The sequence below is a fragment of the Chiloscyllium plagiosum genome, unplaced genomic scaffold (genome assembly GCF_037043375.1).
Source record: "Chiloscyllium plagiosum isolate Xiang-an unplaced genomic scaffold, Cpla_swu_hap1 HiC_scaffold_25, whole genome shotgun sequence".
NCBI classification, from domain to species: Eukaryota; Metazoa; Chordata; class Chondrichthyes; order Orectolobiformes; family Hemiscylliidae; genus Chiloscyllium; species Chiloscyllium plagiosum.
In genome coordinates, this window is record NW_028270163.1 from 22,703,949 (window position 1) to 22,841,218 (window position 137,270).

Genomic DNA, 137,270 nt, shown 5'->3' on the forward strand with positions numbered 1-137,270 from the left:
GCCTCCAGTCTGAAAAACAACCCTCTACCACCACCCTCTGTCTTCTACCTTTAAGCCAGTTCTGTATCCAAATGTCTAGTTTTCCTTGTATTCCATGAGATCTAACCTTGCTAATCAGTCTCCCATGGGGAACCTTGTCAAACGCCTTACTGAAGTCCATATAGATCACGTGCCCTCATCTTGCTTCTTCCAAAAACTCAATCAAGTTTGTGAGACATGATTTCTCACACGCAAAGCTATCCCTAATCAGTCCTTGCCTTTCCAAATATATATGCATCCTGTCCCTCAGTATTCCCTCCAACAACTTGCCCATCACTGACGTCAGGCTCACTAGTCTATAGTTCCCTGCCTTATTCTTACCTTCTTAAACAGTGGCACCACATTAGCCAACCTCCAGTCTCATGGCCCCTCCCTGTGACTATCGATGATACAAATATCTCAGCACAGGGCCCAGTAATCACTTCCCTAGCTTCCCACAGAGTTCTCGGTTACACCTGATCAGGTCCTAGGGATTTATCCACTTTTATGTGTTTCAAGTCATCCAGCACTTCCTCATTGGTAAAATGGACATTCTCCTTGAACACATAATCACATTCCCTCATGGACTAATGCGCAATAGGAATAGCCTGTGCCATCTGAAAAGAGCACTGCAGCAACTAACCAAGTCTCCTTCGATGGTACCTTCCAAATCTGTGAGCTCTACCACCTGGACAGATAAGGGTAGCAGACGCATGAGAACACAACTTCCTGCAAAGCCTCTTTCAAGTCACAAACTAGCCTAACTTGCAAGTGTAGCGCCATTTCAAATTGTTGCTGGGTCAAAATCCTGGAATTTGCTTTTCCAACACCATTGTGGGTGTATCTTCCCAAGATGGACTGCTGAGATTCAAGAAGATGGCTCACCATTACATTGTCCAGACCATGTAGGGAAGGGCCTTGCCTGTAACATTCATATCCCATGATTAGATAAAGAAAATGTAGGTTTGTAGTAATAGCAAATCAATTGCCTGCCAACATATAACTGTTACTTGTCACAATAAATGTTCTCAATATAAGGTTACACAATATCCTCACATTTTCCCAGAAAACTCCACAATTAAGCTCCATTGATATAAATATTTATTCTTTAATCTGTGCCTATTTTATTCTGCGATATAGCAGTGAATCTTTCAGGCATGATTGTAATTTAACTGTGAGAAATGTTTATCCTACAAACTGTTAATACTATGTTATTAAATGTTTGGTCTTTAATAATTTTGTTTGGTGTGTCTTTTACTCCAGCTTTCCCAATCAGAGAAGTTCAATGAATGCCTGGAATCTGGTTTCAATTGCAACCAGTTCAGGTTGGAATGGTCCTGTAGCTCTTTGAAAGTTTGCAACTGATGCTGGGGCACTTGGATACTAGGCTGATGGGGCTTTGTCCATGTCTAAGCCAGCATTTATTCAGCCTGTCCAGTGATTTGTGTGGAAGGATTTCTGGGGGCAGTTTTCAGGGCAGTGAAACCAACGTCTTTCACTTTCCAATTTCTCTCAACAGGTTGAAGTCCAATGCTCTGCAGCACTGAGAAAAATTGACAGGACATACGTTGCATTCAAAACCATGATCAGACTTTCTGTTCGTGTCCTAAATCATACCTTCTACCATTCACCCCATGAACCTCTATTCACTGACGTACACTAGCTCCTGCTCTGGAACTGCCTTAGTTTTAAAAATTCTCCTTTTTGATTTGGAATTTCACTCCTGCCCCATTGGTTCACCAGTTCTGAAGAAGGTTCACTAGACGTGAAATTTTAACTCCTTTTTTCTCTCTCCATAGATGGTGTCAGACCTGTTGAGTTTCTCCAGATATTTCTGCTTTTGTTTCAGATTTCCAGCAACTGCTGTCCTTTGCTTTTTTTAACCTGGTAGTGACAGTTTTTGACAACTTAGACTATATAGGAGAAAGTCAGGACTGCAGATGTTGGAGATCAGAGTCAAAAAGTGTGGTTTTGGAAAAGCACAGCGGGTCAGGTAGCATCCTAGGAGCAGGAGAATCAACATTTCAGGCATTTGCCTGACTTGTTGTGCTTTTTCAGCGCCACAGTTTTCAACACTATGTCGTCATGACAACAAATGGAGACAGATTCCAGACCAGATGCCACGCAATCCCTTTTTTACCACTCATTTAAAAACAAAAGCAATTCGATTACCGAATGCCTGCCCCAATCCAGCAACGAGGTATCAGCAGAAAGGACACGAGAATACAATAAGTCCTTTATATTTTCTATCCTGTGTCACTGGATCTGAACATTTGATTAAATGCAGCATATTATGTATCTTGTTTGTTTGGTAACTCCTGAGTAACTGTTCAATTATTATTTTATTAATGGATTGTCACCTACTCTTGTAACCAAGTTAAAAGTAGCAATGTATCTTAAGATTCTGTTTGGAAGTAAATTAAAGGGACTATCCAATTAAGAAGTGATGTTATTTTTAAAATGATGAAATGCAGATATCATGGATATTTGTGACATAGGATACAACTACATCAATTCCAAGAATAGCTTCTATCCTCCTTTTAATGACTGTTTGCTCAGACACTAATGTACTGCCATATTCTTGGAAAGTTTGGTCTAACCTACAGTCTCTGTGTATTGCTGCCAATGGATCTTTCTCACCTAACTGACATACTTGCCAGTGAACCTAGTCACTTAGTGCACTCTGGTGGAAAAAAGACATAACAGCAGGTTTACTCACTCATCAGCCATGTACAATTTTATCTGTAATTACTAATATGCTTTTCCTGGTGATACATTAGGTGTTGAAAGCCAATTCATATTAAAAGCTTATAACAGTGTGTTTGGGGTCATGTGCTCAATGCACAATCAGGAACCCTGTACACAATATACATTACCACACAAGAACAAGGATTATACCAGGCTCACAACAAGGACATTTGATTGCTCAATTTTTCAGATATGTATGAGAGTTAACAACATTTCAAAAATTCTCGAAGACATAGGTGTCTCAGATGATCAGATACTTTCAATCACCTTACAATATAAATAGGAGGAAAACCATACTGCACTGTAATTCTTTGATGTTAATATTAACGATGCATTCTAGTCTTGTTCAATACATTATTTAGTGTTTGTAGTGAAGCAGGGCTCATTAAAGTGGAATTTTCACTGTTGCAGTCTCTGCATGGAGCTTTTAATTAGAACAGTCTAGCGATTATTTAACAACAATGAATCTCATGAATAGTTATTAATATCAGTTAATCCACATTTTAGCTGAATATTTAACTAATTACTTCATTCAATTTATTCAGCTTTTCTCTTAATGGAAAAGAATATCAGACAAGGGTAAATGGGCATCTGGTCACTATTGCCCATTTTATGGCACCCCACTGGCAAATTCTTTTCCTTAATGCAGCTAACAATTGGCAGGTAATGCCAATCAGAATAACTCTGATGCTTGTGTCCAAAAATGAGCACAAAATAATCTTTCATGGCAAAATGTCATTTTGTCTCAGATGTATTCTGGCAGCATTGCTATCCTGCTTCAACAGGCATGAAGCCCATTGCAAAGGAAGATGGTTAAGCCTTTTTAAAAGTCCACACTTGGCAATTTGTCAGAGCTGAGTACAGCAATATTATCATGGTATCCTTCATAGCTAAGAAATATTTCTAAGAATTGGACTTGCTGACGGGCTATATGGATATAGCAAGATATAAGAAACAGCAAAGTGAATGACAAGGCCATCCATTTTGATAGTATTGGTTGAAAAAAAAAATCACATTTTGGTCAGGTGATGAAGAAGACTCTGCTATTCCTTTTCAAGTAATGGTATGGGATATTTTTCAACCAGGCAGTGCCTTGGTTAAATGTTAACCGTTCCCTGCACGCCAAAGGCAGCACCTCCCACAGAATAGCACTTCCACCATACAACACTGAAGTGTCATTTAATTAAAGATGTTTTTTAAACAAGCTGTTCAAACGTGTTATGACACACCTCTGCAGCAAATAGAACATGAAGCTGGACCTCCTAGCTCATAGGTAGGAACACTACCAATACATAAAAGAGTGTAAAGCTCCTTCTGCTCTGCAAGGCTGCTGTATAGTTCTATGCAGTGATCAGTGAGTCGACGCCAATTGCAGGATTGACTTCAGTTTCCTGAAATCACGTCCATGCATGGACCTCACAGGACAGCACAGAAGAATAAAAAGTCAGAGGGAACACTGAACAAGAGCCTGTCAGATTTAATTACATGGGTGATCTGACGGCTGCTTCTACTTGCTGAGCTGATTGCCAGATAATGTTGTCCAAACTCACATACAGAATAGCTTCATGGGGGCAGTTGGCATGTGTCGAACCACTAAATCAGGTGATACATTTTACCGTTTGAGTTGGTGTCAGGACAGCATAGCTCACTGAGATTCAATCACTTCTGGTGAAAAAGGACAAACTACAGATGCCCTTGTGAAATAGATTTCGTTGGAGAGGAGGAATCGCCCTTAAGCTAGAAGCATATATATGTACCTTGTGCTCCTAAGAGTGTGCAACTGACTTTTCTAACATTGGGTCCAAACTGCTCACATAAATGTCAGGAAGTGAAATGGACTTATTTTACTATCTCCCTTCATTCAGGTAGATTGAGGGAGTCTGTTTAAGCTGTAGGCTCAGTAAGGTTCAGGAACAGGCTATTAATGTACAAACTATTTGTACAGTTCGACCCACTTTCAGCCTCAGTACCTCATTCATAAGTTAGTGCTGTGAACCATCATTGATGCATAACAAACCCTCATCTTTCAATACATACTCAATTAAACAGTGTACAATTCATAAAGTTCATTTCAATAGTGGCAGTTTAGAAGCAACAGAACCAAACACAAACCTTTTATTCTTTCAAATTTGTTCCTTTTGCTCTGGAATCTTACTTGCAGGTTTTTTCTCAGAGCTGTCTACCATTCTGCCATTAACTGACACTGGTTGATTGCTTTGCTTCTTTACTGCAACCATTAACACTATCTTTACCATTTGTTCCATGACTTTGTTTCTAATCTCTCATGCCCTCTATCCTATTCCTTTTCAATAATATACAATCACATTTCTATTTCCTTCCAGCTGCAAAGTCATGTAGACTATCTCTCGGCTTTTTTTTTTACTTTTATGGCTTCTGGGACAGAGGGGAAAGGATGAGAAAGGAAGTGCACAGAATAGATTGAACATAGTCCTGTCAGTATTTGTGATAACCTCAGTTCCTTTGGGAGGGTGAGAAATCCTTATAGGAAGTGGAATGTGAGGAAACAAATCAAAAGTAGAAATGCAGTCAGGTCCATGGTCACTGTGAAGATAAGTTATCAACTAATCTCCAGAAATGGAGACAGAAGAAAGTTCAGGAAGGATAGAATTAGGAAAATCAGTAAAATTTCTCAGTCATCACAAAACAAATTCTGTCACAAATCTACTGGAGAAAGAAGTGAGGGAGGAAGCTTGAATAGGACTTATGGAATATCCCACACATTCTGTAAAAAGGCAGACCAAACCAAGACGCACGCGGGTTCCCACAGTAATGCCTTATTTGGAGGAAGTGCATGGAGTTGATGGAGAAATTGTTCACCATGATAGATTCAGGCAGGAAGATGGTGTTGAAGGACAGGGACTGCTTGGCCTCTGACTCTTCCAGGAGTCAACTTTCATCCTGAAATTCCCTTGCTATAAGCTTGGCTAAATGAATGGTCATGCCAAGCTAAAACCTTGACTCTATCTTGCTCCTCAGATGGTATCTGTCCTGCTGAGTACTTCCAGGCTTCCAACATCTGCAGTACTTTACTTTTGTGTCAGACTTACACTATCTGGTACTCACCTTTAGGCTGGACATCAGCTGAAACTCCATTGCATGCCCTTTGAGAGGGGCATTTCCCAGCTAAATCTAATAGCTTCAATTGCAGTCAAAAATATTTAAATTGTTTTAATTTTTTCATCATCACATCTGTATAAAAGCAAATATTTTCCATTTACTGTGCTGTATTATTACATGTCATGCATTTAAACATGAACTTATTGCCATGATTTATAAATTGGAAACTGCTTTCCTCTGTCTGTTTTATGCATGTATAAAGGATATTCTTTATTTAAGTATATACATTCTCCCTAAAGAGCTCAAATGCTCCACAGATCTCTTTAGACTAACATGTTATTAGAAAGCACATTTTCTAAATAAAATTTCCATCATCAAAATATCATTGTGATGTTTATTATAAAAGTTTAAAACTTAAGCTAGTTTTCCCCCACCCCAAGAAACATTAAGATGTCACCTCCTTTCATCCAATCTTCCCCTGGATATGCTTTATTAACCAAGAGAAACAAAATCAGAATTATTCTAAAATTAAATTTTGCTCATTTCAGACTCGAGCACAATTAAATCAGTTTGAGTTAGGACAGACAACAGTAGCTTCCGATTCATAATTAACAGAAAGGAAGAAAAGCTACAAATTGTAAGATGACTGCAGTTTTATCTGATCTTTGTATTTTCCCAAAATGAATATTAAAGAGGGAAAAACATGTGAAAAGGCAAATCTTCAAAAGGAGTTCCAATATTCACAATACAAAAGACACATCAAGCTGGTTTTCCAAAACTCCATGTTTCTTTTAAGATTCTGGGTTTTCTTTCTTCATTGCCTGTAATGACAAACAAGAAAAGAAAGTCATCAGCCAGGTTCCTCAAACACTCTGCTACAATTTGTCCAACCAGCAGTAATCAGAATACAAACTCTGTATTTTTAGCACAAGTCACTTTCACTATCACACTGTGAAGTGATAATTAGCTCAGTAATGCTCAGGTTGGGTTCAGCCAGTGCCACTAAGTTCCGATACAGCTTTGGTCCAAACATGAACTCAAGAACTAAGATGCAAGTTACTGTGTGAAATTGAGGCAGCATTTGACAGAATGCCTTAACAAAATTGCAGTCAATGGAAATCAGGGATGAAAGCTTCCCATTTAATGTCATACTTGACACAAAGGGCGATGGTTGTTGGGGAGTTGTTAATCAACTCAGTCATTGATTATTACAAAAGGTTGAGCACTATTCCTAACTCCTGAGGTACAGGTGCAAGTGCGTTTGTGTGCAGCAAGACCTAGACAATGTCCAGGCTTAGACTAAATGACAAGTAACATTCACAACTTCAAGTATAACGTTAAAAGATTAAATGGGAATATCTTTCTGGACATTAAAGAGTTAGACTGCAAAGCTGAACGTTCTGGAAGTGGGTGGAGGCGACATTCTGTCTCACAAAACGCATGCAGAATTCGGATGACCATCCATTGTAATTTACACTTCATTTAGACAGGCAGTCATTTGCTATTACTCCCCCGCTATTGTCAAGTTAACTATAATTCAATCTCTTCCATCCAGAAATGCTTTCTGTCCAGAGGTATGTCGCATCTGCATTGTCTTGGGAAATCAGAGTCAGGAAATCGTCGGCATAACGATTCCCCAGTATTAGGGCATGAGCACTTGCATCATCTCTGAGGATGCTCCCATCCTGCCATTGTAACAGGGGTAACATGTGACTGTGAGGGAGTGACTGGGGGCTGTCTTGAGTGGCATGTGACTATGGGGGAGTGACAGAGTGAATAGCTGTAGCATTGCCAACTGACTCGTATAAAGGTGATATATTTTCTTTGTTCGGCGTCTCTCTTCTGACTCGACTTCACGCCCACGAAGAGCATGAGAGGGGTCACTGAGTTTGTACAAGCTTTATTAAACTTTAAAAACGTTTGCTGAAGTTGGTGTGTGCGAATTGCAGCTTGTGTGAGAAACCTCTGAAGAACCTAACATAAGTGCTAGGCAATGATAATCTCCAAAAAGACAAAAGCTAACTATCGCCCTTTGAAGTTTAATGGTATTAACCTTGCAGAGTCTTAAATACTGAGGGTTACCATTGACCAGATATTGAACGGAACTGGATTATCAACATAAATTTAACAAGCGCAGGTGAGAGGCTAAGAGTCTTTCACATCCCAATTCCCCAAAGCCTGTTCACTATCCTCAAGGCACAAGTCAGGATTGTGATGGAATTCTCTCCAATTCCTGGATGGGTGCAGCTCCAACACAAGCAGCTCAACACCATCCAGGACAAGATAGCTGGCTTGACTGAACATCCCATTCATTACCGTTTGCATTCACTCCTTTCACCACTGATACACATTGGAGCAATCTATAATGGCCAGAAGATACACCGCAGTAATCCACCAAAGCTCATTTCACAGCAGCTCCCAAACCAGTAACCTACACCACCTGGAGAGAAATGGACAGCAGATGCATTGTAACAATCACCCTTTAAGTTCCCCTCACACCATCCTGACTTGAACTACATCGCTATTCCTTTGGTCATTGGGTAAAAAAACCTGTAGCTTTCTTATCTATAACAGAGGTTCAAGGTCACAACAATCCACCTTCTCAAGGGGATTTAAGGAAAGGCAGTGATACTGACCTAGCCTGTGATGCCCATGTCCTGTGAACAATTAATAAAAAGCATTCATCCTCCTTATTCGGTGGCATTATTAGGGCAGATTTTCATGAGAATACACAAATGTTGTCCTTTATTTCATTCAAACAACAAAATCTGGCACACACTGTCTCCAGCTATTTTCTAAATAACCTATTCAGGAATGTTACTACACACCTCTGGATCAGGAGAGACTCAAACCTAGGCCTCATAGCTCAGAGGTAGGGACACTACCACTGCACCACAAGCACCTCAACCAGACTGTCTCCATCTATTACAGCTCTATCATCAGGTGTTGTCAGGTACTCACTTTCAGATTTCCTCAATCAGGCAACAAGATGCAAAATAAAACAGTTCTATGAGCCATTTTATGCGAATACTGCAGATAAGTAGTGCTGACCTCCAGTAATGACCAGACCACTTATAACAGTATAAGTCAATTATTGTGTCGTTTTGAGAATTAGGATATCAATGCACATACTCCAGATTATTTGCATAGGACGCTGTACAGATCTTTTTGACCTGGTTAGCTCTCAAAAGTAAACTGCATATTACTCATCATGTTGCATCCAGTCAAGGTCAGTTATGCTTTGTCTATGTAGATTAAACAGGCCTTGTGCAATCCCTTGGGTAAGAGAATAACCATTTACTGTAACCGCTAGATTAATGGGCTGCCGTTGCTGTAATAGATCTAAATATACTCCTCATAAATTATCATTTGCAACCTTGATCTCCACATCTGTAATCATATCCCATCAACACTGAAATAGTTCTGAACGCAGTTGTAAGGCATATTTTAATTTGACCTGTCCCACTCAACATAATGTCAAGCTTATGATTCAGGAGTTGGAGAGGTGTAATTCAAAACTGTCCAACCATATCAAACCAGTTTAAAGCAGTCAGCTTGTAGTTATTAGTGAAAATGTCTTCAGCTTTAACAACTATCGCAATCCTCCCACATTTTAAAAATCTTTTCATAGTATGTGGCTGCCTCTGCAAGGGAAGCATTGGTTTCCCATCCCTAATTACTCCAGCAATTAGAGAGGTGCTTGGCCATTTCAGGTTCAAGAACCAGCCACATGCAGACCAGACCACGCAACTATGGCAGATTTCCTTTCCTACAGGGCATTAGGAAACCAGAAGGATTTTTACAATGCACGATGATAGTTACCACGGGCACCATTACTGAAATTAGCTTTCTATTCCAGACGGATTAACACCAGCTGCTATGATGTGATTTGAACCCAGGAATCCAGAGTGCCAGTCTGGGCCTTTGGATTGCTGGTCCAGTGATATTACCATTACATCACTGCCCTGCTGGAGATACTTTACCCATAATGTACAAAGTGGAATTTGGACTTCACCATATGGTTCAGTCTATCAAAAGCATTGTCCACTGTGATACTCAGCCACACAGACCAGGACTCCACATCCTTGCACTGCATTCAGTTAGGACTGGACAATCCCAGCACTGGAGATGCTTGGACAAACCTCAGCAAAACTGGATAGGCGAGAGGGGTTTTAGAAAAAGCAGGCAGTGTTTCCACTCCTGATCAAAACCTAACAGCCTTTTCTGAAAGCCTGGATGTCAGGCACAGCTAATGTGATGGGTAAGAGCTATCCCAAATCCAATTGCCCTGTTCAACTCTCAGGAAAATTCTAAGCCAAGGTTTCTAGCAGTTACAATAGGGTAGAAGTTCCAAGAATCATCAGATTCCTGACGATGGGCTTATTTTCGAAATGCTGACTCTCCTGCTCCTTGGATGCAGCCTGACCTGCTGTGCTTTTCCAGCAACGCTCTCGTCAACTCTGATTGCCAGCATCTGCAGTTGTCACTTTCTCCTAGAAGTTTCACCCAGCACTAATGACTCCAATCACCAGACCACCTCACATCCCATCCGATAAATAGGATTCTTACTACATTGGACATAGGCACCTGCATCATCCATTGCATTACAATGACATCCAATCAGTATAAATGGCACACTTTCAAAGCAACAGAACCAAACTAGTGGACAGTCAGGCCTGCAGACCCTGAAATCAAACTGTAATAAACTTCTCACTGAAGAATTGTGGTTTGAATTCCTCCTGCTGGGGGTCATTTGCAGCTCAGAAAAAAGACACCCACAAATATTTTTTTTCCAAAGTATGGCACTGAGACACTGCACATAATCACGCAATTGTCAATTAATGATGAAATCAAACATAATCTGTTCTAATGATTTGCATCCACATTACCAGTTTACTTTTAGCAAGCTAATTAATACCTCACAGCCGAAGTTCCATGGTTTTGCAATGTTTCTTCTTCCATAAATGAAAGACAACCATACAAGGAAGATAGCTCAATCACAGGAAGCCATTAGAATAACATAGGCTTTTTAAACCTTCGGGTAATGCTGGGCAGATAACACAACCAAATTAATGCTTTGGTTTGTTGGGAGCAAGTTTGATTGCACTGACCTCAAGACAAGATCTGGAAAGAAGTCTCAAAACAAACATCATGAACCAGCTCACCTGTGATGTCTCTCACAGAGAATTAGAAACTGAGGGGAGCTCACCACTAACTTCTCTAGCAAAACTAGGATGGGCAATAAATGCTGGCCCAGACAATGACATCCACATCCCATGAGTGAAATAAAAAAAACTAAAAGGAACACAAGAAGGGTCCACCTGTCACAGTCCAGCACATTTTGGCCTGGCGAAAAGAAGAAAGGGAAAAAAAAATCATAATTTCAACAAAAACAAAAATTCCTTGTGCTTTCTGTTTTGTAAGTGGCTCAAATTTCCCTTTTTATACCCTGTAATAGCACTTGCAAAATGTGAAAACAACTAAAAGCAGTTATAACCAAAAATGTTTCAAATATCTTCTGCTGAGTCTTGTTGGGGAATCTGCTACATTTTGGATAACAAATTGTCAATGTAAATTTTCCACTGCACTGCAAGCTCGAGCAACATCCGAAAACAATTTACACTGCTCCTTAAATCCATGAAGGTGGGCAAACTGCACAGACCGTAAAAAATTTGAGATATGGCAATCTTTCTTCTGATGTTTGCATCAGTGTTTTAAAAAAAAAATCAATGTAACAAAATGGTTCAAAGTGTTATTAAACCACCAGTTTTCATGAAAACAGACAAAAATCAAGAAATTGGATTACAACTTCAACATCATCTCCTTTTGTCTATTTCTGTATTTTTTGCCAGTTTCATATAACAAGATTCACCAAATCAGTACTGTTGACAGCAATTTCAATCAGGGTGTTAAGGTGAATGATTCTGTGTCTTTTTAAAAACTGAGAAATTTGTAAAACTGGTTCTTGGGTTATGGGTGTTGCTAAAACACCTGCATTTATTTCCAAAAAACTTAGGTGTCCCAGAAGTGATGTTGAGCTATAGTCCATGTGATAGAAGTACTCGCAACAATTTGGAAGGGATAAGACTGCAGGTAGGTTTAACAAAAGACCAGGTGGCTTCTAGGAGACAGAAAGGATTGCAGGGAGCAAGTGAGACCATTTTCAAAATTAATAGAGCAAATATTTTTGGTCAATGTGAGATCTTGAATTTTTCTACTTTTGTTCAACTTTAGCATTACTGTGACTCAGTATTACCCAGATTCACAAAGGGAATGTATCGTATGTGCAGTCTCCAATACATTTAGTGTATCAATTACAGTGCATTGCAAGGCAGCAAACATCAGAGTTTCCAACTTCATTAAACCACCTGATGATGGAAATTCTTATTTTGAATTTAAGTTTATTTTAATTTTCCTGAGCTGTAACTGTTGTCCTGCCAAATGAACAGGTACTAACAAAATAAAATGTTGTTACATCACCTAAGTTACAAATACTCCAGCAAACTTAGCTGCACAAAAATGTTATTAAACAAAAGTATACATTGGTGTCACAAATGCAAAGTTTATGAGATGGCTGTACTGGACTGTCTCTTTAAATTCAAAGTAAAATGGCAAAGTGAAAACAAACGTTTAACTCTGTCCAAACGTTTAACTCTGTCCATGATGAAGCTCAGGAGGCCAGGTTACAACAAGAGCAGGGACTCAGGTTAAATGTTATTGAAAACCATATGCCATAGTTAACAACTGAAAACTAAGTACAGAGCATTTAAATCTAATGTGGATAGGTTTACAAACTGAGGCAAATATTCTTGTTTTGTGCAGACTTACACAGTGAGCATGCGAGTTGGGGGCGGGGGGGGGAAGAGAGAGAAGCGCAGAAAGCGAGCGAAAGCAGGGAAAGCACAGAGAGCAAGCGAGAGCGTGCACGGCAGAGAAAATGTTCTTCGCTGTGAGCTACCAGGCAAAGGGCTCATGAAACTTTGTCCTCTGGGTGAAGGAGGCATGTGCAGAGATTCATCCTGGCATGGCAGAGATAAGAAATCACCTGAATGGGCTTTTCTGCTGAAGGCTGTTTTTGAATCCTCAGAAAACTAAGCCACACAACCTTTTTCAGCCAAATAGGAAGAAATGAATCCATTGGAAGTTGGGAATGATTTTGGACTTTTGTTTGTGAAAGTCTGTAATCCTGTGGAGCATATACTGGAACATGTATACAGCATACAGGGTTATTGGTCTGTCAGCATATTAACCCAGATTATTTCTTTTGCGGCTTTGAGTTTAGGCACTTAGTTCATTAGAGTCATAGAATCATAGAGATGTACAAAATGGAAACAGACCCATCGGTCCAACTCGTCCAAGTTGACCAGATATCCCAAACTAATCTTGTCCCATTTACCAGCACTTGTCCCATATCCCTCCAAACCATTACTATTCATATACCCATCCAAATGCCTCTTAAATGTTGCAATTGTACCATGCTCTACCACTTCCTCTGGCAGCTGATTCAATACAGGTACCACCCTCTGCGTGAAAAAGTTGTCCCTTAGGTCTCTTTTATATCTTTCCCCTCTTACCCTAAACCTATGCCCTCTAGTCCTGGACTCCCCTAACCCAGGGAAAAGACTATGTCTATTTATCCTATCCATGCCCCTCATGATTTTATATACCTCTATAAAGGTCACCACTCAGCCTTCGACGCTCCAAGGAAAACAGCCCCAGCCTATTCAGCCTCTCCCTATAGCTCAAATCCTCCAACCCTGACAACATCCTTGTAAATCTTTCTGAACTCTTTCAAGTTGCACAACATCCTTCTGATTGGAAGGAGACCAGAATTGCACGCAATACTCCAACATGGTCTAACCATTGTCCTGTACAGCTGCAACATGACCTCCCAGCTCCTATAATCAATACTCTGACCAATAAAGGAAAGCATACCAAACGACTTCTTCACTATCCTATCTACCGGTGACTCCATTTTCAGGGAGCAATGAACCTGCACTCCAAGGCCTCTTTGTTCAGCCACACTCTCCAGAACCTTACCATATAAGTCCTGCGAAGATTTACTTTCCCAAAATGCAGCACCTCGCATTTATCTAAATTAATGTCACTTCTCAGTCCATTGGCCCATCTGATCAAGATCCTGTTGTAATCTGAGGTAACCTTCTTTGCTGTCCACTACCTTTCCAATTTTGGTGTCATCTGCAAACTTACTAACTCTACCTCCTATGCTCCCATCAAAATCATTTATATAAATCATGAATAGAAGTGGACCCAGCACCGTTCCTGGTGGCACTCCACTGGTCACAGGCCTCCTGTCTGAAAAACAACCCTCCACCACCACCCTCTGTCTTCTATCTTCGAGCCAAGTCTGTACCCAAATGGCTCGTTCTACCTATATTCCATGAGATCTAACCTTGCTAACCAGTCTCTCATGGGGAACCTTGTCAAATGCCTTACTGAATTCCACATAGATCACGTCCACTGCTCTACCCTCATCAATCCTCTTTGTTACTTTTCTTAAAAAACTCAATCAAGTTTGTGAGACATGATTTCCCACGAACAAAGCCACGTTGACTATCCCTAATCAGTCCTTGTCTTTCTTACCTACTACGTAATGCTTAAACTATGGTAATTTTAGTTTGTTCTTACAGTAAAATTCTGCAAACTTAATAACCTTTCTTTAAGGTTATTAATGATTATAAGGTTATTATGATTCCTTTAAGGAAGTCACCAAGAATTAAAATACTTTTTAAAGTTCATGCTCTCCGTCAATAGTTGTACCAATAGTCATAATTAGTAGTCTAATTAAATATAATAAGTACAGTAAACTTCCCACTATAATGTCATGAAGAAACAAGTGTCAGAATAAACTCACCGTCTTGAAAAACTGGCGGCCCAAATAGGAGGTAGCCATGCTAGTTAGGTTTTTCCCACTTCCTATTTTACATTTGATGTAACCATAGAGATTTGATCCTTGAAGCGTAACACCCATGATAACCACAGCCTATTCCAAAAGGAAGAAAATCAGTAAGAACACTCCATAAATATGTCACAGAAAACAATTCACACCTTACACAATTTATTTCACAAAACTGCAAGCAGAATAACATCTACCCTTGCATTACTATTATTTTGTTCCTCTCTGCACAGATGCTGCCTGACCTGATAGGCATCTCCAGCAATTTCAGTGTTTGTTTCAGATTTCCAGCAGCTGTAGTGTTTTGCCATGAATCTATTATTGCCCTCACCCATCCCTACCATTCCAAATTTAGAATGGCATAAATATTTAAAGCAATACTTAGTGATATATGTAGAACAATCTGTCTCTGCATTATAAAGATCCAAAAAAAAAAGGAAAATTATCTGCAGTACTTGCATTCATGCAAATATATTAAAAATTATCAAAATAATTTTTATCAGAAAATTTTAAAACATAATTGTACTAAGCAGCACTCAAAAACTTACCAACCATTTCAACTTAAAGGAAAAGAAAGTGCTGAAGACAAAAATGACCCACAGAATGGGGCAGATGATTAATCCTAACCAGAAGATTTTGGATTCAGCTTCGGAAGAAACTCTCTTCCCTTTACTCGAAGGCTATGAAAATAATAAAGAAAAATTCTAATTTAGAACAGAGTAATTAACATTCTTGTCTTCTTTCAGAATTCAACACAACCAATTTATGCTTGGAATGTACACATCATGCTTGGTTTAACATATTTCAACTACAGTTAGGTATTTCTGTAAATAGTTTAAAATTTATGCCTAAGCATTTTAGCCTTTTAACGTAACATATTTGTTGAAAAGTACTATGCTATGCTCATTGTTTTTCAGGTGGACAGCTGTCTTTTTAAGATTGATTTATTCGAACGATTAGTATGGAAACATCTAATGAATTTTTTTTTGTCCTATACAAAGTCTCCATTTTAATGAACGAAGACAAGTTTGCATCATAGCAGTGCTCACAGCCTACTATTGAACCAGACTGTACCAGAGGAATCAATAATGAAACCTAAAGTATCATCTATGTGCCCAAGTCTCAACTTAAGTGCTCACCAAAGCACTTACTCTTAAGATATTTTCAAATCAGCCTGCACAGAAATGTTGCTAACACACCTCTGGAGCAGGTGGGATCTGAACCCATGCCTCCAGAATCAGAGATGAAGACACTACCATTGTGCCACAAAAGCCCTTACCCACAATTAATTATATTGTGTTGTACCAATTTACACTAGTTGTACTAATTCCATGCAGGCAGTGGGCATTCAATGGGATTTCACAAGTACATATAAATGGGTGTTTATTGGTATTGTGGAGGTGGTTGAATTAATATTTGCCTGCTTTTAATTTAACTCTAAATAAAAGCAAGGCAAGAAATTATTGATGTGCAACAAAAGCAATGGAATAATCGTGCAGGACTTTATGCTTGATAGAGTCTGCACCAATCAAATTGGCAATGGTGACTTGGAAGAGCTTGCAGAATGTTTTTGCGACGGTTTTGTGGAACAATATATTATGGAAACAACTAGGGCTAAAGCTATTTTACGTCTAGTATTGTGTACTGAGACAGGGTTAATTAGCAATCTCAAAAGTAACACATCTGCTGAAAACTAGCAATCATATTACAATTGAATTCCACACAGGTTTGTAAGCAATGTTTCAAGCACAAACAAGAAATTTAAACTTAAACAAAGCCAATTTCATAGGCAGGAGCGGACAACTGGCCAAATGGGAGATTGGGGAAATAGACCTAAAAAGGTTTGGCCACAAAGAGTAATCATATATAGACCATTAGGAGACAGTGAGGACTGCAGATGCTGGAGAGCAGAGTTGAGAATGTGTGCAAAAGCACAGCAGGTCAGGCACCAACTGAGGAGTAGGAAAATCGACGTTTCGGGCCGGAGCCCTTCATCAGGAATTTCCTGCCTGACCTGCTGTGTTTTTGCAGCAACACACTCAACAATACATAGAGCTTTCTTAAGTTGACAGCTGTGACTGGTAGAATGCTACTTGGATAAATGCTAGGGCCTTAGCTATTTACAATCTATATTAGATTTACACAAAGAGACAAAGTAATGTGTCCAAGTTTGTTGACCATACAGAGTGAGGTGGAAACACAAGTTGTGATAACCACACAGAAGTTGCAAAAAGATATAGACAGTGGATGGACAAGGTGGCAGAAGGAGTTATAATATAGAGAAATTAGAAACTATTCACTGATCATAAGAATTAAAATGCAGAGTTTTTTTTCCCCAAAAGGCATAAAACTTCTAAACGTTAATGTACAGAGTTTTACAGTTTTAATTTGTATCTTTTAGGAAAAGAATACTTCTATTCAAATCCAATAGCAAAGGACCATAGATGGCTGTCTGGGATGAGTGGGTCGTCAAGTATGTCGAGAATGGGTAAATTGGGTCTATTTTCTCTGGTGTTTGGAAGAATAAGATCTCAATTGAACATACATGATTTGGAAGGAGCTAGACAGGCCAGGCACAGAGATTGTTTCTAATGCTTGAGGAATCTAGAACACAGAGTCATAGACGCAGAATAAGGGGTTGATTATTTAGGACCAAGGTAAGTTTCTTCACTCAAAAGGGCTGCGAATCTTCGTAATTCTCTACCCTCGGGAGGTTAAGGATACTCTGTCAGTGAATATATGGAACAGGAAATTAGAAGTAAAGTCAAGACCAGCCATGGTTGTACCGAGTGGTACAGTAGGCTCATCAGGCCCGTTTGGTCTACCCATTCTCCTAATGATGCTTTGGGAAGATTGGATCCAGTTCTATTCTTCACCAAATAAGTTTCTCTATAAAAACAACAACTGTGGTTTATAGATACACACTATACACAGACACACACACTTTTTGGTCTCCTCTAAATAAAAGAATCAACTTTTGTTCATACCTTCTTCGCCTCAAAGACCCAGTGACTCTTTCCATCATCATCAACCTGGTTCCACCAGCGTAACCCCACTAGTAATCTACCAGTGATATTCTGGACCAGAAATACAAACAAACAGTGCAGGATCATTGGAAGTGTGTGTCTGTACATCAATATATAGTGCACAAGCGTAATAAATTTCTATATCACACATAAACATTGTATTTTTTAAGTTGAATGTACCTTTCAGATTTATCTCAAAGATTTAAAACACAGTTCATCAATTCAAATATGTAGTAGCAATGTTCAGAGTCATTTGTAAATTGGACAACGTACTTCAAATAGTAGGTAACAAACAAAACACATTAATTTAGTTAAAAACTGCATGGAATTTGAATTCATGTTACTACTTAATTTAGATAAATAAAACTCAACTTAATATACTGGACAGCAACAAACTTACAGCAAAATGGTTACATCTGAACTATGCTGCTGAACACAAAATTTGGGTGAAAGTAACAACATTTTCAGATAAGCTTTAAAAATGCTCCCGGCAAACATTTAGGGAACCCCATGAAGGAAACTTAACCTGTTCTCATGTTAATTTCATTCTGGCACCAGGACCAATGATACCAACTAGAATAAGCAGCCAATCACACTGCAGAACTCTCAGGTTCTTTCCCTCACTTTTCACAGTTTTATAGAAATGTAAATGAAGATTGAGACACACAGGGATAAGGTCAAAAAATGTTTTTAAGAGATCCACAAAATTTTCTCTATTCCATAGTAAATGCTAATATTTTTAAATATAAAAAGTAGGTTTTTTTAGGGTCACAGAGATTGGTCAGCAGCAATTCAAACTTGTCATTCTGTTTACATTTTGTCAAATCTAATGCAAGCAGTTAGATTATTTGGGCCGCTTCTACAGTGAGATTAAAGCCTACAAACTAGAAATTACATCAATTCAGTTGATTTCTAAGATTCACATCCAGAGGACAGCAGTAGTAATGTCCAGAGTTTTGCATAGTAATTGCAGCGAACAGTGTCAATGTTACTGTCATTATAACGGTGAAATCCTAGTCATTGTATCCTTATGACTGCAAAACTAAAACTCACTGCTCACATTATAAGGCAGCATAGTGGCAGTTGTCAGTACTGCTGCTTCATAGTGCAGGGACCCAGGTTCAATCCCAGCCTCGGATGACTGTCTATATGGAGTTTGTGTGTTCTCCCCATATCTGTATGCATTTCCTTCTACAATCCAAAGATGTGCTGGTTAGGTGGATTGGCCATGCTAAATTGCCCTGTAGTGCCCAGGGATATGCAGGATAGGTGGATTAGTCATGGTAAATGCAGGACGTGGGGATAGGGTTGGGAGGTTGGTTTGGGTGGAATGCGCTTCAGTGCAGACTCAATGGCCAAATGACTTCTTTCGGCATTATATCATTCCTATAATTAATTAATGAAAAAGACAAAGCTATTGGACCAAACATTCATGAGACCTCAGATGCCACTATGACCTCCAATTCAGGCCACATATTATCTATTCCATTAATTTCCAGACAAAAAAGTCACACTAGCCTGAAAGCAAGTATGAGAATGGCAAACTAAGATTTAAACACCATGAAAGATTAAAAACAAGGAAGCCCATAGGAAGAGGGGAAAAAAAATCACTTTACCCACTCTTTTATAAAAATGCATTTGACATAAAGAATAATGGAGTGAATGAAACAAATAAGTGAGTTTCAGTTGCAATTAGACATACATCTGAGTGAAAAGAAAATATTGAGGGATATGATGAGTTTTGCAGACTTAAAACCAATGAAAAAAAATAGCATTTTACTAAATGGCTTTTTCTAGCTCCCAAAAGAAATTGTTACTGAACAGTGTTTCGAATATATTTTTCTTATAATTATCAAGTTAGGACATTGTTTTGTTGAACACTTGCGTGTGAACACACCAGACAATTTCCTTCTGGGGAATGAAGAAATAAGATGTTCCAAAGGTTACTTACTTTTACAGTCCAGAAGTCACATGATAGAAGCAATATTATTGTCACAAAGCAGGCAATGAAGCTATTGCTCAGAAATTCACAGAGAAGGTAGACAACTATTGCACTAATCCGGAAAAACAGGTGGAAGAAGCAAGCCACTGGATGCCTTGAAAAAAAAAATTTTTAAATAAATCCACTGATCTCCAACAATTCATTACTGCAACACAATACTAATTCATGAGAGATAATTCATGACATGAAAAAACACCTTTATTCAACAGTTGTACTGTTACAAATACAAAATACTGTCAATTAGAAACTGATGTTACCCTGTGGAAGGGTTTGGCTGTGGGCGAGAGGATTAAAAAGAAGAAAATTTCACAACACACCTGCACGTTGACTCCAAACCATCACATTCCACAAGTAGCTGCAGTGTTTTACACTGCATGTAGGAAATGTAAGAAGCGAACTGTCAATTGCAATAAGTTAACTGGCAATGGTGTTAACATGGGTTTTTGAATTCAACTGATGTACAGATTACCTGGAACTTCAGTGAAAATAAAGTTAAGAACACAGCAGCTACCGAGAGAGATGAATCGGGGTGAAAATAATTTTTCTTAATGCCTACCCTTTTGGTTTTCAGGAGTTCCTTTTTTCTCACAGACTCCTTTATTAGATAACACAGCTACCTCGTAACATTACCCCTATGTTTGTATTAAAATCCTTTAATAGTTCCATTCTTTAGACAGGTAAGATAGCACAAATATCAAAGACAGAGTATCTGTACAACATTAAATCTTTTAACTTGGAATCCAAGTAGCAGTTTCCTACAAACTCATTTTATAATGAAAGTATTTTGTTAATTTATCATGAATAAATCTCTCATAGTCTATGTCATCACTCTCTGGGATAGTTTTCTGGAGGCTGAGCTCCACTATTCCGGAGGTTTATCTCAACTGTGAAGAGGTTTAAACAAACTATCCAAAGTGTCCAACTTACCTGACCGACAAACTCGTGTTCAAAAGAAAATACACACCAATTTTCTGAACTTAACAAGAAAATAGTTGTTTATTACATACAAATTGTCTTTAACCGATGACAATTAGGAAATAGGAATTGCTTAGTTGTAACTCAAACTTAAACTCTGTCCCATCTTTAAAATCTGCCTCACAAACAGAAGAGAACAAAAAACTGAATCAGAGAAAGATAGTTTGATAGCACCAGTCTGGATCAAAGGATTCAATGAACTGCTTTCTATTCTATTTTAGTTCTTTACTGATGAGATGAGGTTGAAGATGCTCTCTTTTGTTCACTGGTTGAGAATTCATCCTTTCACTGTCTTTAGAGAAGTTTTATTCCTCCTTCAGTCGAAGATGGACTGGAAAACAGCTAGCTGTTGTTAGAGACTTTCCAATATCTCCATAGGAGTGTGAAACAGAGGGAGATTTTCTCGTGCTTTCTCTTTGCAGATTATATGGCTGCACTGGCCTCAAACAAGCCATGGTCACCAGGAGTCAAACAGAACACTGTTGTCCAGTAGATTTCCTTTAGCTAAGAACCCGTTGGCTCCTTAGTATCTGCTTGTGTTTTCGCTGTTCCAGGAAAAATGGAACATTGGGGTGTATACAATGTGTCCCAGTAAACATAATGTTTAAAGTTGCAGCCATCTCTTTAGTTTAAAGCAGTATTTTCTTTTTTGTGTTTGGAGTCCAAAAATAGAGGAAATACTAATACATCGTCTTTACACAATTTCCTAAATGAAAAGTCTAATCATGGAACACAAAGTACCTTATAGGAAATCAGTCTCAAACCTGCAGCCCCCTCAAAGAGCACTCTCCAACAAACATCTTCTTTTCACCAGCTTAAAGTGAATGCTGAAGAACACAAGAGGATAGTGACTTCGAAAGGTCCAACTGAGGAACACGGAATGCACAGAGAGCACGAGAGAGCAAACCCAATTATGGCACATTTGGACTTTAAACAGCAACACTTAGTCTCTAGAAAACATCCATTGTTCCAAGCGAAAAGGCTTCTTTCACACTGTGCTGAAGCCTTACATATTGCAACACAAACAGTTTCATTTTTTGACACAGTAAGTTTGCAGAGAAGTTTCTACTGTAAGTAATACAGGATACTTACGATCAGGTTCAATATTAGGAAGTTCATTGCATTTAAAGTAAATATTTAAATAAAGTTCATTGCATTTTCACTACTTTGATTGTTTGAGTATAATAACCATTTTTTTTACACTTTCACATAAAGTTCAACATGAATACAAAGGCCAAACAATTTTGTACCAAAGTTTGCAAGGTGAAAATCTTGACCCAACTCCACAGCAAAGAAAAAGCAGATTCCTTCCTCCAAAGAAGGTCACTCCACTTTGTTCTGGCATCCGATTGTGTTCTCTCATGACATCTCTGCACCCTCTCCCACTCCAAAGTCAGACACTGGGGTGATTCCATAATCCAGTGCTACCAACAATAATTGAACTCATTTCATTCAGAATAGATTGAGAGAAGACATCACCAGCTACAAGCTCAGTTATCCGCAACAAGTGGTTTATAATAGGAAACTCCTAAGAATTCAAAAGCATGACAATGAACTTTATTTAAATATTTATTTAGCAATTACATTTTGCAGCTGAGTCAAAATTTCATGACTTTGCACATGCAAAATTGCCACTGTCTGATCACACAAGCCACACCAATGAGAGCCAAAGACAAATTTAAGTAGAAATAATCAAAGCTTTGTTGCTGAAATACATTAGGAAGGTAACCAAAGACAAAAGAAACAAAACGTTTTCAGATTTGGGGGGAGGCAATGGGATGGCAGTAGTATCATTGACTTGCAGTCCAGAGGCCAAGGCTCTGAGGACATGGTTGGAATTTGAATTTAATTAATAAATTTTAAACTAAAGGCTAGATCCAGTGATTATGACCATGAAACTATTAATGTTTGTTACTAAAACCCTTCTGGCTCACTAATGTCCATGTGAGAAGGTAATCTGTCCTTATCTGGTTTGACCTCCTTGTGACTCCATACTGCAGCCCTCTGAAATGGACACGCACTTTTATCAAACCACTACAGAAAACAGAAATTAAGAAATGGAACAGATGAAGCATCTGACATCAACACGGGCACTGGATATGACAAAGGCACACGCAGCCCTATCAACCCTGCAAAGTCCTCTTTACCAACATCTGGGGTCCAGGGCTAAAATCTGAAGAGCTGCCTCACAGACTAGTCAAGGAACAGCCTGACAGCAACTTTCATGGAGTCAGTGTGGTAGGCAGAGCTGCCCCTGGATATGCCCTGTCCGAATGGCAAGAAGAATCAGCAGAGGTGGCAACATGATGTAAAGAATCAGGATGAAAATGCCTGGGAATCCTTAACATTGACTCCAGATCCCAAGAAATCTCATAGCATCAAGTCAAACATTGGGCAAGACAACCTCTTCTACACAGTACCACTGACTGATGAATAAGTATTCTTCCATGTAGAACACCACTATGGACAAAGCCTGATTGTGGTGTGTCGGGAAATCGAACCTACCATGAGCAAGGGATTTCAATGTTTATAACCAAGAGTTGCTTAGTAGCTCCACTACTGACCAAACTGGCTGAGTTTTAGATTAAATTCCCTACAGTATGGAAACAGGCCATTTGGCCTAACAAGTCCACACCGACACTCTGAAGAGTAATCCCCCCACCCTTCATTTACCCCTGACTAATGCACCTAACACTTTGGGCAATTTAGCGTGGCCAATTCACCTGACCTGCACATCTTTGGATTCTGGGAGAAAACCGGAGCAGCCGGAGGAAACCCCCGCAGACATGGGGAGAATGTGCAAACTCCACACAGACTGTCACCAAAGGCGAGAATCGGATCCGGAGTCCCTGGTGCTGTGAGGCAGCAGTGCTAACCACTTAGCCACCGTGCTGCCCCAAAGGACACGGCTGCTAGACTGTGGCAGGTGGTGGGGGGGCTAACAATTTGACCTTGTGCTCATTGACCTACCTGCTACAGTTACATCTGTTTATGGTAGTATCTGTAAGAGTGACTACCTTACTAGCCTCGTGGAGACAAAGTCCCATGTTCATACTGAGGTCATGTGGCACTACCACTGTGCTAAGTGGAATAAATTTCTGAACAGCTACAGCCAACTCAAAACTAGGCATCCATTGGACACTAGGGGCTATTAGCAGCAGCATTTATATTTAATTACAATCCACAACATCACGGTCCACACTCTACCATTACCATCAAGCTAGGGTAATAAACCCTTGGTTCAATGAACAGTACAGGAAGACACATCAGGAGCATAACCAAGTATACCTAAAACTTGATGAATCTACAAGACATCTCAACATAGATGTCAAACAACAACATCAGCATCTAATGGACAGGGCTGAATATTGCACAATCAGCAAACAGCCCCACTTGTAACCTTATGTTAATATATATGGAAAGGTACTTTTAAAAGCTTGACATTTAGAAGTTGAAACTAGCATTCTCCAATGAAGAGGCTATAACTAGTTTGATAAATTAACTGTGCACTCTCAGTGCAGAACAGTGAGAAAATGTACAGCTTCTGTAAAAATATGCAAAGCTTTTACCACCCCCGCCCCAACAAAACTGTGCCCTGTGTAGGGCCAATTATCAAAAAACCAGTTCTGGTTTCCATTGTAAACTCTGGAAAATTGTGTTTCTAATATATCTGATGAACATAAAATATGAATCCTCTTTGCATTGACAATACCATAAAGGAGGAAATAGGTGCATTTTCTGCATTGAGCAGGGCAAATATTAAGGTTCCCTGCTAAGGTATCAAACACAAAGAATCTTATATTGTGAATTTATTCACTTAATCAGTCCACTTTCAGACCAATCTTGATCAGTGGGGGAATCCAGGATGATGGGGAAAGGGCTGGAAAGCAGACAAGAAGAATATTGGGTCAGCCAGGAATGGTGGAATAGACCCAAGGGATGAACAGCCATCCCTGTTCCTATCTCTCATGGTGATGACAGGTCAATAACAATGACATCCAAGAAGCAGTCACTGAGGTTGATGTGAATCCACTGACCCAAATATGAACTTTAGAATCCCACCCCCTCAGTATTACCGGATCCTCTTCTTTTTGGACTTTCTCTGTCCTTCATCATCAGCATCAAAAAGCGAAACGTCCTCCGCATCATCACTGGATTCCTGCAGTGGGGGGGGGGGGGAAGAGAGAGGGGGAGAGTGAAGTGAGTGAAGCAGGAGGGTGGGGGTTGAGTGAGGAGGGTGGGGTTTGTCAGAGATCAGGGCCCCTTGGAGGTAAGAGGGGAACACGGTCCTGGGGAGGAGAGATGGGTGGTCTCTGTGTCTCCAGGACCTTCACCTCCCTCTGTCCTCTCCACCATCACTCTATCTTCCTCCTCTTTCATCCTTCTCGCCATCTCTCTCCCCACTCTCGCTTTCTCTCTCCCTCTATCCGTACATCTTACCCCTTCTCCCGTCTATCCCTCCCCCTCTGTCTGTCTATCGATCCATCCTTGCTTTTCTCTCTCTCCCTTTTCTTCTTCCCCTCCCCTTTTCTCTCTCCCTCACCTGCCGCATCATCCTTCCCTCCGCTCCGCCATTGACAACGACTTCCGGACCACGTGACCCTTGTTTATGCCCTCAGGACCCCTCCCTCGGGATAGGTGTCCACTCAGCGCCTGAGCGGGCGGAGGGCAGTGCGCAGGCGCGGGAGGCGGGGTTCCGGTGAGTGTTGGTTTCTTCCAGCAGCGTCATCGCAGCTTGTTGCTAAGTTACAGTTCACTCAGGGGCGTCTGAAGTCAGTCATGGCCAGCTTCTAGTGTTCTCTTTTGCAGCTGAGAATCTCTGTCAATGGTGAGCTTTTAATCCAGAGCACATGGTTCAGAGATGGGAATGTCACTCCTTGTGTGCCACAAGACCTCCAATGAGCTTTATGCTGTGTTCTAGAGTCATGGAGACCAGGTTTCAGTGTGTTCAACAAGTTGAGAAACGGCCTCAAGATCATGAATATAATGAATTTCTTAAAAGGCAGCAGAGTACGGGATCAGCAGCTTCTGAAGCAGCATGAGAGACAGCAGGGTCAGCAGTGTCATAAATAATGGGAGACAAAAAGGGACAGCAGCCTCTGAAACAGCATGAGAGAGAGTGGGGGTGGGGGCGGAGAGGTCAGGAAGAAAAGTGCAGGTTAGGAAGGTGGTGCTGAGTTCGAGGGTTGGGACTGAGACAAGGTGGGGGGGGAAGGGAAATTAGGAAACTGGAGAAATCTGAGTTCATCCCTTGTGGTTGGAGGGTTCCCAGGCGGAAGATGAGGCGCTCTTTCCTCCAACCGTCGTGTTGCTATGGTCTGGAGATGGAGGAGTCCAAGGACCTGCATGTCCTTGGTGGAGTGGGAGGGGGAGTTGAAGTGTTGGGCCACGGGGTGGTTGGGTTAGTTAGTCCGGGTGTCCCAGAGGTGTTTTCTGAAACGTTCCGCAAGTAGGTGGCCTGTCCCCCCAATATAGAGGAGGCCACATCGGGTGCAGCGGATGCAGTAAATGATGTGTGTGGAGGTGCAGGTGAATTTGTGGCGAATATGGAAGGATCCCTTGGGGGCCTTGGAGGGAAGTAAGGGGGGAGGTGTGGGTGCAAGTTTTGCATTTCTTGCGGTTGCAGGGGAAGGTGCTGGCACACCCCCCCCACCAACCCAACCTCCAATCCATGATAGCAGCAATGCTAGACTGCTTAGATATAGGCTTCGAAAGTGAAACAGGAAAGGGGAATCATAAGTAAAGGAGTGAAGATAGAAATACCTCTGGTCATTGTAATAGACAATAAGAATTGGGAACTGTAACAAGGATAATGCCGAGGAATGCCTGGCGTCTTATCAACAAATGTTTTGCATGCAGGAGAAAAAGACATTCATTAAATCTTAGGGTATCAAAGAAAAATGCAGTAAGCCTTACTTCATCAGTAGTAAGGGCCCTGTGGGCAAATCAAACTTTCTGAAATTTTTATGAGAAAACATAAAAATAAGTGTTTGAAAACATTGGCAGTGAAACTTAGGAACAGCTATCACAGAAGCAGAACCCTGAGCTTAGAGTTCAGAGAAGAAGGACAGATCCAGCTGAATGGCCAAAACTTGGTTAGCTGTTGCTCACCAATGCATGTCTCAGTCATGAGTCTGAAGCAACTATGTTTGTAACCTGATGCAGTTTTATGCTATATTGGTAAACTGAGTTGAGTGATGAATAAATAAGTAGACTACTTTAACAGTACAAGCTGTAATCAGTGTGATCACTAGTGTTGATCAGCAAGGGCAACAGACAACAGGTGGTTCTATGGAATTTGAACATGTGTGTTGGATAAAATAAGAGAATTTAAAAGTGGAACACAGGCTTCATGAATTTTTAAATATATAGGTTAGACATTAAACAGAACACGTCTGGAGTGAAATTTGAAGCAACACTCAGCACAAAGTGTTAATGATATCCTAATAAATTGAGCAAAAAATTCTTTGTTCTTAAGAAACAGCTAGACTAGTTAAGAAGTTTAATTGGATTGTTAAACAGCATGTACACTCAAACTAGATCCAATACCAGTTGGAACTGAGTACTATCATGAAACATGCAACTTTGAAAGAAGTCTTGAGAATAAATAAACATTAAATTCAGAAGAGTGCATATACAAGTTCTGCAATTGGGTAAGCAAGAAAGTATGAAAATAATGCTTTTTAGCAATGCTTCACATGCCAGTCTTCCAGATGGCTATTCTAGTGCCAAAGGGTTTATATTCTTGGTGCGAAAGAATGGTTAAGAATAATGTTGAAGCCAAGAAAATAAGCAGGGTAGTTAAAACACCTTAGCAGCTGAAACAAGTGACTGTAGAAGCTGCTTATTTAATTTTATTTATTTTAGGACTGTATTAATTCAGCATTCGAAAGTTGTGGAGGTATCGGTATTGGACTGGAGTGGACAAGGTCAGAAGTCATATGACACCAGGTTATAATCCAACAGGCTTATTTGAAATCACAAGCTTTTGGAGCGCTTCAAAGACTTCATCTGACAAAGGAGAAGCCCTATGAAAGCTTGTGATTTTGAATAAATCTGTTGGACTGTAGCCTGGTGTTGTGTGACTTCTGACGCAGTATTCTAAAGGACATCGTATACAAGAAGCAATCTGAGAAAAGTATACCCAACAACCATGCCCTTTCAGTTGCATTTCATACTATTCCTTTCTACCTAACTGCCTTTGTCTAAACTTTCTGAGTTCATCTCCTTTTTGTGCTTAGCTTATCTTTGAGTTGAGTCCTGCTTGTCTTACACAATGAGATCTACAGGTGTCAGCCAGCATGAGTGCCTCACCAGGGTAGGCCTATTGACCCAGTCAGGCTCCACCACTTAGACTGTAAGCATTTAAGAACTATGAGCATAATTGAAAACAACTGAGACTTCTCAAGAGCTAGTTGACCAGGTCAAGCTTCACCCTTTACATGCATGTATTGGTCCAAACTACTATCTGGGTAATGAAGGAGCAGCCATGGTAGTGAAGAAGTTTAAACTTACTAGAGTTTGAAGGAAGAAGTCTATCCTACCAGATACACACCATATACATTAGTTGAGGAGAAAGTGAGGTCTGCAGATGCTGGAGATCAGAGCTGGAAATGTGTTGCTGGAAAAGCGCAGCAGGTCAGGCAGCATCCAGGGAACAGGAGAATCGACGTTTCGGGCATAAGCCCTTCTTCAGGAATGGGGAAAGTTTGTCCAGCAGGCTAAGATAAAAGGTAGGGAGGAGGGACTTGGGAGAGGGGCGTCGGAAATGTGATAGGTGGAAAGAGGTCAAGGTGAGGGTGATAGGTCAGACTGGGGTGGGGGCGGAGAGGTCGGGAAGAAGATCTCAGGTTAGGAAGGCGGTGCTGAATTTGATGGATTTGACTGAGACAGGGTGGGGGGAGGGGAAATGAGGAAACTGGTGAAATCAGAGTTCATCCCTTGTGGTTGGAGGGTTCCTAGCCGGAAGATGAGGCGTTCTTCCTCCAACCGTCGTTTTGTTGTGGTCTGACGATGGAGGAGTCCAAAGACCTGCATATCCTTGGTGGAGTGGGAGGGGGAATTGAAATGTTGAGCTACAGGGTGGTTGGGTTGGTTGGTCTGGGTGTCCCAGAGGTGTTCTCTGAAACGCTCCGCAAGTAGCCGGCCTGTCTCCCCAATATAGAGGAGGCCACATCGGGTGCAGAGGATGCAATAGATGATATGTGTGGAGGTACAGGTGAATCTGTGGCGGATATGGAAGTTTCCTTTGGGGCCTTGGAGGGAGGTGAGGGGGGAGGTGTGGGCGCAAGTCTTGCACCTCCTGCGGTTGCAGGGGAAGGTGCCGGGAGTGGAGGTTGGGTTGGTGGGGGGTGTGGATCTGACGAGAGAGTCACGGAGGGAGTGGTCTTTACGGAATGCTGATAGGGGAGGGGAGGGAAATATATCCTTGGTGGTGGGGTCCGTTTGGAGGTAGCGGAAATGACGGCGGATGATGCGCTGTACATGGAGATTGGTGGGGTGGTAGGTGAGGACCAGTGGGGTTCTGTCCTGGTGGCGATTGGAGGGGCGGGGTTCAAGGGCGGAGGAGCGGGAAGTGGAAGAGATGCAGTGGAGGGCATCGTCGACCACGTCGGGGGGGGAATTGCGGTCCTTGAAGAAGGAGGCCATCTGGGTTGTGCGTTTTTGGAACTGGTCCTCCTGGGAGCAGATGTGGCGGAGTCGAAGGAATTGGGAGAATGGGATGGCGTTTTTACAGGGGGCAGGATGGGAGGAGGTGTAGTCCAGGTAGCTGTGGGAGTCGGTCGGTTTGTAGTAGATGTCCGTGTTGATTCGGTCGCCTGAGATGGAAATAGAAAGGTCGAGGAAGGGGAGGGAGGAATCTGAGACTGTCCAGGTGAATTTGAGGTCGGGGTGGAAGGTGTTGGTGAAGTGGATGAACTGTTCAACTTCCTCGTGGGAGCACGAGGCGGCGCCGATACAGTCATCGATGTAGCGGAGGAAAAGGTGGGGGGTGGGGCCAGTGTAGTTGCGGAAGATGGATTGTTCCACATATCCTACAAAGAGGCAGGCATAGCTGGGGCCCATGCGGGTGCCCATGGCTACTCCTTTCGTTTGGAGTTGGGTTTGTGAATGTATCTTTTTCTTATTTTTGCCCAACAAGATTGCTCCCATAGATGTAGTCCCAATGGACTGATGTTAATGAGTGACAACTGCATGCTAATAAATGCAAAAGAAAATCAGCATCCCCGTCCCTGTAAGATTCTGAGAACTTAATACCAAACATTAACTTGCTGTTGAAAAATTTATTTAGCCTCTCAGTTAATTAAGTTTCTTCACCCACCTATCTAAAATTCCGACGCAGGCCAGCAAAATTGCATCCTATGTGTTCTTTTTAAATATATGATGTGTCTGAATATCTACAGATCTGGTGTGTTCCTAACTTGGCAAAAGCCAGTAATCCAACAGTAGTTCAAATCCCAGCATGCCCTCAATTGCTTTTCCTTAATAGAATTCCTTCATTGTGTTTATTTCATTAGCATTTTCAATATGCATAAACTCCTTTTTCTGTCCATTCATATCTGTATATTGGTCTCAGTAGCAAAGCTAAATGAATTGAATTCCCTCACCTGAGATACAATTGATAACATAGCTTGAGGGGCACTACTCCATTTCAAATGAGCTGGGTCAAATAAAGGAGGTAGGCCTCTCTAAATTACATAGCTGATACAGAGGTTGAACCTATACCACTGGTATCATACTATATCACAGCCTAATCAATTAAATTAAGCAAAACTATGTTATGAAGTTGAAGGCGTGTACTGTACCTTTAAGAGATAGTGAATCCTGTTCTGAACTGAGACTTTACAAGCACCTGTATATATGACTAGATGACAGTCCCAGAGTGTACTGGAAAATTGAAATGTAACATTTGGCTGTGAAATGGATACCTGATTGGTTAAATTCAAATTGTTGTCAAAACAGCAATCAGTTTCAGTTCTGCCCAGGATATTAAAACGCAATCAAGTTTGAATTTATTGTTTTTCCAAAATGGAACCAATGAGACAATCCAATGTTGGGATATAAAAATGCAGGCATTTGAAAATTGGAGAGAGAGCAACTGCCATCAGGAGATACCCAGTAAATTAGGAAACACTTTCTATCAAAGGTACCTTTTCATATGAAACATATTCACAGTAAAAAGAAAGAAGGTGGGAGATCCAAGATGGCGGCAACCCAGTAAGTCTGAATCTGCAGAGCTCTGCCCAAGACTGAGGCAAAGTGGGGTACCTCCACCTCACCTGCTAAACTGCTTAAAATAGTTTTTGCCCAGCACCTTGGCCATTCTACATCAAATTTTAGCAGTTTGATGCTTTTTTTAAAAATGACCAAAGGCAAAGGCTCTCGCAGTTTGCAGCAGGCAGGGACCCATCCCCCACTGTAGCAACAGAGACGTCCACAGACACCCCGGGGGACTCACCTGCAGAGCCGAGCCTAATCTTGGAGTTCGTTAAACTCCGAGAGAAGATTGATGCATCCATCAAAGAGACCTGGTCCACGTGGGAGTCGATCTCGGTCCGAGCATGACCGAGAGATCGAGGAACTCGGGCAATGTGGGGAGGGGGGCTGGCGGAGCCTCCAAGACCGCTGCTGGGTCATCTATGGGTCAGGTCCAGGTTCTGGAACGCCAAGTCTGGACCTTAGAGGAACATATCGACAATCTCGAAAAGCAAGGTTGTCGGAAAAATATTCAGTTGCTGGGCCTTCCCGAATGGGATGAGGAAGGTCAGCTTGTGGATTTCCTGGAGCAATGGCTCCCACAGCTGCTGAAATTGGAATCGGAGCTGGGCCAAGTGCAGGTTGAATGGGCCCACCGGGTTGCTGTGCGCAGGCCCGGGTCAGACCAATGCCCCCGCCCGGTCCTAGTTCGATTTCAACATTACAGGGAAAAGCAGATGTTGCTGGAGGCCTCCAGAGTCTTGGGGAAGGATCCCCAAGCCATGATATACAAGGGCTCCAGGATAATGTTGTTCCAGGACGTCTCTCCGGCTGTGGTCTGCAAGAGGAAGGCATTTGATGAGGTGAAGAAGGTCTGAGGTTTTAAATATTCAATATTCTATGCGCTATCTGGCAACGCTGCGCTTCAGTCGTAGAGGATCTGTATATAACTTCAGATCACTGGAAAAAGTAAAAGAATTCCTGGATGTGCTCAAATAGACTGCAGGATTTGAACTGTATGAATAATGACTTTGCCCCCATTTTTTTTTCCTCCTTTCTTCCTCTTTCTCCTTTCCATCTTTCTTTTGTGGAGGAGGGGGACTCCTCTCTTTGGACTCTTCTATAGCTCGCACAATTTATTTGATTGTTGGGGGACGGTTCTGAATTTGGTTGCTTAATACTTGCTGGGATTGTAATTTTGTAATTTTATATACACTCATCTTGTGTTGATTTGCTAAGTGTATCTAGGTGATTGTGTTGGGGGGGTGGTGGGTGGGTTGCCCACTTTTAACTTCTGTCTTTTAAGATGTTTACTCTACTTTGTAATGCCTGGGCCGAGGGCATGGCTGTAGCCGGGAGATGTTATGGTGGGATTATTGGAAGGTAGTAGTGCTCCCTGTGAACAAGGGGGAATGTCTCCTTTTAAATATGTTTTATGTTATTTGTTTTTAGGAGTAGGTTTTAGTTGTTTTGATTTAGCTGTTTTAAAGAGTGTTTCAATGTGTGAATCATTTTTGGTTTTTAATCAATGTTTTTTTGTGTGGGGTTCTTCTTCCTCGGGGGTTTCAGGCTTGCTTGGACGATCATGGCTAGCCATTCGTTTAGGTGGAATGTCAAGAGGAGCCACTCACCAATCAGAAGGAAAAAGATATTATCAAGTCTTAAAAAGGAAAGGGTGTAGCCCTTCTACCGGAAACACATCTACTTGATAAGGAGCATTCAAATCTGCAACAGAGTGGATTTGACCAGGTGTTCTTTTCATCTTTTAGCTCAAAAAGTAGGGGAGTAGCCATTCTTATTTGGAAGAATCTTCCCTTCCAAATGCTAAGCCAGATAAAAGATGAGTCTGGACGGTATATATTAATTAAAGCCCTAATATATGGAGAGGAATACGGGATTTTGAATCTCTATTGCCCCCCAGCACGCCCTTTTAAATTTGTAATGGAAGCGTTCTCCAAGTTGATGGCTCTCGGGGTGCGCCACACAATTATAGGGGGAGATTTTAATTGTATCATTGACCCAGAGACGGACAGGATACCTAAGAGCTCTGCAGGCATATCTTTGAGACCTAGGCAGTTGGCAGATCTGAGTAGGGAGTTGGGGCTGGTAGATATGTGGAGGTGTCTTCACCCTGAGGTTGGAGACTTTATTTTCTATTCTAACCCACACAAGTGCCATACCAGAATCAACATGTTTTTTGTCCTCTCGACCCTTTTGAACTCAATATTGCTTTGTAAAATAGATAATATAACTATTTCCGACCATGCCGCAGTATATGTGGAGGTTAAGACTAGTAATGATGAGATAGGTTCCCGGCATTGGTGTATGGACCCTTTCCTATTGAAGGATAGTAAGTTCATAAAATATTTCTCGCAGGAATTTAAAACCTTCTGGGATATCAACTCAGGCACAGCCAATAAGCCTTCAGTGATGTGGGAGACTGCTAGGGCATACGCACAAGGCTTGGTTATTTCATATTCTGCGACCTGGAAAAGACAAAAGGAAGAGCAACAGCATTTGCTCGAGGCTCGGCTGAAGGCGGCTGAGACAGTGATGTTGATTGGCCTTCCATTACTAAACTACAGCGGATCACAGCCCTTAGAGCAACTTTGAATACCGTATTTACTCAAACAGCAAAAAGGGAGATATTATTTGCGAAGCAGAGATTATTTGAATATGGCGACAAATCTGGCAGGTATCTAGCATACCTTGCCAGAAAGAGAAAGGCTTCCCAAGCCATTACGTCTGTTGAGAGAGTGCTAGTACTCTGACTTGTGATCGTAAAAAGATCAATGTAGCCTTTAGAAAGTTCTATTCCGAATTGTATAAATCGCAGGACTGTGAGGATAGAATGTGGAAGTTGGAGTCTTTTTTTAAAAACCTGGCCCTTCCGGGCCTAACCTTGGAGCAGGTGTCATTCCTGAATGCCCCCTGGCAACCCAGAATGTACAGGAGGCGGTGAGACAGCTCCAGAGTGGCAAAGCGACCGGACCAGATGGATTCCAGGCTGAGTTCTATAAAGAATTTATAGGGGAAATTGGTTGGGCCACTTATAAATATGTATAATTATTCACATAGTCAGGGATGCCTCCCGCCTTCTCTGAGAGAAGCAAATATTTCACTCATTCTTAAGAAGGGAAAGGTCCTAGATGATTGCTCTTCATATAGATCTGTATTCTTGTTGAATGTGGGTTTTAAAGTTCTCTCAAAAATGTTGGCATTAAGACTGGAGAGGGTTTTACCATTCATTATAAAAGAGGACCAGACGGGGTTTATAAAGGGTCGCAGATCAACTAATAACATTAGAAGAGTCTTAAATATGGTACAAGCCTGCCAGCAGGGAGCGATACCAGGATTAGTTATCTCCCTAGATGCAGAGAAGGCATTCAATCGGGTAGAATGGCCATATCTCTTTTATATACTGGAATGGTTTGGTGTTGGAGAGGTCTTTACTAAATGGGTTATAGTATTATATAATGATCCCAAAGCTGCGGTGATCACCAATGGTTTAAGTTCGGATAGTTTAAGCATTGGCAGAGGTTGTCATCAGGGATGCCCTCTCTCACCATTATTATTTACGCTAGTGATTGAGCCACTAATATAACAGTTCCGGAGTTGGATCGGGCAAGCACAAAATTATCCTCTATGCGGATGATGTCCTCCTTTTCTTAAATGATCCATTGACATCTGTTCCCCACTTAATTCAAGTGGTTAGCTTATTTGGTACGTTCTCAGGTTATAAAATCAATTTTATGAAATCGGAGGCCATGCCACTGGGAGGTCTTGCCAGTATATCCAATTTTCCGGATGGATCCTGTTTCCCCTTTCGGTGGTCACTGGGAGGTTTTCTTTACTTAGGTATTTTTATCACTCCAACATTTGGTTAGCTATATAAAGCCAATTACACACATTTATTAGAGAAAATAAGACAGGACCTTCAACGCTGGGAAGATCTTCCGATATCCTGGCTAGGTAGAATAGCCTTAGTTAATATGAATATCCTACCTTGTCTTCTATATCCTATGAGAATGCTCCCCTTGATGCTGCCGAGGCAGGCGCTGCACATGCTTTATGGTTGACTCGGCTTCTTTGTTTGGAGTCATATTAAATTAGAAAAGCTACAGCTTCCACAAGTAAGGGGTGGGCTGGATTTTCCGGATTTCAGGAGGTAAAAACAGGTAAATTGCTACCTTTCCCCCACCTCCTCCCTGACCTATCACCTTCATCCCCACCCCCACTCACCTACTGTACTCTATGCTACTTTCTCCCCACCCCAACTCTCCTCTCATTTATCTCTCCACCCTTCAGGCACTCTGCCTGTATTCCTGATGAAGGGCTTTTGCCCAAAACGCCGATTTTCCTGCTCCTCGGATGCTGCCTGAACTGCTGTGCTTTTCCACACCACTCTAATCCAGGGTTTCAGGAGGTACCAATTGAGCTTTCGATTATCTTATGTAGCTGATTGGGTCTCTTGTGATCCACAATCAATCTGGTTAGATATTGAGGCCTCCCAAGCAAAATTTCCCCTCATCAAACTACTATTTATAGACAAGGTGAGAGTTTTTACGGATCATTGTAAAAATCCTATTAAATACAATCAAAGCCTGGAGGATAAGGCAACAGGATGAGGGTAACCTACAAAAAATCTCCCCTTATACCCCTATAGTAGGAATGTTGGGATTCTAGCCAGGGCTGACTGATGCTGCATTCAAAATCTGGGAGTCCAGAGGTTTCTCTTGTTTGGGAGATCTGTTCAATGGGGAGGTCATGATGTCCTTTGAACAGCTGCATCAAAGGTTTAGGCTGCCTAGCAAGGATCTTTTTCGATATTTCCAAATACGAGACTTCATACAAAAGAAGACCACATTGATAATTAATCCTTAAAAATCGAATAGGGAAAGGAGAGTGCTTCGGCCAATGGGTCCGCCCTCGGTCAGTACCCTCGACCACTTACTATGTAATAAGGTATCGAAGGACATGGAACAGTTATATAAAACCTGGAGTCAAGGATTAGGGATGGAAATTAGATTAGATTGCTTACAGCGTGGAAACAGGCCCTTCGGCCCAACAAGTCCACACCAACCATCCGAAGAGCAACCCACCCAGACCCATTTCCCTCTTCACCTAACACTACAGGCAATTTAGCATGGCCAATTCACCTAACCTGCACATTTTTGAACTGTGGGAGGAAACCGGAGCACCTGGAGGACACCCACGCAGACACGGGGAGAACGTGCAAACTCCACACAGACAGTTGCCTGAGGCAGGAATTGAACCTGGGTCTCTGGCGTTGTGAGGCAGCAGTGCTAACCACTATGCCACAGTGCCGCCACCTTAGAGATGTGGGAGGATGTCTGGGAAAATGCTAGGAAGATCTCTATCTGTAACAGAATGTAAGCTATCCAATTGAAGATACTTCATAGGGCTCACATGGCACCTGAATGACTTGCAAAGTTCAAGGCAGGAGCCTCTCCAATGTGTCCGAAATACAAAATAGAAGTTGGTACCCTTATGCATTGTCTGTGGGCATGCCATAAGATCCGCAGATATTGGGACAGAGTAGCGAATGCCTTGGCAGAGATTTTGGGTACGGAGATTGGGTTGGACCCAGTGTCTCTACTTTTGGGCTCCCCAAATTTCCCCTCTTCAGATGTATACGGGAAGAAATTATTCACTATCCTTTCCTTTTGTGCAAGGAAAAACATTTTAGTCAAATGGGCATCTAAAGGTCCCCCAGGACTTTCAAATTGGCACAGGATAGTCATATCCCCCTTGACTTCCTTATCAATATGGTGCACCAAAAAACGGAATTATTTAATAGAACATGGCAGCCCTTTTTGAACTACATTGACTCAGATATATCAGCCATATTGTTCAGGGCCTTTGCTTAGCCATGGCAATGGTTCTTGTTGGTTTGAAGGCTCCCGGGAGGAAGAATCCCGTATAAATACGGGTTTTATTATGACTTGATATAAATTTATTTTGAATATGTACCTAGTTATTTACTTATTTTTTTTCTCCATTTTCTTTATTGTTAATAATGCAGGATGTCCTATTTTATGTTTTGGTAGTTTGTAGAATAGATTAGTAGTTTTATTTAATGCTATATTGGTGTTGTTATTATATTGTAAAGCGGAATACTAGTTTGTACTACTTTTGTAATTTTGTAAAAAATTTCAAAAATCTTTTCTCAATAAAAATATCTATAAAAAAGAAAGAAGACAACTCAGGGAGATCAGCAGTCAGAAGATGATGACAGTGGCTGTGTGGTTTTGAAGTTGATGTAATTTTAATAAGTGTCTTATTGGAACAGCACATTGTTATAGAGTTGGAGACAGGTAATAAGCAATTAAGAGAAAGGGGAGTTTAGAGTTGTGAATAGTTGTTGTTTAATGTTCACTTTTAGATTTAAAAAATAAATTGATATTATTTTCTTTAAATAGTGGAATTTGGGAGTTCTCTGTCAATCATATTTTAACAGAATACGAGGCAAGGTGAACTTTCTGGGTGTTTGGTTTAATTAACAGAGGGATTCACTTCCGTATTATAACAACTTAACCTGGTGTAATCAATCCTTCAATATTGCCAATGCAGCACAAATCGTTCTGCTGAACTAACCCCTTTGATATTATACCTTATGCATCTTATTCAGATTGTCACTTAAAACGTAGTGTTGACACATACAAACATACGTATAATATTTCCTGTACAGCGTGCAAACTATTTATCGTTACCATTATTCAATATATTACTATGTGTGAACCACTTTTAACATGAGATTTCATCAGTTCATTTATGCAAATTAAGTCCAACTTAAGACTTTTCATCTTTCTTTAACGAAGCCTTCTGCCTAACTGTGTATGTTGCTTGTTCTTTGCTGCTGACCATTATGGTCCTTCGCAATTTTCTCTGCATATTCCTTTTGTTGTGTCATTGTCGAAAGAGTGAAGCCACTGTTGTTTCGATATGGATTTATGTCAGCTATGTACTGCAACTTGTGTTTGGGTTCTATAGTGGCAGTTGCAGAATCTGTAAGTATGAAGGCTTTGGCTCGAGATCCATTGTTGGAGCTAGTTGTTCTAGAGCTCATGCTCTTATTGATTTCTTCAACTGCAGTTTGGGGTCGATCCTTTGCACGTCTAAATTTGACAGAGTCCACAAAGGCTACTGCTGATTTTGATCGTTTTATCATTGGTTTTGTGACAAAACATTTTGTGTCCAAACCACTAAATTTGTCTTTCTCTTTAAATTTTTTCATTTTCAACTCAAAAGGTGCCATAAGTGTTTTGACATCAATGCAGTCATCTCTTAGTCCAACAGCATCAACAGTGTCACTGATTTTGACAGTAGTCTTCTTCATTGCTGTATCACTTCCCTTTTTCACTGTGTCTTCAAAAGGACAAAGAAGTTGACCCCAATCTTCTGAAAGTGAATTGTTGTAGAGAGTGTTTATTGATGTTTCATCAAATCTGAGGTAATTGTGGATAGCATTGACAGTCAAGTAAATCTGGTCTACAGTTTTGGGCTTGTAGAATTTATGTCTTTTAATGCGTTTTAATGCGTCCTGCTCACTCACTGACAAAAATCTAGAAGCTGCAGACAATGATTTAGGCCTTTCACCTGTAAAAAGATCAAAAGCAAGTTACATGATTTTGTGTGGTACATTTGTGCCTTTTTCTCATTATAGAGAAATTATGGTAACTGAAAATAGCACAATCCTGTTACGCTTGGACGAAGTATAATCCATACCCAGCGATCTCCCTGGCTGGAATTTACCCCTTCCAACCTGCAGAAAGTTACAGCAGCCCCTTCTCCAGCAGACCTGGATTTTGATGATCCCTAGGTAATTAATTGCCTGTGGTTGGGGCTTTTGCCTTTCTAAGATGGGATGGCCCATCTCAATTAGATGCCAGCCAGTCAGAGTCCCAGGACTTCATCAGTCCCAGCAGCAGCATCAGGAGCAGTAGTCACTGCTCAGTCTGCAGCTGGCCTCAGAGCAGCCACAGGACTTAGAGATGGTCTGTGCTTGGCACTTCCATGCCAGGAATGTTACTTGCCACTTATCAGCCCAAATCTGGATGCTGTTGAGGTTTTGCGCCATTTGGACTTGGACTGCTTCATGCTGTTAAGCTGAAGTTGTCTCCGTTCTTTTAATATTACACAAACTCAAGCACAGTCGTTCCCTAGTGTATGTTGATTAAGTCTGAACACAAGCACAAATTCTACAATTGTCTTTAAATTCCCAATTCAAGAGTGAAGGAAAATCAATATTGTTTCAGTCCTTGGTCACTGAAGTTGGATTTTTAGTGCTAACAGGATCAGGTTCACTCATAATGATGATGTTCATTACCAAGGCTGACAGGGGATTTATTCTGAAGTGATACTAAAAGAATCAACCTGGACAACGAATTTTAATTGTCTACTTAAAACCCTTCTAGAGCAGGTGAAACAAAACATGTGAAAAGAATGGAATCACAGCTCTTGTGACACTGTGTTAGTGAGCCTATTTTTGAACCAGAAAGCCTGGGTTTGAGTCTCACTTACTCCAAAGATGTGTAATATTGTTTCTGAATAGGTTGGTTAGAAAATAACTGGAATCTACTTCTAAAAGGACAATATCAACACTACCAGTACTTGAATGACTAAGAATTGAAATGCATGTTGGGTTCAGACTGAAATACTGATAGAACAACCTCTCGATCCCACTTGTAACCTCCAAAATGAAATAAAATCAGCTAGCAGGGTCCATCTTCAATGGTACATCTGAGCTAACAGCTCACAGAAGCAAGTTACAGCATTGAAATCAAATAATTTTATTCATTCATACTTTTTTTTGGTTTGAACTTGGCCAAGGTGATATCTAGAAATTCTAAGGTCTGGATGTCCTGGGTATTTGCCTGAATAGGAACATCGGGTAAGTCATGGTCAGAGACACATCATTGTTCTTTTGCCTTCCTATTATTGGCAGTTTAAGAACAACTCTCGCAATTGTACTGACATCATGGTACATCGTTCTCAGCTGTCTGAGAACCTCACAGTGCATGTCTTTATGTAATAGAAACAACACCTATAATACAGCTTCAGTTGAACAGCATTAAATTGCCAAAAATCTGAATCAAAGTGTGCCAGCATTCACTCTGATCAGGACACATCCAACTCAAACACCCAAGGCATCCAGGACTTGGTTCAAAGATATCACCTTGGCAAAGCTCAAACCAAGAAAGAGTTGTTGTGTGCCAGTAAAACTATTTTATTCTGATACTGTAGCTTGCTTCCATAAAAAAAAAGTATACCAGGGATAGTGACTATAGCAATCTGTATCCTGCCTCCAATCTTACAAATCCAAAGCGGCACCCATGAAGGAAAAGCTAGGTAACAGAAATCCAAAAATAAAATTCGTTCTTACTCAGTTAGCTGGAAAACAGAAAGAGGTCAACCCTGCAGCAAGGCTATAGGGAGAATCACTCAGTTGTATGATAAATTGAATGGTTTAAAGCTCTGCTAAAGAGATGAACTGAAAGCCTAGTGGTCAGAACAAGCAAATCTGGCTGGGGCAGTTCAGAAATTATACTTGAGTTATTCTGATCAAGAGCACGTCTTATCAGGTATGGAAGTCCACACTAAGATTTTATACTGCAGATAGTAGATAACTTGATATGCCCATTCAGACCCTCAAAACACAATTTTAACTGAAATCAAAATATGCAATTGAATGTCAGCTAATCTCCAATATCCCTTGCAACCAGTGAACGCACCTCCTCCACCAACATTGCTTCAGTCTTATCGAAGGTTGTTAGCCTGTTGATAGAATGCCTGTTATTCACATTGTAGTTGTCAGGCCCTGAGGAGAATACACACTCCATCCTAATGACCGAAGTCAGCAGCAAGCTGGTCAAAATGTTAGATGTTTAGAAATGTTAAAAGGAGGCAATAGCCAAGTGGAATTATCACTAGACTTTTAATCCAGAAACTCAGCTAATGTTCTCGGTTTCAAATTCTGCCAGAGCAGATGGTGGAATTTGGAATCAAAAAGAATGTGGAATTCAGAATCTACTGATGACCATGAAGCCATTGTCGATTGTCAGAAAAGCCCAACTGGATCACTAATGTCCTTCAGGGAAGGAAATCTGCTGTATCTACCTGGTCTGGCCTACATGTGACTCCAGACCCACAGCAACGTGGTTGACTCTTACTAGCCCTCTGAAATGGCCTAGCAAGTAATTCACTTGTATCAATTGCAATGATGTCTCAACAAAGAAATGAAACCAGACAACCAACCTGGCATCATCTTAAGCAGTGGAAAAGACAACTGCAAAAACAGCCCTTTTGATTCTTCAAAGTCATCCTTACTTACATCTGGAGGTTAGTGCCAAAATTGGGGGAGCTGTCTCACAGACTAGTCAAGCAACAGTCAGACATAGCCATATTTAAAGAATCATACCTTACACATAATGAATCCAGACACCACCATCACTGTCCCTGGATATGTCCTGTCCCACCGGCAGAACAGACCCAGCAGTGGTGTGGCCTGTGGTATACAGTCAGGAGGGAGTTTCCCTGGGAGTCCTCAACATTGACTCTAGACCCCATTAAGTCTTATGGCTTCAGGTTAAACATGGGCAAGGAAACCTCCTGCTGGTTATCAAGTACCGTCCTCCCTCGGCTGATGAATCGGTGCTCCTCCATGTTGAACAACACTTGGAGGAAGCACAGAGAGTGGCAAGGGCACAAAATGTGGGTGGTGGATTTCCATATCCACCATGAAGAGTGACTCAGCAGTAGCACGACTGATTGAGTTGTTGAGTCTGCAAAGATATAGCTACTATATTGGTTTGCAGCAAATGATGAGGGAACCAACAGAGGGAGAACCATACTTGACTTCATCCTTACTAATCCTGAGGTGAGGTGAGAGTGACAGCCCTCAACATCAAGGCCACATTGTGCCATCTTGGAGCCCTAGCAAACTTGACTATAGGAGATAAACTGTCCAATGATTGCAGTCATACTTTGCACAAAGGAAAATGATTATGGTTGTTGGTGGTCAGTCATCTCAGCTTCAGAACATCTCTACAGAGGTTCCTCATGGTATTGTCTGAGGTTGAACCATCTTCAGCTGTTTCATTGATGACCTTCCCTTCATCATAAGATCAGAACTGGAGATGTTTACCAATAATTGCACAATGTTCTACACCATTTACAACTCCTCAGATACTGAAATAGTCCATTTTGAAATGCAATAAGATCTGGACAGGTTTGGGCTGACAAGCAACAAGTAACATTCCCACCACACAAATGCCAGGCAATGACAATCTTCAATAAAAGACAAACTAACCACCACCCCTTGACATTCAATGATGTTACCATCACTGAATCCCCCACTATCAACATCCTTGAGGTTACCATTGACCAGAAACTCAACACATAAACACAATGGCTACAAAAGCTGATCAGACACGAGGAATACTGTGGCAGGTGACTCACCTCCTGACTCCCCAAAGCCTGTCCACCATCTATAAGGAACAAGTCAGGAGTGTGATGGAATACTCCCCGTTTGCCTGGATGAGTGTAGATCCTACAACACTGAAGAAGCTTGACACCATCCAGAACAAAGCAGCCCACTTAATTGGCATTACATCCACAAACATCCATTCCCTCCACCACTGACACTCAGTTGCAGCTGTGTGTACTATCCACAAAGTACATTCCAAAATTTCACCCAAGCTCCTCAGAAAGCACATTCCATGACCTCTTCCATCGAGAAGGAGAGGAGCAGCAGAAACGCCACCACCTGCAAAATCTATTCCAAGCTACCGAGCAACCTGACTTGGAAATATATCATCATTCATTCATTGTCGATGGGTCAAAATCCTAAAATTCCATCTCGAAGGATTTTGTGGATCAACTAATAGCATGTGGATTGCAACAGTTCAAGAAGGCAGTTCATCACTACTTTTTCAAGGACAATTGGGAATGGGCAATAAATGCTGGACAGCTAACAATGCCCATTCCATGAGTGAATAAAAAAAATCAACTATGAAACAGACAAATTCACTTCTTCCATCCTAGGTTTTCCAACTTCAATCTATAAATCCTGTATTCCCAACAAAGCCACAAGTAGTCCTTTACCTCAGATCATTGTAAAATAATGTGCGAGCTCAACAATAACTATGAAATAGAATCTTTGTAACCTTTTAGAAAAGGAATATGGCTCTTGATTGAGACATGTCCAAATAAGGATGAGAATGAGAGAATGGGTGACAGTCCCATATTCAATACAAGAGAAGGGCAACAGGCTGTCCCTGCATCCTACATAACATTTTTTAATATGTCCAGTTAAAATGTATTTGAATCAAATTCACGATATTTTATGTACAATTTTCAGTACAAGCAGAAAAGTATCAAAAGAAATGAAGCCTCTTCTATGAGATCTCACCATACAAAATTCTGGAGTCTGCATCCTGTTTTAAATGCTTTTGTGTGAGCATTTCTGAACTACTCATGTACGCTGAGGGTGGCTTCAAGTCGAATTCTGACTGCAGACTGTGATCTCGATATTGGGATTCCCTCAAGCTGAGAGCTTTCATGGAGTCTGACTGAATCCCTGCCAAAGAGTAACAGAAAAGAAAATAATATTGACACAGAATATCTTTAACATCAAAGTTTGTGAGAAGATTTGTAGCTCGGGTGCTCGTTGTTGTGGTTCTGTTCGCTGAGTTGGGAATTTGTGTTGCAGACGTTTCGTCCCCTGTCTAGGTGACATCCTCAGTGCTTGGGAGCCTCCTGTGAAGCGCTTCTGTGATCTTTCCTCCGGCATTTGTAGTGGTTTGAATCTCCCGCTTCCGGTTGTCAGTTCCAGCTGTCCCTTGCAGTGGCCGGTATATTGGGTCCAGGTCGATGTGCTTATTGATTGAATCTGTGGATGAGTGCCATGCTCTAGGAATTCCCTGGCTGTTCTCTGTTTGGCTTGTCCTATAATAGTAGTGTTGTCCCAGTCGAATTCATGTTGCTTGTCATCTGCGTGTGTGGCTACTAAGGATAGCTGGTCGTGTCGTTTCGTGGCTAGTTGGTGTTCATGGATGCGGATCGTTAGCTGTCTTCCTGTTTGTCCTATGTAGTGTTTTGTGCAGTCCTTGCATAGGATTTTGTACACTACATTGGTTTTGCTCATGCTGGGTATCGGGTCCTTCATTCTGGTGAGTTGTTGTCTGAGAGTGGCTGTTGGTTTGTGTGCTATTATGAGTCCTAGTGGTCGCAGTAGTCTGGCTGTCAGTTTAGAAATGCTCGATTATTGGTAGTGTGGCTAGTCCTTTGGGTTGTGGCATGTCCTAGTTCCGTTGTCCTTCCCTTAGGCATCTGTTGATCAATTTCATCAACGGAGGAAAGATCACAGAAGCGCTTCACAGGAGGCTCCCAAGCGCTAAGGATGTCACCTAGACAGGGGACGAAACGTCTGCAACACAAATTCCCAGCTCGGCGAACAGAACCACAACATCTTTAACATCAAGTTATACACAATATTTAAACCATTTCTACACTGAATGTAGCTTATCTGTGTTCTGCTTTTGGTGCAGCGGAAGTCAAAGCAATCTAATCTGTTGAGTTTGCAACTAATGGCAACACTGGTCAAGTCAAATCCCAGAACGAAACCTGGTTTGACAAATCATAAGTTTCAGTTTTTCTTTTGTTTACCATGGAAGATAGACAGAGAAGAAATTCACCAGAGCTTGTACAAAGTGACTTTGTAGCTTTTGAAAAAAACGTTAGACTTTCATATAACAGAAATCCAAGTTAACAAAAAGCAATTAATCAAGTAAGTTATAAAGAAATATATTTTGTGTTATGGAAACAACTATCTTAAAAGCTTGTGAAATTACTTACTCTGTGCTGCTTTCATGCATCTAGCTGACAAGAATCGTGCGTGGTGGAACAGACCATCTTTTGAAAACTTCTCCTGTCTATGGTAGATCTTTTCATTGGTTGAACCAATCCTTCTCATGCGCTGAGCACGTACATAACTGTATGGTTGTTTCCTCAGCGGTGCCATTTTAAATTTGTCCTGTGGTGTTGAGGCATCAAGGATTGATGCTTTAGCTTTGTAATCCCATACAATATCCTCAAACTGAAATTTCACCACATTGGACATTGTGTTTATTACCATCCTAAATAATACAACAAAGTAATCTGTGATCATCTCAGAGAGACAAGGTAATATATTTTATCTATAAAATCTCCAAACTGTGCATGGCTCAGAAAATCTTCATGCTTAATTCATAGAATGCTGACAGCTCAGTTAACAGACTGATCATTACCTGGCATCTTTACAATTCTTTGATCACTGAAGCAGTTCACAGCCACATTGCAGCGAAACCCAGACAACTCTTAGGCTTGGGCAAGTACCATTCATGCTACACAATGTCATGCAGTGACGATTTATAACAAAGGAAAATCTAAATGTTTCTACTTGACATTCAACAATGGCTGAATCCTTCACTATCAACATCTGGCGATTACTACTGACTTTATCCTTAACTTGAACAGCCATGTAAATACAGTGGCTGCAACAGCAGGTCAGCAACTTGGAATTCTGCAGTGAGTAACTCACTTCCTGAGTCCTCAAAGTTCACCATCGACAAGGCACAAGCTAGTAGCATGATGAGCTACCCTCCACTTGCCTTGAGCTCAAAAGATTGACATTCACCTGTTAAACACAAATGTCTAAGTGATAGTATTGGATGAAGTAAAGCACAACTGGACAAGACAAAGCCATAGTGAATGGCTTCAAAACTGCCTTGGTCAATAACTATATTATTTAAACCAGTAGCTTTTATTAAAAGAGTAACACTTTATAAATATTTGCACAGAAGTCCAAAAGTTTAGGTGGCTATTTAACTGTTGAAAGCAGGATTCATTATTGATGGATAGTACTATTGCTCACTTTTTGGAGCATATTAATCTGCTCTGACCCGGTTCCTATCTTTAATGTCCTATTTTTAAAATGTCTTGAAATGGAGGATGATGAACATACCAAACACTGCCGAGATACAGGTCCACATGACACAGTCACAGGTGATATGGAAACTGAGGTGGACCAAGTTAAAAATCACACAACACAGGTTATAGTCCAACAGGCTTATTTGGAATCACTGTTGGACTGTAATCTGGTGTTGTGTGATTTTTAACTTTGTCCACCCCAGTCCAACGCTAGCATCTCCAAATCAAAACTGAGGTGGCAGTTTTCACAGTGTGACACAAAGAGTAGCATTCCATCTTGCTGGGTACAGATTATCAAACTGTTACATACAGAGGGATTTAGAGAGGGGCCTGATAACAGCTGATGCTGTGCTAAAGGGAGGGAAAGACGATTTTTATGTTAACCTCCAAGCAGAATGCTGATTAGAATGGATTCCCTTTGTGAAAAAAAGACCTCCAGAGATTTAAATACCGAGGAGTTGCGAGAGAGTGCCTTGTTGCTGGGAGTGCATTCAGTGGAAACCAGGAGATGGAGTGAAAGTATTTCTAAAGAAACCTGGAAGACTTAGTTTTATGTGATAGGGAGAAGGGATCCTGTTAGAAAGCCAAGAGGAGTTTTGGTCTTCTTTCGTTCAACTAAAAGTGTAGCATAACATGTAAACACATTGTGGGGTTTTTCATAGTGTTCATTGGTGAGTAGAAAAAATATCATTTTCTTTAGTATAATACATTAGTTGCTTTACAGGTAATGTTTCATAATGTTGATTTTAGATTGTTACATTAAAAGTCTTAAACATAAACTGATGTCCTTCAAGTCACTGGGAAATGCATATCTAATTTTAAAGGCTACTGGTTTTTATGAGGAATGTAACACTCAAATAATGGAGAAGCAAAGTCAATCACAAAACATTAAAATCAAATTGCCCATTCACCAAAGAACTGCGTAGTTTAAAATAGATCTTGCTTTTTAAAAAAATCTTGATTGGTTTAGAAGAACAAAGAATATACTAAATAAAACCAGCTTTAAGTAAAGTCGACAAGGTTAAATTTCCAGTAGGTGAAGCAAATGTTGAAAGTTCTAAGGTTTCACTTCCTTCCTCACTGTGGGGTTTACTCAAGCAATGTAACTTCTCTGTGATGTTTAGTTGACTTAATTTACTAGGGTGAGGAAACCCCTGGTGCTGAACTGGAGAGAAATAGAAGAATATTAGAGGGACTACAGGTATATACAGATTTTTGATTTATTTTAGTTCAAAATCAATCACTGTTTTTAAAGGATAGTGCTGCTTATAGTGTTGCTACACTAATTACATGCTGGGATATTCCAATTGTTTGAAAAAATAATGGCAAAGCTGTGCAGATAAAAGTGAATTTTTAAAATCACAATGGAATTGCAGTACAACAATTATTACCATTAATGAAGAAAGGATACTACAATCAAATAGCTGAAGTTTGACTGACTTTATACTTTATGGTGATGGCACCTGGCATGAGATTTGCAAAGGGGAGATTGGAAACAGTTGTCAAATTTCCCTCTTGTTTTCCATCCCACCTTCCAATAAGCAATTCTACATTTATTAGATATGCAGGTATTTAAACTTGATTTAAGTAAAAGCAGAGTGCAGGGTTGTCCCTTTCAAACAACAAGGTCAGCTTCAGGGATCACCTGTGGCTCAACCAGTTGCACTCCGGACTTTAATTCAGAAGGCTGAGGATACTGGTCCTCCTCCAGGATATGACACAATAATCAGGTTCGACACTCCTGTGCAGTACTGAGGTGGGTGCTGCCTTTTGGATGAGATGCTAAACCAAGCCTCTACCTGCCTCTCAAGAGACCGTGAAAGACTTCATGAGACTGTATAGAAAAGATCATGGATAGTAATTGTCCTTCAATCATCATTGCAAACATACACAAATTACCTTGTCATTATTGCATTGCTATTTGTGGGAGTTTGCACATACTCCGCTATATTTCCCATATTACAAGAGTAATTGCACTTGTGAAGTATTTAATTGGCTGTAGTGTGCTTTTGGGACACTCTGTGGTCTGGAAAAGTACTTTTAAGGTGCTCTAAGAGGGACATTTCTATTTATTTGAGAGCCAAAATATATATCAAAGCTAGTGAGTAACATATTTAGATTTGAACAATTTGCTACATGTGTACCTATTTCCAGCAATATGTATGGATAGCACAGGATCTCCATGGCCAGTTGCTCTCATCATTCTTAGACAGATACCATTCAATAGGTCAAAAATTCGAATCTTTCCATCTCTGCATCCACTGATAACACGAAGGTAAACAAATTGCAGACATAGCACTTCCCTAGAGAACAACATTGCTGCAAATTAGATTCCGACATCTCCAATTTGTATTTTGCAATGTCGAGAGTACATTAAAACAAATGCAACAACTTTAATCCCAAAGGCTAGTGGCTCAGGTGACAAATTAAAATGCTATCAATTTGAAACCAGAATCCAACTGCCCCAAACCCACCAGTTTCTGGTTCTAAAGAGGGAAGATGAGGGATTCATGAGAAATTATTCTGTTTGAGTTGGGCCTGTTGTTGGAAGCATATGATTATGTTAGATTTCCTACAGTGTGGAAACAGGCCCTTTGGCCCAACCGGTCCACACCGACCCTCCAAAGAATAACCCACCCAGACCCATTTCCCTCTGACTAATGCATCTATGAGCAATTTAGCATGGCCAATTCACCTGACCTGCACATCTTTGGACCGTGGGAGGATACCCACGCAGACATGGGGAGAATGTGCAAACTCCACACAGACAGTCACCCAAGGCTGGAATCAAACCTGGGATCCTGGCGCTGTGAGGCAGCAGTGTTAACCACCGTGCCGCCCATATAAGGAAACTCTGGACCTTCATCTTACTGCTTTTATGTTTATCCCACATGGCTGTGTTTATACATCTTGAGACACTGAGCAGGTAAAAGCAGGAGTAAAGTGTCATCTACTTCAGTTAAATAGATAGCTGACTCCACAACAGTGTTTGTGAACCAGGAAGAGTAGGAATGCCTTCCTATCCCACCAAGCTAATCCTCCATGGCCAGTTGCTCTCATCATTCTTAGACAGATACCATTCAATAGGTCAAAAATTCGAATCTTTCCATCTCTGCATCCACTGATAACACGAAGGTAAACAAATTGCAGACATAGCACTTCCCTAGAGAACAACATTGCTGCAAATTAGATTCCGACATCTCCAATTTGTATTTTGCAATGTCGAGAGTACATTAAAACAAATGCAACAACTTTAATCCCAAAGGCCCTCCAACCCCCTACCTTTCATTCAGTTCTTATTCTGTTTAACCCCTGTAATGAAAACCCCAATTCTCCCATTAAATCTTTTTGTCATCCCCCCCACTCCAACTAGATACCCTACACTGGTCACAGTCTCTCTCGACCTCCCACACTGGTCCTCCAGTGTGTTTTCTGGCTACTTGAAATAGCCAGGCATAAGAGCATCCCTGTTGGGTTTCTGTACAGAATTCAACCCTTCACCTCTCTAAACACACAGCCTTGTAAATATCAAGATCATAACATCATAATGTGTCTGGTCTTCAAAGGGCTTCTTCTTTTTACAGAAAAAAACATCTATTTAATCAGAATTTTTAAAATTGTCTCTCCCATCTGATTGGTTGATCTTGCTTTTTGTTTCAATCTTGATAGGTTTAGAAGAACAAAGAACATAGTAAATAAAACTAGCTTCAAGTAAAATTGACAAGATTAAGTTTCCAGTGGGTGAAGCAAATGTTGAAAGTTCCAAGGTTTCACTTCCTTCCTCACTGTGGGGTTTACTCAAGCAATGTAACTTCTCTGTGATGTTTAGTTGAGTTAATTTACTAGGGTGAGGAAACCCCTGGTGCTGAACTGGGGAGAAATAGAAGAATATTAGAGGGACTACAGGGATAGAAAGCATGCTGTTTGAAGGAGACATGCCTGAGACAGAGTAACAGTTTGAAATCCTGTTGAACTGGTGTTGAGAAATGTTGCAAATGAGGCTTCTCCTTAAAAACGGTTGGGGTCAAGGTCATAGTACGAAGGTGGGAACCCATGATGGAATAGGTAAACACACACCTGTTAGGAGATTAGGAGTAAGCAGAAGGAATGAGATTTTCTTGTGAAACCAGAGAAAGAGGAGGGAGCCAGCAGATGAGACTTTATTGAAGGGAATTGAAAGAAAAACAGGTCAGGAGAAGAAGAGAGAGAAGTTTACATTAGCTATATAAGGGAGACCATACTGCTGGGAAATTGGAAATGGATAGGAACCTTATATTTTGCCAAGGACAAAAGATTTCCTAACGAATAGTATGTTGGCAATCATCTTACTGCACAGTGATTGAGTTGGAAATTTTCCTTTAGTTGTGTTGCCATAATCTTACCAGACAATAGCGGCTGCTCTCATTGGAGAGAAGCAACTGGTGGTGATTTAACCTGAGGGCCATCACACCTCAGGCAAGGGAAGAGGTTGAGAAGGTGAGTCCTTCATGGTAACCTCAAACCAGTGACAGGATTTGAACCTACACTGTTGACATCACACTGGTCTATAAACCAACAATCCAGCCAACTGAGCTAACCCGATTCCCTGAGTTGGAAATAGGTCAATAATGAAAGAGTGATTTGGAAGCATCATGTGACAGACAGAAAGAGCTGTGATCCCAAAAGCTAGTGGATCATATCTAACATTGCAATCCTGCCACATCCAATGTAGATTGTGGTGGGCAATTAAATAACACATTGAAGGAGGAAATTCCACAAATATCCTGATTCTCAATGATGGGGGAGCCCAGTATATCAGTGCAACAAACAAGGCATAAGTATTCACAGCCATATTCATTGCCATATTCAGCCACAGGTGGTGAGTGGATGGTCTCAACCTCCTCCTGAGGTCAGAAGTACAGATCCCAGTCTTCGACCAATTCAGTTCACTCTACTTGGTGTCAAGAAACACCTGCTGAATACTGCAAAGGCTATGAACTCTACCAACATTCCAGCAACAGTACTCAACACCTGTACTACAGAATTAGTTGGACTCTTAGTCAAGCTTTTCCACTATAGCTGCAACACCAACCTCTACATAGCAATATGGAAAACTGCTCAGGTATTCCCTGTCCACAAAAAAGCAGGACAAACCCAACCCAGTCCATTATCACCCCATCCACCTACTCTTGATTGGAAGGGGTCCATAGATTTTCTCATAGCTCACTGAAAAGATCTTTTCCTAAAAGAAATTAGACAGACAGAATTGATAGATATTGTCCCCACAACTGGTATCTCTGCCTCACTTGAATTATTCCTCTGCTGTCCTGAATGAGGTTAGCTTACTGATTACAGACAAAGAATGGAATCTTGGAGTCATGTTAATGAACAATAAACAATCACCACAAATAGCAAGTTAAAAAGAACCTTTTCAATCTGACCACAAGAATTCAGAATAAGTCTGTTACAAGAACTTGTATCACCCTCTTATTTTCTTGGAGTGGGGTTTTCAAACAAAACTATAAACATTGGGGCAGGATGGTGGTTTAGTGGTTAGCACTGTTGCCTTGATAGCACCAGGGACCTGGGTTCAATTCCAGCCTCAAGTGACTATGTGGAGTTTGCACATTCACACCATGTTTGCATGGGTTTCCATCCACAGTACAAAGATGTGCAGTTGGCGGAATGGCTGCGCTAAATTGCCCATACTGTCCAGGGATGTGCAGGCGAGGTGGATTAGGCCTGGGAACTACAGGTAAAGGGTCTGGGTGGGGTCCTCTTCAAAGGGTTGGTGTGAACTCAATAGGTCAAATGACTTGCTGTCATGCTGTAGGGACTCTATGTTTATAGAATGATTATGTTCACAGTGCTACATACAAAAGTGCACTTAAAGAAGTGCAGTCCTGAGCAGGATTCATACCCATGAAACAAGAATATTCAAATTTTCTTATGAAGAATCACCCCATTTGTAAGTTAATTTATAATTGAGTATGTTTGTGAAGTTGTAACCAGTGCCCTCACAATAGACATATAAATGGCTTGGTCAAATTACAGAAAAAGTTTCCTCTGATTCATTTTGTTAAAACCTCTAACTACCTCATGTTTAATACAAAATGTGAAAAAAAGAGTTATGTGTTGAAACATGAGGATTCAGAAACAGAAATTAAATCTGATTTGCTACACATCAGGATCATTTCCCTCTTCTTGACATGGGATATTAATGATGTTAGTTTTGGGGATAATTATACAACATTTATATTTTATTTCCAGTTGAACTACTTACTGTGGATGCTTGAAAGTCATTAAACAGTCACTAAATTTTCCCATCATACTCCACACCTTAATACATTTATCCTTGCTTCCACTGATCAAATGCCATTGATCAAAAGTCATACACGTGATTGAGTTTATATGACCAGTCAGAACCTGAATAATCCAAAATGAATATTTATCAATTGAAAGAAAGTTGTGTGACCATGCCAACCTTGCAAGATAGGAGAGAATGAATTTAAACACTCAGGGTTGTACATTGCACAATGAATAAAGTAGAATGTTTAGCCCCTTGCTCCACCTAACATCTATCATATTCTGGATAAACCTTTTTGTTCTTTCATTCTGAATTTCTTTGCATTTGAGAATACCCCCCACCCCCAATTAAGGAAGATGTTCCAATTTCCTACTTAAAAGAATGTGCCAGACTGCCAGCAGTGATACAAATATAAAATGCTGCAAAATACTCAATGGGTCAGGCAGAATCTGTGGATACAAAAGCAGAGTTCTTGGGCAGAATTTTACCAGCACTTTGGTAACAGGCCAGGAGGTGGAAGGGCTAAAAAAGCTGGTAGTGGAGAAGAGGGGTGCCACAATGTCATTTTGCTGGTAGATATCCTACCCACCCGGAGATGTACTACCCTCCAGGAATCCAACTGAGCCACTCGAGTAGCCAATTAAGGACCCCTTGTCTCCTCAAACAACGAGCCTTTTTGCCGGTATCAGAGCATGGTGGGGATAATTTGTTGGAATTTTTTTTAAAAATTCAATTTGTGGGATGTGGGTGTCGCTGGCTGGCCAGCATTTATTGTCCATCCCTAGTTGCCCTTGAGAAGGTGGTGGTGAGCAGCCACCTGCTGTGGGTTGACCCACAATGCCATTAGGGAAGGAATTCCAGGATTTTGACCCAGCGACAGTGAAGGAACGCTGATACATTTCCACATCAGGATGGTGGTGGCTTGAATGGTACTTGAGGGTGGTGGTGTTCCCATATCTTCTGACCTTGTCCTTCTAGATGAAAATGGTCATGGGTTTGGAAGGTGCTGTCTGAGGATCTTTGGTCAAATTACAGAAAAAGTTTCCTCTGATTCATTTTGTTAAAACCTCTAACTACCTCATGTTTAATACAAAATGTGAAAAAAAGAGTTATGTGTCTGCAGCGCATCTTGTAGATAATGCACACTGCTTCTAATGAGCATCAGTGGTGGAGGGAGTGGATGCTTGTGGATGTAATGCCAATCAAGTTGGCTGATTTGTCCTGGATGGTTCCAAGCTTCTTGCATGTTCTTGGGGCTACAATCAGGCAGGTGGGGAGTATTCTATCACACTCCTGACTTGTGCCTTGTCGATGATGGATAAGCTTGGGGGGGGGGTCAGGAGGTGAGTTATTTTCCACGGTATTCCAAGCCTCTGACCTGCTCTTATAGCCACAGTGTTTATGTATTGAGTCCAGTTGAGTTTCTAGTCAATGATAGCCCCTAGGACACTGCTATTGGGGCTTCAGTAATGGTAACCTAATTGAATGTCAAGGGACAATAGGTAGATTCTCTCTTATTGGTGATAGTCAAAGCTTGGCATTTGTGTGGCACGGTGATTTATATGGACTTCAGTAAGGCATTTTACAAAGTTCCTCATGGGAGATTGGATGGCAAGGTTAGATCTCCTGGAATACAGAGAGAACCAGCCATTTGGATACAGAATTAGCTCAAAGGTGGAAGACAGAGAGTGGTGGTGGAGGGTTGCTTTTCAGACTGGAGGCCTGTGACCAGTGGAGTGCCACAAGGATCAGTGCTGGGTCTAACATTTATAGAAATGATTTGAATATGAACATAGGAAGTATAGTTAGTAAGTTTGCGGATGACACCAAAATTGCAGGTACAGTGGGCAGCGAAGAAGGTTACCTCCGATTACAATGGGATCTTGGTCAGATGGGCTAAGGGATGGCAAATAGAATTTAACTTAAATAAATGCGACATGCTGCATTTTGCAAAAGTAAATCAGAGCAGGACTTATACACTTAATGGTAAGGTCCTGGGGAGTGTTGCTGAACAAAGAGACCTTGGAGTGCAGGTTCATAGTTCCTTGAAAGTACAGTCGCAGGTAGATAGGTTAATGAAGAAGGCATTTGGTATGCTTTCCTTTATTGGTCAGAGTACAGGCATTGGGAAGTCATGTTGTGGCTGTACAGGACATTGGTTAGGCCATTTTTGGTACATTGCGTGCAAGTCTGGTCTCCTTTCTATCAGAAGGATGTTGTGAAACTTGAAAGGGTTTACAAGGATATTGCCAAGGTTGGAGGTTTTGAGCCATAGGGAGAGGCTGAATAGGCTGGGATTATTTTCCCTGGAGCATTGGAGGCTGAGAGGTGACTTTATAGAGGTTTATAAAATCATGAAGGGTATGGATAGAGTAAATAGATAAAGTCCCCTGGGATGGGGGAGTTCAGAACTAGAGGGCATAGGTTTAGGGTGAGAGGGGAACAATATAAAAGGGATCTAAGGGGCAACGGTTACACGCAGAGGGTGGTGCGTGTATGGAATGAGCTGCCAGAGGAAGTGGTGGATGCTAGTACAGGTGTGACATTTAAAAGGCATCTGGATGGGTATATGAATAAGAAGGGTTTAGAAGGCTATGGGCCAAGTGCTGACCAATGGGACAAGATTAGGTTAGGATATTGGGTCAGTGTGGATAAGTTGGAGTGAAGAGTCTGTTTCTGCGCTGTACACCTCTATGACTCTATGATTCTATGACTCTATGAATGTTACTTGCCACTTGTCAGCCCAAGCCTGGATTTTGTCCAGATCTTATTGCATTTGGACATGGACTGTTTCAGTGACTGAGGAGTTGTGAAAGGGGGCAGGGTGCTGAATATTGGTCGATCATCAGTGAACATCCCCAATTCTAACCTGTGATGGAGGGAAAGACATTGATGAAACAGCTGAAGATGGTTGGGCCTCGGGCACTACCCTGAATAACTCCTGCAGAGATGTCCTGGAGCTGAGATAACTGACCTCCAACAATCATGACAACTTTTGTATGTTTCAGATATGACTCTAATCACTGGAGAGTTTGCCTCTGATACCCATTGATTCCAGTTTTGCTAGGGTTCTTTGATGCCACACGGTCAAATCACTGAGCAGGTTTTTGCTGAGTAGCTGCTGCTTCATAGCTCTGTTGACAATACCTTGTATCACTTTACTGATGATCGATAGTAGATTGATGGGCTGTTGATTGGCCGGGTTGGATTTGTCCTGCTTTTTATGTATAGGATATACTTGGGCAATTTTCGACATTGTCAGCTAGATGCCAGTGTTGCAACTATACTGGAACAGCTTGGCTGGAGGAGAGGCAAATTCTGGAGCACAAATCTTCAGTACTATTGCCAGAATGTTGTCATTGCATCCAGCTGTTTCTTAATATCACGTGGAGTGAATCAAATCGACTGAAGACTGGTATGTATAATGCTGGGAACCATTGGAGAAGGCTGAGATGGATCATCCACTCAGCACTTCTGGCTGACGATTGCTGCAAAAGCTTCAACCTTATCTTTTGCACTGATGTACTGGGCTCTTTCATCATTGAAGATGGGGATATTTGTGGAGCCTCCTCCTCTAGCGAGTTGTTTAATTGTCCAACAGTATTCACAACTGGATATGGCAGGACTGCTGAACTTGGGGCTGCTGATCCATTGGTTGTGGGATTGCTTAGCTCTATGTATCACCTGCTGCTTATGCAGCTTGGCATACAAGTAATCCTGTTTGGTGGCTACACCAACTTGCCACCTCATCTACAGATTTGCCTGGTGCTGCTCCTGGCAGGCCCTCCTGCACTCTCCATTGAACCAGGGTTGATCCCTTGGCTTGTTGGTTATGGTTGAGTGAGGGGATATGCCAGGCCTTGAGGTTACAGATTGTGCTGTAATACAATTCAGCTGCTGATGATGGCCCACAGTGCTTCATTGATACCGAGTCTTGGGTTGCTAGATTTGTTTGAAGTTTGTTCCAGTTAGCACAGTGATAGTGCCACACAACATGATGGAGGTTATTCTCAATGTGAAGGCAGGACTTTGTCTCAAGGGAGGGTGGTACATGGTAATCAGCAGGAGGTTTCCTTAACTATGTTTTAACCTGAAGTCATGAGACTTCATGGGGTCCGGAATCAATGTTGAAAATTCCCAGAGCAAGCCCCTCCCAACTGTACATGACAGTGCCGCCATCTCTGCTGGGTCTATCCTGCCAGTAAGACAGGATATATCCCGAGATGGTGGCATCTGAGACATTGACTGTAAGGTATGATTCAGTGAATATGACTATGTCAAGCTGTTGCTTGTCTAGCTGAAAATGTGTTGCTGGAAAAGCGCAGCAGGTCAGGCAGGATCCAAGGAACAGGAGAATCAACATTTCGGGCATAAGCCCTTCTTCAGGAAACACTTGTCTAGTCTGTGTGACAGCTGTCCCAATATTGGCACATGTCTCCAGATGTTAGTGAGGACCATTTTGCAGGGTCAACAGGGTTGATTCTGTCGTTGTCTTTTCCAGGGCCCGGGTGATGCCCAGTGATCTGTCTGAATGAGGTAGGACCGTTGTTGGTCTCTGCAAAGTGTGTCCTATGATACATTGATGGCATGTGAATGACCTATTGACAAGGAAGTCGACAGTGTTTACTCTGTTCTGCCAGCTGTTAAGCCCAGTTGCAGAAACAGAATCAGCCTATAAAAGGGTACTAATTTTGGTTATTTTCCATCAATTCCATACAAATAAAGTACCAGCTGGGCTATAACTTCTCCCACCAGCCCCCGTTGAATGATGATTGGAAAAGCACAGCAGGCCAGGCATCGTCCAAAGAGCATGAGAATCAGCATTTTGGGCATCAGCAGTCCTCACTTTCTCCTGAATGATGATTGGTATCTCAACTGGATGTGGAGTTTGGTGGCACTATGTAGCAGCTCAGAGCCACAAGCTCCATGAGAATGCCTGCTTGGTGCCATTTGCTTATCCCACATATGTTGTTGAGGTACTCTGGGCAGGTTTTGTGGCTAAATCCCGACAATTTGACTTTACCCCAGTGGCCAATCCATTTGCTGACCAAAGCCATTGCTTAAATTGCCAATTGCTTGTAAAATCACACTTTGAGGGTCTTGCAGGTTTTAGTATAGTGAGATGGCACTATACTTTTGCATTGACTAGGATAAGTTCATTGTTTGGCAGGAATGTTTTTCTAAGCAAAGAATTTGCTGTATACCTACTCTGGGTGAAGTTATGGAGTTTATAACCCTTAAGGAATTGGGGCTCATGTGCCGCAGTGATAGTGTCACCACCTCTGAGCCAGAAGCTTAGGTTAAAGTCCCACATGCTCCAGAAGTATGTAACAACTTCTCTGAACAAGTTGATTGGAATATATTTATAGCCATTATGGATAGATAAGTACATAGGAATGTGCCATGTTTCATAGTTAATCCTTGTTTTTCCTTGCTTAAGGCAGATCAGGATGAGTATAAGTTGATCTCAATTCCTATGACTTTCCCAGTACCAGGTACAGCCTGTGCATTAATCCTTCTTTCCTTATCGCCCACAAGGATCATCCTTTCTCACTATGAAGTGTAGGAGATCGAAGCAGAAAAGGAACTGGGTGATAACAATGAAGGTATATTTAGTAATTTCACATTATTCTGCACTGAATACCTTAACTAATGAAGGAGGTTTGATGTTCCACACGTGGATTACTCCTTTCTCATTGCCGCTCACCACATATGTTGCATTGATAGCCACTGATAGAATTGATTTGTCTTGCTTGAAGGTATGAAAACAGGTTCCTTTCTGAAGGTCCCACACTGACGGTAAAGCAAAAAAAAAGGCACGTTATGAAGTACTGGTGCAAATCTTTACCAACTCCCCAACAAGCAAGACATCCATTTGAAAATGGTTTACACTGAACAGGATTTAAGATTGATTGGGACTGCCATAGAGAGTGTGTGACATTCTCAAATTCTTATTTGTGTATCATTGATAATATAGCTAATAAAGACAATATGCAAATGATTGATATTGAAAAGATCATGCACTACATAAGAGAATTTAATATGAAACATTATGCATTTGATTAACTAAATACAGTCTTGTAGAGAAAAGTAAATATTAATATCAAGGTACATTTTGAATTAAATCATAATTGTGTGCAATGGGAAAACCATAACTGATCTTTCAAAGATAAACTTTAATTTGTCAGGTTATTTATTCATGAAAAGTAGCCAGCTCGATCAAAATCCAGAAATCCAGCATCACCTGTTAAAGCTCCATTTCATGATGTGTGATGAATGAGCAGCAAGAGGAAAGATTTAATGGAATTCCTGCTGGCATTAGATTTATTATGCACCAAAGATGCTGTCAAGCAAGTTAATCCACATAATCTCAGTGATACAAAAATGATCACTTGTTTTTCAGTGAGTCACTGAGCGACACAAGATGTGATGCAGTCAGTTTGAAGATGACAAAATGAAATATTTTTGCTACATTTGAGAGTTAGAAGTTCAATGAGTGATTAATTTTACATGCTGGTTAAGTGAAGCTAATGTGATAAATAAACATATAACTAGCCTCAGAGCTAGGGAAGCTAGAGGAGCGCAATATTCATGAGAATCATAGAATCACAGAATTCCTCCAGTGTGTAAACAGGCCCTTCGACCCAAAAGGTCCATACTAACCCTCCGAAAAGTAACCCACCCAGAGCCATTCCCCTTCCCTGTATTTACCCCCGACTAATGCACCTAGCCTACACATCCCTGAACACCATGGACAATTTAGCATTGCCAATTTCTTCTCAAAGAATGAGAAGCCTATAAAATTCTAATAGGATTAGACAGGGTAAATGCAGGAAGGGTGTTCCCACTGACCAAGGAGTCCAGAACCTGGGAGGGTCACAGTCTAAGGATAAGGGGTAGGCCATTTAGGACTGAGCTGAGGAAATATTTCTTCACCCAGAGAATGGTGAGCCTGTGGAACTCTCTGCCACAGAAATCTATTGAGGCCAAAACATTTAATGCTGTCAAGAGGGAGTTAGTTAAAGTTCTTAGGGCTAAAGGGTAAGGATCAATAGGTATGAGGAGAAAACAAGAACAGGGTACTGAATTGAACGATCAATCATGATTTTATTAAATGGCACAGCAGACTTGAAAAGGCCTAATACTGCGACTACGTTCTAGGTTTCTATGAAATAATATAAGAGGTGCATTTTAAGCTATAAAGTCTGGGCATATCTATTAATGCTATTGAAATGTAAACCATCCCACCTTCCTCATAATTTTAAGCATCCAGTATACATAGTAGTACCAAGTTAAATATCAAACAACAGCAGGCTATAGTTCAATAGGTTTATTTGGAAACACTAGCTTTCAGCTTCCAAATAAACCTGTTGGACTATAGCCTAGTGTTATGTGATTTTTAATTTTGTCCACCCCAGTCCAACACCGGCACCTCCAAGTCATGATATTACCAATGAAGTTAAATATGGAAACATGTTGTAAAGGCCTGATGCATGAGGTATAAATCATGATGTCCCAGGATGACCAACTGAGGAGGTAAGTTCTGAGGTGGTGGGAATGCAGAGAGATGACAGCTCCCCAAGCCAGCTCATTCCTTGGCTATAAAGCAGCAAAGACCTACCAAGGAAAAAGGGATTGAGGAGGTGACTCCCAGGCACTCAAACATCACAATCCCTGAAGAGGAAAACAGCAAGCTGAAATTCTCTCACATTCATCTCTGGTGCACTCTAAGGCAAGCATGAGGTTGCTCCATTGTAGACAAGAACATCGCAGTTCTCCTTTGCAAAGGCAGCCACCAAATTCATCTCAGGTCATCAAAGACAAACACACAGGTTGGACCTCAGCAGCCATTGGTATAAGGGATGTAACGCCTTATGTTGCTGTCCTGGATCCACCCTCCCTGATGTTGTCATGGGTCCCGGTCAGCCATGGGATGCACCTTTGTGGGTTTCTTGCTGGCTTGATGATACAGCCCCCTAATGCTTTGATTCCCTCTTCTCCTGCATCATTATTCCACTGTTCATGCCTCCAAGAATACTTTGCGTTCTCTGAAGGCTCCCCCTTCACTGGCTACTTCCCATATCCAGCTTTGACAACATTTTAACTCTGTCCTTCCTTTTCCTTCCCTTCCCTACTGAGGTCTTCCCCGTTGTTGCTGGCAGAAGAGCCTCCCTGACACTGCCTCGCACACCTTACCTTTCCTTCCATGTGGATCACACAGATGGCCACTGAAAAGTGACTGGCCTTCCCCAGTCAAGGATTGCAATCTAGCATCCACAGCCCAGTGGCAAAAAAATTCCAAAGATTCTACCTCTTAGTGGAGAATGTTTTCTCCTACTCAATCCTAAATGCCAATCCCTCCAACCTAAGACTGTGATCTTGTGGTGTGTGTGTATTTCCCAGCCTCTTCGCTTTTGCCCTGTCATGCCATCTCAGAGTCTTACATGCTCCAAGGAGGTTGCCTAACATTCTTCTAAATGCACACAGTATAGGCCCGTTTGATTCAATCTCTCATCATGGATTCCTTCCAGGAATTAATCTATAGAACATTAGACAACTAAAGGCATTAGATGCAGTTCTTTATTGGAGCTCAGGAAGGTAATGTTTGTTTCAGGAAAACCTGCAGGAAATAATTTTACTCCAACCTGACCACTCGGAGTCTGATAGGCTTGTTTGCAATACTGGTTTAATATCCTATCCAGTTTTACTCATTCAATTTAGGAACCCTGGTTGGTATGGACAAGTTGGGCCGCAGGACCTGTTTCCTTGCTGTATACCTCCATGACTCCATTAAAAATGTGTAAACAGAGTGTGATAGGGAGTTGACTAGAAAACTGAGATTCCACCTGATTGTCTCGTCTAGTGGTAACATGCAAGATTCCTATTCTTAAGACCTGAGTTTGATTCCTGAGTGGTGCAGGGACTAACAATTTTGGGTTGGTTAGCTCAGTTAGCTGGACAGCTGGATTATAATGCAGAGTGATACTAACAGCACAGGTTCAATTCCCACATTGGCTGAGGTTACCATGAAGATCTTTCCCTTCACCTGAGGATTGGCAACCTTCAGTTTAAACCACCACCAGTCATCTCTGTCTAATGAGAGAGCAGCCCCATGGTCTCACAGGACTATGACGACTTTACCTTACCTTATTAGCTTAAAATTACGCTCACAATTTGTCTAACCTTTAGCATGACAGTCCGTTGATCCTGATACAAGCATGTTCTCATGTAGGCTAAGACAGGTAATAAATCCTGTGTGGCCCCGGTACATGGTCACACACGTTGCAGTCTTCAGATTCCACTTTCTAAAAGTGAGCGATTTGTAAAACAAAGGTAGATTTCTTTTATAGAAACATAAGCACATTTTGAGCAAAGTTAAAAAAAGTTAAAAAGGAAACATTTTAACTCCCACCTGATAGTAAGGTCATAGCTTCCACTAAGGAGAAAACCTTGCTCTTCACAAAGAATCACTGCCTTGATGGCTCCAGCATGTCCACTCAATGAACGGGGTACATCTTTGGAATGGTTGATATCCAAGAATCTTATCCTTCTGTCTCCAGAGGCTATAGCTATCCATTGTCCACCATCATAGTGAATGACCCTGGAAACGTCCGTACTGAGCAATGAAAGACAGGATATTGTTGAAAATTGCCTGTCACTCTGTTCTTTATTTCTGTTTTTGACATCATTTTCTCTTATTTTCTTCAGCCTATGGGTGTTTGCCATTTCATGTAAGCCATTATTCAATCGGGATTAGTTGAATTGACTCTTTGGACTTTTTTCTTTTAATTCCTCTTCTTGGTCTGTATGGGTATGATCTTTACAGAGGATCCAAATTTCACAAATTAATGCAGATTAAAAAATGGGCAATCTGACTACTAAAGGGAGCAGCAACACCACTGAGCTCAAGTAAATGTTGGTGGAAAACCTGCATCTTTAACACAGCAAGGCATAAGAAAGAGGAACACAAACAAAACAGGAAGAAAGTGATTAAAATTAAGTAAGACAAAGAAAACACACAGTGATGAAAAGATTCAACAACAAGAAAGGAATTTCTGGGGCTTTTTGGGGAAGGAAGAGGAGGCAGAAAGGTTGGCACAGTAGCAGTGGAGCGGGTAGGTCCCACTGCCATGCCATTTTGCCAACAGGACTGACATATGAGGAGAGATTTAGTTGGTTAGGATTGTACTTACTGGAGTTTAGAAGAACAAAGGAACAACTCATTGGACCCTATTAAGTTGTAATAGGACGAGACCGGTTAGACACAGGAAGGAAGTTCCTGATGATGGGGGAGTCCAGAACCAATGATCATGGTTTAAGGATAAGGAGTAAACCTTTTAGGACTGAGATAAGGAGAAATGTCTTCACCCAGAGAGTAGTGAGCATGAGGAATTCACTACCATAGAAAGTGGTTAAGGTCAAAATGTCATGTTTTCAAGAAGGAGGTAGAATACGGTTTTTGTGGCTAAAAGGATCAAGCGATATGAGGGGAGGACAGAATTAGGGTATTGAGCTCAATGATCAGCCATGATCAAATTGAATAACAGAGCAGGCTCAAGGCCTACCCCTGCTCTTATTTTCTATGTTCCTACGTCCTGTTAACACACAGCACCAATTCAAACCATCTTTCCCCCAGCACAAACAACCAAACATTTCCACCATCTTAAATAAAAACAGAAAGAACTGCAGATGCTGTAAGTCAGAGACAAAATTAGAAATTATTGGAAAAGCTCAGCAGGTCTGGCAGCATCTGTGGAGAGAATCAGAGTTAACGTTCCAGGTCAAGTAACTCTTCCTTAGAACTAATGGTAGCTCGGAAAATATCAGTTTATATGCAGAAGATAGGGTGGAGGAGGGGGTAAAGAGTAAATGATAGGTGGGGATTATGTGAAATGCAGGTAAAGTACTGCTTCATCTGGAAGGGCCCAAAAAAACCTCCCACATGAAGCAGTGCTTTACCTGAACTTCATACAACCTGGTCTACTCCATTCCCTGCTCACAAAGTGGTCTCCTCTACATTGGGGAAATGAAGCGTAGCCTGGGTGACCGCTTCACAGAACACTTGCATTCTGTTCACAACAAAGACCCTGAACTTCCAGTTGCCCGTCACTTTTACATATCATTCTGTTCCCTGGCCAACATCTCTGTCTCAGTGTTGCTTCAGTGCTCTCGCGAAGCTCAGTACAAGCTGGAAGAACAACACCTCGTTTTCTGCCTGAAGACCCTGCAGCCTTCTGGACTCAATATCGAGTTCAATAACTTCAGGGCCTGAGCTCTCCCATGTCCTTACCCCTATCCCCACAACCAGGCCTTGTTATCATATGGTCTGCTATTACACAATACCCATTGTTAGCCACTAACTGTCCTTACTAATAGCTATTCACCCTCCTAGCCAGATCGTTATTCATTCCTTTGTCCAACTGATCTTCTCTTGTTTTGGGCTCTATCCCCATCTGTCATTTACTCCTTACTCCCTCCCCCTACACTATATAAACCAACATTTTCCTAGCTACCATCAGTTCTGAGAAAGGATCACTCGACCCAAAACGTTAACTATGATTCTCTCCACGGGTGCTGCCAGACCTGCTGAGCTTTTCAAGAAATTTCAACATTTATCTCTCCTTCCTCCATCTTCAATGCCACTGAATGTAAATATGACTTTAATTTTTAATTGCAACTATGCAAAGTTACCCAAATAATCACAAACAAAATGAAAGCATTAATGATAAATGTAGATATTGTTCAATTACATACAATTGTTTGATGACTATTATATTGTATGGACCACAGTAGACGTTTCTCTCCTCCATTTGCACAATGTCAGTATGGATGCCAATGTATGATGCTGCCAATCCAATCTAAAATTAAACACATCAGCGCAGTTAACGTTATATCAAAGTATCCAGTTACACTCAGTTCCTCTAAATAATGTGATAAACTTGAAACATCTCATGTTTCTGTTGATGCATCACATTAAGCCTATATAGTTATCAGGAGTAATTGTCTGATGTTTGCTGGCTTATGCCCGAAATGTCGATTCTCCTGCTCCCTGGATGCTGCCTGACCTGCTGCACTTTTCCAGCAACACATTTTTCAGCTCCTCCCTGATGGAAACAGTTATTGATCAATGACAGCGACAACTTGTATTTATATGGCACCTTTAGTGTAGACACCCATTGGAGCATTATTGAACAAATAATGCCAAAACAACAATAACAAAAATGAGGTGTATTTATATGATAAGTCCCAAAATGCTTCACAGTATAAAACAAAGTATGACACCAAGACACAAATGGAGACATTTGATAAGGTTCCCCATGGTAGACTACTGCAAAAAATATGGAGGTATGGCATTGAGGGTGAGTTGGAGGTTTGGATTAGGAATTGGCTGGCTGGAAGAAGACAGAGGGTAGTAGTTGATGGTAAAGGTTCATCTTGGAGTGCAGTTACTAGCGGTGTTCCGCAAGGATCTGTTTTGGGACCATTGCTGTTTGTCATTTTTATAAATGACCTGGAGGAGGGTCTAGAAGGTTGGGTGAGCAAGTTTGCGAATGATACGAAAGTCGGTGGAGTTGTTGACAGTGAGGAAGGATGTGTCAGGTTACAGCGGGATATAGATAAGTTGCAGTGCTGGGCAGAAAGGTGGCAAATGGAGTTCAATGTAGGTAAGTGTGAGGTGATTCACTTTGGTAAGTGTAACAAAAAGACAGGGTACTGGGCTAATGGTCGGATACTTGGTAGTGTGGATGAGCAGAGGGATCTTGGTGTCCATGTACACAGATCTCTGAAAGTTGCCACCCAGGTAAATAGTGCGGTGAAGAAGGCATATGGCATACTGGCTTTTATTGGTAGAGGAATTGAGTTCCGGAGCCCTGAGGTCATGTTGCAGTTGTATAAGACTCTGGTGCTGCCGCATCTGGAGTATTGTGTGCAGTTTGGTTGCCATACTATAGGAAGGATGTGGAGGCACCGGAACGGGTGCAGAGGAGGTTTACCAGGATGTTGGATGATATGGTAGGAAGATCGTATGAGGAAAGGCTGAGGCACTTGGGGCTGTTTTCATTGGAGAAAAGAAGGTTTAGGGGTGACTTGATAGAGGTGTACAATATGATTAGGGGTTTAGATAGGGTTGACCATGAGAACCCTATGGAGTCAGCTATTACGAGGGGGCATTGCTTTAAATTAAGGGGTGGTAGGTATAGGACAGATGTTAGGGGTAGATTCTTTACTCAACGAGTCGTGAGTTCATGGAATGCCCTGCCAGTAGCAGTGGTGGACTCTCCCTCTTTATGGGCATTTAAACGGGCATTGGATAGGCATATGGAGGATAGTGGGCTAGTGTAGGTTAGTGGGCTTGGATCGGCGCAACATCGAGGGCCAAAGGGCCTGTACTGCGCTGTATTCTTCTATGTTTCTATGAGACACAAGGCCACAAATGATGGTCAAACACATAGATTTGAAGAAAATATTAAAGAGTGAAATTAATGGGAAGAAAGGCGGAGATAGGGAGGGACTTCCAGAGTTTGGGATTAAGATAACTGAAGGCAGTGCCACCAATAGTTTAGTGGTCATCAATGATGGAGGAAATGCACAAAAAGCCACAATGAGGAGAATGCAAACATCTTGCTGGGTTGTGGGGTTGGGTAGGATTACAGAGATAGGGAGGGACAAGACCAGAGAGGGGATTTGCCCACTCTTTTGCAACCACCCTCCCTGAAATCTACCTCCCAACTACACACCAATGCATCGGGCAAGGATGTTGGATGCTGACTTCTTTATCTTCCGCTGTTGGAAACGGTATTGAGGCGAGCTAGATTGACTCATGAAATAGTGCACACTCCCTCATGCTTACAGCAGGCATATCAGGTATGAATGCAATTTTTATGTTACATGACGTGACAATAAAACTGCTGTGTGATGTGTACAAAAGCAGATTTCACCTTCTCTAGGCTGACAACTGTGCTCTTTATCTCACATTGGTATTGATCACCTATCATCTGCTTGGAGGATAGAGCAGCCTCACTTGTGTTTTTCATGATCACTCCGTTCTCCAAAAGAAGAAATTGGTTCTCTGCCTCTTACTGAGCAGCCTGCAGTACTGGACACAATACACAAAGTGTGGCCTGGACCTAAATTCTATAGGTAAAAGGCTTTTGCCCGAAACGTCGATTTTGCCTGTCCTCGGATTTTGCCTGTCCTCGGATGCTGCCTGAATTGCTGTGCTCTTCCAGCACCACTAATCCTAAATTCTATGTGCATTGAACTGTTCCATAAGGAAAGAATGTGTAAGTGTGGTGGTCTAATTTTTTTCAACTTCATATTCCAACAATATTTATCGAATAATAACAATGCCTTTTTTTTCTTTCCTTGTCCAGGACTTCACATTTATCAGGACTAAATATTATCTGCAATCAATTTGATTGCTTACAGCCAACATGGACAGCCTACTATGTGGGAAACAGTTATTTCACTCGGGATCAGTCCATTAACAGGGTGGCTCATCATTCATTTAAGTATGATCAGTGGGTTCTCATAGGATGTATCTGGTTTGGAAGCAAGGGCAGGAGGCTATGGTAGATGAAGTGACAGAGCGAGAGAGAGAGGGCACCTCCAACACTTTCCAAGTTAAAATTGCAAAATGGTGTCTGCAGCCTGGTTCCTCTTGTGTGGGGTTGAGGGCTAGGAGGTTGGCAGTTGGCAGGTGAGGGCTGGATTCACAGGGTAGTCCATGGCTTCAGGTGCTGCTGTCTCCAGGCCTCTAGGCCTGCAAGGAATACTGGAACCACCCCAGTCTGACACCAAAAGGTCAATCTCTGGTAAGTTAAGCTGATCCATGCTACTTGGAGACCAACAGAGAAATCCAGTTGACCTCAAACAACTGGCTTTAAGTGGCCCTTAACAAGCTCAAACAGCTACCCAATATTTAAAGGGTTAGCCCCACCAGACCTCTTTTCTGAAAAATTGGTCTGGAATCCCAAATGCTCCCCGCACATTCTCAGCCACATAGGACCCATCAATCTTTCACCATAATGTAACCATTAACTCCCCTCAGATTCAACTTTGATCAGATTGCAAATTTGATCCATTGAATTCAGGTTCTTAACATAAATAAGAAATGGTCAGATACCCAATGGTGAACTCTGGGTCACACCACTAACTTCTCGCTTGACATTGAACAAGTGAAGTTTATTCCTGGCAAATTCCACTTTTAACTGCCTTAGCCCTACAGTCTGCACATCCTTCCCTAAACCCTTCAGCTTTGCCCCCTCCGTTACCCTCAGTGACACTTTCTTTAGCCCGCCTCTTCAGCCTGATATTTAGTTATACCCACTTTATCACCTTTTTTGACTCCATGCCCATTTTTATCTTAAAATAATTCTGTGGAGTACCTTTTCTGTGTTCAAGGTGATATATAAATGCAAGCAATTGCTGTTTTAACAAAAGCCAAATGGATCTGTAATCGCCTGCCTTTGAGGTGATATATAAGTTCAAGAAAATGTTGTTGCAATAAAATCTAAATTGGTTTGTAATCACTGAACTTTAAGGTGCTATATAGTTGCAATTCATTTATGATAATGAAGACTAAGTGTGTCTGAAATCACCTGCCTGCTTTTTTGGATAATCTACGATCAACTTACACTTTTCTTGTGTTTACTGATTCTGTCAAAATGATTATTTATGCTGTAAAAATCACTGTTTCTTTCCAAATAAGTAAGGCTAAATTCCATTCATCCTCAGAGACTTCAGACTGCTTAAGCTTGTTTCAAATTCTATTTTAATGCCAAATGCTGTCTGGCAACTCGCTGCAGCTAATCTATGAATAGCATCGAAAGAAATCTGGAGCAGATTAAACTGCCAAAAACATTTTTATTTTATTTGTATTTTCTTTCGTTGTTCTCCCTGTTTCTCTGTAATACTTTTAAGGCCTTTGACACGATGGAGGGTGGGAACAAATACTAAAAGAATCACAGTCCACATCACTGTCTGAATCCAGCAGTAAGCTATTGCAATGACCTACCACTAGATGGTAAACTAACTACAGAATTTAGAATAACAGATGTTTAAGATGTTGTATACAATCACACATTAAAGGAACAGCACTGTAATAAGTCAGCCAATATGCCAGTTTCAACTTAAAATCTGGTTGTAGCACTTGGAGTCTTGAAATAAAATGTGGATGATGAAAAGGCATATAAAAATGTGCCATAATTTTAAAATAAATTCAACTGTAATTTTTTTCAAATTTTGTGTTTGTTACTTGGCTAATGAGTTGCCGTTTCAAGAGATTTAAAGTATGTGGTCACAGTTCTTTCACTGCATTCAAATTGACAATGTTTGGATAAATTGGGGTTGCAAAAGATAACTCCCTTCAGCAAAGTTTGTTTGGGAACATGGTCAGCATGGACTAGTTGGACCGAAGGGTCTGTTACCAGGCTGTATGATTCTATGACTCTAAGTAACTAATGGCATAGGGAATCATTCACCTACACATGTTTCATATAAGTAGCAGTGAAAAATGAGTGTATCTAGCTAGCAAATCATTTCAAACAAATTTTACATGTTCAATGATGTTGCTACAATTTGACAGAATATTTCTGTGAATTAACAACTGTGAGCATTCAGACTTTAAGCATAATTACTATACTGATAGAATAGGAATTGTTCTTTTACAATAATGTTTGTACAGAAGATGGTATCAAGTGAGTGATCTATCTATCTATAAACACTCCATAATTTTGGTTTAGGAAGAATGGCTGCAGGTAGCAGTAATACATTTGGGATATGGTGTTGCTGAATATCTGCTTGATTTAATTACTTTAATATTCCAGATTATATATTAGCCTACCTATTAGTAAAACATAAGTGTATTCAAATATTAGCTACCATCATTTTCTGAATAAAATCCATTGTGTTTTTCAAGCAAATTGTGAATGATCTTCAAAAGAAACTTATTTGCTCTGTCTTCATATCCCACCATTTTTATTTATTTTATTAAGACAAATATTATTAAACAACTTATTTCCTAACTTAATTCTTGCTACCCACCTTTATTAACGCTCAAAGCACTCCACAAGTAATACATAAATTTCATTCTTTACAATACAGATATTTTTAATCAGCCTGTTCAGAAACTTGAATGACACACTTCTTGAATCTATGGGACTTGAACCCAGGCCTTTAGGCTCAAAGGTAGGGATACAACTCACTTACTACAGTCTATTATTTAGGTAAATACATGTCATGATCGCCATACGTTTCTGCAAAAATCTGTACCTTTTTCTTCAAATTTTGTGTTGGTATGGTGAATCCCTTCTCATCTATTCTTGGTACTGGAATTTGACAGATCTTTGCATACACTGTGTTAATATTGTGAGGAGCTGTAGCCTGTTATAAACAAATATACAATGAGGAAAACAGCAATTGCTTTATAATTTATTAATTTCTCAAGTTATTCCTTACTAAAACAAAATATGCCATATTAACAGACAATTCTGGAAATAATCAGCACCTGAACAGATTGTTGTCTAAGATAAAAATAAAACTTATTAAGAGGAGTCTGTTCCCGAAGCATTTATTTATCTTCAATATAGTCAGGTAATAGTGGTCTTGCTGTGTACTTAAAATCTTTTCCACTTTTAGCTTACATGTTAATCTTTCTTTTTTGCTTTATCTCTAATTTGTTGTTAGTTTTTGTTTAGCCCTACATCAGAATTGAAAATGAGCTGCAGCCATATATTTGTTAATGGTATTTTGTAGCCAAACACTGGGAGGGGTGGTGGTACAAGTTCAGGGCATTCACTCCCTGGTCTTTTCACTCACTGTATGAGAACCTACATAGTCATTAATCAGTGTCTACTCCTGTCAGCCCAGCCAAGACAAGAAGCTTGCAGCTGAGAAGTTGAGCACTGCCCACATCTCAACATATTGTGTCACTGCATTACTGACCTAATTTATATCTTGTATATATCAACTAAGATTTCCATTACAATCAAAACACATAACTAGTTGTAGCATATTAATTAACGACCCTAACTTTAATTTTTGAAGACTATCATCATTTTAAATAACCTGCTTAGATTAGATTCCCTACAGTGTGGAAACAGGCCCTTCAGCCCAACAAGTCCACACTGACCCGCCGAAGAGCAACCCACCCAGACTCATTCCCCTACATTTACCCCTTCACCTTACATACAGGCAACTTAGCATGGCCAATTCACCTAACCAGCACATCTTTGGACTGTGGGAGGAAACCCGAAGCACTCAGAGGGAACCCACGCAGACAAGGGGAGAATGTGCAAACTCCACACAGACAGTTGCCTGGTGCAAGAATTGAACCCAGGCCTCTGGCACTGTGAGGCAGCAGTGCTAGCCACTGTGCTGCTGTGCCAACCAAATGATGACTCATCTTTGAAATCATTTTCAGATCAGCGATTCACTGGTTTTGTATATAAGAATTTAACCTATTCAATAAGCAGATCATTTGAAAAGGGTTACAATGATGTAAATGAATTCAAATTGGCTTTACCTAGCTATAAAAGGAAATAAAAAATACAAGAGCTAACAGAATTGATATCAAAACTACACTGAATTCAAATATAACAACACAAAAAGAGAATGTTTCACCAAATTGTTCTGGAGCAGAAGGAGGCCATTTGGCCCATCTTGCCTGCAATAGTTCTCTGAATGTGGATTGCCACTTACTGCTGTTCTCCTGTCTGTCCCCTGACTATGCACATTATTGCTATTTAAATCTTCTTAAATATCAGTTTTGTAATGGAAAATAATTGCATCGCTCCCTATGCATTTGGTGCATATTAATTATAATGAAATGATACCAGACTGTCCCACATTTCTATCCTTCCAAAAAAAAACTTTTTTAACAAGTGTGATTTAAATAAATGGTATTTTTGCTGACTTGGTAATTTAATCAATTTGTTTGAATCAAGGGGAGTATTTTTCTTTTATTTTTCTTAATTTATTCATTCTGCTGAAAGCTTACCTGTACGAAGGTGGAGATTACCTACTAACTGAATTGCTTCTCCATTCTCCAAATCTAAACAGTATTAAATGTGTTAACAAAAGTACAAAAATTTATGGTTCCAAAGACAAATTACTTGTAGTTACTTGTCATCATTTCATTCAAAACAATATCTAGCAAGAGTGAAAACAGCAGTGGCTTCAGAATTTAGAAAGGTACTGAATTCACAAAGCCTTACTTTCAAAAGTCTGCATTCCTTTCTAGCTAGCTATTTCTCCTAGATTAATTTATCTGCTTTAAATATCAGAAAAGGAAAATTTGGTGCCTCTAGTGATAAGGTTTTGGCTTTGAATGATATCTTGGTTGGATTTTCCACTTAGCAGTTTTATAGTCCCAGTGCTGGATTTAACTGACACATTTGCTTCTAATCTGGGTGTCAATTGGACCAGAGTTTGCAGTTTCCAATGTACAATCATTAATTCCAATTGAGTAATGGCATTTTCACTGTAACAAAAAGACACAAGGGAGGGTTATGTAATTAAAGACTGCAGTCATGTGTGACAGTCTCAATAAGACTCTAGGCCTGTCTATTTTTCACTCTTTTTAGCCTCTTCCCCATAATTCAAATGTATACTACAGTGATTTCCATCTCTTTTCAATCTGTGATATATTGTTATATTATTCCAACATGATTTAGGAACTAAGTATTCATGTCAGTGTACACTTAAGGAGCCAGAGTGCCATACTGCTCACTATTGCGCAACAGTCAGGGCTCCAAGCACTAATGTATGGTGCTCCTAGCACATGATGTGGTCTGAGACACGTTCGGAATTCCATTTAAATTTGAAATTTCAAACTTCTGGAAACCACAAGTCATCACATTGTGGCTGCAGGTTTCTACAAATAAATCCCAAACTTTATAAGAAAAATAGATGCTCATTAGATGGAGGGGGAGATCAAGCCAATTGGCGCCAAAGGGACAGAGAGAAACATGGACTAAATGACTGCAACTGCAATGCCTTCACAGCTCCAACTCAGGACAAATTGGGAGGTCAATGATCTCGAGAGGCATTTGAGCAGTTTGAACAAAAGTGCAAATTTGTATTCAGCAGTTTTTGAAAAGGCATGAATGAAAAGAAAAGGGTCAGCTCCATCCTACTGTGGGCAGGAGAGAAGCGTTAAGATTTGTTTAGCTAGGAGATAAATGAGGATGGAAGCAAAAAAACTCACACTAGAGTTTTGAGAAATTCAGCATCCAACTCCAGTCAAAGTTAAATCACCAGATCCACTGATATAGACTTCAAAGCTTGGAATTAAGTGCGCCTAACGACAATTTTTCAACAAGTTTGTGAAATTAAGCTAACACGTGTCAATTCAAATGGGTGAAAGGCTGGTCAGTTACCTCATTTGGGTCTCTGCACATGTTAATGTCAGTAGAGCACTGGCAGGACAGGGCACGGCAGGCTCACAATATCACAGGATCATGAGCAGACAAATGAAATTGCTGACTGCCTCAACGTCAAGCTTTCAGTCAAGTGAGTGAAAGGTAGAACAGTTGGTGCAGCCAAAAAGCAATGAGGGAATGTGCAGCATGATGAGAAAGATATGTAAGAGCTTTGGATGGCCACATGAGTTTGTACACAAAAGAACATGTCCTACATATGAAGCAAAGTTACAGAATTTTGGCAAGTCCAATGATTGGGGAAGGATGTGCTGAACAACAAAGGAAATGGTGAAAAGAAGGTTACCAGCATGGCAAATGGGAAAGAAAGGAAATATAAAGGGGCATACGCTGGTAAATGATAATGATGAGTCTGACAGTATAATAGACACAGGATGTACATAACTCCATGAAATGACTGGACTTAAACCTCAGAGAAAAGAAATACCTGATTAGTTAAAGGGTGTGAAATTAACCAACATCCATAAGTCTAAAGCTGAAGCTTCTTACCACAGACCACAGAGCAACAACATCTCACTCAGATTTTAACCCTAAGATCTTTCCTGAAAATGAAGAAGAAATTGGGTACCTAAAGGAAGTTGCTCTGAAACTGAGCGAAATCATGCTGGTGGCTTATGGTGAAACAGGGATTGAACAGTTTGGAACAACCCAGAGGGAAATAGAAATGACAAACCATGAACTGCATATTCTATATCTCTGAAATAGATGGTGCTGCATTCCTGAGATTGAACAGTAGTGAAATTCTCAACAAATATGCTGCCAGAAACAGATTGACGACATGAAGTTTGATGAGGAACCATCACCGTTGACAACATTTAACAAACCCTTTTGCTTGTAGAAATTTAAATATTGGGGCGGCACAGTGGCTCAGTGGTTAGCACTGAGCACTGCTGCCTCACAGCACCAGGGTACCAGGTTCAATTCCAGCCTCGGGCGACTCTCTGTGTGGAGTTTGCACATCCTCCCTGTGTCTGCGTGGGTTTCCTCCGATGTGCAGGTCTGGTGATTTGGCCATGTTAGGTGCAATAGTCAGAGAGTCTGGGTGGGTTACTCTTCGGAGGGTCAGTGTGGACGGTTGGGCCCAAGGGCCTGTTTCCACACTGTAGGGAATCTAATCTAATTGGCTTTAAAGTGAGCCAAGGTAAGTTCCAGGAGAAGGAATACAAGACATACCAAGAATGAAAAGGGGCAGTCAGTATAGTCGATGATAGACTCATGGAGTATTATAGCAAGGAAAGAGGCCCTTCAGCCCATTCCTTTAATCCCATTTCCAAGCACTTGGTTCATCACTTTGTATATTGTGGCATTTTAAGTGTTCGTTGAAATACTCCTTAAAGGTTGTCATGTTTCCTGCCTTCACCATTCTTTCTGGCAGAGAGTTCTAAATACCCACCACCCTCTGGTTAAAGAAAATTCAACTTAAAACACTCTAAAACTCCTGGCCATTACCTTAATCATTGCCCCCAAGTAACTGGCCATTCTACTTAGGAGAAAAGATTCTTCCTATGACCCTATCTGTGCCCCTCTTCATTTTAATAATTCAAAGGCTTGAGTTCAGGACGTATTAACAGCAGCCGCGTGAAATGATCAAACAATTTGTCAGCAGGTGCTAACATCAAAGTATAGAATGCGCCTTCAGCAAAGCTACCTTAGCTGAAAAGGTTGTGAAACTGGTCATTCACTCATGAAACATTTTAGAAAAGTACATCTGGACAAAGTAAAAAAAAAATGCATTGACACACTACTAGAAGGACACAAGTTCAAACTAATTGTAGCAGCCAGTAGCATCTGCAAGGAGCAATGCCAAATGAGCTTTTGAAGTTCCATCCATGACACACAAGTATGTCAAGGAAGTCTAAGAGGTATGAATCCCATAGATTGTAAAATCAAAGCCTCCAGGTTGCAAAAGTAATCTCATATGTTTTGGTCACAGCCAATCAGAGCAAATTTAGCAAGTTACATCAGATGATAACCAGCTGCAACAGCTCAAGGAGGTCATCATCAGCAGGTGATGAACACATACAACAGGTCCCTGAAACATTATTTTATTTCTTGTCATTCAGACATGAGCCAATATGCTCCGAGAATGTATTAGTCAAAGGCAAACAAATCCTAATTCCGCAAGCTATATGTCAAGACATGTTAGACTTTATATGTACAGGTGATGTGGGTACAGTGAAATTCAAAGTGAATGGTACATGAATCCATATATTGGCCTGGCATTAACAAGAAAATCAATCAGGTTGTGTGAAACACCAATTCCATCAACATCAACAATCAAGAGGCCTGTTCTTTCCACACAGCATTTGTTCTGAGCCGTGGCATATGATTGTAACTGACACATTCCTTATCCACAAACACAACTATATTCTGGTGACTGACTATTTAATTAAATTTTCTTTTACACATTAAGTTATAAATACCCACCAGTGCAACGGCATTGATTGCTTGTCATATTCTGTATGTTCAGCGTGCCTCAACAATTTGTGTCCAATAATGGTCTGCAGTACACTCCCTTCCTAGATGTGCAGTAAATGGAGTACTTGACATAATCTCTCCTCACTAGCCCCAATCTCATTGTCTTGCAGAGCATGTTGCTTGAACGGTAAAGTCTATGATAGTGAAGTGCATTTTTAGATAGCTACATTAAATCAACATTATCCTCCTTTAGGCAATGATTTACCCTCATTGGCAGCTGTCGTGTTTGGGGGAGAGATCCATACAGTTCTTCCCTTCCACAGCCAAATAAGCACAGAGTATTGTTGGAAAGAATGGGGAAATTTGGATAAAAAGATCATGCAGACAATTATCCTCAATTTAAGTCCAGATAAAGAATACAACTTCAAGACTTCCATACAAAGACATTGTGGAAAGATACTACATCCTGTATCCAGCCTTTGTCCTATGACATCTTAATGACTAATGGTCAGGTGCTTTTAAGAAGTGTATGGCATATCCACACTACAATTCATCAATTACCCACCATAGCTGTTGAAAACAAGGACATTGAAGATATCATACTAGACAGCATCCATGACCAATAACACACATCTATCCATGATGACAGATTGCAAACGGCAGAGTGAAGCTACATTGCCAAGTCATGATCAATGCAAAAGTACTAGATCTGGTCTTATTGTGTGCCCACCAAAGTATTAACTGAATGTAAGACTCTTTGTATCCATATACATCATGGTGTAGGTTTTGAGAACAGGGTTCCCATTTCTTAAAGGGAAAGATAGAATGCAGTGCTATGGCATACATTCATGACCAGATATTCATAAACCTTTAAGAAGATACATGAGATCATGTTCTGGTATGAAGGCACCCACCTCACCTTTTGTCACTCTCTCTCCTAATTGGAGTCAGGGTAGTCAATCAGCTTTGTATATGTAATGCACAGTAACATCAGCAAGCACTTGTTTAAAGGAAAAACAATCTTAACTTTATGTATCAGCAGATAACTGACAAAGAATCACAGGCAGTCAAACTTCTTCTTACCTTAGAAGCCAGATTATTTATGTAAGTCTGCATTATAGTAGCCATCTAAACATTAGTTTTGCAAAAGCTTTGAGACATCTGATTCATCAAGAACCTGAATTACTGTTGTATGGGCTAACATACAGAAAGCCACAAAGCACATCAGAGGTGAAGAGGCTACACAGAGCAACAAGGAATTTCTAACTGCTGCTATCTTCTGTCCTCAGGTTGCTTCACAAGAAAGCACAAATTTAAATGGTTTAAATACACAACTTGCTACCTCACACTTTTGACCTTTTATTCAACTCTGGAATCATCAGTAGGACTGAAACAGCCAAGAGGCTATATACAAATGATTTGTAAAATTAAACAGTCCAAAAGGATGATCCCAATTTGCAAGAACAGCTAGAATGAACTATTTGTTGATCTTAACTATGGAAATAAAGCCAAAAGTCCAGAGTGGAAAATACAATCACCTTATTTGCATATAATTCGATAGATAACATTCTAAATGACGAGCTCTCATAAATACCTGTAATATCTTTGAGTCAGTCTTCTTCTTGAAGAGATTCTTAGAAATGTGCACTTGTTTATTTTCTAGTTGCCTGATGCATGCTTCTAGGGCTGTTTCCTTTACCTTTCCTTTGTGCATTCTGCTTTTTTTATCTTGTTTTATCTCTCTGTGTGTTTCTTTGTGCATTTTTTTTTCCATTTCTTTCTTTATCTTTTCCACTGTTTTCAGCTTTGTCGTGGTGCCTATTTTCTTTCATTTTTTTTTATGGTAAAGATAATTGTATCAAAAAATACATCTTACTGCCATTCAGTTAGCTCAAAGAAAAATGTGTTTTCAGGCCAATCCCAATTTGTCCAAAGATTGCTTAGCCACTGGATGTTGTTCTGGTAAGCTTAGGAAAAGCTCCAGATCAATATTCCCAATTTTTACCAACAGAATAAAACGAAACTAGCAGATACTTGATGCTAGCTGTTAACAACCCTTACATGGGCATCCTTTGCGATAACAGAATTAATAACAAGTGAGTAAAAAGGAATAGAAAAGACCATTTGACCCATCAATGTTCTTCTTCTAGTACTCTGATTTTCTGAAAACATTTGCTATCCCATTGCGATTTTGTGCCTTATTTTTAGAAGCAGCTTTTAAAGAAGAAGCTGGTCTTGGGAGTTGATGTGGACAAATGGGGCTAGAACTGGCTACAGTTTTGACTTGAAAACAGGCCCCAACACATATCTAGCAAATACAGTTAACTTATTGAGCTGGAGGATGTCCATGCAAATAATGGAATAGGTTTTTTTCTTCTAGAACATAGTATTAGCCTTAAATATTCCCAGATCAAGTTTGGTAGAGCCAGTTCAAGACAAACTTCTTGAGCTACCAAACTTCAGAACTGCAACATACAAATCAGTCATTTCGATCAAAGATTATTACATTGGCTTTGGCCTATATTGTCCAGAATTTAGGAGATTAACAGGTATTCTCATTGAAATGTAACTTAGCAGGGTAGATGCTGAAAGGCTGTTTTCTCCCATTTAGAGAATCTGGAACTAGGTGTCATCATCTCAGGATAAGGGGACAGTCATTTAAGACTGAAATGAAGGAGACATTCCTTCACTCAAAGGTTTGTCAATCTTTGGAACTGTATATCCCAGTTGCTTCATTGATTATATCCAAGACTGAGATAGATTTTTGGGAAATAAACAAGTCAAGAAATGATGGGAATCAAGCAGGAAAGTGAAGTTGAAAATGATGTTCAGACGAGCTCAAGTTGAATGGAGAGCAGGTCTGATGGGCTATATGACTTACTCTTGGTCCTATTACTTATGCCCTTATATTTACACTGGAATGAATTTTTACTTTTACATCACACACCATTCTACTCTCTGACTGAAATGAATAATTTGGGTGCAGTTTTGTGCACATCAAAAGCATCAAAGCTTATTTTACACTCTATATTTACACTCAACATAGAGAGGACAACTATCCCATCAGTTAGATTCAAACCCACTAAAAGAGATGAATTAACAAATCTATAAATCATATTTTACTCTATTTTCTGTAACTCCACTTATGAAGAGATACATTTAATAATAAACTGGTTGTTGGATGAACAAGTGCAACTGATCTCAGGGGAGTTGGTGGCATAGTGGCAAGATTGCTCGACTACTAAGCCACTGTCCTAAACCTAATCCCACCATAATAATTTGATTTCAGTTAGTAAATCTGGAATTGTAAACAAACCTCATTAATGATAACCATGAAACTATTGTTGTAAAATCCCAAAAGGTTCACTAAGATCCTTTTTGGAAAGGAAACCTGCCCTCCTTATTGGTATGGCCTCTTTATATCTTCAACCACAGTGTGGTAGTTTACCCTTAATTGTCCTCTGAAGCACTCACTTGGTTCAAGGGGCAGTTAGGAATGGACAACAAATTCTGACCTTGCCAATGACACCCTTGCCAATGAAATTGTCCCTAATTCAATTTTGTACCAGAGGTGGAGGTAGCTTATAAGGTACGAAAGGATCCTAATTATTTTGCAGATTTCAAAAGCAAGATGCAAGTGATGCAAGTTGTAAATACAACTGCTAAAGAACTGAGCATATTCCAATATATATCAGCTACCATTACCATCTAGAAGCAAAAGGGGAGCAGATACATGAGAAAACCACCACCTGCAGCCTGCTGACCAAGCCACTCACCATGTTAACTTGGAAACACATTGCTGTTCCTTCAGTGCTGTTGAGTCAAATTCTCCCTAATGGCATTGTGAGTTTATTGCCTGCAGCACATGGACTGCAGTGACTCAAGAGGGAAGCTCACCAGTTCCTACTCAAAGGCATCTAGGAAAGGACAATAAATGCAGGTCCAACCAGTGACACTTACATCCTATGAATGAATAAAAAGGTTTTTTGAAAGTTCTCCTTGGTGTCAACATATGTTGTACACAGGTCATCAACGCTAAGTCAAAACTGCTTCCTGAAGATGTGAAACGCGAATCAGAATCGACCTGATGTAAGAACTGGCATTCACCTGTTCATCCTCCCAACTGAAAGCATACCTGACACAACTGCCCTCCCATGGTGGGTTCAGGGCTGCCCATGACAAGTTTCAAGTTCCTCTATATTAGGCTTCAGGATTTCATTTGGTGGGTTTCAAGGTCCCCCCGGTAGGGTTCAGGGTCTCCCACTGTGAGTTTCAAGGATTCCCACTTTGGATTTGAGTTGGGTTACAACTCATCTGTTTTGGTGCTGAGGTGTCATTTTTATATGTTTTGTACGTGGGCAAATGTGTGATGTAAATAAGGCCTGAAATAATCTTGAATAACTTGGAATAAATATTGTGATCAATACTTACCCTCAGATTAAAATAAACCAAAAGGGTTTTTAATTTAAATAGTAATCTCTGATTTTAAAGTGTAATGTTTTATATTCCAATATTGCCAGTATTCTTGTAGCAGTAATTCTGCAAAGAATATGAACCTCTATGGAAATAAAATGGCTGAGCCCTACAAAAGCTCCAGACTTGCCCTCATTCTCCACAGCGCACTACAAAGGAGATGCACTGTAGCAGATGCAGAGAAAATGCAAATCTAAACTTTTCTAACTTCCAGAGGGAAGACTTTAGTTTCCCAAGTCTCCACAGCATGCACAACAGATTAAATTTTATGTTTCTTAAATTTTACCCTAGTTGTCAATCTGTCAAATTGCTTTCAAAATGATTTTACACAATTATGTTAATTTCATAATTGCAGTAACAGTCTAGCTGTTATATTTTGGAATTCAAAACCCCAAAACTATTTTTTTAAGTCTTTTAAAACTCTTTTTTCTGAACCAAATTAAAATTGGATAAAAATTTCTATTCCACCAGATTTGGTGGTAGTCTATTCAAATAATGCTTGGCTTTGTTCTTTGTTACTGACTGAGCAAAATAAGCAAATACAAAACAACTTTGCAGGCGTTTGTACCAATTATCCACCTGATCTTGGCGGGAAAGCAGCACAGTCGGGTCCTCAAATAACTCAATGATCTCAAGATACCTCATAAACGATCATTAAAATTGTTTTTTTGTTTCAAAATTAACATCTCATCATTCTTCATCGGAGCACCTCATTACAAAGTAGATTCCCAATTTACTTACAAAATACACAACAAAAGTGAAATTGCTAAGAAAGGCAGATAAGGGATAACTGACAGAAATGTTTATAGTAAATATATCTGAACAGGCGTAAGCACAGTTAATGATACCTGTAACTTTGTGATTTCATCAAAAATGCATTGGATGGCTAGTTTATCCCTTGTAAACTCCTTTCCCAGATAGGCCCAATGGCGTGACACAAGCATGCAGTTTTGGAGAGAGTTCTGATCTAGAAAGCCTAATGGAACAAAAAATTAATTCGGCATTTTTAAATGTAAAGAAAGCACTAATATTAAGATTGTATAGTTCTGATGGAAGGTAGTCAACCTGAAACATTAACTCTGTTACACTCAAATGCTGCCTGACCTGCTGAGTATTTTCAAAATCTTCTGTTTCCATTTCATACTTCCAGCATTTGCAGTTTCTACATTTCCATTTATCCAGATCTAAACTTTCGTTAGATTTTAAACAGTGAAATTGGATTGGTATGCCTGGAGTTCAGAGAATTCCCAGACTAACTGATTATGAGTTTTTGTGAAAATTAATTTGACATCTGAAAATGGCAGTTTCAGATAACTTACAGTTATCATGTAAGGGTCAGAAATGGTTAAAGCCAAATAGAACTTTAAGCACTGCCCAAAGATGACAAAGTCAAATGGACTCAGACAGGAGAACAGCTTTGGATCTTGAAGGATTAAGATTTAACATTGAGGTTTCCTTCACAGTTTCAATAACTATGTCCATCATTTCAATGTAATTAAGAGCTAGTTGCTATCTTGGAAGAAACCATTCATGTTTAAGACATGAGCCTCTTCTCATTAGTCTACTGAGTTTTCCTCCACTGCACTGACCAAGAGAGGGCCTATAGATCCCCACCAAGAGAGAGTTTGGTGGCAGCCAAACTGCAAGATTGATCTTACAGCAGGGTGAACTGTGGTAAGGATTTATCTCACAGCAGTAGTGACCAATCTGTTCTCTGGATGGCAATACTCTGAAGATGAGCAATGATGAAGATCTACCCTCCTTCATGATTCATAAGTAAATAACAATACCAGATATTTGGCTGCTGCAGCCATGGTTACATTAAAGTGCACTGGAGATTTAATATTCCAATCCAGCCTCATTGATATTCAAACTACTTGATCTCAGATGTTGAGCTGTCTTCATTTTTCTGTCATGGCAGTTAAAGCTCAATGGTATTCAATTCAGTGAGCAAGCAAAATAATAGCTAACTGCAAAATCATATCTAAAAATCATCAGAAACATAGCAGGAGTCTGAAAACAAAAGGAGTATGAAGTGCAATATAAAACACTGGCCAATAGAAAGCACATTCTTTAGAGGAAAATGTAGTTTTTAGCAGGGAATAGGCAAACCTCCTTCCCTGTAATAAGACTATAAGATAGAGGAGTAAGATTAGGCTATTTGACCCATTGAGTCTGGTCCACCATTCAATAATGGCTGATATGTTTCTCGACCCAATTTTCTTGCCTTCTTCCTGTAACCCTTGATCCCCTTACCAATCAAGAACTTATTCATCTCTGCCTTAAACACACTGAATGAGTTTGGCCTCCACAGCCCTCTGCAGCAATGAGTTCCACAGATTAGTACTCTTTGACTGAAGAAAATCCTTCTCATCTCAGTTCTAAAGGGTGGTCTCTTCACACTGAGGCTGTGCCCTTACTGCTCCATGTCCACTGTATCAAGACCTCTCAATATTTTGTAAGTTTCAATCAGATCCCCCTTCACCCTTCTAAACTCCATCGATTACAGATCCAGAATATTCGGCCACTCCTCATATGATAAGCCCTTCATCCCCTGAATCATCCTCCAGATCCCCCTCAAGGTTAGCATATTGTTCCTTAAATAGGGAGCACAAAACTGTTCATAATATTCGAAATGCAATTTGATCAGAGTTTTATACAGCCTCAGCAATATATCTCTACTCTTTTATTCTAGTCCTCTTAAAATGAATGCTAACATTGCATTTGTCTTCCTAACCACCAACTGAACCTGTATAAGAGAATCCTGAAATAAGTCTCCTACGTCCCCTCATACTTTAGATTTCTGGAGCCTTTCTCCATTTAGAAAATAGTCCATGCCTTTATCTTCCTACCAAACTGCATAACCTCACGCTTTCCCACATTGTATTCCATCTGCCACTTCTTTACCCACACTCCAAGCTTATCTAAGTCTGTCTGCAGGCTCCCTGTTTCCTCAATACTACCTGTCCCTCCACCAATTTTTGTAACATCTGCAAACTTAGCAACAATGCTCTCAGTTCCTTCATCCAGCTTGTTAATATATAATGTGGATAATTGTGGTCCCAACATGGGCATCTATAGAACTCCATCAGTCAACTGCTGCCATCCTGAAAAAGACCCCTTTATTCTGACTCTCTACTTTCTGCCAGTCAGCCAATCCTCTGTCCATGCCAGTTCCTAGTCTAACACCATAGGCTCTAATGCTATTTAGCAGCCTCCCTTGCAGTACCTTGTCAAAGGCCTTCTGGAAATCCAAATAAATCACGTCCACTGGCTCTTCTTTGTCCAACTTGCTCATCACCTCCTCAAAGTCTTAACTTTCTATTCCTTCAATCTCCAAATATTTATAGGGTAGCATTGGCCAAGTGGTATTGGCACTAGACTATTAATCTAGCGACCTAGAAAATGCTCTCGGGACCTTGGTTCAAATCCCACCAGGGCAGATGGTAAAGTTTGCATTCAATAATAATCTAAAAATATGAGTCTAATGATGCCAATTGCTCATATGGTTCACTAATGTCATTCAGGAAAGGAAACTGATGTTCTTACCTGGTTTGGCTGACAAGTGACTTCAACTTAATTGCCCTCTGTGATGGGCTATAAATGCTGGTCTAGCCAATGACAGCCACATTCATGATTTTTTTAAAATCTAGGTTCCCCTTCAATGCAGATATTCTATTTACCTCAACTACTCAACTCAAGTTTGAATTTGGCCAAAGTGCAATGGCAAAACAGGGATTCTAATTTCCCAACATGTCAGTAATTATAGAGAGGTATGTAGTGTATCTGAGTAGAAAAGATATTCTACAACTGTAAAATTTTTCAGGGAATCTCACTCTCTTGTTTTAAGGTATTTGCTGTATTTTGAGTGAGCTATGGTTAAGGGCACAGATTTCCATGAGGGAAATTGTATTAATATGGCAGGAATATGCTGTAATTTATTGTTCACACAGTCATGATTTTACAGTTAGCATTATGTCCTAAACATATTATTCGACCTGATAGAGGTGGTGAAATATTTACCCATAACATACATATTGAAACCTCAATGTAAATGTAAACATATATTTCACTTATGCACTTTTGGAGAAGATTTGTAGCTTAGGTTGTGGATCAGGTTGTAAGTTTGCTCGCTGAGCTGGTAGATTTGTTCTCAGATGTTTCGTCATCATGCTAGGTTACATCATCAGCTAGCCACCAAAAGACATGACTTACTATCACTAGTATCCTTACACACAGACAAAGAGGGACAGCAGTTAGACTGGGACAATACATCAATCCTGGTTCAGGCTAAACAAAGACACAAACAGGAATTCCTAGAGGCCTAGAGCAAATAACCTATTTGGGGTTTTGACAGAAAAATAAATCAGCCCTCACCAAGAACATATTTTGCCAGATGAATAGGAAGACAGCGGATGAAGTCCTTATGATATGTGACTCCTGAAGTAGCCTCAAAAGGTGAAGTTATACGTATCGGTATTGGAGGTTCAACAATAACAGGTGACTCATTAGCTATTCTCGAGGACACTATTTGCTTCTTCTTTGTCTTCTTGCTCTTCAACTGAAGACCAAGTCTTGATGCTGCAACTAAAATATATCTTTGAACTCATTTGTGCAAAACCAGTTTATATTAACAGGAAAATTTGACATTATATATTATAATAAGCTTCTAACACATTATAGTACAAATACAAATGTTTTCAAAGGTTTTATTCCTATTCAGTAATTAATGCCATCTGTTAAATCTAAACAAACAATTTGAGAACACAATGAATATATTTGTGTTAGAACCTTTGGAGTGGTGTCCCTTTAAGAATTCAACATGCAAATTAGCCAAGTATCGAATATTATTGCATCATCACAATATTCAATTAATATCATAGTGATATAATCACTGTCTGATTTCAGTTCTCTTCTGTGTTTTCAGCCCATTGCTTGGTGCTCCTTTCTAAATTTTGGCTTTAAACTAGTTTTAGGGTATGTCCTGCTGGCTCTGCCCAGACACGGAAGGAGAGAAATGCCTGACATAAAGCCCCTGATACCTTCAAGGAGCAGGCAATTGAACTGACAGGAAAGCTCGAGCAATGTGTCTCTGCTGAACAGATTGGATGTCTCTGGTCATCAAGCAAGAAAACACCAATCTGCTACTCCCAGTTACACATCAAGTACCAATGACCTAATAACATGTTGGGGAAGGGAGTGGCTTGAACACTGAAATATCTGCACAGACGCTGGTATGCTGTCACCAAGTCACTCTTTATTTACTTGTGCACCGTACACTAGCTGCGGCCAGCCAGCTCAGAGTCAAAGAGGCATTTGATAGAGAAAGCCTTTTTTTAAAATCAAATATGCTTTGTAAGTGATAAATTGAAAGTATAAGAAAGGCAGATATTCTCCCATTTTTAAAAAAAGAACAGATCTCCTTATAGTCTTCATAAAATTCCAAAGGATGTGAGGGGGGGGGAGGTTCTTGTGGTGCAACGATAGTGTCCCTATCTCGAGGCTACATGATTCAGGTACAAGAACCATCTGTCTCAGGTGTGTGTCATAAAATGTTCAAACAGATTGACAACGTCTAAGCTAAAATCCAAACCTATGTTCTTTACAACAAGGAGTTCTCAGATCACACTGGACTGAAAACAGAAGCATGGCTTCTTTTCCTTTTGCTTTGTAGTCCCTTTTTGAGATACCTGCACAGGGGCTGGTATCCTGTCACTGAGTCACCCTTTACTTACTTATGCAGAGTACACTAGCTGTGACCAGCCAGCTCAGAGCCACGCCCTTGGGCTGAAGAGATTCTAACCCCGGTGGTTATATTTTTTTTGTTTTTCTTTTCTTGTCGCTTTTTCTGTTAGTTTTTCTTAATACCCCTGCACTACTACCATACAGCAGTAGTGCTTATTTATGTTGTGTGTGTGTGTGTGTGTGTGTGTGTATGTGTTTGTGTGTGTCCCCGCATGCGTGTGTGTGCGTGTGTGAGTGTATGTCTGTAGGTCGAAGACACAGTGAAGAACACCAGGTATAAATAACTTTATTAATATTCTACCACCAGGAAAAACACGCATGTGGCCAAGGAACCAGTGACAAGCAGAACCTCATAGAGGCAATCCCCTGTTTTTTTTAATATGCCCTAAACAGGCTACACTTTTGCAACTTTATTTTTGGCAAGTTTATGACCAAATCAGCTAACAATTATTTTCTAAACAGAGCTTATCGTTGTTCCAAGTGCCATTGGATATCAGCACATGAAGTTAAGTCACACAATTAGGAACACCTGCAATGACTTAGTTCGTTAGTCGCTGGAAAGTTGATGGAGGATTTCTTTAGCCAAATGGCATCACTCTGCATTGGAAAAGGCCAACTGTGTGAAAAAGACTTTTTTTTTAGTTCAGAGAGGTAAAGGTGAAATAACTCCACAGAGACCGTTATCCCATCACCCAGTCACCCTTTATTTACATGTGAAGATCCTTTGACATTGGTCCAGCTCCCTCAGAGCCAGCTCCCAGAGTGAACAGGATATCTGACACTCCTGTTCTTTTTTTTCTTCTGTGAAAGACACAAGGTGCACAAGTCTGTATTCAGTTTCCACCACCAGGAAGAAAAGAAACACCCGAGTGGCCTGTGACCAGCAGTGCCCTTCACATCAAAGGGCAGTGCTGTGTAATCAAAACAGTGAAGGGGAGGGTAGGGATTAAATCAAAATAGAGTTGGACGGGGAAATAATACACTACATTCCCTGCGGCGACCACCTCTCCCTGAACAACTCCACGGTGTTGGTGGCCACCGCGTGCTCCTTCTCCAGGGACACCTGGGCTCTAACATAACCGCGGAAGAGGGGCAGCAATCCCCTGTATATTGGTCAGCCAGGAGTCCTGAATTGGCCCTGGTTAAGAACCCCAGTCAAGGATCTCATAGTCAACAAGATTCACCTGGTTCTAATCACTATAAATATGATCAAAGCTTTGTGTTTTTTTTATACAGGCTCTGCTTTCCCTTCTCAAGTCAGAACCATAGAGTCATAGAGTTGTACAGCACGGACACAGAACCTTCAGTCCAACTCGTCCATGCCAACCAGATATAGCAACCCAGTTTAGTCCCATCTGCAAATACCATATCCCTCAAACCCTTCCTATTCATATACCTATCCAGATGCCTTTTAAATATTGCAATTGCACCAGCCTCCACCACATCCTCTGGCAGCTCATTCCATAAACGTACCACGCTCTGCATGAAAAAGTTGCCCCTTAGGTCTCTTTTATATCTTTCTCCTCTCACCCTAAACCTATGCCCTCTAGTTCTGGACTCCCCCACCCCAGGGAAAAGACTTTGTCTATTTATCCTATCCATGCCCCTCCTGATTTTATACACCTCTATAAGGTACCCTTCAGCCTCCAACGCTCCAGGGAAAACAGCCCCAGCCCTATTCAAAAACAGAAAAGGACCTAATCTCCAAGCCTGTCTCTGCCAGCCCCTCCCAACATACCTCTTAAGAGGAACAGTCAAGAACCTCAAAGAATGTACCATCATGTTCATTCTGGTCTTCACCATTGCACAAAACTCCCCTCAGTGGACAATCTGTCTAGAGTAAATTCAAGATCACGTTCTGCTGAAGGTAGCTCTGACACTGTCTAAACTCGAGAGGAGGTAGAAATGGCCTGGGGCTCTGACATGACTGCTGGGGAATAAGCACCTTGCAGAGCCCAGTACAGATGATGAGCCTCTGGACTCAGACATTAATGAGCAGTCAGAGATACATAGTCAGGCAGGGGAAGATCTGGCAGAAGTGTCAGAGATCATGTACAAAGCGGAGTCAAGGGAATTCATGTCTGTCCAGGTTCAGTCTGTTGTTGTAGCTGAGGAAGGTGAGTGCATGGTTGCCTTCATGGAACAGGTCATTGGCGCTGTATGGCAGAACAGTCAGTGTCTGTCAGGTAAAGGCAGGACCTTCAATCAATCACTTGAACCAGGGATATATTCATTCACTGGCTGGGTAAAAGAGGCCAAGAGACTTTGACTACCCTTCAAGTGCGCCATCTCCTCAAGGGGTGAGGAAGATGTCATTGTGCGCAAGCAAGAAGGAGAACCAACAGGCATGCACCTCAGGTTTATCATCTCAGGACACTCTTGAGGTGCCCTGCCACACCACTTCCCTGCTGCCAGAAACACAAGAATGTCTAAGTGAGGAGGTCGAACCTCTGCGCCCTATAGGCCTCAAACCAACTGAGAACCGCTATTAAATTCATCTGAGGCAAACCCAGTAGGCTTCCTCAGGCTTGTCTGTGGCTGGCAAGGTCATACAGAGACATGGCTGTCTGAAAAGTAAGAATAACCAACACTGAAGTCACTTTGAATGAACAAGTCTCAACCTTCTGTACAACCCAATATTTGACATAAATTATAATTTATATTGACAGTTCTACAGTCTCATTCAATTTATCAAGGTTACTGTTGATAGGTGTTCCAAAGAAGAGTCATACTGGCCTTGAAACATTAATTTTTTTCCATCTCTGAAGATGTTGTCAGACCTGCTGAGTTTCTTCAACACTTTCTGTTTTTATTTTTGACTATTTATGTTTTCTTTGTAGACTATCCAGAGGGACTCTGCTCACTGCACTCACTCCCATATGCATCAAATGGAACTCTGTAAAGATCACTGAAGCTGTTATTCCCTCCTACCCTCTTCAAGGAAAATAACTTCTGAAAAGCATGAACTTGGGCTTCGGGAATCAATTCATTACATCTCTGTAATAATGGATGCCGCTTGAAAACTGAAGTTTTAATCATCTAAGGGCAGCGCCCACATAATGCTACATAACCCCATTCTGATGCTCAGGTTAGAAAACTGAACAGGAGGTAATTGGTGCAAGGGGGAATGAATCCACTTGCACTTAATGGTGAACAAACCACCTTAATTTTTAGTTTTTGAAGTAAGCATTCCTTTGAGGGCCGGAACATCTCTGACTCATTATTGGCTCATGGGTGTGATTGCCCACATATGCCTCAGACCTAGTAGCTAGCTGGTTTTCACAGACCTGTCTGCCTCAATGTAGTATGGCCCTGGCTTCTTCAGCACACTCGCCATTAGCATTGGCTCCCTCCGCACCTCTGGCAAACTGACCTTCTTCTAAACTCTCTCCCTGTCATTGATCTGGGCTAATCCTATCACAGGCTATCACAGTGAACAATTTTGGAGATGCTGTGGGTGAGCACTAGGCTCCTCCTGTTGATGCCTGGGCAGCACTGCAGCATGTTCGTTATCAGTGTGAGAGTTACACACTGGAGGCATTAGCCACACCACCTACAAGTCACCTGTGGATACTCACTGTCTCCTTCCTGCCCCATCTCTAGTAATGCCCCTGTGGGAAATCATAGAATCCCTACAGTGTGGAAGCAGGCTATTCAGCCCACCAAGTCCACACCAACCCTTCAAACAGCATCTCACCCAGACCCTATTCCTGTAACCCTGCATTTCCTTTGGCCAACCCATCTCTTGACATTAATGGCAATTTATGATGGCCAATTCACCAAATCTGCACATGTTTAGACTGTGGGAGGAAACCAAAGCACCTGGAGGAAACCCTTGCAGTCATGGAAGAATGTGAAAACTCCACACAGTCACCCAAGGCTGGAATCAAACCTGGGTCCCTGGCGCTGTGAGGCAGCAGTGCTAACCACTGACACACGATGCTGCCCATGAAAAGTATGAGCTAGTGCTGAACATGGCTGAGATGCCACACCAAGTTAGCAATTTGCTCTGTCAGAATGTCAGATCATGACATTTAATGTACTGGTGACATCAGTTCAACAATAAGTGTTGATTATTAAGTGCTAATGTTCTCCCTTAGTTATCATAGAATCCCTACAGTATGGAAACAGGCCATTTGGCCCAACAAGTTCACACAGACCCTCTGAAGAGTAGCCCACACAGACCTATTCCCCTACATTTCTCCCTCACTAATGCACCTAACCTACACATCACTGAACACAATGGGCAATTTAGGATGGCCAATTTGCCTAATCTACACATCCTTGGATTGTGGGAGAAAACCCACGCAGACACGGGGAGAATGTGCAAAGTCCACGGACAATCGCCCAAAGGTGGGATCGAACCCAGGTTCCTGGCCCTGGGAGGCAGCAGTGCTAATCACTGAGCCACCATGCCACCCTCAGTTATGGGCTCTCTTCTCATGCAATGAGAAATGGTAAACATTTAATAAGTGAATTAGGTGCCGAGGGTGGAGGGTCAACCTTTGAAGAGGGTGACTGTAAGTGGTTGCAGCGATGGGATATCAGACTGCCAGCGAGTGTATGTGTGGTGTGCTGAGGCTGAGGTTTGAGGAGGAAGCTAGAGAGAAGGTGTATTGGTCAGAGGAATGTGGCTCAGGTGGCAGCTCAGGATGTGAGGGGTAGAGAGCTGCCAGCTGAGACACTCACCTTGCCAGACTTGATGATGTCGATGAACTTTTCCAGAAACAGATCAAGGTCCTCAACACCACTCATCTCTGGCTGCTCACAGCCTCACCAACCTGAAGCTGCACATGCTCAATGAAGCTGACTCGCCCCCTCCTGCCATTATCCTGGCTTCTCCCTAGCCCCTTACTGCTTAAATCCAGGGATGGTTCTATGATTAGTAAAGCAGCCTTTCCACGCCTTGCTGTTTTCTCCCTCAACCAGATGTTTTCCGCCAAACAGGATTCCCACTGCCAGGATTCCTTTTCAATACAGATCTTTAATTGCTGCATTGACTACGTCATCCCACTGGCCCTCCCTAATTGGTTAGGAAACCCACAGGTAAGTCCTGATTATTTTATTCAGATGAAGAATGTGTTACATAAATCAGGAGTTAGCTCCTGCCATTCTACCAGGCACAAAAGTGGTAAAACTCCACCAGTACTTTCTACTTTAATGATAACTCTTATTGTCAAACACTAAGCTCTAAATGCTGTTAAGTGCAAAATTCTACTCCTAACCAAAGCAAACCCAGTGGTGGATCTCTGAAACTCAACCTCAGCAACAGCAATATTGGTGACATTTTCCGCATTGGGATGCACCGCATTTTTCAGATCTCATTCTCTAACCATTCTTACCAGTCTTGTCTTCCGGTCGATACAACAGGCTCGATGGAAGCATTTCAAGTGTGACTTCTGAATACTCAGGCCAGATTTCAGTCAGCTGCTCCAGTTCAGGATGTTCATCCGTCCGAAAGGTAGAATTCGATTCATGCAGCAAGTTATCATCTTCATCTTTCTCTTCACCTGAAACACGAAGAAGTCACTGTTATAATACAGGAAAGACAGCTGCCAATTTGTGTCCAGGAAGATCATACAAATAGCAATGTGAGAATGAACCAGATAAATTGTTTCTTTAATTTAGTGATGGTGGTTGGGAGATAAATATTGGACATATTTACATACTAATGCCCTGTTCTTTTTCAAAAGTGCCATGGATCCTCTTGAGGAAAAAAATACAAAATATGTTTACCATTTCTTCTGAACAAAGGCACATCCAGCAGAATGGCACCTCTTCAGTACTATACTAGAGTAGTTTTAAGCCCAAGGTTTTTTTTAATCAATTGAACCACAGTTAGTATCTTTTGGCGGTTAATGGGAAATTATATTCAGGTCAGGTGTATATATCCCATTACATCATCTCCCTCTTTCTTCACCTTCTGAATGTATTTGTGCTAAAATGGTCCAAAGACTATAATGTTGCAAATGTGCAGATAGGTTTTTAAATATATGATTTAATTTGTCTCCTGGCAAGGCTGGTTTGAAAACTTGCTGCTATGCACAGAAATCGAGATGACTTAATTGGCATAATGTTGAGATCTACCTAATATTTTCTGATAGATTAAATGGAACAAGAAAAACATCTCTTGAACATTTTAAGTGAAGGACACTTTGCTACAGAAAACGTACTGGATACAATAGCAACAACACCTCAAAGGAGCAGGAAGATCGGGTGGAACCGTACTGTCTGAACCAGAAATAAGTCACATGTCTCGTGTGTGTGTGAAAAAAGAAAATTACATTTTTGATCTGCCTGAAGAGCAACAATATATTGCTCTCTTTCTTCACAACTTCTCTCAGCAAAGAGAGTGAGCTTAGAACTCACTAGATGTTACCTTTGCCACTGAAAGCAACAAATGCTCGAGATCACAAAGGGTCACCCAGCATCCATGGAGAGACAGAGCAAGGTAATGTTTTGAGTCTACATAACTCTTCGCTTCAGCTCTGATGAAAAGTCATCAAGACTCAAAATGTTAGCTTGTTCTCTCTCCACAGATGCTGTCTGACCCACTGTGATCTCCAGCATCTGTTGATTTCAGAACAAATTCCAGCATCTGCAGTAAACTGCTCCTACATTGTCTTTGTCACTCCTGGGAGATTCTTGAAGAGAATTCACTGTATTCTACTACAGCCTCGGGAGCAAAGGGGATTCAGCCAGCTATGATTGTTCAAGAAAGACATTGCAATACCAGCAGCTTGTGTGTACAGAATAGCTTCAGAATCAGAATGCCATTTGTAATAATCTGTGACTTATCCATTTTCGTGTGCTTAAATATTATTTGGCCAAAGTTTTTTAAAATTAATATCCTGCAGAAGTTTCTCTTTTTTACTCCACAAACATGTGTATGTGTGAGACTGTATAAATGTGTGTGTGTTTGTGACTGTGTGTGTTTGTGACTGTGTGAGAGAGACAGACAGACAGACAGACAGACTTTGTGTGTGTGGGAGAGAGAGAGAGAGACTGAGTGTGTGTGTGAGATTGTGTAAGTGTGTGTGTGTTAGTTTTTTTAAGGAGTAGCTATATAAATTTGTATAACCTGTATTGCTTGTTGCTTGTTTGCTTCATAGTTTGACTAAGTTTACTTTTAGTAATACTTGTTGGTCAAAGAAATTTGACTGACTTGTTCTTCATACTGGATCTGACTAGTCTAAGCTGAAAATGTGTTGCTGGAAAAGCGCAGCAGGTCAGGCAGCATCCAAGGAGCAGGAGAATCGACGTTTCGGGCATGAGCCCTTCTTCAGAAATGCCTGAAGAAGGGCTCATGCCCGAAACGTCGATTCTCCTGCTCCTTGGATGCTGCCTGACCTGCTGCGCTTTTCCAGCAACACATTTTCAGCTCTGATCTCCAGCATCTGCAGTCCTCACTTTCTCCTGACATAGTCTAAGACCTACATAATTGGCCATATCAATCATGGGACTAAAAACTGGGACTAACAATATGTCATTTTTGATTTTGATTAACTTGCTCTATAATCAAATTGCAGAAACTTTCAATTATGTAAAGCTCAATAATTTTACAGAAAACCAATTCGTTGACTTTTTTATTATTTCAAAATGAAAATGGATGGACTTTTGAGCACTAACTCCATTTCTCTTTTGGAGATGGTCGATTGGTGCACAAGATGTGAGTCTCACTGGATAAGCCAGCATTTATTGCCCATCCCTAATTGCCCTTGTGAAAGCGCCATCTTGAACCATTGCAGTTACTGTGACATAGGTATTTGCATTAGGGAGAGATGTCCAGAGTTTAGGCACAGCAGCAGTGTAGGACATATATATTTCTTATATATATGAGAAAACTGTGACCCAGAGAAGAACTTGCATGTGGTGTTGTTTGCATGTCCTCACTATCTGAGTTCTTCAAGGTGTCATACAAAGAAGTGACAAAACAACAGCGAGTATTCAGATTAATGGTACTTTTGGGAAAGACAGAAGTATACAGCATCAAACTATTGCTTTTTCTGAAGACCTGTCGGTAAGTATGCTGTAAAGCAGGTTTTGGGTCATATTGGCATGAGTGTCAGCAGAAATTCACATAAAACATTATAGAGTGATACAAACATTTGTTAAAGTGTTATAATATGCATACCACGAAATAGCTTTCCAATAACTTCCAGTATTATATTCCTAAAATGATTTGAAAGAACCTAGCTCTAAGTTAGTGTTTGCACTCCCGCTTCAAGGTTAGAAAGTCATATGTTCAATTTATATTACAACAGCCTGGACACAAAATCCAGGTTGACAGAAAGATTAGGATTACTTCTGTATTACTCTGTGACAAAGAGAAGTGGTTATTAAAACTTGAAAGAAAGTTGAGTCTTAATACTAAAATGGAAAATATATAGATTTTAGTTTCTTTTAAGACTGTATCTGCTGACACTAGCACAAAAGACTGTGCGCTGTTAAAACTGTGCATTCACAGTTAAACAGAATGCAGCCTTAAATAATGGTGGGGTCTGAGTGTTGTGACCATGGATAAGGTTGGGGGAGGGGGGGGTAGGAACAAGGTATTTAGTCGTGAATGGGATCTGAAGAAGCGGTCATGAATAAGGTGGAAATGGGAAATGCAGCCATGAATGGGAGGGGCTGTGCAACCATGAGCAGGGAGGTAGAGGGGGTGTTCAGGGTCTGTGGCTGTGAATAGAGGTAGGGTTGAGAAGTGTGACCACAAACGAGAGGTGGAAGAGGGTTGGAAAACAGGGATTCAGCTGTGAATAAGACCTCAAAGAATGCAGCCAGGAATGAGGAGGGGGTGGTACTGCCATAAATGAGGAGGTGGGAGAGTTGGCGGATGTGTCTGTGAATGGAAAGGGGTGAGGGGGCACAGGGCATTCACCCACGAAGGCAGAGAGAGACAGAGAGAGAGAGAGAGAGAGAGAAAGAGAGAGGAGGTCTAGGGATACAGAAGCAAGAATAGCTTCATGAAGAGGAAAGTGGCCCACAACGGCAGAAGAGTGACAGTGTCATAGAGTCATACAGCACAAAACAGATCCTTCACTTCAACCAGTCCATACCAACTATAATCCCAAACTAAACTAGTCCCACCTTCCTGAACCTGGCTCATATCCCTCCAAACATGTCTTATTCATGTACCTATCCAATTGTCTTTTAAATATTGAAACTGTACCCACATCCATCATTTCCACTGGAAGTTCATTCTATATACGAACCATTTTCTGTTCCTCGTGTATTTTTAAAATCTTTCTCCTCTCACCTTAAAAATATGTCCCCTAGTCTTCAAATTACCAACCTGAGGGAAAAGACACCTGCCATTCACCTTATCTATACTCTTCGTGATTTTATAAACATCTATAAGGTCACCTCTCAACCTCCCACACTCCAGTCAAAAAAGTCCTAGCTCATCCAGCCTCTCCTTTTAACTGAAACCCTCCATTCTCCGCAACATCTTGGTAAATCTTTTATGAACTCTGTCCAACTTAATAATATCCTTTCTATAGCAGGGTGAACAGAACTGGACACAATGCTCCAGAAGAGGACTGTTGTTGTTAGCAGTCTCCAGGCAGTCAGGCTGGGGAGAACTCCTGAGATGTTTAGAAAACAATAAGAAGAAGGTTCCAGAAGCAGAAGACTGTGGGGTGTTATAGATGAAGACAACTTACAATGCGGATGAAGACACAAGTTTAAGGAACGAATGTTAAATTCTAAGAGAGCTAGAGTTTTAAAGATCTTGAGAGAGATGTTGACTGAAGAAAATAGCATCTAGTGAATGTACAGGAATTAGTTCAAAAGAGATTGATTACAGCTAGGCTAGCTGAGCAAGAAGATTTAAAGTGGAGATGGGAATGTCTTTTCAGTAAAGTTTGAGCATCTATAAAGCATAGCTTGCTTAATAGGAATGAATGTTTCTTACTGACATTTGTACTGTAATTCTTCCAATAATTCTAGTTTACTGTCATATGAATTGTGTTTTCTGTTGTGTAACAAACCTTTCTGTTATTTTGTTAATAGTAGATTAACAGACTCTTGTGAATATAGTTTAATGATTCACCTCACACTGAACAAAAAGAACAAAACTTATATTCTACCAAGTCCAGTTTTACTGGAGGACCTGACTTGTCCAGCTGGTTTCTAACAATACAGAAAAAGAATATGGTTATTAGAAATGATGGTCATCTGTAGAAAGTAGTTCTATATTCAAGAAAGATAGATTAAATGTACATAGATGATTAGATTCAATATTATTGCAACTCTCTTTCCACTCTCATACTAATAAAGCCTTAAGGTCACATTTCCTTTGAAATTTAGTCACTCCTTAGAATGTTGCAAATGTTTAAAATGATTAGTACACTGTTCACTCTTCAGCAACTTAAGCATGATTTGCTCAAAGTCTAGATTAATTTTCTAGTTCCCTTATGCAACTGATTATAAATTTAAATCTAATGATTTGTAGTTTTCTAAAGATAGAAATCTGAAAACATAAGAGAATAGATCTAATACAGCATTATCTCAAACATGCCTGGAAAGTAATTACCAAGTAATCATTACCCTAAAACATATCTCATTACTTCACTGAGAGGATCAGAATATCTCATTATGTTCAGCAAAATGGCAATCTTCTCCCATCTTCCCTAACAGTATTAATCTTATTGCTGAATTTCATTTTACAGCAGATGCTTTATTCCCATATGCTACTTGCTTTTAGTCAGTGTTTGAAATGTACATACTTATAATTGTATTAATGGATAGATTTGAAAATGGAATACAAAAAATGTATACATATAATGAGACTTCATCACCTTTTCTGAATGCTATAGAAAGATTCTGCACTTGCAAAACTCTAAACAGTGCCAAGCATTACAATTAAATAACATTTGTTTAATAACATTGTGTGTGTGAAGAATTGCACTGACAGCAGACATAGGATTGTCAGTCTGGATTGTAGTAGAGTGTCATTGTACAGATTGGAATCTTTATATATTAATACACAGGCTCTGTTCTTTGCCGAGTGAAAGAACATAGCCACTCTGCCTGCCTCAACTCAATAATGTAGGTAGGAGATTGAAATAACTGCACAGAGGCCAGTATCCCATCAAGAGGTCACTCCTTATTTATATGTGCACAGTATACTAGCCGTGGCCAGCCAGCTCGGAGTCAGTCCATGAACTGAAGAGAGTCTGAATCGTCTGTTTATATCTGTCAGCCAGGGCTTCCTGATTAGTCCAAGTTAACAACCCCACTCAAGGATCTCACAGTCAACAACGTCTACTTGGTTCAAATCACTACATAAATACTCTCCGGTTCATTGGCCTGTACAATACTTTGACCAATCACAGTCAATCTGATTGGTTTAAAATTTGAAGAAAGCTTGACAATTAACTGGCAGTCATCATCTAAATGATGTATTCTCCATGGCAACACCTCCAACAACCAGAGTCCTCTTGCCACAGTACAAATGTTGTTTTCCCTTTACATTGGTATTTCTTCCAAATTGTCTTGATGAGTGTAAAATGAAAAACTTCCACAAAAAGTGATTAATTTTCAGAAATGTTCTATATGTAATTAACAAAGGCAAATGTATTTCCAAGTACAAACGCCATTACTCCCCATTTTTGCAAGCATTCCATAAAGTTCACAAAGAATTGAACTGAATGATCGACTCTGAGGGATAAATCTAATCTAATGGTCCATAAAACATTGTTAATGGACATTGCCACAGTCTAACAGTTTACATCCTGTGGGGATTACACTGACTCTATAATACTTATTAAAATAATGTGCTGACTTTCAAACTTGTCAACATGTAAGACTGTAATATAATATATTATAAAGAGCCTATATTTCAAAATCCAGAGCCAGCTAGCCAAAGGAAAACAGTGTTATCCTTGCAAAACTTGTTTTATTATGGATACAGTAACTGATGTAGCATGCAAAAATCTGATGGTTAAAGGACAAAAATGTGATGATTGTATAAACTCCCAGGTCCAATGTAACCACATTTGAAAACCGATACTGCAACAGATTGTATCTCTTTTTAGTAAAATTGCTAGGTTTGCATTCAAGTTATCTAAAAATGAAATCTCAATTGAGACCCAGTGAGGGTTAAGAATAATGCAAGTTATTTTGATTCGGGGACAGTGTCTCAATATAGTTGTATTCACATTTTATTTAATTAACAAGTAAAATTACACATAAAATTCTATTAATTATACAAAAATAGTCACTCTAGACAACATACTCATTTATTTGGTGTTCTATAACAGATTATGCAATAATTCTACAAGTTCTTGTACTATACTTTCACTTGATCATTGTATAAGGAATTGGTTCTGAAATGATTAATGCTTCAACCATTTTGGTGATTTCATAAGGACTTGAGTGAGGAAAAGCTACAACAACTCTGAAAGGAGACAAAACAGACCTGAAACAAAACATCGTAGTCTCCTCATAGTCTTTGCAATAATGCCTAGCTTACCAATATAACTCATATTCAATTGCTATCATACAATAAACTACATCTTGCTGAAGACAAGAGGCTTTCCTCATTAGACCATCTAGTGATTTCCCTCTACCACACTTGACAAAGTAGCCTCTGAAAGAGGATAGCGGCAGTAGTAAATCTACCTTATGACTAAAATTCCAGCTAAGCTGGTTGTCATTGACTATCGATGACTACATCAATGGATTCCCATTTTCTAACATTTAATCTCAACAAGTGTACTCTACATCACTCAACAAAGAGCAAACGTGAATAAAAACCAAATATCATGATTGTCAAAAAGCTGTAGCTCAAAAATTGGCAGTCAACAACTAGCACAAATAAAATATAGAAAGCAGCAAAGTTAAAAGGTTTTCAATTTCTAATTTTCTACAAGCTTGATGCCAAAAGATTATATAAAAGCAAAACTGAAAATTGCAAATAAATGATTTTTTTTGTAATATCCATGGTTAAACTTTAGCTCACATCTACACAATAGTAGGTCAGCCATAGGATGTTCATGGTGACTCAGATGATATTTTGTTTTAAAATGCCAGGAATTTTCATAGCATGATAGCATTTGGGATCATCTAAAATACTGAAATCTTTCTGGTCTGGATTAAAGATAAACTCAGGACCATCAGAAGTTAACCATTTATTTAGTCAGGAAATACTGGAGCTTTGAAGCATTCTGCACTTTAAGATGGCAATCCATCTGTACCAGTGAGCAATTCCCAGCATGAGACATCTGTGCTTGTTCAACAGCAACTTACAAAATTATCTTCCTATTTGTTTTAATGGAAGCAAACAAAAAACATTAATGTACCATCTCCAAAAATATCAAGTGAATTCACATTTCTTCCCATTTATACACATCAGAAGACAGCCAGATGTGAATTAACATGTTTATTGTCCTGGAATCTTCAGCCGTGTATTTGCTCAGAAGGAATAAAATCCTTGCCAATAATTAGGCAAACTTGTCAAAGGATCTGGAAGAGGAGTATCAGAATCCTGTCTTGGTCACATTATTTGACAAAGGTATAACTAAGTAAATATTTCAATAATCCCAGTTGTTTGAGTTCTGGTAGAAACAATCCAAAGGCAAGGTAACAATTAGTAAAGTTGATCTCTTTACAGGATTCTTACATATTGCCTACAAAAGCCCTTCAGAAAAAAAGTTCAGATATTGTTCCAATTGATTCTAAACATTGACTCTGCTTTCTCCCCACACTTGCTATAGGACCTGTTGAGTTTCTCAAGCAATTTCTGTTTTTGTCCCAGCTGCTGTTCTGTAAAGGAAATCTTCCATAATTTCCTAACTTACAGAGAACATACATAAATGATATTGTCCTAACAATTTGTTTCATGTTCGTTTTGTATTACGATAGAGAATAGTAAAATGAATGAGATTAGTTCTGGTAAAAGGTCATCTACCTGAAATGTGTCTCTGTTTCTCTTCATTGAGATTACCTGACTGCTGATTTTTTTTGTTGTTTTTTTTTCAGATTTCCAACAATTACAGTGTTTTGCTTTTGTAAAGGACTGATAACCTATAATTTTTTTTTAATTCATCATTTTATCACAACTGTGGAGTACCTTGCCATTTGTGGTATTCAGTTTATTACAGAATAATATTTAATAAATTGACCTAATAATCCACTCTAAATGTTTACAAACAATCTATTCACCAACTATAACGGATTAAATTATAATCAGAAGTCTTCTGTTGTGTGTCAAGGTATATTAACAAAGTGAGATTTGGGGATATGTAAAACTTCTTGAATTATTAGCTACTTGCATTGTTTTAAGATGTTGAGACTTTATTGTTGTGAATGTAATCATTGCACCAAACCTCTATAGACACATATTTAAATTTCCAATGTCAGAATGTGATTAATATTGGAATGACAGAATGCGCTAAGATTGATTGGAGCTATTAATAAAGAAACATGTATTGATACAGACAGAAAAATAAAACCTGGAATTAACAGGTAAACATATGAAGCAAAACACATAAATTTGTTTATGTGGAGATTTGTTTTGTATTTCACTTTACATAGAAATGATGACACAATAGAAGATCATTGGGTCCAACGATCTTTGACTGAAACCATCTACTTAAATCCCATTTCTCTGCGCATTTCCTGTGTTTGTAAAAAATACTTTTGTCCCTCTCAAATATTTAATCAATGCCCTTTTAAATTATGTTATTGCTTCAGCTCTGCTATGTTTGTGTAGTAAAGGAGTTGATGTTTTAATAAACCTCTGATCTTCAAATTTATTATTTCAATATTTTTGATAATCCTGAATGTTAGGCTCTATTGCTACTAATTGCCAATCAATGGAAACTATAATTCACTAGTTACGTTCTCAAAATATTTTATTGTTTTGAAAAGCTGTGAATTCAAATGTCTCCCTCTCCTCCTTCATCTTCTCTGTTCCAGCATTCTTTTAGTTCCAATTTCTTCTTAATAATCAGGATACTGCAAACAATCCCGCAAGTATGACCCATATCAGACCCTCTTATGTGACCATGGGATAAACAGGAATAAAATGGGAACTGCAAATAACCATAGTCAACAGCAATAAGGAGGAAGTACAGAAACAAAAGGCACAGAACCAAGGTTAAAAGAAGCCCAAGTTCTGCAGGGTTACCAGTTCAACCGGTAAAAAGCCAAAACAAATGTTTTTTCTTTCAAAACTACATGCTATTCTGCCTTTTTTATGTTAAATACTGTAGATGCTGGAAATCTGAAATGAAAACAGAAAATGCTGCAAATACCCATAAGATCTTGGACACCATCCCTGATCTCTTTGGTTAATTTAACCTTGGGGTGGCACAGTGATGAGCACTTCTGCCTCACAGCACCAGTGTCCTGGGTTCAATTCCACTCTTGGGTGATTGGCTATGTGGAGTTTATGTGGCCTCCTTCCATATGCATGCTTCAGTTTCCCCCTACACTCCAAAGATATGCAGGCCAGACGGATTATATGGATGGGGTGGGTCACCAATCAGGGATCAGTGAGGTCTTGATGGGCCAGATGCCTGCTTCTGCAATCTATAGGGATTCTATTCTAATTTTCTAACATACCTGTTCAGAGATGTTACTACATACTTGTGGAGCAGGTGGAACTTGAACCTGGTGTTTCTTGGTCCAGGGTAGGGACAGTATTACTAAGCCACAGGAAGATCCCCATTCTTTCCCTGCTAGCACTGTGGATTTACAGGTATCTACTGCACATGGTTCGAGGAGATTGCTCAGCACCACCTTCTGCACAGCAGTAGAGACATGTAAGAAATGCTGGTCTTGCCAGTGTTAGCCACATCTCAGGTAAGAGTGAGACATCAGGAGAGTGTGTGACCTGGGAGATCATTGACTTGAAACATTCACCTTTGTTTCTCTTTCCACAGATGCCCGCCAGATGTCCCGAGCACTTCCAGCATTTTTGTGTTTTTAAAATAGTCCATTTTGGATTGTGTTGTACCACAGCTCAGAATCAACAGTGCATTGTCACTGAGTTGATGACTGAGCTGGTGCCCTGCGTCTGGCTGGCTTTGGGAAGCGACGTGGAGATTGTGCTAGGGTACATTTCAATGAGTTTGGCGGGATTCATAGCTGGATACTTCTCATACCTTTCCATTCAAAGAATTCAGGAGTGCTCCTGCCGATTATAAGTGTTCGGATCAGATTCCCAATGTGATGTAGATGCTTGATATCGCACAGCTGGAATAAGCCCAGCAGGTAGTTTGTTTTGGTCCAACGCTTGGAGCCAGTAAACCACTCCCAGGCGCTGGTCACATAGTTGTGCAAATCCAGCTTGTTCAGGGAGCGGTCTGAGCTCAGGGTGCTGAAGTCCTCGGGCAGGCTGGGGTTAGCAGACGAGCGGGAGTGGGTGAAGTCTTTGCTGAGGGTGGGCTGCAGGAGCCTGTTGAGCTGCAGCAGGAGATCCAGGCTGTCAACCCTGCGGACCAGCCCGATGAGGAACTGCTGCTTGGTGATGTCCCCAGCTCGCAGGAACCACTGCTTGGTGGAGGCTAGCCTGCGCTGCAGCGTGCAGGTATAGCAGGAGCCGCAGCGAGGGGCCGAACAGTCGGTCCGGCAGGTCAGCGTGGATGGGGCGTGAAAGTTGAACTCAGTCATTTTACCCGCTGCGTCCAGATCATGCATTTTCTCACTCAGAGTTGCTCAGAAAGTCTTCCAGTTAAGGTTGGCTCCTTGCTCGAGTGTTTGTTTTGTTTTGTCTTGCCTCGGCTCGATCCTTCTCTCCAGTGTATCTCTCCCGGTTGCCAGGCAGCAGGGACTCTGCCACGTAAACTCAGAGGCTTCCTGAGCAGAGCTCAGTCTATGTGACTGGCGTCACTATCATTGGAATCAGAGAGAACTGACAGCACAGAGGGTATCCCACTGACTCTGGACAATCCCTAAAGGGCTTGGTCACGGAATATACTGAAAGTCACCTCCTCTGACTGGGCAGCCTGAAACTCGGGGTCCGACCCAGTTTCCAAGTGGACCATAGAGAGAGCTATCGGTTTTACATGGTGAGGGATCTGGAGGAATGGAGAGAGAGAGTGGTGATGATTTGAAATTGACTGCCTAGTAGGGCAGTGGAAGCAGAGACAATGAATGGTTTCTAAAGGACATTGGCTGGACAGTTGAGGGAACTATAACCTCAGGGGATGGAACAGGGGACGAGGACCGACTGGTGCTCTGCTCTTTTACATAAGAGATTATTCAGGTTTGATTACACACTGTGACAAAAACAAATCAAACCAAGGACAGAAATCCAAAGGTTAAAAATGAAATTTGTCAAAATCAAATCAAAGTAACATTCTCCAGGATAACGATGCACCCCAACCCCGATGATACCTTCCCGGTCTCTAAGAATGTCTGGACACTGCTGCTCCATCTCAGATATAGCCACGTAAGGGGGGCAGACAGTTGGGTATTACAGAAGCATACAGTGCAGAAGAGGTCTTTTGGCCCATCATGTCAAAAATATACTACTATCTACACCAGTCCCATACTCCCATACTGGGCCCATAGCCTTGAATGTTATGCTGCCAGTGTTATGGCATGGTACTACTAACCTCCAGCTCATGGCCTGCACCCAGAACCCTTCTTGGATACTCTGGATTGGGTTGGCCTTTTCAGAGTTAGCATGGACTCGGTAGATCAAATGGCCATCTTCTGTGCTGTAATCATTCCATTCCTGAGTTGAGGAATATTGTGGAGTAAGTGAGGACTGCAGATGCTGGAGACCAGAGTTGAAAAATGTGGTGCTGGAAAAACACAGCAGGCCAGGCAGCATCCGAGGAGCAGGAGAATTGACGTTTCGGGCATAAGCCCTTATTCAGGAATTCCTGAAGAAGGGCTAATGCCCGAAACGTTGATTCTCCTGCTCCTCAGATGCTGCCTGGCCTGCTGTGTTTTTCCAGCACCACATTTTTCAACTTGAGGAATATTGTCTTTGCCTCAAGTATTGCAAATCCAGGGAGCTGTAGATGCCCAGTTGTTGAGTACGTACAAGGTCAAGGTTGATCTAAACATATCAATTAGGAGCAGAACTAGGCCATTCAGGCCCTCAAAGTTTCGCTGCCATTTAATAAGATCATGATGATCTGGTCACTCCACGTTCCCTACTACCCCCGATAAACCTTTCACTCCCTTGCTTAAAATGAATCCATCTCCCTCTGATTAACAACGTTCTAACATTCTGCTTCTGCCATCTATTCAGGAAGTGGGTTTCAAAGACTCAAAACAATCTGTGAGAAAAAAAATTACATCATCACTGTTTTAAATGAACAATGCCTTATTCTGAAGCAGAGACCATTGGAAGCATCATTTCTACATCCATTCTATCAAGCTCCCTCAGGATCTTAAATGTTTCAATCAAGTCATCGCTTATTTTTCTGTCTCCAATGAATTCAAACCTAGCCTGTCCAACTGATCCTTCTATGCCAACCCATACATTCTCAGTCTTTTTTTTAGGTTAGATTAGATTACTTGCAGTGTGGAAACAGGCCCTTCAGCCCAACAAGTCCACACCGACCCGCTGAAACGCAACCCATCCAGACCCATTCCCCTACATTTACCTCTTCACCTAACACTACAGGCAATTTAGCTTGGCCAATTCACCTAACCTGCACATTTTTGGACTGTGGGAGGAAACCGGAGCTCCCAGAGGAAACCCACGCAGACACAGGGAGAATGTGCAAACTCCACACAGTCAGTTGACTGAGGCAGGAATTGAACACTGGTCTCTGGCGCTGTGAGGCAACAGTACTAACCACTGTGCCACCATGCCACCCCAGTCTTAATCTGGTAAACCTTTTATGAACTACTTCCAATATATTTACATCCTTTCTAAATAAGGAGACCAACACTGTACAAGATACTTTAGATGTTGTTTCACCAATGTCCTCTATAATTGAAGCATTACCTCCCTAATTTTGTATTAAATTCCCATCACAACAAACAGTAATATTCTATGAGCTTTCCTAATTACTTTCTGTATCTGCATAGTAATCATTTGTGAGTCATTCAATAGAGTTTGCATTGAATGGTCAGGCCCTAGGAAGTACAGATGATCAGAGGGACTTTGGTGTGCATCTCCACAAATCCTGAAGGCAGCAGAACAAGTGGATAAGTTGGTTAACAAAGCATGTATGATACCTTTACTAGACAAGGCATTGAAAACAAGAGCAGGGAGGCTATGCTGGAATTATATACAAAGTTAGTTGGGCCAGTTTTGTGTGCAGTTCTGAATACCACACTAAAGGAAGGATTTGATTGCACTGGAGAGCATATAGAACACAGAGCTTTGTAGCACAGTACAGACCCTTTGGCCCTCAATGCTGTGCCAACCTGTGGAACCAATCTGAAGCCCATCTAACCTACACTATTCCATTTTCATCCATATGTCTATTAAATGCCCATTTAAATGCCCTTAAAGTTGGTGAGTTTACTACTGCGGCAGGCAGGCCATTCCACGCCCCTACCACTCTCAGCAAAGAAATCACCTCTGACATTTGTCCTATATCTATCACCCCTCAATTTAAAACTATGTCTCCTTGTGCTAACCATCACCATCCAAAGAAAAAGGCTCTCACTTTCCAGCCTATCTAACTCTCTGATTATCTTAAATATCTCAATTAAGTCACCTCTCAACTTCCTTCTCTCTAACGAAAACAGCCTCAAGTCCATCAGCATTTCCTCATAAGACCTTCCTTCCATACCAGGTAACACTCCAGTAAATCTCCTCTGAACCCTTTCCAGAGCTTCCACATCCTTCCTATAATGCAGTGCCCAGAACTTTAAACAACAAATAATGTAGAAAATGTAGAAAAGATTCACCAGAGTGTTTCCTAGGCTGGAGCTGGAGAATAGATCTGCTAGAGTCAAGAGTGTGGTGCTGGAAAAGCACAGCAGGTCAGGCTACATCCAAGGAGCAGGAGAATCGATGTTTAGGACATTAGTCCTCCAAACCTGATGAAGGACTTATGTTCGAAACATTGATTCTCCTGCTCCTCAGATGCTGTCTGACCTGCTGTGCTTTTGCAGCACCACTGTCTTGACTCTGATCTCCAGCATCAGCTTCCAGTCCTCACTTTCTCCTAATAGAGCTGCTAGGGTTATTTTCTCTAGAACAGAGAATGCTGCAGGGCATCTGATTGAGGTGTACAAAGTTATGAGGGACATAAATACATAAAGTTATTAGAGAGAAACATTTTCTCTTAATAGACGGGTCAATATCCGGGAGCATAGTATAAGGTCAGGAGCAAGATGTTTAGAGGGGATTTGATGATTTTGTTTTCACCCAGAGGATATTTGGACATCACCGCCGAACAGGTTGGTCGAGGCAGGAACCATCACAACATTTTAAAAGTATTTAGATTAACACTTGAAATGCAATAGCATTCAAGGCTACGGGACAGGTGCTGGAAAATTAGATTAGATAAATGCTTGGTGACCAGTATGCACATGATGGACCAAAGGGCTTTCTCCATTCTGTAATAAAGCTATGACTCTTTATGACTCTACACACAAGAATATTCAAACCCCTCTGAATCTCAAAGCTTTGCAGTATCTCACTATTTAGATAAAATGTGTTTTTCTTCCAGCCAAAATGGACAGTTTTGCATTCTCACGCATTATGCTTTTTTTGTCAGATCTTTGTACACTCACTTATCTATACAGAGTATTCCTGTGTAGCTTCCATACATCCTCTTTGCAACTTACTTTCCTACCTATCTGTGTATTAATTGCAAACTTAGCAACCATTCCTTAGGTCCTATCTGTCAAGCCATTTGAATAATGATAAACATTTGAGGCACCAGCAATGATCCCTGTGTATATTGCTATGGGATACTAAGGCTTATGGAGATAGCTTGGCAAGTGAGAATTCAGGTGCAAGATTAGCCGTAATCTTGTAGAATAGGCTCAAAATATGTTTTTTCATACCAGAGCTTCATCACAGGCTCAGGGTCTACTCCTGCTCCTACATTCTATGTTTCTAGCAGCATAATAATCTTTTTATAATCTGCTTTTGTTTTGAAAACACATCTAATAAATATAATTCCAGTTACAGTGTAGAATTTGGGGCTCCTTAGAATTTTTTGCTCAGGTAAAATCTTTTAACACTGGACTCTGGGATTAAGTTTTTATACAAATACGCTAATCAGGAGCAAGAATAGGCCATTCTGCTCCTCAAATCCGTTCAATAAAATCATGATTATTAAGGCTGGTCTGATTACTTCACGTTCGCATCTACTCTCAACAAGGTTTCACTTACTTGTCAAGAAGCTGTCCATCTTTGCCTTAACAAATGTTCAAAAATTCTGCTTTCACTGCCTCTTGAGGATGATAGATCCAAAACAACCTGCTGTGAGAAAATATTTCTCCTTACGTAACCCAAACCACAGAGGTGAGAAAAAGTAATCGAGTCTGAATTTTAAAGTATAATTAGTTATAACCATTTTACTCTGTTTAAGGAGTATTCAGACATTGATAGTCCCAGGGTTTGGTACAAAGCTGTAACAGACATTTTTGTGTTTAAAAGAAACCAGTGTTAATTTTGTCATTTTCAACTTATTTTAGCAGCGACATGAACAAAAATTTTCTCCAGTTATCTGTTTGATAAATCCATTTCATAAACATTTTACGAGCCGAGGAACCTGGTCAACTGGGCCTTGTCCACAAATGTCAATGTCTCAGTAAAATCACTTCACGGGGTCAATGAAAACAATATAACTCCAGATAGAGGAAGGAAATTAAGCACGGTTACAAGTTTGTGCATTCAATTCACTGGCAAAGCTCATTATGGATCTCAAACCCCCAGCCTGAGTCTGCACCCCAGTCCTGACCATGTATCTCAAGCTAATGCTTCCAATAAACCTGTTGGACTATAACCTGGTGCTGTGTGATTTTTAACTTTGTCCACCCCAGTCCGACACCGGCACCTCCAAATCACTCCTTTGAACCGGTTGCTTGGACCCCAGTCATCGTTCATTTATTGTCTCTGTGTGCATTTCCTTTCACCTATCTATGTTACAAAGCCTCTTGTACCCTCTTCATACATATCTTCGGGAACAGTCACCAGCCGGAGTGGAACCCTTGCGGCTCCTTTGTAGGCAAAACTCGAAGCTACAAATGAAAGTAGTGAAACCATCTGCTATTGTTCACGTGCAGCATAGAAACAAAACACGGAATTGCTCTGGGGATTGCAGCGTTGTTTCCCCACAACCCAAGCTGAGTGGAGTTTGCCTAGTGACCTGCTGAGGGCGGTCGATTCTGCCGATACCGCGGCCCCGGGAGCTGCTCGCCCCTGCACTGCCCGGGCTCCTGCGGGCCGCGAACTGGCACCAATCCCAGAGTCAAGTCGCTGCAATCTTCAAGCCCCCTCCTCTTCTCTGCTGCGAATGGGGGAGGTCTGCTTTACAAAAATTAAACAAAAAAATCTGCAATGCATGGGAGATCTTTTTTTAAAATATATAAAATAAAAGATTAAAAAAGAAGGGCGTTACCAAGCATGCATTCTAGGGACAAACACTTGTTCACGAAAATGAAGTGCGCCGCCCGGGAATCGAACCCGGGTCGCAAGAATGGGAATCTTGCATGATACCACTACACCAGCGGCGCTCTGTTTTACAGCACTTACACTAGACTTTATAACTGCACATAATCAGGGAGCGTCATTGCTGTTCAAAGGTTCTTTTATCAAACCATTCGTTTTCCTGCAGCTGGCTCCACCTCCTCAGTTCTGATGAAGGGTCGCTCCAAACGCAACGTTAACTCTTGATTCCTCTCCCCAGAGAGGCTGCCAATCATGCGGAGCTTTCTGTTTTGTTTCTGATTTACACCAATTCTTTCTTTTTTTCATTCCCAGGGCATTAAGAATGGGCACGGCCATTCTCAATTCAGCCAGAGCTATCATTTGTGACTTAATTTAGGTCCTCAAGAGAGGGACCAGGGCCTTGAGAATGCTGGAAATCTGTAACAAAAAACAGAAAGTTCTGGAAATGCGCATGAAAGATGTTCGCTCTGCTTTAGGGTCATGATTCGGAGATGCCGGTGTTAGACTGGGATGTACAAAGTTAAAAATCACACAACACCAGGTTATAGTCCAACAGGTTCCAATTAAACCTGTTGGACTATAACCTGGTGTTGTGTGATTTTTAACTTTATACTTTAGGGTGGGTGACAAAAATTAGGTTTTTCCAATATTTTATTATGGGTGACGTGTGTTTAATTCGACACAGGATAACCATGCTGTGCTGACAGCAGCAGCTTTACCACCCTCACCTCCCAACAACTTGTCCCACAATTTACTGAGCAGGGGACAGGAAGACTCCAGGAGGTACCTTGCATAGAATCCGCCTTATTGAACCCTGAGAAGTGGCCAATTAATGTGCATCATCCCACCCCCGCCGTATTTACTTGCAACAGTGGAATGGGTAATCCAGGAGTTTTAGACACGAACTATGGCATTGGTCAAGAAATAGGGGAAGTTACTGAAATGTACAAGATTCTTAGAGGAGTTCTCAAGCTAGATGTGGAAAGATTGTTTCCCCTTGTGGGAGACTCCAGGACCAGAGGGCATAACCTTAGAATCAAGAGATAAGGAGGAATGTCTTCTTTCTCATAGAGTTGTGAATCCGTGAAATGTTTACCACAAAAGGCTGTTGAGACTGAGCTGTTAAGTATATTCAAGGCTGAGATAATTTATAATCAGTAAGAGAATCAAGGGTTATAGGAAAAGGTGGGAAAGTGGAGTTAAGGATTATCAGCTCAGCCATAATATCATTGACTGTTGGAGCAGAGTCGATGGGCTGAATGGCCTCCTATTGTTTCTGTACTTTATGGCCCCTTGGACTTATGGGATGGCCTTTCTGATTCTCTGGTGCCCATCAGAGTCACTTACCCTCGCTTCCTCCAGGGTCTGCCAGCTAGGCCCCTCCATTGATCTGGACTCACCTTCAAGTCCAGCTCTGTAACCTCCTGGTGTTCACGGGTGGCCTGTAGTCATATAATGATAACCAGTCAAACCTAACCATCCCAGAGTCACGTAGCAGAGGTCAATCGGATTGGCCAGTAGCTCTCTAAGACAAGACCTCCTCCTCAGATGAGGACAGAAATGTCACCTTAAAGCTCTCTGCTCCCAGCTGAAAACCTGTGGCCATTTTTGTCTGGCAGAGGACTGACCAATAGGGGCAGTTGAGCAGGGAATATGATGCTCCTTGGAATTATAGTGCAGAAAGCACAGATAGAGTGTACAGCTCATTGTGTCTGTGCCAGCCCCTTAGGCAACTCACTTGGTTCCCAACACCAAAACCCCACCTTTATTCCTGAGTTTTGTATTTTTTTTCTGATTAGAGTGTCTTTTGATAAGTTTTTACCACAATCTCAGGTACTGCATTCCAGATCCTAACCACTAAAAGGTTGTTTATCATGCTTCCATTGTTTTTCGTCCATCACCTTAAAATAGTGTCATTTGAATTTTGATCCTGTCATCAATAGAAATAGTTTCTCTCTGATTACTCTGTTTGTCCCTCATAATTTTGAACATCACTCTCAAGTCTCTTCTTAATATGCTCTTTTCCAAGGAGAACTCCAAGAGGGACCTGTTGAACTGATCAGCGTGTTTTCACCTTGTAATTATGATATAATTTTGTGACCTAGCTGTTTCCATCAACCCCATCCTCAAATGTAATATTCATTGGACACCGCACTGGTGCATTCGACAAGGAAGAAAGCCCTGCTTTTATATAGTTCCTTTCTTTACCTCAGGATGATCCAAAGGTGCTTTATAGCCAATGAAATATTTTTCAAGTGTAGTCTTTGTTGTTAAGGTAAGAAAAATGGCAGCTAATTTTCAATCCTCCACTGACAGTAAGGTGGCAATAACTATTGTGACATTCATTAAGGGATACATATTGTTCACCTCTTCTGCTCTTTGAAATAAAGCTATGGAAGCTTTTTATGCCACCAGAGAGGATGGATGGAACCTCATTTTAACTTGAAAGACTTGTATTCAAATGTTTTGACTATGCATTTGACATTCAATTGTCTTTGTTGATTGTTGTTTCCAACTAGTATCAATGGTAGGTCTGTGGGTCTAAGACATTTCAATCGCAGCAGGGTTGGCGTCACCTCATACCATCAGCACTTGACTAGTCTGTATGCTAATACTTGTCTTCACCCAGAGGGTTTGCCGTTAACACATTTAACATGTGCATATACAATGTGTACATATATAGTGTATACATGTGTTTTTAATATTAAGTGAAAGGAATCTGACCTGAATCAACTCAACACAGCCCAAGGCAACTGCAGCCTGTCACATTGGATGAGCTACTGTGAAGTTATCAGCGAGATATTTCTTCTTTAATACTGTGAACTGCCTTGATTTGAGTCCCCTGGTTTAAAACCACAATGAGTTCTCAGGCTCAGGAAAACATGTGAGCTTTATGCTGCGTTGATAATCCTTAGTAATCCTTGCTTTCTCATTGTCAGGGATTCCTTACATTCTTATCAACACCTCACTGGCAAAGCTGTGATTTCAATTTCTGCTCTTCAGACGAGCTTCATCAGCAAAAGGGCGGGAATTTGAAAAACTTGTCCCTGGGCTTTAGACACACAGAGGAGAAAGTAGGGACTGCAAATGATGGAGATCAGAGTTGAGAGTGTGGTGCTGGAAAAGCGCAGCAGGTCAGGCAGCATCCAAGGAGCAGGAGAATTGACGTTTCGGACATGTCTCATTCCTGATGAAGGGCTTATGCCCAAAACGTTGATTTTCCTGCTCCTCGGATGTCTCCTTACCTGCTGTGCTTTTCTAGCACCAAACTCTTCGACTTTAGACACAGAGTAATGAGCACAGAAGCAGACCCTTCATTCCAACCAGTCTATGCTGAGCATAATCTAAAACTGAACTAATCCCACCTGTATGCACCTGATGTTCAGCAAGGTTTTACCACAGGCCTGGGACCCTTAATATTGGGCCAAAATGGGGATCCTGAGCTACATATGCCAGCAGTGAGACTGGTATAGCTATTTCACCAGTTGTGGCCTGCTGGTTCAATGCCAGTTAATGATGGGAGGCAGAACATTGATGCTGCTGGTCAAATCAGGAATTCTCAGAGGTCTTGAGCTTCAGCAACCCAAGTGGGAGAAGTGGGTCAGAATTCACCAGAGCATTTTAATATGGAAGTGCCCCAGGAGGGGTATAATTTAAATTAAAATCTTGCTGGGCAAAGCAGACAGACCTCTCTGGGTGGCCCAATAGGGCAACAGGGGTGACCTTTCCTTCTTGCCTTTCCTTTTGGAATTGCACCTTCTTACTCAAATGACCCTGCCCCCAAGCTGCCATAGTGAAGCACCTCCATGGAGCTAGTGACATCCCCATGTCACTCTGCAGCTGCCAACATGCCCCTCAATGAGGTCCATTTCCTGCAGGCTTCCAGTGTAACCCAAAGTCAATCCTGTAGCTGGGTAACCAGTTAACCTCTGTTTCTCTTCCACAGGCACTTCCAGGCCTGCTGAGTTTCTCCAGCACTTTCTCCATTTAATTTCCATTCTCCAGGCTCCATTGTATTTGGCTTTTATCAAATGATTGCTGGGTGTCAGAAATATAAGCACTGAAAATGTGTTGCTGGAAAAGCGCAGCAGGTCAGGCAGCATCCAAGGAGCAGGAGAATCGACGTTTCGGGCATGAGCCCTTCTTCAGGAACAGGGCAACAGGGGTGACCTTTCTGACTTCCTGTCAGAAATATAAACAAATATTGGAAATTCTACAGTAAGGCAATTGGCCTGAAACATTGGGCAGGATGGTAGGGTTAGCAGCCCTGCAGGGTGCACATTCCTGCCAATTCAGACTGTCTTACAGCCATTTAGCATTTGCTGGGGCAGGACTGGCTAAGGGCAAGACGTTTACACCCCTCAGTCTGAGGAAGAGATCCTTCCTTTGAGAGTTGCTGGCCAATCAGATAGCCTGCACCTCTGTGTTGCCAGAGAGAGGACAATAATGTTGTTGTGGTTCTGTTTGCCGAGCTGGGAATTTGTGTTGCAGACGTTTCATCCCCTGTCTAGGTGACATCTTCAGTGCTTGGGAGTCTCCTGTGAAGTGCTTCTGTGATGTTTCCTCCAGCATTTATAGTGATTTGTACCTGCCACTTCCGGTTGTCAATTCCAGCTGTCCGCTGCAGTGGCCGATATATTGGGTCCAGGTCAATGTGCTTATTGATAGAATCTGTGGATGAGTGCCATGCCCCTAGGAATTCCCTGGCTGTTCTCTGTTTGGCTTGTCCTATAATAGTAGTGTTATCCCAGTCAAACTCATGTTGCTTGTCATCTGAGTGTGTGGCTACTAAGGCTAGCTGGTCATGTCGTTTCGTGGCTAGTTGGTGTTCATGGATGCGGACCATTAGCTGTCTTCCTGTTTGTCCTATGTAGTGTTTTGTGCAGTCCTTGCATGGGATTTTGTACACTACATTGGTTTTGCTCATGCTAGGTATCGGGTCCTTCGTCCTGGTGAGTTGTTGTCTGAGAGTGGCTGTTGGTTTGTGTGCTGTTATGAGTCCTAGTGGTTGCAGTAGTCTGGCTGTCAGTTCAGAAATGTTTTGATGTATGGTAGTGTGGCTAGTCCTTTGAGTTGTGGCACGTCCTCGTTCCCTTGTCTTTCCCTTAGGCATCAGTTGATGAAATTGCGGGGATATCCGTTTTTGGCGAATACATTGTGGAGGTGTTCTTCTTCCTCTTTTTGCAGTTCTGGTGTACTGCAGTGTGTTGTGGCCCTTTTGAACAGTGTCTTGATGCAACTTCTTTTGTGTGTGTTGGGGTGGTTGCTTTCGTAGTTTAGGACTTGGCCTGTGTATGTGGCTTTCCTGTATACCTTTGTGGTGAATTCTCCGTTCGGTGTTCTCTGTACCATCACGTCTAGGAATGGGAGTTGGTTGTCCTTTTCTTCCTCTCTAGTGAATCAGATTCCTGTGAGTGTGGCGTTGATGATCCGGTGTGTGTTCTCTACTTCTGTGTTTTTAATGATTACAAAGGTGTCATCCACATATCTGACCCAGAGTTTGGGTTGAATTTGCGGTAAGACTGTTTGTTCTAACCTTTGCATTACTGCTTCTGCTATGAGTCCAGAGATGGGTGAGCCCATGGGGGTGCCGTTGATTTGTTCATATATTTGGTTGTTGAATGTGAAGCGTATTGTGAGGCACAGATCCAGTAGTTTGAGTACGCAGTCTTTGTTGAGGACAATAATTCTGAGTGGTCGCTGCTGGAAGTATAGGCAGTCCCAAAGAGGAGGAGCTGATAGAGGCTGAGTTGGAGGTTAAGTCTGAGTTATTGGAAAGATCTGACTGGAAGATCCCTGTGAGTGCAGTTAAGGGCATTGAGGGACAAGACGTTAGAGACCTGGAACAGTTAGAGTTAAAATGACTTTGCAGGGTGGTTTGTCTCTGATGGGCACATATGATGCCCAATATTGACACTTACTTGACACCAGCCTGCTTCTGTGCTGCCACTTAGCTTGGGCCTCCTCCAGCCCAAGGTAAAATCATAGAGAGAAATAGAGTTAACCTTTCAAGTCTTGATATGACTTTCATTTTAAACTAATTCATCATATCAGACTTGAAACTTAACTCTACTTTCTCTCCACAGCCAGTGCCAGACCTTCTGAGCTTCTCCAGCATAGTCTGCATTTGTTTCAGATTTCCAGCATCCACTGTGTTTTCATTTTATTCTCGGTAAAGTGGTGGTGAGGGTGGGACAAAGCAACAAGGTGCTCAATAATTAACCTGTTAAAGGCATCAAGAGGTGTAAGGTCAGGCCCAACTCTTCCAATGCCCTTATTAAAATGGAAACAGGTTAGGGACAGGAACAAACACAGCATTTAATCAAACCCATTAGCAGGGGATGCATGAAATTCCAATCATTGACATTTCCTCTCTGCACAGATTCTGCCAGGCCTAAACAGCATTTCCAGCTCGTTTTGATTTCATACTATGGCTCTGTGAAGGCAGAGAGAAAAACACTGCTTCAGTTGGATCCGCAATTTGTCTGTAGGAAAAACATGCCTCATTTACCTTTCAGCACCTCTGTCTAATTCAGGGCTACTGCTGGCCTCATAACCATAGTGACACAAGAGACAAAAGGTCGAGTTTGGTTAGACCAACTGCAATCCCTTTAAGTGAAATGTGTAGAATTTACACTCAGGAATAATGTAGGTGACATTTTTATCACTGATAAACAAGGGAGATTTAACAGAATTAACGTAGGACCAGTTGAAAATCAGATTTGGAGACAAAGGAGACAAAGCTCCAAAGGTGAGAAAAGGTTTACTGAAACGTATTCGTCAGATATTCAATGCTGACTGTGGTTAGGACAAAGTGAGGACTGCAGATGCTGGGGATCAGAGCTTAAAATGTGTTGCTGGAAAAGCGCAGCAGGTCAGGCAGCATCAAAGGAGAAGGAGAATCAACATTTTGGGCATATTCTCTTTCTCCTTTGATGCTGCCTGACCTGCTGCGCTTTTCCAGCAACACATTTTTAAGCTGTGGTTAGGACAGCATTGATTCCCCACCCTTAATTACCTGGAGAAGATGGTGTTGAGCTGCCTTCTTGAACCATTGCAGTCAATGGGGATTGGTACACACGCATATAACTGTTAGAAAGGGAGCTCCAGGATTTTAGTCAAACTGTATTCTGGAGGCTCCCAACTCCCAGTAGTCTGCTGAGTAGGTTATTCCCAACATTTATCACTCTGTGTGGACAGATTGTCTCTAATATCTGGTTTCAATTCACTCTGCATAACCTTCTACTACATTTCCCTTCTGTGTATATAGCTCCACCTGAGCATCGATGCTATTTCCCGTGACCATCTCTTGTCGCAGCAATCTCACCAGGCTGAATCTTATGCTTTTATTGGCTAAGGGTGAGTTTTTTGGAGGGATTCTCATCATGAGAGTTCTTGCCATATCTTACCAAGTGTGTCTTATTAGCTACTTATCCTTCCCCTATGATGGCATCAGATATACCCCTTAAAGATCAGCATTCCTTGCATCTGCACTATTTTTAAAAGTTCAGTCAGATAGCTCTTGGCCATTACCAGAAACATCATGGCACAGCAGGCATAGAGCATAGTACTTATTGGTATGGCTGACACTTTTTTGTGCATTGTACATCATTCTCTCACCTTGGTCGATGTTTAACCATCCGACCACACACTTTACAAAGAAGAACGAAGAACAAAGAAAATTTACAGCTCAGGAACAGGCCCTTCGGCCCTCCAAGCCTGAGCCGATCCAAATGTACTGTCTAAACCTGTCGGTCAATTCCTAAGCATCTGTATCCCTCTGCTCCCCACCTACTCATGCATTTGTCCAGACGCATTTTAAATGAATGTACCGTGCCTGCCTCTACCGCCTCTGCTGGCAACGCGTTCCAAACACCCACCACCCTCTGTGTGAAGTACTTACAGCGTGTATCCCCCTTAAACTTTCCACCTCTCACCTTGAAAGCATGACCTTTCGTTATTGAATCCTTCACCCTGGGGAAAAGCTTGTCTCTATCCACCCTGTCTATACCCTTCATGATTTTGTAAACCTCAATCAGGTCCCCCCTCAATCTCTTTTTTTCTAGTGAAAATAAACCTAACCTACTCAACCTCTCTTCATAGCTAGCACCTTCCATACCAGGCAACATCCTCATAAACTTTCTCTACACCCTCTCCAGAGCGTCCACATCCTTTTGGTAATGTGGCACCCAGAACTGTACATAGTATTCTAAATGCGGCTGAACCAATGTCTTGTACAATTTTAACATGACTTGCCAGCTCTTATACTCAATATCCCGTCCGATGAAGGCAAGCATACCATATGCCTTCTTGACCACTCTATCCACCTGTGCAGCAACCTTCAGGGTACAATGGACCTGCACTCCCAGATCTCTCTGCCCATCAACTTTTCCCAAGGCTCTTCTATTCATTGTATATTCCGCTCTAGAATTAGACTTGCCTAAATGCATCACCTCACACTTGTCTGGATTTTGAAAGCCATCTGCCACTTTTCCGCCCAACTCTCCAGTCTATCTATACCCTCCTGTATTCTCTGACAGTTCCTTATGCTTTTTGCTACTCCACCAATCTTTGTGTCATCTGCAAACTTGCTGATCATACCAACAGTGCCCTCTTCTAGATCATTTATGTATATTGCAAACAACAGTGGCCCCAATACTGACCCCTGTGGAACACCACTGGTCACCTTTCTCCATTTCAAGAAACTCCCTTCAACTACTACTCTCTGTCTCCTGTTGCTCAACCAGTTCTTTATCCACCGAGCTAGAACACCCTGCATACCATGTGACTTCATTTTCTCCATTAGTCTACCATGGGGAACCTTATCAAACGCCTTACTAAAGTCCATGCATATGATATCAACAGTCCTTCCTTCATCTAACAACTTGGTCACTTCCTCGAAGAACTCTATCAAGTTGGTAAGGCACGATCTCCCCCACACAAAACCATGTTGCCCATCACCGATAAGCTCATTCCTTTCCAAATATAAATAGATCCTATCTCTCAGTACCCTCTCCAGCAACTTCCCCACGACCGACGTCAGGCTCACTGGTCTGTAGTTACCCAGAATATCCCTACTACCCTTCTTGTACAGGAGCAACCTTCAAGTCCTCTGGCAGCTCACCTGTGTTTAAGGATGCTACGAAGGTATCTGTCAGTGCCCCAGCTATTTCCTCTCTCACCTCCCTCAGCAACCTGCAATAGATCCCATCCAGTCCTGGAGATTTGTCCACCTTAATAACCTCTAGCATATCCAACACACCTTTCCTACTTATGCCAACGTGATCCAGACTAATCAAACTTCTATCTCTAATCTCAACATTCATCTTGTTCCTCTCCTCAGTGAACCCCGATGCAAAGTAATCATTCAGAATCTCACCCATTCTCTCAGGTTCGGCACACAGCCTTCCTTCATTATCTTTTAGTGGACCAATCCTTTCTCTAGTTATCCACTTGCTTCTTATATAAGAATAAAATGCTTTGGGTTTTCCTTAATTCTGCTTGCTAAAGCTATTTCATGACCCCTTTTAGCCCGCTTGATTCCTTAATAGAACATAGAGAACATAGAACAATACAGCACAGAACAGGCCCTTCGGCCCACAATGTTGTGCCGAACATTTGTCCTAGCTTAAGCACCTATCCATGTACCTATCCAATTGCCGCTTAAAGGTCACCAATGATTCTGACTCCCACAGGCAGCGCATTCCATGCCCCCACCACTCTCTGGGTAAAGAACCTACTCCTGACATCCACCCTATACCTTCCACCCTTCACCTTAAATTTATGTCCCCTTGTAACACTCTGTTGTACCCGGCGAAAAAGTCTCTGACTGTCTACTCTATCTATTCCCCTGATCATCTTATAAACCTCTATCAAGTCACACCTCATCCTTCGCCGTTCCAATGAGAAAAGGCCTAGCACCCTCAAACTATCCTCGTACGACCTATTCTCCATTCCAGGCAACATCCTGGTAAATCTCCTCTGCACCCTCTCCAAAGCTTCCACATCTTTCCTAAGGTGAGGCGACTAGAACTGCACACATTACTCCAAATGTGGCCTAACCAAGGTCCTGTACAGCTGCAACATCACCTCACGACTCTTGAATTCAATCCCTCTGCAATTCCTTGTTTAAGACTTGTTCTACTCTTCTGATATTCCTCCAGGGCCCGTTTTGTTCTTAGCTGCCGAGACCTTATGTACACTTCCCTTTTCCTCTTGGCTAGTTGTACAATTTCTCCTGTCATCCAAGGTTCACGAATCTTGCCCTTCCTATCCTTTGCCTTTCATGGGACATGCCTATCCTGCACTGCCATTAACCTATCTTTGAAAGCCTCCCACATCACAAATGTGGACTTCTCTTCAAATAGCTGTGACCAAGCCACATTTACCAGCTCCTTCCTAATTTTGATATAATTGACCTTGGCCCAGTTTAGCACTCTTCCCTTAGGACCACTCTCTTCTTTATCTACGAGTATTGTAAAACTTACAGAATTGTGGTCACTGTTCCCAAAGAAATCCCCCACCGCAACTTCTACCACTTGTCCTGGCTCGTTCCCCAGTACCAGGTCCAATTGACATACTGCTCTAGAAAACTCTCCTGGACGCTTCGTACAAATCCTACTCCATCCAGACCTCTGACGCTAAGTGTATCCCAGTCAATGTTGGGAAAATTAAACTCTCCTATCACCACTACCCCATTGCCTCTACATCTATTCATAATCTGTTTACCTATTTGTTCTTCTACCTCACGCTCGCTGTTGGGAGGTCTGTAATACAGCCCCAACAATATAACTGCACCCTTTGTATTTCTCAGCTCCACCCATAATGCCTCACTACCCCAGAGGGCCATAGTGTCCTCCTTTAGCACAGCCATGATACCGTCCCTGACCAACAATGCAACTCCACCCCCTCTTTTACTTCCCTCCCTGTCCTGTCTGAAACGTCTATATCCTGGAACATTCAGTTGCCAATCACCATGCCCTTCCTTCAACCAAGTCTCTGTGATGGCAATAATGTCATACTCCCAGGCACCAATCCAAGCCCTAAGTTCATCTGCCTTACACACTGTACTCCTTTACCTGTCATTGAGTTATACAGCACATCCTTAGCTACATCCTGTCTCGTGATTAAAGTTACACAGTCCCCAGTGCCCAAGGACACCATTGTCTTGTTAGTATGGGAACACAGGCAAACAATCGGACAACTCTAAATATCAGTTTTTATTGACAGCCACCAAATGTGCATATAAATAAAAAAAAATGCTGCAGTTTGCCTCATAATGTAAATGAAATGTAGTCATCATGACCAACAATTAGTGTACACCCCACAATGGCCTTCTGTACTCAGCTCACAGATATGGAGCTGGGTGCCTCTTAGGTCCTGTCTGCCCTGGAGACCTGACATAACTCAGCTCTGTCATCAACAAGGACAGCTTCCTCCAGCTCTGCATTCTCCTCACAACTGCTCCCTTTCCATGGCTCCCCAGCATCTACCATATCACTGTTATGCACTCCAGCTGTACAGAGCTCAGCACACATCAGGATGGTGCAGCACACTCTCTCTGGCTATACCGAGGGCCCTATCAGACCACACCATGTTACAAAATCTGATCTTCAGCAGCACAATCGTCTGCTCCAGCCCAGCCCTGTTCGCAGCCTGTGTACACCATGGTGAAGGTGCCACACCATCTGAGTGACAAAAATAATACATTAAAAAGGGAATGCTTGCTGCACTCTAACCTCCTCCTTATCCCAGACCCACATTAACCATGGAACCTGTCATTGCAGTCAGTACTGTCCATTGTCATATCTACATGACATGAGGCAGCAATGATCCCGTGGCCCATCAACACCCTTGGACTTTCCACAAGTGATGGGATGCTTTTGCCTGCATCCATCTCTTTTTTTAAGTCATTGTTGCTAACCTCTGCATCTCTGAGATGAACAATATTTGATTTGCAATTAGTAATACCATAGTGCAATCAGCCTTTGACCAACATTTGAACCTCAAACACATTGACCCTGCTGGCATTGGATGAGGGCAAAGAAGTGACTACAAATGATCTGTTGTTGCAGTTTGCAACTACATGCTTCATGTTCTTGTTCCTTTCAATCCATGAGCGGAGTGCCTGTCCCTGCACACAATGTGCCCTTACTTGAGCCTTTCAATGCTGTTTGCTAACATGCTCTGTAAAGCAAGTCTGTGCTCCCTAAATGGCGTGCAAGTAGACTGGAGAAATGCCATGCTGGTCGGGAGAGTCTGACAAGTATTGGAGAGCAATATATGCCATAGATTATGCTCTGAGGTGCTGTTTGATGCTGACCAACATAGAGGCTGTTTACAGCCAGCAGTGAGCATTGACTTCATTTTGAGATTTCTCAATGTCTAACTGGCTTCATGCATTTGATAGGAAGCTAAACATTATTAATGCAACATTAATAAGGAGTTTAACAAATTATAATCTCCCTGAACTGGCAACTTACCTCTGCCTAGCCAGAAACTCACCTCCCCACTTGACAAAAGTATAAAATATGCAGTGAGATGCTGCCAACATTGAAATGGGTTTCGCTGGATATTTTATCTGATTCTGCTGCAAATCTCACCAAAACCCCATATCAGCCAGGCCCCTGACAAACCCCATTCTACATTTTTACCACTCTCTGCGAAAAGACCTTTCTCCTTAATTTACTAATCTTTCATGACTCATGAGCCTAATCACATGCATGTATTCAACAATTCAACATATTACAGACTTTATCTAAATTCTGTGTTGTACAAGAATATGAAAAATATGGCAGTTTTATACCAATTTATCACTGTTTTTTCCCAGGTTGACTCTCACATTCACTGTTTTTAATTCCAGTGCACTCTTGCTGTTTTATCGCAGGTCCACCCTCACTATTTTATTCCAAGTCCACACTCACTGTTTTATCCCAGGTCCACATGCGCTGTTTTATCCCAGGTCCACATGCGCTGTTTTATCCCAGATCCACATGCGCTGTTTTATCCCAGATCCACATGCGCTGTTTTATCCCAGGTCCACATGTGCTGTTTTATCCCAGATCCACATGCGCTGTTTTATCCCAGATCCACATGCGCTGTTTTATCCCAGGTCCACATGTGCTGTTTTATCCCAGATCCATCTTCATTGTTTTATCCCAGAATCACACTTACTGTTTTACCCAAATCCTCTCTGCAAATCCTTTTAATAGAGTACAAATATGAAATACCATCAAATCAGTGATGTGTAACAGCCTCACTGTTATCTTGGTAGTCTTTGATTTGTTTTTTTTTCTGGGCCTGTATCTCAGTGACGTACTTTCTCTGACATTTGCCTTCAGATGTTCAGTATTACTTTTTAACCTCTTTCTGAGTTTCCCACGGTTGGTCAATTCTATTTACATTTTACTTAAGTCACATATTATTTTGGTTGTGCTTAATAAACTTGCACTTTCATTAATGATTTGAGCATCGTCTTCATGCTTTGACTTATCACTTTTTGTTGTAGTCACTGTTCAGGTTAGATTTATTAACTAATCTTCTACACCCCATCTTTCTTAATTTCAATTGTTTCTCCTGCCTTTCATTCATGCTTTTTGGAGTGAGTACATGTAACATGGCAGGTGTTACCTTCCTCTAATTCATAGTGAGTGTTTTGTGCATCTGCTTCTGTAAATAACGTCATTATTAATAAAGTAATTCATCTTTCATTGCTTTAGGGTCAGGAGCTGGATGTGAGTTGAATAACTATTGCAGAATTCCTAGAACAAGTAAAACCTGACAGAGGAGAGGGAGGTAAAGCCACTTACAGATGCTGACATTCAGGCCACGAATTTCAATAAGGCATAGGAACAGGCACAGAAATTGCATTGCACGATTAACCTGGGCCTGTTGTTTCTCAGTCATACAGCATGCAGACCTCATGCTGCCTCCTGATTTGAATGTTTGCCACATGCAACCAACATTAACATGCTATTGAGCGATTGCACCTGAGCACGGGTAAACCTCAGACAGCTGACACAAGAATATTGACTTGAAATGTTAAGTCTGTTTATCGCTCCAGATCTTGCTAGTCCTGCTGAGTGCTTCTAGCACTTTCTGCTTTTGTCCCAAATTTCCAGAATCTGTAGCACTTTGCATTTGGAGGACTCAAGGGGAGCCTGCATAATTTAAAGGGGAGATGCATTCTGGTGGGAACAGATGTTCGAACTGGCTGAAGGAATTGGTTAGAGTAAGAATACGGAATACGCCTACTGTTCTCACTCACTGCATAGTCCCCAGATAAAGTGTACTATCTTTAATGTGTGTAATTTGGTAAAGAAGTTTAGATGGCATCACAAATCTAACCTAAAGTTTATTAATATCAATATTGTATCCAATGCCTTGTGTTACATTTTAAACAAGTTGTTCTATCTTATTCAGATATAAAACTTATACTGTTTTACGAACATCAGTAGGAGAGTTGAGCAGCAATATTCCTACAAGTGGACACACCCATGGCTGGACTGAGTGTCTCACACCAATGATGTAATGTTGCTGAACTGTGTAAAATGTTAGTGACCAGACAAATAATTTGAATGTCACGGTCAAACATCTTCATTGTATTATATACAGCATTAAAATAAACAGAGGGCTCCAAGAGTTTTCAACCCTGCACTGGGCGTCTTAATCAACAAGATGCAGAGAAGTCGAGATGTCATCTGCCGTCAATAGGCCACCAAGCCCTTCAGACAAACTCTCAGAAGGCAGACAGCTGTGGCAGCAGTTAATGCCAGGAGCTTCTAATGCTTTCTTTTTTTGTTGTGTGCAACCTATTCATAGAATCCCTGCTGTGCAGTAAGAAGCTCACCGATTCGGTACCAACGCTCCACAGACCATTCCACACAGCCTTAGCCTCTGTAAACCTATACCTTGGCTAACCCAGCTAAGGCTGCACATCCCTGGATACTATGCGGCAATTCACTTGAGTGGGCAGTACTACTTCTGTATGTGTAACTTTGCAAGTAGAACACCTTAAAAGGATGGCCTAGTAAATGTTAGGTTGACAGTGGCTATGAAGCTAAGAGGAAATATTGCCTGATTCCGTGCCACAAAATGTCCAATAACCTCACAACTGCAGTCAAGGTCAGCATGTAAAGTTTGAAATCCATGTCCTGCATTGTGATTGCTCCATTTGCCAAACAGTTTCCTCAATGCAACATTTATCCCCATCCCCCCCACTTCCTACTAGCAATTTCTATCAGTTTGTAATGTGCTGCAAAGGAGATGCCCAGATAGTGTGCATTTTGCCTCGAACAGGATGCTTACCTAATGCAGTAAAGCCTGTTACTTCCTTTAGTATAAGAAACAGGGTGTGACTATTGTGATATTGTGATATTGAAGCAGCCAATAGATACTTATTATAACTATTATACACGAGCATTTAATTCCTCGGTGCATAAGAGTTTAGGCTGAGATCAAGCAATCAGTTTACAAAGGAGAGGCGTGTTGTTAGTAGAATGGCATACCTCATGCCACATGCTATGATATATTGGTGACACCTAGAGCATGTCTCTTAGAGGTAGACTGACCATGAGATATTTCAATATGCAATCGGTCATGTTGCAAAAAAGGGTGTGTATTGCAAAATCCAAAACAGAAGCATATTTGCAGTGGTGCAAGTGGAAGACAATTTTAATCTTTTGCACCTCCAAATCTAATGGTTGGACACATATCATTAAGTGTACAATTTCAAACAGTAGTTGACAGTGATAATGTCACTGACGAATTCTTTGTAGAATGGGTTTGCCAAATGGTGTGGATTTGATTGCAGTTGGTCTATGTCCAAATTGATCACAGCTGCCCTTTTACTTCAAACTCAGCCGATACGCATACCAGTGAGCAGGAACATAAAATTCCAGATGCAATACCTGTATATTAGCATGTGTGAAAAGTTTTTTTATCTTAGACATCGACGACGATATTCAAAATAATTAAAAATTTAAGCAATGTTAATATTTTAACACGGACCCTTTGAGAAAATAGCTCCAATGATAGGAAGGAGTGTGAAAATATTTTAGACTTTGACGTAAGAAATCTAAGTATTTTAAATGTTGTCAATTAATATAAATCAATCATCTCGATTCATGACAATGGAACACTAATTATTACAATTCAAATATTGTGTATTTTTCCACTGCTGAAGCATCCAGTTAATGGTCTTAAATCAGAGAAAGCACACATTTAAAATGCGATGTTTCAGACCCGACATAGTGCAACCAGTTGGAGGATGCTCAGGTGTGCAGTGGAATCCCATCTGTGCTCATCCCTGCCTGGACAGAATTTCACATTGGCCCCAAGGTCCTGTACATCCTCCGGGAACCTGTGCCCCACAACCTGAGCTGCCTCTGGAATTTTATTTTTGTCCCTTTTAAGGACATAAAACGGTGGGCCCTGTATTGACTGTTGCTGCACACCGTCCACCTCTTCTCCCTCATCCAAGACTGGGCAGTGAGGATCCCCAGTGGAGGGCTCCCCACGCAGGGGTCCTCCCCCTTTCTCTCGGGGATCTGGGGTGGAGAATGCTGCACATGTGATGTTAAGGCGGTTCCCCTGCAATCGCAGATTGCGGTGGTTCACAGGCTCCCAGCCCAATTGCTTGTTCTGTGGTGTTGTGGAGTCTATGGAGCATCTATAAATGGGGTGTGGGCATTTGCACTCCCTTTTTGATTTCCTCAAAAACCTCCTTCTCTGTTTTTGGTTAAACTTCAGTCCCACACTCCTGATCTTCGGACACCTGGTACGGAGGAGGGAGGGCAGGTCTGAAGACAGCCTCGTGGGTCTGCTCCTGGGCCTGGCCAAAATGGCCATAAACAGGTCCAGGCAGCGGGCCGTGGAGGGGGTCGTTAGGGCCGATTGCCTGCCCCTCTTCTGTGGTTATGTTAGAGCCTGGATGTCTCTACAGAAGGAGCACGCGGTGTCCACCAACACCCTGGAGTTGTTCAGTGAGAGGTGTGCACCGCAGGAAGTGGAGTGTATTTATGTCCCCGTCCAACTCTATTTTGATTTAATCCCTGGATTAGAGTGGTGCTGGAAAAGCACAGCAGTTCAGACAGCATCCGAGGAGCAGGAAAATCGACGTTACGGGCAAAGCCCTTAATCCCTGCCCTCCCCTTCACTGTTTGATCACACTGCATTGCCCTTTGATGTTGAGGGCACAGCTTGTCACTGGCCATTTAGGTGTTTCCTTTCTTCCTGGTGATGGAAATTGAATAAAAATTTGTACACCTTGTTTCTTTCACTGTGTCTCATACCTGCACACACATAACATGGGTGCTGGGGAAAAATAAGCACTGCCGCAGTTAGGTGGTAGTGTGGGGGTAAAGAAAAAACATGTGATGTTAAGGCAATATTTGCTCCAAGCTCCTCTGCCGCACAGTGATCAGGAATGTATCATCCAAACAGCAAATAGACCAAACATAAACAAACTTCCCTTTACAATGTGCACCACCTCAGCCACTTATCAATTGAAAGAATTCAGCCATGAACAATAGATATGAGTTAAAAGGAAGAAGCAATTTTAACCTCATCTGCCTGTTGAAAATGGGACAGATTTGTTGCAATGCTGGGTTACTCTATATCCTCCCTGCTCTGCTGGTTGTTAGAAGTGAATGCTCTGAAATTGTGAACTGATGCTGAATAATTAATAAATTGAAATACTTTAAACCCATGTTGGGTGTCAACAAATGAAAGATTAAAAACAGCAAATACTGTAGCTGAGGAAATTTATTTCAACATAGTCAAAGAAAAGACTTTATCACCCTAAAGTTCCTAGGGTACATACATTTTGAAACCTCAGAATTAACTAATTAAAATTACCCTGAATATATAATTTGAATCTTGAGAAAGTCTGGAATGCTCTTCCAACGATAACAAATCACGAGCACAAATAATGCTTACCGTTAGGAAAACTGACTTTCTAGGACAGTTATGTTTTAAAATGTCTCCTTTAACTTAAGGCAACATTGGGATTCCCTGTCATTCTAACAGAAATTGCTTGCTTGATTTTAGAGACAGGGGCACTGATATTACTATTGTCATGCAAATCATGTTTATCAGTGGAACATGACTGCAAGGTATTGCAACTGAACCATACTTTTAGTGGTTTGTTGCATGAAATTAATCTGTTTTAAAAATGTTAGATTGAAATAATGCGTAATACGTAATTTGCATTGAAAATTAAATGTCATTTGCAATCAAACAAAACAATAGCAAGAAATATTTAATAAATAACAAAGCATTGAAAGCCTTTTTCATTTGAATTGAACTAATTAGAAAATACTTATAATCAGGATTAATTCTGCAACAAATATTTGATTGATATCCTACTATTTTAGATTCTACCACATAATCTTTCTACTGCCAGTTGCTTTATTTTGTTTGATCTTCCTTCTGAGCGTTTCCAGGTTTCTAATGTTATCTACTTTATTAACTTTTATAGAGAAACAGGAACTTTACCAAAGGGCATTAACATTGTAGAAATGTTTTCATATCAAAGCTAGATCTATACTAAAATAAGATTAGCAAAGAGATTTGATCTTAAGGATCAGTGTATCATTGTACCTACTTTACATGTTAACAATGAGTCAGAATGAACACCAGGAGACGGGTTTGTGAATGCCAAACCTACTTGGCAAGCTGGTGTGAGAATTAACAAGTAAAGAAATGGAAGACACTTTTGTTAGATTACTTTAATATTTTCAAAAATGTCAACCTCCCTCAGAGATCATAAGTTAGGGTGTCAGAATTGATTGAGCAATGACTTTGTTCTTAATGCAGTGATTCCGAGGTAGTGTCTTTGTTTCTCTAGGATGCTGGAAGAAATATGCAACACTACTCCCGATCTTGTTACATGTTGGATGTAGCAACAAGGAAAGAACCCCCTGGTCCTTTCCTTCCACCCCACCAACCTCTGTATCCATCGCATCATGCTCTGCCACTTCCACCACCTATGAACAGACTCCACCACGAGGGATATTTTTCCCTCCCCACCCCTATCAGTGTTCTGGAGAGACCATTCCCTCCATGACTTCCTTGTCAGATCCATGCCCCCCACCTGCCCTCACCCCACTCCTGGAACCTTCCCCTGCCACCGCAGCAAGAGCAAACGTGCTCCCAAACCTCCCCCCTCACCTCCATCCAAGGCCCCAAAGGATCCTTTTACATCTAATAGACATTTACCTCTACCTCTACCAATGTCATCTACACCCCATGTGGTCTCCTCTAACTTGCAGATCATTTCAGAGAACATCTCTGGGACACCTGCACCAACCAACCCTACTGCCCTGTGGCTGAACACTTAAACTCCCCTTCCCACTCCATCAAGGACATGCATGTCCTGGGCTTCCTCCGTCGCCAAACCCTAACCTCCCAACGCCTGGAGGAAGAACGCCACATCTTCCGCTATGGGACCCTGCAACCACATGGGATTAATATGGATTTCACCAGTTTCTTCATTTCCCCTTCCCCCACCTTATCCCAGTCCCAAACCTCCAACCTCTTGACCTGTCCATCACCTTTCCCATCTATCTGCTCCACCCTCCTCTCCGACTTATTACCTTCTCCCCCACCTTCATCTACCTATCGCATTCCCAGCTCCCTTCTCCCAGCCCCACCCCCCTCCCATTGATCTCTCAGCCCCCCAGCCCACAAGCCTCATTCCTGATGAAGCGTTTATGCCTGAAACCATTGATTCTCCTGCTCCTCGGATGCTGCCTGACCTGCTGTGCTTTTCCAGCTCCACACTCTCAACATGTTGGAGTCTGTCTTAGGTACCATAAGACCAGTAGACATAGGAACAGAAGTAGGCCATTCAGCCCATTGAGTCTGCTCCACCATTTAATGAGATCATAGCTCCTCAACTCCACTTTTCTGCCTTTTCTCCATAACCTTGATTTCCCTACTGATTAAAAATCTGCCTATTTCAGCCTCAGCAAACCTCAGTGGTGTGGAATTCCACAGATTCACTAATCTGTGAGAGAAAAAAAAATCCTCCTCATCTCTGTCTTAAATACCTCTCATCTCATACTTGATCTGAGTAATTTATGATTGTGGAAGTTGACTCTCTTTATCTAGATTTATAAATGCATTGTCCATTGGAACATTCTTGTGACTTTTACTTCATATTCAGGTTTGGCAAGTATATTTGTTCAGTTTCTCTAAAGGCATACTGTGTAAATATTGTTTTGAAATGAATTTTGATGTAAGTCACTAAGTAGTTTTGATCCAGAACCAAGTGGCTGCACAGAGCAGTAGCTATGAGTAGATTCACTTCACTAAATTTATATACATTGAATAATAACAGAAACATAATGAACAGTTCGTTAGATAATTTTGGTTGATTTAAACAGATTAATTCTGCTAAATTCTTCCCCACAAAATAATATGGAATCTAAATTTTCTATTTTCTCCTTTCTTTTGTATTTTTTTTTGTTGCCTGACTGCCTGCTCAGCTCAATACACAAATCTGGTTTTGTGAACATTATGGGGCATCATTTGTTGTCAAAATAATGGCAAGACTAATGATGGTCTCTGTTATTTATGTGCAAATACCACAGCAACGTCAAACAAGGATAGATGCAAGATTAAACACACAGATCCAAACCTCACTACCCGAGGAGTGGCACTCCACTGTGAGCTTTACGAAAATGCCATCCTGCCATCTGTCTCATCAGAGTGACATTGCTGTACATGCTTGGTAGATTCAAACTAAATTCACTGCAGGTAGTTAGAACTGGTCTGAAGTGACTATAGGAGCCTGTTTTGTAGCTATTTAAGGACCATGCATATTTAATTAAGCTGACGTTATCTGTCAGAGATTCTTTTAACAATGCACTAATTATTAATTACATTTGGTGAATCTCTTGGCACCATAAAATAATTATTACAAGTGTGCAGTATTACAAATCTATCAGACTTGTTGATACTTTAAAAATGTGAAATCTACTTATGTCTACTTGTCAAGGTTAGGGTGGTGCTGGAAAAGCATAGCAGATCAGGCAGCATCCGAGGAGCAGGAAAATCGACATTTCGGGCAAAAGCCCTAAACTCCAGCATCTGCAGTACCCACTTTCACCTTATATTTACTTGTCTTTAGCTCCCTTTTCTTTCACTTTATGTAACTTTTATTTCACTATATTTCTCTTTCCATACTAAATTTAATGTTAAGTTCACCTACTGATGAGTTATGTCTCACAGCTAGTGCGGTAAACCTTTAAAAAAACATGTCCATAATATCATCACTGTACCATAGCATGTGACCTGAGGGTGTAAAGGATTCAGACTCCATCTTAACAGGGACCACATGAAGCATGGGACGCTGATGGAAGTATGTTACTCTTTGTAACAAAAACAAGATTAGTATTAGCCCAGACACTCAAGTGCCTGTGACTGTAATATTTACCTGGAGCTGTAATAAAATTGGTTAATCTTTCAGTACTACATCCAAATCTTGTGTTACAGGAGATAACAAAAGTATTACCTCAGCAGATACAAATTTCCTGCTGGAGACAAACACCCAGTTTAACTTATATTTTCTCCTCAATCCTTTAATCTGGTTTGTTAATAAGATGCATAATAACCTGTCCTTTTCATTAGTTTCCCAGTTCAATGGTTTCCTTCAAAATTGATTTTTCACCTCATAATTCCAGCAACTTTCAGCATGAATGTTTGTCAAGATTAATCAGTCACGGTTAAACTCTAATCAATGGCAACCATTGTTTGATTCACTTCTATAGCAAATTATGGCCCAGTTTGAACTTTAACCTAACTCACTGAGATCTGTCAATTATAAAGGCTTACATTTCCTTACACTTGTTTGAAGACACAGTCTCCAAGCCTACATAAAAGCTAAATACTACAGATGTTGGAAATTTAAAACAAATACAGAGAATGATGGAGAAACCTAGCAGGTCTGTAGGCATCTGCAAAGAGAGAAATATAGTTAATGTTGCAAGTCTGGTATGACATTTCTTCAGAACTGGTATTCTGTACATTTGTATTTTCTAAGTCTGTCAGACAAGTGTTGCCAGACAGATCATGACTAGGGTTTCATGATATAAGTATTGGTGTGCTTAGCATTTTGGAGATGGAATATTTCTATTTAGAAAATGAACAATGGACCAAATCTTCCACTCTCTGGACCATTAGATATCTGATGCATGACTGAAGATTCATGTCAGGGGACTTCACACACATCCCGATATGGTGACCAGTGTTCTAACATCATTACTGTTCTTCTGCTCTCTGGGACCCTCCATGGAATTCTCCTGATTTAGAGTTGGGGTCTTTGGGCAGGTCCATGGGCTTACCTGAATACTTACCAAAGACATGATAGACAGAAGAAGTCTTGTGCAATATCTGTGTAACCAATAAAGCCAACTACCACAATCACTCACACTGATCCTCTCCAATAATTTCTCAATCTCCCAACTTCCCTTCCTTGACTTGAGATTACAAATCTCACTCCACATGTACACTTCCTGACCTCTGACCACCTCATTACCACCAACCCCTGTCTAATCCCTCACCCCTCACTAATCCCCAGATTCTCTAGTTACTCCCTGATCCACTGAATACCCCTTCAGAATTTCCGATTATCTCCTGTGATGCGCCAACTGTTGCTCAACACCCTGACAATCCCAGCACATTCACCCTGACTCCCTGACTGGTTCCCTGATGTCTGGGCATCTCTCTAACTCCCAGAATGCTCCCTCATTTCCCTATTATATCCCAATTCTGCTGAATAACATCCTGACCTCTGACTACACCCCGGCCACTTGCCCCAATCATCCTACCAGCCACACAACCTCTACCTGCCCTCTTAACCTGACCTGACAGCGTTTAAACTGCTCCGTTCTGTCTCACATTCAGTACATCAATAAGAGACACCTTGAAGAGACATGCTCATGATATCATCACTGCATCAGAACCTGTGACCTGATGGTACAAAGGTCTCAGTCTCCATCTTATCCTATAATCACTTGAAGCACGACATGTTGCTGCAAGTGTCCTGCTCAACTGTAATCTAATGTTAGTGTCTGAAAGCCAGCTACAATCAACCTCAGTTGGAATCTCCAATACCACAATACCCATGCCCAGATGCTTGTTATGTGTGATAACATCGGCATTGGGTGAAATACCCTGCTCATGGCGAAATCACATGACCCACCTACCACACCTAATCCACCTGGCACCCAGCCTGCCCATCTATCTATTTAACCAGCCTGTCCATTCATGTATTTGACTAATCACACATACAGTCCACTCACTGGATCTTTGAACCATAGAATCTGAGGTAAGGTGGAGAGACGGGAAGAGCTTTACTCTGTGCAACAAACTTCTGTAAGGGGCATTGCTCTGCACACTTCAAGGAAAGCCAGTCTGGAAGTCCATCAAGAAATCCAGACTGATATCAGATCAAGGGCAAGTTTGTGTAGAGAGCCTACCAACAATGATTGGAGCACTTCAGGCGATCCTGGCCAACATTATTTTCTGACGAAACATCTAAAAAGCTCATCTGTAAGGTTAACTGGTAGAATAAGGGAAGGTTTTATGGTGAGGTAAATAACTTGTCTGCCTCTGATCTGGTCGGTGTTAACCTGACAGGGTCCAGGCCCTCTTCAGGCTCTGATAGCAGTGGCAGCTGCCTCTCTGCCCTTCAAGTGACAGGGGGGCACGGTGCAATGGCTCCAACCTGACTTTGGGTAGAGAACTGAGAAATATGGTGTAATATAAGATTAAATTCTCATTCAGCCACGTTCTTTGCAGAATTCAAGAGCTAATAAAGATTTGGCAGCACCTGTGGAAAGAAAAGAGTTAATAAATGTATTGTAAATTTTATGGTGGGTTTTGGGATCCTGACATTAGCACTTAGCGTCAGCGGGAGCAGCTCAGTGACAATACCTTTAGTGACTATAGTCAGTAATGAAGAATGGTGGATGAGTTCATTATGGTTCAGCCCAGTCAAGTAACCTGGAGTTGACTGTCCTATCGTCGAGAAATACAAGTTGCCAAGAATGGAGTTAAGAAAGCAGTGAAGAGGGTGTGTGTAAAGTGCTGCCCGGGGAAAAGAAAGTTACTTCAGGATAACGGCCCTGGCATGGTAGGCCTATCTGCTCAAGGTAGGCCACATCCTGTTTTTATCCTTTGTTCTTTTCACCTTTTTGTCCTTTCTTTTTTTTTTTGTCTTCTTGATGTCACAGGGAGGCTGAGACAGAGTCAGTGGTGACCAGAGCAGGGACTCCAAGCTTTGTAGGCCCGATGCATGGATTCCTGGAATTGGTGGTAAGGCATCATCTGCAGTGATGAAGAAGCGGGGATTCCTAACGGAAGTAGGTCCAGAGCGTGGACATTGCAGAAACCTTGGAGCTATATTTGGGACCCCGGCCAATGAAGGTGAACTCTATTTAAGTACTTTCTTTTCTCTGTTTGTACCCGAAATGGCACTGGATTGTGGGGACAGAATGCTTTTCATTGTATCTCCCAAGATATATGTGGCGATAAACTATTCATTCATTCATTCATTCACATCCATGAAGTGATGAAACAGGTTCACCCCAACGATGGCATCTCCACCAAGGCCATGAGCATCGTGAACCCATTCTTCAATGACATTTTCAAGTGCATCACAGGAGAGGCTTGTCGCTTGACCACACACAACAAATGTAGCACCATCAGCTCCCGGGAAATCCAGATCATCATTCACCTGCTGCTGCCCCGGGGAACTGGCCAAGCATGCTGTGTCCAAGGGGGCAAAGCCAGTGACCAAGCACACCAGCTCTAACTGAAGCATCACATTGGGCCTAAAACTACACTGACACTTCAGCAGTGCCACAAGGAGGCACTCTCTGTCCGTTAACGAAAAAGGGATATTCAGGAAGCTGATAGAGCTCAGAACAAGAGAACAGAGGGCAAATGTCACTGGGAGGTTGTAGGGCAATGGACTCTGCTCTTTATGCCTACTGTCCCTCTTTCGACCATAGTGATCTTTCAGTCCGAACTGGTCAAGATGGCAAGTAGATTAGAGAATTTCAGGGAGGGATCCCCATATCTGATTCCCAGGGGGAGGAAAACAGTCCAACATTAGATGGGAAACAGATGAGGGCTCTTATGGTGCAGTGGTGGTGTCCCTACGTCTGAGCCAGGATGGCCACTCTCAAATACCATTTGCTAACATGTCTGAGCAGGTTGATGAAATAAAAGACTCCCACAATCTGTTATGCCTTCCTTAAGCCACTCAGCAAGTCACGTTGGGTTCTGGCCTATAGCCTTGTAGCACAATGTCCTCCCTCACAGACATTCAGTGCCCAATGGAAGTACACGCCATCTGGAAGAGGTTGTGCCACTGAAAGTCAATCCATTGCCACTTTTTTGGGATCCATCTTCTGCATCTTCCTTATAGTGTTCTTCTTCTCCCCATCACCCACTAGTCCATTAGCACACAGCACCGTCCTCTTGACCTGTCCTACCTGTCCATCTTCCTTCCCACCTATCCACTCCACTATCCCCACTGAATTATCATAATCACCTCCTACCTGCATCCGAAGAGTATGGTGCTGGAAAAGCACAGAAGTTCAGTCAGCATCTGAGGAGCAGGAGAATCGATGTTTCGAGCATTAAGCACTTAACCAGGAATCTGACCTCCAGCAACTGCAGTCCTCACTTTCTCCTACATGCATCCTTCTACCTTCATCCCACCTACATTTTCCCCTGACCCACCCCACTCACCCCCCTCCACATTTATCTCTCAGCCCCTTCCCCCTCCACATTCCCGATGAAGGACTTATGCCCGAAACGTCAACTCTCCTGCTCCTTGGATGCTATCTAACCGGCTGTACTTTTTCAAACACCACACTTTTCAACTCTGACTTTCCAGCATCTGAACTCCTCACTTTCTCACAGCCCATGAACCTGGTGAGTAAGATCATAAGACCACCAGAGATAGGAGAAGAATTAGGCTATATAGCTCATTGAATCTCCTCCAACATTCGATCATGGCTTCTCAGTACAATTCTCCTGCCTTCTTCCTGTAACATTTGATCCCCATAGAGTATAGGACAGTCTTGGCTCCTGGCTCCGACTCATCTTTCCAGTATCGAAAAAGATGGCTGCAGACCCCTGACCTCAACTCTCAGCCCCTTCCATTCCTAGGAGTGCCTCATTCCCCCTCCCCCATCCTGCAGCAGATACTTCCCTGGCAACTGCCTCACTTCTGGCACTAATGTACCCACTCACTGTTCCTCCAATCACAGATTGCTTCTCATCTACTTCACAAGTGAACCAATCAGCAGCAAGCACAGGAGCTAACCAGCCTGTGATTGGAGGACCAGCTCCCCACCATTTCCTCCCATTTAGTGCCTTGGGGGGAAGGGACTTCTTTCCTCTGCCCCCTGAGTGATTCTCTCGGGTGCTTTGGGGTCAAATTCATCCACTATCCCCATGTATTGTGCTGATGAGTAAGATCTGAATATGAATTCTTACCTAACCATTGAGCTGAAATGTTTTTGTCTACTTCAACATAGTACACAGAATTTGATGAATACCTAGGGGATTAAGGGAGGCGGACTGAGAGCGAAGGCCAGCTATGATCATACTGAATGCTGGAGCCAACAATGAGTCCACTAACCTACTTTTGCCACTATCTTAGAAGTTCTTATATGGTCATAATGGATGTTACATTCGATTAGTATATTCCACATTAGGTAAAAGCTGGAAAGTTATGGGAGAGAACTGTTAATTTAAACCCGTGCAAATTAATTGATTTCTAATAGCTGTGTTGAAACAAAGTAAGTTTTAATTTTGTGAAGCATTTCAATAGTGCTGACATTTAAAAACTGGCCACTGGGGAAGTAAATGGAGTTTGTTTACCATTTGGTACTAATACACATTCAGGAGTCATTTGAAAGGACAGCAGTTGGAGGAAAAATAGATCTGCATCTATTGGGAGGATTCACTTAGTTGAGCCCAGGTATAAATACTTGCTGAAATCCACAAAGCAGCTGTGAACCAACACAGAAAAAAACCCAGCCATGCAAAACCGTTACTTCTCAGCTGCTGCAATTGTATAAACAAATTTCAGGTTTGATTGATTTAATTGATAAGTGCCCATGATGGACAACAGATTAGTTTTGTACCAACAACATAATAGTCCTGTGCATTTCTTTCTCAAAATGTCTGGATTCTATTTCTTGAGAGCTAAACTACAAATCTTCCACCAGTTTTGTGTTGATTTAGCATCAAGATTTGATCATATAACTGTTATATTTAGAGTAAGCATATTGCAATTCACTCAAAATTTGTATGGGCATTTCCTGGAATGCTGTTTATTTTAAAGATTTTATTTGCACGGTGGCCTGTTTAGTTCAGATTAATATCATAGCTTTTACTTAGGGTAGATCATGTTAACAATGTACAGTGGATTATATTTTAAAAAATACTTTTCTGTTATAACAGAGATTAACAAATATTAATTGAGGAGAGGAAAGGTGGAGATTGTGGCAGCAATAAACTGACCAGAATTCCTCTTGCTAATTTTTATCAATTATCTTGTTTGCTGCAAAGGGAGGCTCTGTGATAAAGTGGGCCTCGCGGACATCAGCTCTGGGTTCAATTCCCACACCAGCATTTCTTGGTCACAGAAGATGCATTCCTAACTTGACCAAGTAGGCTGATTATTGGCCTATGAATCCTTCCAATATACTTCCAGCAGTCAGTAAGAATGTGAGATTCCTCCAATCAGCCATACTTGATGCAAAATGGTGCTCCACAAGTGACAGCCACTAGTGACAGACTAAAGGCTGGCTCTCAGGAAACAGACATGAGCATCTGCATTACTAAGATAGTGAAGGAGGAGATGGCAGCTGCAAACTCTTGGTTGCCCTGTAAGAACTGAGCTGATAGTCCCAATGCTAATAACCAAGGTGACAGGAAGAACGAGCAAAGTATGACCATAACTATGGAACTGCACAACAGTTGCTTCTTTGAGAGAAGTGAAGGAGAAAATAGGCAAACTTATCATTTTGTGAGACAGTTTAATTTTTTTTTGCTCTGAAGATGAGTCCAAAGCTTCAAATACCATTGCATCTTTCACATTGTGAACATAAAATACCCATAAATAAATACCTAGAATGAGTAGATTATATTATGAGGAAAGGCTAGACAGGCTATATCCTCTGGAGTTTAGAAAGGTCAGAGGTGACTCAATTGAAACACAATATCTTAAGGGGACTTGACCTGTTGGATGTAGAAGGGATGTTTCCTGTTGTGGGGCAATCTAGACCTAGGCGTCAGATTTCAAACAGACGGTGTTGCCCAAAGATGAGAAAGAAAATGGAGTTGTGAGTTTTTAGAATTCCCTTCCTCAAAATGCAGTGGATGTGGATCTTAAATACTTTTTAAGGCAGAGGTAGGTGGAATAAAAGATTATCAGGAATATGCAGGTTTGTAGATTTGAGGTCAGAATTAAATTAGCTAAGATCTAATTGAATGGTGGGACAGGCTTAAAGGGCCAAATGGCCTACTGTTGTTCCATGTTTATAAATTCACAATAATGTCATGTAAAAATAACTTCAGCTCCTCTCAACAAAATTTTGACCCTTTTCCTGAACTGCAGGAGAGCTGTATTCATCAGCCAACGGGTATTATACTGAGTACTGCCAGACTGTGTCTTAGCAGCTGCCAATGGAAAAGAATTGTCAGTTACCTTTCATGATGGGATTGACCCTCATTGGCCTGACATGAAGAACAGATGGTGAGTCTTGTGTGTTACACTGTTACAGCCATGAAATCAGAAACAAGTGTTGAGTGCAATTAATCAGCATTGTTAAGTAATTACAGTATGCAAGCAACAATGCTTTTGTCTTTCCTTGTACTGTTACAGGTGCTGATTTGTACATGGTTTGTTCTGTTATAGGATGTGCTCAAAGCTGTGAGAAAGAAAAATTGTTGAAGAAGAAAATAATGAATAACATAACAGGATATATGTGGCTGACAATGGAAAGATAATTGGAACTAATTACCCCAATTACAAAAAAGGTGATTGGGGTAAATCGACATCCAAGAAAATCGCCCACCATTTCCTTCAGTAATTTCCACTGTGCAACATCAATATGTTCAGTAAAAGAAACATTTCTCTGCCCAGAGAGATAGTCAGATAGGAAATTTTCACATGACAAGGATTTATTTCTGGATGCAAACTTTAATTACAGATGACAACAATATAATTAGTGTAGTCCTGTTACGAAAGTACTAAATGTTCGAGAATAAATGAATATTTGCAAGAACTATGATGAGGGTTTTCATTTTGAATTGTTGTATGGAAAGTAATAAAATATAATAACTGTGTAAGGTTCTAGCATGTTCAAA

General features: G+C 41.2%; 2 protein-coding genes and 1 non-coding gene across 3 annotated transcripts; all 3 read right to left on the reverse strand.

Annotated features, from left to right (window-relative positions):
- Positions 1 to 2,728: 2,728 nt before the first annotated feature.
- Positions 2,729 to 25,355, reverse strand: LOC122562052 (Golgi apparatus membrane protein TVP23 homolog B-like). Its single transcript, XM_043714500.2, has 7 exons — positions 25,308 to 25,355; positions 24,841 to 24,923; positions 19,739 to 19,883; positions 17,749 to 17,838; positions 15,310 to 15,441; positions 14,720 to 14,848; positions 2,729 to 6,665 (listed from the first exon to the last, which is right to left on the reverse strand). Exons 1-7 carry the CDS (start codon positions 25,317 to 25,319, stop codon positions 6,636 to 6,638), a joined length of 621 nt encoding a protein of 206 aa, XP_043570435.1. The 5' UTR covers positions 25,320 to 25,355; the 3' UTR covers positions 2,729 to 6,635.
- A 12,136-nt stretch (positions 25,356 to 37,491) lies between these two features.
- Positions 37,492 to 102,286, reverse strand: fbxw10 (F-box and WD repeat domain containing 10). Its single transcript, XM_043715223.2, is given in 15 exon segments — positions 37,492 to 37,838; positions 37,840 to 38,581; positions 43,395 to 43,562; positions 44,840 to 45,120; positions 48,097 to 48,255; positions 52,215 to 52,357; positions 57,883 to 58,031; positions 61,422 to 61,543; positions 61,651 to 61,854; positions 63,993 to 64,096; positions 69,513 to 69,623; positions 80,419 to 80,546; positions 83,948 to 84,157; positions 90,658 to 90,825; positions 101,431 to 102,286. Coding segments are annotated over 15 exon segments (3,288 nt in total). The 5' UTR covers positions 101,966 to 102,286; the 3' UTR covers positions 37,492 to 37,774.
- A 5,578-nt stretch (positions 102,287 to 107,864) lies between these two features.
- On the reverse strand, positions 107,865 to 107,935 carry trnag-ccc (transfer RNA glycine (anticodon CCC)). Its single transcript has one exon. It is a non-coding gene; the product is annotated as a tRNA-Gly (tRNA).
- Positions 107,936 to 137,270: the final 29,335 nt, after the last annotated feature.

Excerpts from the sequence above, each read along its gene's own strand:
- LOC122562052 (XM_043714500.2), bottom strand. Across the intron at positions 15,442-17,748 it reads GGGTCTTTGAGGCGAAGAAG|CCTTCGAGTAAAGGGAAGAG; the intron begins GTATGAACAAAA and ends TTATTTTCATAG. Across the intron at positions 14,849-15,309 it reads CCTTTAAGTTGAAATGGTTG|GCTGTGGTTATCATGGGTGT; the intron begins GTAAGTTTTTGA and ends CTTTTGGAATAG.